The sequence below is a fragment of the Ranitomeya variabilis genome, chromosome 5 (genome assembly GCF_051348905.1).
Source record: "Ranitomeya variabilis isolate aRanVar5 chromosome 5, aRanVar5.hap1, whole genome shotgun sequence".
Classification (NCBI taxonomy): Eukaryota; Metazoa; Chordata; class Amphibia; order Anura; family Dendrobatidae; genus Ranitomeya; species Ranitomeya variabilis.
The window spans coordinates 244,789,080-244,923,655 of NC_135236.1; the positions used below are offsets into that span (position 1 = coordinate 244,789,080).

General features: G+C 44.2%; 2 protein-coding genes across 2 annotated transcripts; both read left to right on the forward strand.

Annotated features, from left to right (window-relative positions):
- Positions 1 to 42,889: 42,889 nt before the first annotated feature.
- On the forward strand, positions 42,890 to 107,446 carry LOC143775612 (proto-oncogene Mas-like). The gene is made up of 2 exons (XM_077263955.1): positions 42,890 to 43,120; positions 100,259 to 107,446. The coding sequence occupies exon 2, from the start codon at positions 100,336 to 100,338 to the stop codon at positions 101,287 to 101,289; it is 954 nt and encodes a 317-aa protein (XP_077120070.1). The 5' UTR covers positions 42,890 to 43,120; positions 100,259 to 100,335; the 3' UTR covers positions 101,290 to 107,446.
- LOC143774964 (uncharacterized) lies at positions 49,626 to 51,376 on the forward strand. The gene is made up of 2 exons (XM_077262774.1): positions 49,626 to 50,006; positions 51,353 to 51,376. Exons 1-2 carry the CDS (start codon positions 49,626 to 49,628, stop codon positions 51,374 to 51,376), a joined length of 405 nt encoding a protein of 134 aa, XP_077118889.1.
- Positions 107,447 to 134,576: the final 27,130 nt, after the last annotated feature.

Genomic DNA, 134,576 nt, shown 5'->3' on the forward strand with positions numbered 1-134,576 from the left:
GACGGCCCTGTACCGACGCTAGTGTGAAAGTAGCCTTAATTAACTTTATATTTTGATAGATCGGGCTTTTACAGATGTGACTATACCAAATAGGTTTAAATTTTATCAGGGGTGTAGTTTCCAAAATGGGGTCACTTTGGAGTTTTTTCTGCTGTGTTGGCACCATAGCGGCTCCTCAAATACAATATGATGTCCGCAGTCTATTCCTGCCAAATCTGCACTTGAAAAGTCAAATCCTTTCTTCTGAACTTGGCATGTGCCCAAACAGTTGTTTTTCTCCAAATATGGGGCATTGGTATACTCAGGAGAAATTGCACAACAAATTGGGTGGTCCATTTTCTCCTGTTACCCTTGTGAAAATGACAATTTTGGAGTCAAAGCAACATTTTAGTGAAAAAACACATAATTTTTCATTATTTTCTTCCACTCTGCAATTATTCCTGTGAACCACCTAAAGGGTTAACAATACTGTTCCATTGTCCTTTTTTCAATTAGTGCAGCCTGCTGCACATTTTTTCAAATGTATCCTATTAGTGGCTTTCCAGCCGTATCCTGCTAGATTGTGGAAAAACACTATATAGGATTACATAGAGGAGCTTTTTTTGGCCTTGCAGCACCGTTCACGGCTGTCTGCAAGGTCTCTGTGTGAGTGCAGCTCACTCTGTAGTCTGTTCTGCCGCCACAGCCAGTTATAGTCAGTTCAGGGTGCGTCACTGCCTCATACTGTTCCATTGTCCTTTTTTTTCAATTAGTGCAGCCTGCTGCACATTTTTTCAAATTTATCCTATTAGTGGCTTTCCATCCGTCTCCTGCTAGATTGTGGAAAAACACAATATAGGATTACATAGAGGAATTTTTTTTGGCCTTGCAGCGCCATTCACGGCTGTCTGCACGGTCTCTGTGTGAGTGCAGCTCACTCTGTAGTCTGTTCTGTGAAAAAAACAAAAAGTTAATAAAGTTCACCAAACACTCCACTTTACAGTTGTGTAGGCCACATTAGCTCATATCAAAGTCTAGTCCACACTTGATAAAATTAGTGTTTCTTATACCTGTTAGCAGCTGTTTAGGAATAAGCACATTAAGCCCTTAGTACTTTTCTGCCTATCTTTATCAGTCTACCAAGATGAAGAAGGCAAGGAGTAAGGCACGTGGGCGTGGGCATGGAGGTGGAGCAGGGAGAGGATGTGAGGATTCTGTGCCTGCTGTGGGCACCGGTGACTCATCATCCCCCAGTTTTAGCAGGGAACAGTCCTTCATGTGCAGCTTTGTAGGAGCTCGCCGTACCCTGCTGCTGCGGGATGAACAAATTGAAGCCGTTGTTGGATGGATGGCAGCTAACGCATCGACTTCAATTAGTGCCACATCCTCTCAGGCACAGAGCACTGAAGAGCACCCATCTGTCTCTTCACCACCTGCCAAATTGCCCAGGCAGTCAGAGAGCCCAGGACGGAGCCATCTCTACTTCTGTTCTCTGAATCTCTTGGCTTGGAAAGAGGGGGCCAGCCAAGCAGCATTCGAGAAATGGAAGAAGAGGCAGTATGCAGTGATGCCCAACAGCTTTGTCTCTCTGAATCTGAAGAGGCAGGTGGGCCAGTGCCTCAGGTTAGCACACCTCAGTACGCATCTGATGATGAGACTCAGGTGCCACTTTCTGGTGCGTACTGTGCTGCCGAGACTACCCAGGAGAAGCAGTTGGTGGAAGAAGGTAGTGTAGATGATGAGGTTCTTGACCAATCATGGCGTGAGGTACAGGAAGGTGCTGGGAGCAGCTCTGAGGAAGAGATTCCCCGAATGGCCAAAAGAGGGAGAGGGAGGAGGAAGACTGCATTGCCTGTAGCCTCCACTTCGGCACCCATTAGGAGCGTGCTTCTTCCAAAAGCCAAAACGGGCACTCCCAAGACTTGCAGTGCCTGGTCCTTTTTTGACACAGTTGCAGATGACATTTGCTTTGTCAAATGCAATCTGTGTCATCAGAAAGTCAAAAGAGGGAAAAGTCTCAGCAACCTCAATACCACAAAGATGTGGAAACATGTGCGGACCAAGCACACTGTGGAGTTATAAAAATACACTACCACCTACCACCTCTTCAGCTCGTGTTGCAGCCTCTTCCTCCAGCTCACACACAGCTGGTTCAGCTTCCTCACAGGATCGCCATGGAAGAACCTCTGGCACTGTTGTCCAGAGACCCACTGTAATTCCACCCACAGCACCACGTTCCCAGTCATCCTCACACTCCCAGCCCAGACTACAGCCATCGGTAGCACAGGCATGGGAGAAAAGGCATCCATTATCGGCAAACCACCCCTGAGCACAGGCTCTGAATGCTGGCAGTGCAAAACTACTGTCCCTTGAAATGCTGTCATTCAGGCTGGTGGAGACTGACAGCTTCATGATGGCATTGGCAGTCCCACAATACAACGTGCCCAGCCGCTTTTATTTCAGCAGGCAAGCCGTTCCTGCCCTGCAAAAGCATGTGGAGAAACATTAAACATGCGCTACTAAACGCCATCAGTAGCATGGTCCACCTCACCACCAATGCGTGGACCAGTCACAATGGACAGGGATGATACCTTTCCCCCACTGCCATTGGGTAAATGTTGTGGAGCTGGGTACAGTGGTGCTGTACGTTTTCTGCCAACTCCAAGGATTGCAGGAATCCAGTCTGTACACATTCACTCCTCCTCATACTCCAGTTCCTCTGAATCAGCGCTGCAGGAACCATCACAGTCCACCTCCACATGGACCCGTGAACGTTTACCTGATACGACCGATATGAGAACAGCCGTGGCCAAACGTCAACATGCCGTATTGAAATTAATTTCTTTGGGGAATCGAAGCCACACAGCGCAGGAGCTCTGGAATGCCATCAAGCAGGAGAGCGACGTGTGGTTTGTGCCAGCGAATCTCCAGCCAGGCATGGTAGTGTCTGACAATGGCTGAAATCTGGTGGCAGCTGTGGCCCTAGGCAACCTCACTCACATCCCATGTCTGGCACATGTGCTCAACTTGGTCGTGCAGAGTTTTTTGAGGGACTATCTGGACCTTGATGCACTGCTGCACAAGGTCTGCCTAGAGTGTGCTTACTTGTGGCGTTCCAGCATGGCAAGATCGCGCATTGCAGCTCTGCAGCGCCGATTCCGCCTTCCGGAACATCGCATCATATGTGACCTACCCACCAGGTGGAATTCAACATTACATATGTTGGAGCGGTTGTGTGAGCAGCAGCCAGCAGTAATGGAGTACCAGCTGCATCAGGCGCAAAGAAGTCGCACTGCGCGCTGTTCAGACTTCACAACCACTGAGTGGGCCACTGTGAAGGACATCTGCCAGGTTTTGCGTGCCTTCAATGATTCCACGCGGTTGGCAAGTGCAGATGATGCACTAATAAGCATGACTATCCCCCTTATCTGCCTGCTTGAAAGAATACTGCAAGCGCTAAGGGATGATGTTGTGGATGAGGTGGAGGATGAGGAGTCACAAATGCCATCTGGTTCAGGACAGTCTGTGCAGCGTGGTTCCTCCAAACGCCAAGGCAGAGGACACTTTGTGAGGAGGATGAGGAGGAGTCAATGGAGGAGGAAGATATGTGTTCAGAGAAGGGAGTTACACAATTCTCCAGTAGTCAGTATGTAGAGCGAGGGTGGGGTGATGCAGAGCAGGCAGAGATCACACCTCAAGCAGGGGACAGCGTTTCTTGGCCAGTTGGCAGTCTGCAGCACATGGTTGATTTCATGCTGCAGTGCCTGAGAAACGACCGCCGCATCGCCCACGTTCTCAACACGGCTGATTATTGGGTGTACACCCTCCTAGATCCTCGCTACCGGGACAACTGTCAAAGCATCATAACACCGTTGAACCGGGAGTGTAAAATGCGGGAGTACCAAGACACACTGGTGCAGTCCATCATCTTCTCCAGTCCAATCGAGAGCAGTGCTGCTAGTGCTTTACAAAGCAGTTAAGTGTGTTGAGGCAGTGGAGGAAGCTCTGCACAAAGAGGGAGCAGAAGCAGTGCTTCAGCACAAGGCAAATCCAGTATGGCCCAACTGTGGGAAAGTTTTGTGTGCCCGCCACAAATGTCTACACCATCACAGACGGCTCCAGTCAGCAGGAGACAACGTTTCCGTCAGATGGTGACAGACTACATGTCTTGCCCTCTCAGTGTACTCCCAGACGGCTCTTCCCCCTTCAAGTTTTGGGTCTCTAAGCTGGATACATGGCCAGAGCTTAGCCAGTATGCATTGGAGGTGCTGGCTTGCCCTGCTGCTAGTGTATTATCGGAACGTGTCTTTAGTGCCGTAGGTTGTGTACTAACAGACCATCGCATGCGACTATCCTCCGATAACGTTGACTGGCTTACTTTTCTGAAAATGAACAAGGCCTGGATCTCGCAGGAATTTGCCACTCCTCTTCCTGATTAAATAATTGGTTGGCAACAGTATCCAGTTCTCCTGTTGTGTTCATGCTTCTACCACCTGAACTGTAATCGCTGGGCTCCAACACCGCCAGTTGCTGCTCAGAAGTGCCATTTGCACAGTCAACACATGACCCAGTGTTATTGGGTTTCAGTAACATCAGCTGATCCTCAGCTGTGTATCCAGCAATTGCTCCTGCTACCTCCACACTCACAATACTACAGAAATTAAAGGGAACCTGTCCCCCTCAGGCGTTTGTAACTGAAAGAGACACCTTGTGCAGCACTAATGCTGCACAAGGAAAAGGTGGCTCTTTTAGTTATGATCCTTGCACACGCTGAACTTAACACTTATAAAATGTGTCCCCTCATACCATGAAACCATCCCAGAGGTGGGACTTTCCTTCTTAATAAGACGCAGCACAGCTGTCATTCATACCCCCCTGGCGCCGAGCACCGCCTCCTCTGCGTTGTTTGAATCAGTCCCGGAGCCAGTGCTGTTATGTTAAACCTTGGGCATGCACAGTTAGCGCTGCCTGTCTTCTGATATCATTTGGTGTCAGACTGACTGCGCCTGTGAGGCCGCACTGCCCGAGATCGCGCCCCGCAGTGTCTTCTGATTTATTTACACTGCGGGCCTGGGATTCCTGGGCACGCGCAGTGCATATCTTCGCCTCTCGCAAATCTCCTTCCGGCTTCTTCAGACTGTGCACCGTCAGCTAATTCCTAATCGCATGCAACGGCCGTGACTCCGCACAGCCTGAAGAAGGCGGAAGGAGATGAGTAAGAGGTGAAGATATGCACTGCGCATGCCCATGAATCCCAGCCTCGCAGTGTGAATAAATCAGAAGACACTATGGGGCGTGATCTCGGGCAGCGTGGCCACACAGGCGCAGTCAGCCTGACACCAAATGATGTCAGAAGACGGGCAGCGCTAACTGCGCACGCCCAAGGTTTAACATAACAGTGCAGGCTCCAGGACAGATTCAAACAACGCTGAGGAGGCGGCGCCCGTTGCCAAGGGGGTATGAATGATGGCTGTGCTGCGTCTCATCATGAAGGAAAGTCCCACCTCCGGGACGGTTTCACGGTATGAGGGGACACATTTTAGTGTTTAGTTCTGCATGTGAAAGGAGCATAACTAAAAAAGCCACCTTTTCCTTGTGCAGCATTAGTGCTGCACAAGGTGGCTCTTTCAGTTAATGCCTGGGGGGGTTAAAGGTTCCCTTTCAACTTGCTCCAATTAGGCCTCAGCCTACACTCTGCTTCTCCTTTATTCCCTGGGCTCCAACAATGCCAGTTGCTGCTCGGAAGTACCGTCTGCACACTCAACATTTGCTGCCTTTTTATTGGGTTTCAGTTTCGTCAGCTGATCCCCAGCTGTGTATCCAGCAATTTGGCCTGCTAGCTCCATGCTCACCCTACAACAGATATTAAACTAGCTCCAATTAGGCCTCGGCCTACACTCTGCTTCTTGCATTGACCCTGGGCTCCAACACTGCCAGTTGCTGCCCGGAAGTGCTGTCTGCACAGTCAACAGTTGCTCCTCTGTTATTGGGGTTCAGTAACGCCAGCTGCTCCCCTGCTGTGTATCCGGCAATACTTCCACTCTGCTCCTCCTGCATTCCCTGGGCTCCATCACCACCAGTTGCTGCCCGGAAGTGCTGTCTGCACAGTCAACAGTTGCTCCTCTGTTATTGAGGTTCAGTAACGCCAGATGATCTCCTGCTTTGTGTGCGGCAAGTTCTCCACTCAGTTTCTTGCATTGACCCTGGGCTACAACACCACCAGTTGCTGCCCGGAAGTGCTGTCTGCACATTCAACAGTTGATCCTCTGTTATTGGGGTTCAGTAACACCAGCTGCTCCCCTGTTGTATGTGCGGCAATTTCTCCTGCTCCCTCCACACTAAGACTACAACTAACATCTAAGACTACAACTAATATTAAACTCGCTCCAAATAGGCCTCGGCCTACACTCTGCTTCTAGCATTGACCCTGGGCTCCAACACCACCAGTTGCTGCCCGGAAGTGCTGCCTGCACAGTCAACAGTTGCTGCCGTGTTATTGGGTTTCAGTAACGTCAGCTGATCCAACGCTGTGTATCTGGCAATTTCTCCTGCTCCCTCCACACTCACACTACTACAGAAATTAAAGGGAACCTGTCCCCCCAGGTGTTTGTAACTAAAAGAGCTACCTTGTGCAGCACTAATGCTGCATTTGGACAAGGTGGCTCTTTTAGTTATTCTCCTTGCACATGCTGAACTAAACACTTATAAAATGTGGCCCCTCATACCGTGAAACCGTCCCGGAGGCAGGACTTTCCTTCTTAATGAGACGCAGCACAGCCGTCATTCATACCCCCTTGGTGCCGGGCACCGCCTCCTCATCATTGTTTGAATCTGTCCTGGAGCCTGCCCTGTTATGTTATCCCTTGGCCATGCGCAGTTAGCGCTGCACGTCTTCTGACATCATTTGTTGTCAGGCTGGCTGCGCCTGTACAGCCGCCCTGCCCAAGATCCCGCCCCGCAGTGTCTTCAGATTTATTCCCACTGCGGGGCTGGGATTCATGTGCATGCACAGTGCATATCTTGGCCTCTCACTCATCTCCTGAGGGGAAACATTTTATAAGTGTTAACTTCAGCGTGTGCAAGGAGCATAATTAAAAGAGCCACCTTTTCCTTGTGCAGCACTAGTGGTGCACAAGGTGGCTCTTTTAGTTGCAAACTCCTTGGGGGGTTAAAGTTACAATTTCAACTTGCTCCAATTAGGCCTTAGCCTACACTCTGTTTCTCATGTAATCCCTGGGCTCCATCACTGCCAGTTGCTGCTCAGAAGTGTCTTTGGCATGGGTACTCCCTCATGCACAGCCCGGTTCCAGCACGCCAGCTGTTTCAGGTTGGTGTCAAGGTCACTTTGCCTCCAATACATTGTCCTGTCGTGTTGCGGTCGGGTTAGCTGACTATTGTGCCTGCAGTTTAGGTGCTTCCTATGTGGGCTGTGGGAACTGGCAATGAAGGCTGGTTCCGTAGTGTCAATAGAACAAGCTCCCTCTGTAGGATTGTGGGTTTTCGGTAACTACAGCCGGCTCGCGGCCTAGCAATTTTTTTTTTCCTGTTGACCTTCTGCTGCCTATCTGAGTTCCAGCACCATTACCTGGTTCTTAGGAAGACAAGCTTGAATAGGTCCCCCTGCTTCCAGTACCGTCAGCTGGTTCCGGGCAGAGCCTTTGGCTTAGGTGCCTCCTTCTGGGTATCTGAGTTCCACCAACGTCTGGTGGTCCTTGGTAGTTCTTTCTGGCATGGGTACCTCCTGCTTAGTAACCGGGTTCCAGTACCGTCAGCTGGTTCTCGGCAGTGTCTTTTGCTCTCGTACCTACTGCTCCCCATCCTGGTTCCAGTACCGTCAGCTGGTTCCAGGCAGAGCCTTTGGCTTAGGTGCCTCCTTCTGGGTATCCGAGTTCCACCAACGTCTGGTCGTCCTTGGTAGTGCTTTCTGGCACGGGTACCTCCTGCTTAGTAACCGGGTTCCAGTACCGTCAGCTGTTCCTCACTAGTTCCATTAGCTCTTGTGCCTTCGGCTACCGATCTGGGTTTCAGTACCATCAGCTGGTTCTCGGCAGTGTCTTTTGCTCTTGTGCCTTCTGCTCCCCATCCTGGTTCCAGTACCATCAGCTGGTTCCGGGCAGAGCCTTTGGCTTAGGTGCCTCCTTCTGGGTATCCAAGTTTCACCAATGTCTGGTGGTCTTTGGTAGTGTTTTCTGGCACGGGTACCTCCTGCTTAGTAACCGGGTTCCAGTACTGTCAGCTGGTTCTCACTAGTTTCATTGGCTCTTGTACCTTTGGCTACCCATCCGGGTTCCAGTACCGTCAGCTGGTTCTCAGCAGTGTCTTTTGCTCTTGTGCCTTCTGCTCCCCATCCTGGTTCCAGTACCGTCAGCTGGTTCCAGGCAGAGCCTTAGGCTTAGGTGCCTCCTTCTGGGTATCTGAGTTCCACCAACGTCTGGTGGTCCTTGGTAGTGCTTTCTGGCACGGGTACCTCCTGCTTAGTAACCGGGTTCCAAGACCATCAGCTGGTCCTCGGTAGTTCCATTGGCTCTTGCACCTTCGGGTAGCCATCCAGGTTCCAGTACCATCAGCTGGTTCTCGGCAGTTCCTCAGCCTTCTTGTACCTTCTGCTACATTTCCAAGTTCAAGACCCTAAAGACAACGACCCTGAAGACCACCCTGAAGAAGTCAATGACAACGACGACCCCTGAGACGACCACCCTGGAGACGACGACCCTGAAGACCACCCCGAAGAAGATGACGACCCCAGAAAAGGCAACCCTGAAGACCGAAAAGCAGAAGAACAAGAAGCTGCAGAACAAAAAGCAGAAGAACATTAGGCATAAGACTAAAAATCAGAGCAAAAGATATTATCTAAATTATAAGCAGAAGAAGACTAAGCAGTGTATGGGGGTGAGTCCGTTCCTCCTCTTGGTGCCCCTGGAAAAAAAACTGCTGCTGCAGGCCAAACTGAACGCGGACAAATCCTGTTGTAAATCTTTTGTGACAGGCAGAACGGAAGGTGTAATCTTCAAACTTTTATAGATAACAACTACAGGAAGGCCTGTCACAAATAAGAATATGATGAAGAAGAAGAAGATGAAGAAGATGAAGAAGTAGAATATGAAGAAGAATAATAGTTGAATAAAAAAAATATGAAGAATGTAAATAAAAAGAATAATAGAAAGAAGGTGAAGAAGAAGAAGATGAATAAGGTGAAGGAGAAGTTGATGAAAAAGATGCTGCTGCTGCTGAGGATGATGAAGAAGAAAGTGTGGGAGAAGTAAAAAATAAGGTGCATGGAAGTAGTGAAACAAAAATATCTGACAAAATATAAAAAATCTTAACATAGTCAATATCTTTGTAACTCCGAACGTCTTAAAATAAAAATCAATTCCTGCTATTCCATTTGATTGGCCTAAACCTCTATGCCTTTAATGTCTCCTCCACCTCCCCCAACACATCCTACATTATTCTTAGTTGTTTTCCTTCATGTAGAATTAACCTACAAGGAAAGAAAGGGTGTATTTTAATTGCGATATTTTTGTCCCATTGACTTGCATTGGTATCGGTGATATCAGATATTTTTTTGAATATCGGCCGATCCAATCCGATACCGATACTTCTGGGTATCGGAAGGTATCAAACAACCTTCCTGAATGCAGTTTTGAATACTGAGAGGTGTGCATTTTTTACAATAGAGCCTTGTTGGGGAGTTTTCTGACATACAGGACCCCCAAAGTCACTTCAAAAGTGAATTGGTCTAAGAAAATAGGAATTGTAACTTTTGTTGGAGTAATGAAAAATTATGGCTAATTTTTTAACTCTTCTAACTGCCTAACGAAAAAAAAATTTCAAGAATGATTCCAACATAAAGGAGACATGGAAAATGTTATTTCTTAATTATTTTGTGCAGTATGACTATTTGTTTTGAGGTCTCCCAAACCTCTACCTCCCTATTCACATATCCGATGCCTTTTTTAATTAGTAAGCCTGGCGTAGCGTCATACACGAATCATGTTGCAATGAAGTTGACCAATTAAAAACATGTTAGCAGGTGGAAGGAGTTTGACAGGGCTTTGATCCAGCGATTCCTGACTACTGATGCGGCGACTTGACCTGGGTTTTGCAAATCTTTTGATAACCTGTAAGAAGTGTGTATACATTCATATACAGGGCGGGCCATTTATATGTATAGACCTGGGTGGGCCATGTATATGGATACACCTAAATACAATGGGAATGGTTGGTGATATAAACTTCCTGTTTGTGGTACATTAGTATATGGGAGGGGGAAAACTTTTCAAGATGATTTGTGACCATGGTGGCCATTTTGAAGTCGGACATTTTGGATCCAACTTTATAAATGGCCCACCCAGGTGTATCCATATGAATGGCCCATCCTGTAAATCAGAAAAATAACGTTACTTTTGGCTGCTTTTATCTGGCACTTCCAGTGTGAATTTCAATGATTTGCAGTCATCTGCTCTGCGAACGTATAAATGGTAAATAAATATACAAGTAAACATACATATAAATATGTGTACATATATACATGCATATTGGATATTATACCAGTCACATACTATCCTGTGTATAACATCTGATATGTGTGCACATATGTTGCAATTATATGATGTAGTGCGACTATAAACAATAGATCATATACTGTACATGTTATATACGGAATAGTAAGTGTTTGTATAAATCATGCTATGTCTTCAGACATCAGATAGTATACCTGCCACATAAATCATCAGATGTCTGTGCAAATAGTATATTACATACAGCAATGGTCCTCAACCTTTCTTACCATGAGAAACACTTTCAGTTCTAAGAGATGGGCCCCAATTACTGTTAAAATGACAATCAAAGCTTTACCTCAGAAACCACCTGCATTGTAGGCAGTATATTTACAACTAGGGGTTCCCACTTTACCTCCATTCTGAATTGTCTTCTGATTCACTGCCACCACACTATTATATTCCACTTCAACACCCCTCTAACTAATAGTCTCTCCCTATTGTAAGGGATTTGAGAAGCCAATGACATGTCTCTTAAACATCTTAAAGTAATATAATGCATTGCCATGTTTGATATGTGGTTTTCCTATTTTGTGGCCTGTAGCACTTACAGTGTCTTGCGAAAGTATTCGGCCCCCTGGAACTTTTCAATCTTTTCCCACATATCATGCTTCAAGCATAAAGATACCAAATGTAAATTTTTGGTGAAGAATCAATACTAGATGGTGGCCCGATTCTAACGCATCGGGTATTCTAGAATATGTATGTAGTTTATTTATGAAGATTTCAGAATAATGCAATGAATACACAGGATTCGGCCATCCGGGCGTGACGAATCAGCGAAGAGTGGTTCAAATCCCGCGCCAATTCGCGGTCGTACTGCGTCTATCGCTGATTGTTCATGGCCGGCTGGGTGTGACTAATCAGTGAAGCCAGGGCCAGCTCCAGGTTTTTGAAGGCCCCGGGCGAAAGAGTCTCACAGCCCACATTGCATATAACACAGCCATGTAGTATATAGCACAGTCACGTAGTATATAGCACAGCCACGTAGTATATAACACAGCTACATAGTATATAACACAGCCACATAGTATATTGCACAGCAACGTAGTATATTGTACAGCCACGTAGTATATAGCACAGCCACGTAGTATATAACACAGCCCACACAGTGTATAACACAGCCCACGTAGTATATAGGACAGCCACGTAGTATATAACACAGCTACGTAGTATATAGCACAGCCACATAGCATATAGCACAGCGACATAGTACATAGCAAAGTCTACGTAGTATATAGCACAGTGACGTAGTATATAACACAGCCCACGCAGTATATAACACAGCCCATGCAGTATATAACGCAGCCCACATAGTATATAACAAATATTTGTTTAAGGTATTTATTAATTGTAACACCACACACGTTGTTTACATGGCGACGTGCATGGTGTGCAATAAGTACTACATAGGGTGCACGGTGAGACCCCTTAAGAAAAGAATTGGAGAACATATTACGGCTGCGAAGCCTGATGGCACTGTCAACCGTTGGGGATTGTCGGGACTTTCCAAACATTTTTGGGAGAATCATAATGGAGATGTAAGTTCCCTGAGGGTTAAAGGCATAGAGAGGGTTGGGAAGCCGGCCCATGGTGGGGACTGGGAGCGTACTTTGAGATGTAGGGAAGCCTATTGGATAATAGAGTTGGGAGCGAGATTCCCTGCAGGGCTAAATTATCGCAGCGAGATTAGCTATTTTTATTAACAGCGGCTGGCAGTTTGAGTATATATATTACTGTAAAAAAAAAATGTTTTTGTGATTAGCAGCAGACACATTGCAGCGGATACTCAGCTATGACATATAGCACACACAAGCACATCATACACAAATTGTGCTGGATATTATTGTAGCAGATGTATAGCTGCGATACACAGCATACATAGGCTACATTGGATGTTATTGGGGCGGAGGCTCAGCTATGATACACAGCATACATGGGCTGCATTGGGTGATATGGTAGCAGATTCGCAGCTGTGATGTGCAACATACAGGCTATTAATTTTTTTCTCTTTATGCTATTGCAGCAGATGCTCAGCTTTGACATATAGCACACACAAACATATCGCATACAGATTGTGCTGGTCATTACTGTAGCAGATCTATAGCTGTGATACACAGCATACATAGGCTACTTTGGATGTTATTGGGGCGGAGGCTCAGCTATGATACACAGCATACATGGGCTGCATTGGGTGATATTGTAGCGGATGCTCAGCTGTGATACACAGTGTGCATTGGCTGCAATAGATGATATTGTAACGAATGCTCAGCTGTGAAATATAACATACACAGACTGTACTAGATGTTATTGTAGTATATGCTCAGCTGTGATACACAGCACAAAAAGACTGCAGTGGATGTCATTGTACCAGATGCTCAGCCGTGACGTATATCATATTCAGGTTGTATTGGATATTATTGTAGCAGATGCTTAGCTGTTGTCCACAACACACAGGCTAACCACAGGGTTGTTATATTGAGTCAGCAGGGATATCTCTCACAAACTTATTTTGTGTGGATAAGGAGGCGATAATCTGAGTAGGCGTCGTGATTTCTGGTATGCTGTCTCACATTTGATTTTGTAAGGAATGTAAACCAATCATGTCAAGCAACAGGTGTACATGGTTTTACTTAATGGAATGGGTATATAAGGATTTTTTAATGTATTGTTCTTATGCCTATGACTAAGAACTTTGTTCGAAACACATCAGGCGTTTAAGGGCTGTGTCCCCACATGATGTTTTTTTCTTGACATGAGAATAAAGTACTGAAGATTATATGAAGAGACGTCTGGTGCTAGAACTTTTTCCTTTCCCTTTTGCTGTTGCTATTCAGTGGTATCTTTCCCACTTGTTCCTGGCACCCGTGTTCATTTGGATTCCGGTGAGGCACCACTGATCCTTTTCTCTGCTCCCTGTATGATGTTGGACGTAGTATATAGCACAGCCTACATAGTATATAGCACAGCAACGTAGTATATAACACAGCCCACGCAGTATATAACACAGCCCGCGCATTATTTAACACAGCCCATGCAGTATATTGTACAGCCACACAGTATATAACATAGCCCACGTGGTATATAGCACAGCGACGTAGTATATAACACAGCCCACGCAGTATATAGGACAGCCCACGCAGTATATAACACAGCCCACATAGTATATAGCAGTGTGGGCACCATATCCCTGTTAAAAAACAATGAAAATAAAAAATAGTTATATGCTCACCTTCCGGCGGCCCCCGGATCCAGCCCAGGCCTTTAGCGATGCTCCTCGCGACGCTCCATTCCCAGTAATGCCTTGCGGCAATAACCCGTGATGATGTAGCGGTCTCGCGAGACCGCTATGTGATCTCGGGTCATTGCCACAATGCATTCTTGAGACCGGAGCATCGCGAGGAGCTGGAAAGGCTGCCGCGGACCCCGGATGTTGAGAATATAATTTTTTTTAATTATTATTTTTAACATTATATGTTTTTACTATTGATGCTGCATAGACAGCATCAATAGTAAAAAGTGAAGAGGTGTTTAAATCCCGCCCCAATATCTCTGATTGGTCGCAGCCATCCAGCCGTGACCAATCAGCGACCCGGGATTTCAGCGACAGACAGACAGATGGAAGTTACAAACAGATGAAAGTACCCCTTAGACAATTACATATATATATATATATATATATATATATATATATATATATATACTGTATATGTCACTGACATATATATCTATATGTCTACCTATACTATGTGTAGACATTTATTGTGTGTAGACATTTATTGTATCTATTCTACTCTAACCTGTCAGTGTGATTTTACTGTACATCGCACTGAATTGCCGGCTTTTCTATAGGACACCGCTGCGTATTTCTCGCAAGTCACAGCGATGGTTTGTGTGGTATGCAAATTTTTCACGCACCCATAGATTTGCATTGGCGTATTTCGAGCGTAATACGGTGACATTCTCAGCATGCTGCGATTTCTCTCGCACGTATAATACGGCTGAGAAAGCAACGGATGATAGGAGCTGAAATGTCCACCTGATGAAGAAGGTACTTCCGTTGAAGCGCTTTGTGGCTTAACCCTATTCCGGTGTCAGAGTTTCCTTTCGGCGCTCCTTTGACCGAGATTCACCCTTTTCCTGTTTCTGTCCTCCTTCGGAGGTGTTTGGCTGGAGCTGCGGGGGGACTGTGCACCCTCCCCTCACTAGGGCTACCTATCCAGTGCTCCTAAAGAATCATCCTTTGGCCGGTTTCACACGTCAGTGGCTCCGGTACGTGAGGTGACAGTTTCCTCACGTACCGGAGACACTGACACACGTAGACCCATAAAAATCAATGCATCTGTTCAGATGTCATTGATTTTTTGCGGACCGTGTCTCCGTGTGCCAAACACGGAGACATGTCAGTGTTCGTGGGAGCGCACGTTTTACACGGACCCAATAGAGTCAATGGGTCCGCGTAAAACACGGACCTCACACGGACATTCTCCGTCTGGGGTCCGTGTGGCGTGCCGGAGACAGCGCTACAGTAAGCGCTGTCCCCCCCACATGGTGCTGAAGCCGGTATTCATATCTTCCCTGTAGCAGCGTTTGCTATAGAGAAAATATGAAGAATAGTGTTAAAAATAAAGATCCATGTGTCCGCCGCCCCCCCACCCCCTGTGCGCCCCCCCGCTGGTCAGAAAATACTTACCCGCTCCCTCGCTCCTTCCTGGTCTGGCCGCGCCTCCTACTGTATGCGGTCACGTGGGGCCGATCATTTACAATCATGAATAGTCGGCTCCGCCCCTATGGGGGGTGGAGCCACATATTCATGACTGTAAATGATCGGCCCCACGTGACCGCATGCAGGAGAAGCTGCGGCCAGACCAGGAAGGAGCGACAGCCGACGGGGGACCCGGGTAAGTATTTTCTGACCAGCGGGGGGGCGCACAGGGGGTGGGGGGGCGGCGGACACCTAAATCTTTATTTTTAACACTATTCTTCATATTTTCTCTGCAGCAAACGCTACTGCAGAGAGGATATGAATCGCAGCTTCAGCAGCTTCAGCACCATGCAGAGTGGGTACCACACGCTCCGTGTGGTACCCACTCGCCATACGGGCGGCACACGTGTGCCGCACGTATGGCCTCCGTGAGTTCCCAGGCACACGGACACGGATAACTCCGGTACCGATTTATTCCGGTACCGGAATTATCTGGACGTGTGGGACAGCCCTAATGTGACGCTGGCCTTATACTACATATATACATATCATGATTTGCTCTTACCCATAGTTTCCCAAGAGAGACACCATGATGATAGCCCCAAAGCGCATTTCACGTTGGTTTCTTCAGGGGGCCTGTCAGCACACGGCGGTGCCAGCTCTGCAGGTGGAGACAAGGTGAACAACCTTCTACCCACTCTATGGATGTCCAAATAAAACAAGCCCATTATGCAACTTTTCTTAACCCCTTCAAGACTGAGCCCTTTTTTGTTTTTGCGTTTCTGTTTTTCACTCCCATTCTTCCCAGAGCTGTAACTTTTTTATTTTTCTGTCAATACGGCCATGTGAGGGCCTGTTTTTTGCAGGAAAAATTGTACATTTGAACGATACCATTGGTTTTACCATATCGCGTACTCAAAAATGGGAAAAAAATTATAAGTGTGGTGAAATTTTAATGCAAAGTTGTGGCGACCAAAAAAAGGCAATTCTTGCGTTTTGAATTTTTTTCTCGTTACGCCGTTTAGCGATTGGGTTAATTCTTTTTTTATATTGATAGATTGGGCGATTCTGAATGCGCCAATACTAAATATGTGAATGTTTGACATGTTTTTATTGTTTTATTTTGAATGGAGCGAAGTGGGTGATTTAAACTTTTATATTTTTTTTAATTTTTGAAATATTTGTAAAACTTTTTTTTTTAACTTTTGGCATGCTTCAATTGTCTCCATGGGAGACTAGAAACTGCCATAACCCGATCGGCTCTGCTACATACAGGTAATGATCAGATCACCTGTATGTAGCAGAATACCTCGTGTTATGAGCGCTGACCACCAGGCAGCGCTCATAGCAATCCGCCATTGACACGTACCTCAGCCGGCTCCTGTGAGACTGGCTAGCCGTCAATATGGAACATGCTGACTGGATGAGGTGTCATCTCCTCTTTCATGCTTTCAAGCCCTTGTGTCTGGACATTGTGGATGGTTTCTGCTCCTTAATTGGCTGCCAGAATCTCCACACATTAAGGTAACAAAAAAAGAATAACAGTCCACCGTTCCTTTGATCTCTCCCCCATTCACCTCTCATCCAAAACGTCCCCCCCCACGGTCATCATACAGCAGCACTATCCTAGCCAAAGTCCTAACAAAAGCATTAGTGGAAACGCAATTATTTACCGAACATTGGCCGAATTTTGCCAATTTTGAGGAAAATGCTTTGTAAACCAAACACAAATCAGAATGTGCAAAGTTTGTGCTGAATTTAAGATTGGCAAACATTTTCCGAATAAGTTCACTCATCTTTAATTTTTACCTTAAAAAAACAAGATTCTTTAGTATCAGTCTATACATTGTATAGTATCACGAGTAGTGATGAGCGAACGTGCTCCCCACTACTCTTTACTCGCTCGAGTATCACTATGCTCGGTGTACTCGGCGAGCAGCGAGCTATTTTGGGATTATTCGGCGGTAACTGGTGTCTCCACCCAGCATTTTTGGTGGACTTTAGAGACCCAATCACAGTGCAGGGATTGTCTGCCAGGCCATGAAATGCCGCAGCTATCTTTGTTGTGGTCGTGCAGTGATTCGCTTGGCTGTACAGCATCATCCCGAGTATAAGAGACCTGGCGTCGCCCTGCTCCTGTTCCTGTTTCAGCGAGAATAGGAAGAGCTGGTGCCGAAATAGGGTCAGAATCCAATTAGAGGTAGTGTAGGTCTGCAACTCTTACATCCACAACTCCTGAGAAACCAACAGTCCTTTTTAGGGCTAATTCGTGGGTCTCGATATTGCAGCGCTAGGTAGGCAGGGCACAGCATATCCACATTAGTGCAAGGCCTCCAGGCACTGTATGTGCGTTCATAGCTTCCCCTGCATCTCTCCCAAAGCTCCATAACTGTCTGCTGCTGCTGCTGCAGCTTCTTTACTATGCACATAGTTGGATTTTTTTTTTCCGAAAATTCACCCCCCCAAAAAAATATACAGTCTGTTCTGTCAGACTGTGGCCTGTTGAAAAATCATAGTTTGTCAGGCATACGTAGCATAGTTGTGTGTGCTAGCCATGAGCCACATTTTTTGTGTGTGTGTTTTTTCAATTCACCGAAAAAGGCCTCATATATCCGCGTGCTCCAAGTTTGGTCATTGTAGGCCGGTGTACTTATTTTTTGGCTGTCTGATACGCAAATTCTATACAGCACTATTTTGCATATCAAGCCAAAAAAAAGCCACATGTTTGCCAGTGTGGTATTTCCGTGACAGCCGTCATATATCTGCGTGCTCCAAGTTTGTGCATTGTAGGCCGGTGTACCTCTTTTTTTTTCTGCGTGATACTCTAATTCTATACAACATTATTTTGCATTTTATAAACAGGCCACATATTTGCCAGCGTGGTATTTCCGTGACAGCCGTCATATATCTGCGTGCTCCAAGTTTGGTCATTGTAGGCCGGTGTACTTATTGTTGGTTGTCTGATATGCAAATTCTATACAGCACTATTTTGCATATCAAACCAAAAAAAGGCCACATATTTGCCAGTGTGGTATTTCCGCGACAGCCGTCATATATTTGCGTGCTCCAAGTTTGGTCATTGTAGGCCGGTATACTTATTTTTGGTTGTCTGATATGCAAATTCTATACAGCACTATTTTGCATATCAAACCCAAAAAAGGCCACATATTTGCCAGTGTGGTATTTCCGTTACAGACGTCATATATCTCTGCTCCACGTTTGAGCATTGTAGGCCAGTGTACTTATTTTTTGGCTGTCTGATGCGCAAATTCTATACAGCACTATTTGGCCGGCGTCACACTGGCGAGTTTTACGGACGTAAGAGCGCAGAAACTACGTCCGTAAAACTCGCATTACATACGGCACAATTATTCTCAATGGGGCTGCTCCTATTAGCCGTATATTACGGTTCAGTATTATACGGCTTTCTACGGCCGTACAAAATCGCAGCATGCTGCGTTTGTCAGCGTATTGCGCAAAAAAATCGCTAATGAAAGTCTATGGGGGCGAGAAAAATACGGATTCCACACGGACCTGCAGTGTGACTTGCGAGAAATACGCAGCGGTGTTAGTGAAAAGTCGGTAATTCAATTGCCGGCTTTTCATTTCTCCTGCACAAACCCGACAGGATATGAGACATGGTTTACATACAGTAAACCATCTCATATCCCCTTTTTTTTTGCATATTCCACACTACTAATGTTAGTAGTGTGTATGTGCAAAATTTCAGCGCTGTAGCTGCTGAAATAAAGGGTTAAATGGCGGAAAAAATTGGCGTGGGCTCCCGCGCAATTTTCTCCGCCAGAATGGTAAAGCCAGTGACTGAGGGCAGATATTAATAGCCAGGAGAGGGTCCATGGTTATTGGCCCCCCCGTGGCTAAAAACATCTGCCCCCAGCCACCCCAGAAAAGGCACATCTGGAAGATGCGCCTATTCTGGCACTTGGCCACTCTCTTCCCACTCCCTGTAGCGGTGGGATATGGGGTAATGAAGGGTTAATGCCACCTTGCTATTGGAAGGTGACATTAAGCCAGATTAATAATGGAGAGGCGTCAATTATGACACCTATCCATTATTAATCCAATTGTTGGAAAGGGTTAAAAAACACACACACACATGATTTAAAAGTATTTTAATGAAATAAACACAGCGGTTGTTGTAATAATTTATTGTTCTCTCAATCCATCAGGAACACCCTCGCTTGGAAAAATAATAAACGCACAAGATACATACCTTCTGGTGAACCGTCTCGTCCCACGATGTAATCCATCTGAAGGGGTTAACTAATATTACAGGCAGGAGCCCTGCTAAATGCAGCGGTGCTCCGTGCCTGTAATCCCCGGCGAATGAATGAAATGTAGGTCATTGACCTACATTTCCTTCAGTCGCGGTGATGCGCCCCCTGGTGGATGTCCTCATATGACCTGGAGCGTGGCAAAAAGTTCCCAGGCTGCAGTTCATGAGAACATCCAGCAGGGGCGCATCACCGTGACTCAATGTAAGTACAGATCACTGCTTTCCTTTCAGCACCCGGGGATTACAGGCACGGAGCACAGCTGCATTAGCAGGGCTCCTGCCTGTAATATTAGTTAACCCCTTCAGATGGATTACTTCGTGGGACGAGACGGTTCACCAGAAGGTATGTATCTTGTGCGTTTATTATTTTTCCAAGCGAGGGTGTTCCTGATGGATTGAGAGAACAATAAATTATTACAACAACCGCTGTGTTTATTTTATTAAAATACTTTTAAATCATGTGTGTGTGTGTTTTTTAACCCTTTCCAACAATTGGATTAATAATGGATAGGTGTCATAATTGACGCCTCTCCATTATTAATCTGGCTTAATGTCACCTTCCAATAGCAAGGTGGCATTAACCCTTCATTACCCCATATCCCACCGCTACAGGGAGTGGGAAGAGAGTGGCCAAGTGCCAGAATAGGCGCATCTTCCAGATGTGCCTTTTCTGGGGTGGCTGGGGGCAGATGTTTTTAGCCACGGGGGGGCCAATAACCGTGGACCCTCTCCTGGCTATTAATATCTGCCCTCAGTCACTGGCTTTACCATTCTGGCGGAGAAAATTGCGCGGGAGCCCACGCCAATTTTTTCCGCCATTTAACCCTTTATTTCAGCAGCTACAGCGCTGAAATTTTGCACATACACACTACTAACATTAGTAGTGTGGAATATGCAAAAAAAAAGGGGATATGAGATGGTTTACTGTATGAAAACCATGTCTCATATCCTGTCGGGTTTGTGCAGGAGAAATGAAAAGCCGGCAATTGAATTACCGGCTGTTCACAGATATCGCGCTGAATGAAATCTAAATACAGACTATATATATATGTGTCTCAATGACATATATATATACTGTATATATGTTTTCCCGAACATTTGAGCACATAAATCCATTAGATGTCGGTTTTGCAAGCCTGCGCGAAAATCTCGCAGTACGGATGCCATACGGATTACATACGGAGGATGCCATGCGCAAAATACGCTGACACACCCTGACTACGGATCACTATTTTGGGAACATTTCTCCGTATTACGGCCGTAGTACGGACGTAAAAAACGGACCGTATTGTCTTACGCCGAGTGTGACGCCGGCCTTTTGCAGATCAAACAAAAAAAAGGCCACATATTTCCCACTGTGGTATTTCCGTGACAGCTGTCATACATCTGCGAGCTCCAAGTTTGTGCATTGTAGGCCGGTGTACCTCTTTTTTTTTTGCTGTGTGATACTCTAATCCTATACAGCATTATTTTGCATTTTATAAAAAAAACAGGCCACATATTTGCCAGTGTGGTATTTCTGTGACAGCCCTCATATATCTGTGTGCTCCAAGTTTGTGCATTGTAGGCCGGTGTACCTCTTTTTTTGCTGTCTGATAATCTAATTCTATGCAGCATTATTTTGCATCTTTAAAAAAAAAAACAGGCCACATATTTGCCAGTGTGGTATTTCCAGGACAGCCGTCATATATCTGCGTGCTCCAAGTTTGGTCATTGGAGGCCGGTGTACTTATGTTTTGGCTGTCTGATACTCAAATTCTATACAGTACTATTTTGCATATCAAACAAAAAACAGGCCACATATTTGCCAGTGTGGTATTTTGGTGACAGCCTTCATATATCTGCGAGCTCCATGTTTGTGCATTGTAGGCCAGTGTACCTCTTTTTTTGTTGTGTGATACTCTAATTCTATGCAGCATTATTTTGCATTTTATAAAAAAAAACAGGCCACATATTTGCCAGTGTGGTATTTCCGTTACAGCCGTCATATATCTGCGTGCTCCAAGTTTGGTCAACACAAATTCTATACAGCACTATTTTGCATATCAAAACAAAAAAAAGGCCACATATTTGCCACTGTGTTATTTCCATGACAGCTGTCATATATCTGCATGCTCCAAGTTTGTGCATTGTAGGCCGGTGTACCTCTTTTTTTTTGCTGTGTGATACTCTAATTCTATTCAGCATTATTTTGCATCTTACCCCATAACCAACCCTCCCTCACCCCAGTCCCTTACCCATTATCCAATACAACCAACTGACAATATCACCTCTTGAAAATTGTACAACAGTACATGTTAAAGTCCCTCCAGAAGCAACTAAACTACCCCCATTCTAAAAAGAAAAAGCAACAAAGATCAGCTCACCTCCTCTCAGTCCCACAGCACAGATCATGCAGTGCTGCAATTAGTATGAAGGTGAAGCAGAAGTTCAGCGTGGGTGATATCCATAAAAAATACCTTTTATTCCATTTTCATTAAAAGCACATACCGTATTTTCCGGCGTATAAGACGACTTTTTAACCCCTCAAAATCTTCTTAAAAGTCGGGGGTCGTCTTATACGCCGGGTACAGACAAATGTGCATCTGGTGGGTGGGGGGGGAGTGGTCCTGATGACGAAGGGAGGGGGCGACTCACAGGAAAGTGTGAGCTGCCGCTCCCCAGCACAGAAACACTATGCTGCCGCAATGAGGAGCCGCCGCTCCCCAGCACAGAGACCCCCACGCTGCCGCAATGAGGTAATAGGGGGCTGCTACTCCACTCACACTTTCCTGTGAGTCGCCCCCTCCCTTCGTCATCGGGACCACTCCCCACCCCAAAAGGCACATTAGTCACCGGCCCTATAAGACGACATACGGCATATAAGAAGACCCCCGACTTTTAAGAAGATTTCATATTTTAACTGGAAAAGTTGGGGGGTCGTCTTATACGCCCAGTCGTCTTATATGCCGGAAAATACGGTAAGTCCAAAATCCATCGTTAAATCCAAAGACACAAAAACGGGTGATTCCTACCAGTGACAGTCACAGGCTTAAAGTGCATTTAAAATCATACGTGTTTCAACGGTCGTGCCACCTTAGAAATTCTCCTGTAAATAATTGTGCAAAGCGGGAACCATCATATCATTAAAAAATATGAATGAATTTTCATGGGCCCATCCAGTATGTGGGTTCCAAGGCCTAATGGGGTGCATATGACTGACAATGCAGCAGGGCTGGCTTAGCTGCCCATGTGTAAAACAAAGGAGTAGGGAGTACAAAATGCATATTGTGAAGTGGATTTTCATGGGCCCTTCCAGTATGTGGGTTCTAAGGCTTATTGGGGTGCATATGAATTGGTAGCAGGGCAGGCCTAGAATTCAATGCAACACTTTTTCAGGAGGCCCTCCTGGACATCTTATGAAAGGGGTATTGTGGTGCGTCGTAATTCTTGGCAGCCCATCCACTCACAGCATAGGCTACAACAGCTTAGGAGACCCACTGTTTAATAACGGCCCTTTAAGAAAATTAATGCCGCCTGAAGCACTAGTAAAAATAGGCTCTGTGACTTTGAGAGTCCCTCCTTCATAAATGAAACAAGATGGGTCTGCTTATATGTCACACACCACATGGCCAGCTAGGGGTGTTAAATGTTGCAATGACATTTCCCAGTAAATGCATTTGTGTTGGTTGAAAACAATGTTAAAGTTGAAAAACGCTTCAAAAACGAGCGACTGAGCTAAACCTAAGTGGAGGAGGAAATTTTTGGTCTGGGGTTAAATATTTGGCCTTACAGGCAAGTCTTTAACCTGCAAAGGATGTACCTTGACATATTTCCAAGCAAAACCCGTTTTAGTTTCATTTTAATGTGTTTTTTGTGGCACCGGGAAAAATGGCATGAATCTCGGAGAAAAATGTTTACAGCTGTGAACTAGGAGTCAGGAATGCATCCAGGGGCGATCCCCATGATGTCCCTGTGTCATTTGAGCAGTGTTTCCATCATTTTCAGTTGTTTTTAGACCTTAACAGGACCCCCGGGGGGATCGCGGTAAAAATACTTGGGTCTCCCATAGATTTACATTGGGCTCGTTGTGCTGGCCAAGTATCCGAGTATTCCAATGTGCTCGACCCGAGCAACCAGCACCTGAGCATTTTAGTGCTCGCTCATCACTAATCATAAGCTCTGTGACACTTAGACTACATTCACACGTTCAGTATTTGGTCAGTATTTTGCATCAATATTTGTAAGCCAAAACCAGGAGTGGGTGATAAATACAGAAGTGGTGCATATGTTTCTATTATACTTTTCCTCTGATTGTTCCACTCCTGGTTTTGGCTTACAAATACTGATGTAAAATACTGATTAAACACTGACGTGTGAACGTGGCTGTAGACTAAGCTTCCACGATTACTATTTAGTGAGTTTCTTTCTGCAGCACTTCTGCACCAATTAGCAACAAATTAGTGCATTTTTTAAGTCTTTTTTATCACGTTTTTATGCTTTAGATTTCGGCTCCTTTTGGCATGTCATGTTTTAAATAAAATTGCTTTGTTTTGGATACTACCTGACACTTAGCTTTGATAAAATTTTATTGGTAAAGTGATGTGCAGATTACATACATTTTTAGCGCTTTCTCACTACAGAAATGCACTATCCATATAAATTTTTTACCAACAGATTCTCATCATCTCATTCTCTTCTATTGAGAAAATTTGCAAATTAAATGCATATCTTGCAAATTTAAAAAACTCATCGCAGGTCAGTTTACATTGTAAATATACCAAATTCTCTTCATTTGGATCTTCAGAGCTTACATTTACAATACACCCACAACAGTCAAATCCCCACCAATCAGTAAGCTATAACCTCTACGGCAGATAAGGCCTCATTCAGAAATAAGTTGTTTTTCAGTTATGAGAAAAATGGAACGAGTTTAATCAGAGATTTTCATCTAAATTTCAGCATAATTTCATCAGTTTTTCACTGATGAGAAAAAAAAAAAAATAAGTTTCTCCATCCCCTCTTTTTTATTTTTACAAGTGATAACTTATTTTCCCTGAACCACCCCTTTATGTCTAATGCTATCTTTCTAAGAGCAGCCTGCCCAAACATAGTGTTGAATTTGTGTCTCACTGTTTTTTTTCACAAAGACTTTTCTATAAGACATAACAATTTTGAGAACAATGGACATGTAAAATATGTAGAAAAAAAACACAAAAATAATTGTACAAAAAAATCACAACTAAAAATGTGTAAAAATTTTTTAAAAATAAAAAAAGTGTATGTAAAGGTAGTGTACGTATTTTATTTTGATTGAATATTAATCACGACGACATAGATATCAGGAGCATCTGACCCCTCATGAAGTTTATCACAGGTGTGCTGGAAATAACAGAATGTTTTCCTGTACTAGTTGAGCAATGGGGGAATTTTGAGTCAGAGAAACATGAGCTGTTGATCATGTTCTTTAGGATGAATCAGCAGTAAATCATCGAACCTGGCAAGACAGTCGTATTTTCAGAAAATATGCTTTTGCAAGATATCAAAGGATCATTATTTTTTTACTGTGCCTTTGAGATTCTGCACGAATAAAATTAAGGCATGCTCTATTAAATATTGTAGAGCCATTCTTCATTAGGCCGGCTTCACACATCCAGATAATTCCGGTACCACATATTCATCACTGTAATGAGCGGTACCACGTGACAGCTCACACAGGACAAGCTGCCGGCGCTGAGAGGAGAGAGGAGACATCGCGGGAGCTGGGTGAGTATTTCTCTGCAAGCGGGCGGGCGCACGGGGGCTGGGAGGCGGGAGGTGACCCCCAAACTTTTTTTGTAACAAAAAAAAAGCAAAAACTTGATATTTCATCTCTTCTCTCCTGCAGGGGAGAAGAGATGAATGCCGCCTTCAGCACCACACGCAGGGGGGACAGCGCTTACTGTAGCGCTGTTTCTCCTGTGGGCGGTACGTGCACACGGAGGAGAGTGCACACTGTTCTCTGTGTGAACGTGTGCAGGATGCTTTGCGGACCGTGCTGCCGGAGATAAACGGACATGTCTCCGTGTTTTCAACATGGACACACGGTCTGTGAAAACACGGAGACATGTGCATAGACCCATTAATTTGAATGGGTCTACGTGTGTCAGTGTCTCCGGTATGTACTGGAGACACTGATGTGTGAAAGAGGCCTTAGAAGCAGTGTACATAGAGGACGACACATTGATTGCCTTATTGAGAAATCATATGGCTGTACAATTTTATGGGTATAATTGGCAAATAATTCTGCAACCATAGAATACTTTATTTGAAAATTTATACCACGGCATAGATTTGAAGTCATGTGGCTCTTGCCTCTTAGGGCTCATACTTACCTGCGAGAAACTCGGATGAGTCTCGCACGTCAATACTCGGCACTGCACCCGGCACTCAGGAGCGGAGCGTGCGGCTGCATGTATTGCTATTCCTCCACACCCTCCGCTCCTGAGTAGAGATGAGCGGTGTTCGAGTCGAACTGTTCACCAATTTCAAATTCAAGCTGTTTTGGGTGGTGGTCAAGTCGTTCGACGAACCCGAACAATTTGCTTAAAATTCGGCTGTTCGAGTTTCTGTTCGATAACTGTTCGTTCACCAAAAGCCTAGCTTAATTTGCACATTAAAACTGTTTATCATTGTTAATGGACTGTTTCAGTGTATAGTGGGCGGGAGATAGATTTGTGCTGAAATAACGCCGATCTCCATTTTTTTTTTCTTTCCCGCATTTACAGAGGGGCGGTGCAGTCTCTCAGCCTATCAGCAGTGCACAAACACACAGCAATGTGCATGTGATGCACACAAGCATGTGTCATTGGCTGTGTATGTCATATGTCCTTGCCCTAAAAGAACCAGCCATTTGCCCCGTCGCCACCATTTCCTCACTGCTGCAGCTTAGTGTTAGACGGCACCGCTGCTGCTGTGGGCGCTATACAGACTAAGAGTGTTTTTTTGGAGCGAATTGTCAGAGAGATAGGTTTAGGGAGTCGGGGGGAGTCAGGACTAGTTGTAATATCAGCCCTTTTCAGGGTAGGTTACAGCAGTTCATAGCACTGTTTGCCAGGCAGGTCTGAGCCAGTGCTGTGAAAGTGTTAGTCATAGCATTTGGTGTAATCTAGCTCAGCCAATCCTTTTGGGCTAGTAGCATTGTCTGATAGTCATCTGTAGGGTTGAGCGAAACGGGTCGTGCATTTTTCATAAGTCGCCGACTTTTGGCAAAGTCGGCGTCTCATGAAACCCGACCCGATCCCTGTGCGTGGTCGGCCATGCGATACGCGATCTTGGCGCTAAAGTCGCGTTTCGTATGACGCGTTTAGCGCCATTTTTTCAGCCAATGAATGAGCGTGGGCAGAGTGATGACATAGGTCTTAGGGGAGTGAACGCCTATCGTCATGTTATCGCTTGTGCGCAGTAGGGATTTGGAATGTGCAATACGAAATTTTCTGTGCTGGGACGGAGGGGAGAGAGAGAGAGAGAGAGAGAGAGAGAGAAAAAAAAATAATAATAAATTCCTTCATTGGGTTTCGTGTTTCGTCCGAAACCTGACTTTTCACGGTGGTCGGCCGATTTCACTCGACTCGACTTTTAAGACAGTCGGATTTCACAAAACCCAACTCGACCCTAAAAAACTAAAGGTCGCTCAACCCTAGTCATCTGAGTAGCCCGCCTGTAAAGCTAGCTACACCGCCTGTGTATCTCAATTCTTACTGCATCTAACCCAGTAAATCGTTTTGGGGTTTTGGGCTTAGTAGCAGTGTCTGCACATCAGCAGAGTAGCCCGCCTGTGAAGCTAACTATCTCAATTTTTACTGCATCTAATCCAGTTAATAGTTTTGGGCCTAGGAGCAGTGTCTGCATGTCAGCAGAGTAGCCAGCCTGTGAAACAAACTATATCACCTGTGTATCTCAATTTTTACTGCATCTAATCCAGTTAATAGTTTTGGGCCTAGTACCACAGTTTGGCCACTCAGTTCTGCTTGGTTTTCATCCATCGGTTGTTGTGCCAACAACTACAGATACAGAGTTGCCAATTAGTTAAGCACTAAAATGAGTGGCAAAAGGCCTGCTGCTGGTGCAAAGGGGAATAGGCATGTTGGAAAGGGAAAAAAAGGTTGTGTCCATGAGGTAGGTGGTAAAGCAACAGTAACATCTGCAGAAGAAAGGCTATCTTCCATCCAAAGTAAGATGTCTACTTCTTTTCGTGGACAATCTGATATGATCCCTTTCTTACGACCATCGCTACAAGCATCGCCAAAAATTCCAGATGAGGCACAAAAACAGCAGGTGCTTGAACGGATATCAAGTGCTCGTTCAAGTGGGCTCTCCTCCATGTCAACTTCAACATCACAACTACTCCAGTCCTCAGAGTTGTCACCCCAATCGCACTTGCTTCCTCACAGCCCCCAAGTCTCCAGCTGCCCATCTGAGCATGGGATAACACACATGGTTGAGTCTGCAGAGCTGTTTACGCATACTATAGCCTGGGAATCAGAGGTCTGCTCCAGAGCTTCTGTGAATCCAGACGAGGAAATGATCTGCACTGAAGCTCAGAATCTTTGTGAGTCGGATCCAGGCCCAGATGAAGAAGGTTCTGAGCATAATGAATACCCTCATTCCCAAACTGTAACTCCTGTTGGTGGAGATAATGAGGAAGATGATGGAACAAAAACTTGACTTTTCGGTAGGGGCAGGAAGAGGTTGGCTCTGAAGACGATGGGTGTGAGAACACACAGGATGATGATGACGAGGTTGTAGACCCCACTTACTGTCAACCTCCAGTCCGCCAGTCCATGAGGTCAGCAGAGGAGGTGGAGGAGGATGCTAGTGACGAGTCTGACGACGAGGTAACGGTGCGCCTTCCTGGACAGAGACGGAGTACTGGAAGCACATCAACAACTGCATCCTCAACCCCAACTGTGCCTCAGACCAGAAGTCGTGGTGGCTCCTCCGGTCACACGGGCTCTAAGCCTTGCATAGTCTGGGCATTTTTTGACATTGCAAACGATTACCCAACTCATGTTGTCTGTAAGATTTGTCAACAAAATCTCAGTAGAGGCCAAAAAATCACTAGCTTGAGTACTTCATGCATGAACCGTCACATGGATATGCGGCATAAGTTGCAGTGGGAAGCTCACTGTGCTACATTGCGTCCTAGCGGGCCAGGTCAACCACCGTATGTTTACCTAATTACTATTTTTAACGGTATCTGGCCCAGGAAATCCTTTTGGGCCTAGTAGAATTTAATGCTACTCAGCAGCGTACCCCACCCATGAAGCAAGCTACACCGCCTGTTTACCTAACTACTATTTTTTAACGGCATCTGGCCCAGGAAATCTTTTTGGGCCTAGCAGAATTTGGTGCTACTCAGCAGCGTACCCCACCCATGAAGCAAGCTACACCGCCTGTTTACCTAACTACTATTTTGTAACGGCATCTAGCCCGGGAAATCCTTGTTGGCCTAGCAGAATTTAGTGCTACTCAGCAGCGTACCCCACCCATGAAGCAAGCTACACCGCCTGTTTACCTAACTACTATTTTGTAACGGCATCTAGCCCGGGAAATCCTTGTGGGCCTAGTAGAATTTAGTGCTACTCAGCAGCGTACCCCACCCATGAAGCAAGCTACACCGCCTGTTTACCTAACTACTATTTTTTAACGGCATCTGGCCCAGGAAATCCTTTTGGGCCTAGTAGCAATTTCTGCTACTCAGCAGAGTACCCCACCCATGAAGCAGGCTACACCGCCTGTTGATCTAATTTACTAATTTTTAACTGCATCTAGCCCAGGAAATCAATATGTACATAATAGCATTTTGTGCTACTCAGCACAGTACCCCACCCATGAAGCAAGCTACACCGCCTGTTTACCTAAGTACTATTTTTAACGGCATCTGGCCCAGGAAATCCTTTTAGGTCTAGTAGAATTTGGTGCTACTCAGCAGCATACCTCACCCATGAAGCAAGCTACACCGCCTGTTTACCTAAGTACTATTTTTTAACGCATCTGGCCCAGGAAATCCTTTTGGGCCTAGTAGAATTTGGTGCTACTCAGCAGCGTACCCCACCCATGAAGCAAGCTACACCGCCTGTTTTCCTAAGTACTATTTTGTAATGGCATCTGGCCCAAGAAATCCTTTTGGACCTAGTAGCAATTTCTGCTACTCAGCAGAGCACCCCACCCATGAAGCAAGCTACACCGCCTGTTGATCTATTTACTAATTTTTAACTGCATCTAGCCCAGGAAATCGTTTTGTACCTAATAGCATTTTGTGCTACTCAGCACAGTACCCCACCCATGAAGCAAGCTACACTGCCTGTTTACCTAAGTACTATTTTTAATGGCATCTGGCCCAGGAAATCCTTTTAGGCCTAGTAGAATTTGGTGCTACTCAGCAGCATACCTCACCCATGAAGCAAGCTACACCGCCTGTTTACCTAAGTACTATTTTTTAACGGCATCTGGCCCAGGAAATCCTTTTGGGCCTAGTAGAATTTGGTGCTACTCAGCAGCGTACCCCACCCATGAAGCAAGCTACACCGCCTGTTTTCCTAAGTAATATTTTTTAATGGCATCTAGCCCAGGAAATCCTTTTGGGCCTAGTAGCAATTTCTGCTACTCAGCAGAGTACCCCACCCATGAAGCAAGCTACACCGCCTTCTTTCTTTCTCAATCTAACCCCTCGGCTCTGGGGTGTCCACTCTCCCTCCAGCTCTCTCCTTCTCACAGGTGGACTACCGCGTGTTGTCACACTGTGGTGAATCTTTTGGGCCCAGGCATAAGAAGTCATCGAGGTAATGGATAATATGTGCCGCCTTACAAACGTCCATGACGACACATTCGAGGAAGCAACTAAACGCCTCAAATAGTGAGCAGGATATGGAGCACCCCATGGGCAAACAGCGATCTATGTAGTATGCTCCTTCACAGAAGCAGCCCAATGGGAGGACACTATTCGGAGGCACAGGTAGTAACCGGAACGCCCCCTCAATGTCTGTTTTGGCCATTAGGGTGCCCTTTACCAATTTCTTGACCCGCCTGATTGCCTCGTCAAAGGAGGTACAGTACATAGTACTGTACTTGGTTCCGCATCGATGTTGTCGTTTACTGACCTGCCCCTTGGATATGACAAATGGTGGATTAGTCTGAATGTATTGGGTTCATTTATGGCACAACTCCCAACTGGGGTACCACTACGTCTTCTAAGGAAAGTGTTCTGAATGGACCCGCCGCCATTCTACCTAAAGATATTTCTTTTTTTCTTTTTCTTTTTTTTGTCAAGACGTCTGGGTGTTGGTAGAGTGAGTTTAGATTTTTACTCCAGCCTTTCTTGATTTTAGAAGGTTATGACATGCCTATATCTGTGTCTCCTCCTCCTTTTACTCCTCCACCTCTTTTCTTTTGACATGACTATATGTAGTTGTGACTTTCCATGTGTTTGTTGTGTCTTCTGAGCAGTTTGTCAGCTTTTGGACACCTTTTAAGGTGTCTTCTATGTGTTTTCCATGTGTTTGTATGTGTTTGTGTTTGCCTACCATTGGTTTCAATGGGGTTCGACGGTGTTCGTCAAACGTTCGACGAACAGTTCGTTGAACACCTCCCTGTTCGACAAACCGAACTGAACCCGAACACTAGGGAGGTGGCTCATCTCTACTCCTGAGTGCCATGTGCAGTGCCGGGTATTGATGTGCAAGACTCATCGAGTTTCTTGCAGGTAAGTATGAGCCCTTACAGTGGACCTGACAGCTGATGCATGCTGCCTACAGATCCAGCAAAATGTATCAAGCACCGGCAGTACGATCTCAGGCAGATACGTTTGACTCTGAAACATGGCATCATTTCAGAGAAAAAAATACTTTAAGGCTATGTGCCAACGTTGCAGAATAGAAGCAGAATTTTCTGCTTCAATTCTGCATACCCTTGGCAGGAAAAACGCATGCGGATATATACACGGTTTATACTCATTTTTACTGCGTATTTACCGTGTTTTCCATGTGTTTTTCAAGCGGATTACAAGCGGATTTCTAATGCATGTCTATGGGTGCGGAATTGCCACGATTCCGCAAAAATATTTTTTTGACGCGATGCGTTTCTGCCGCGGAAACAAACGCAGCATGGTCACATAAATTGTGGAATGCGGATTTTTACGCAATGCGTTTCTGCCGTGGAAAAAAATGCAGCATGGTCACATCAATTGCGGAATGCGGAATGCATTAGAAATTAATTGGATGCTGTTTGTAAGCGTTTTTTAAGCGTTTCCGCTGCGGAAAAATTCTTAAAAACGCAACATGGGCACATAGCCTAAAAGCCGCAAGGGACAGAACCACATGAGACTAGTTGGTCAGGCAAGTCCCTGGAAGCTTCTCCTCGCCTGCTGCCCTGGATTAACAGGTCTGTCTCTACATGTGCATATAGGCAGAGACTTGTCAATCCAGTGCAACAAGCATGGAGAAGCTGTTGGAACCCGCCTCATGACTAGTCTACAGTGTGGCTCAGTCCTTAGTGCCTTTTAGGCTTCATTCACACATTCAGTTTTTGGTCAGTATTTGTAAGCCAAACCAGGAGTGGGTGATAAATACAGAAGTGGTGACATGTTTCTATTATACTTTTCCTCTGATTATCCCACTCCTGGTTTTGGCTTAGAAATACTGATGTAAAATACTGACCAAATGCTCAACATGTGAATTTGGCTTTAAGGCATGTTTTTCTCTGAAACACCACAGAGTCAAACATATCTCTGAGTTCAAACAGTCTGTGTTTGATACATGCTGCAGCATGTGTCAACTGTCAAGTTATTAACAAAAGAGAGACAAGGCCCTATCGCAGGGGATCACCATAATACAGATGAGGCAGAAATGTATAAACACAACTTTATTAAGTGACACATACAAAGGACAAAACACAGTTAAAAACATTTAAAAACATATATAATAATACACCAACACCCCTGATGAAGCCGCCCAGTGCAGGTGGCGACACGCGTTGGGTCTCTCTCTAACCCACATTATGACCCACTCTGGAGGCTATTTCGGTTCTGGCTCTGCATGCCTTTAGGCAGTATTTTCACTGCCTCACCCTACAGGTTGCTTATATTTGCTTTGAATGGTCTGTATTATATCTTGACTGGTAGGTTATATTGGCTTGGTTATTACTGCCTTCAGGCAGTCTTCATTTTCAACTGTTATCCCATGTTGTGCACAGTCCACATGTTGCTCCTCTGGGCACTCTTACTGGCCATTTGTGGTTAACACTACTGTGGCCTCTCTACTTGTTCATAGTTTAACCCCATGAACCAGCTGTCCTTGCATGTACCTGCTCTGTATTACTAGGCATTACTAGTGCAGTGGGGTTCTTTACTTTGTATTACGTTACAGAGACATACAAGCTGGGGTTTGTTTCACAGGCAGTTTGGTGTTATATACACTGGGTTTTATGGTGTCTTTTTTTCATCTGCTATTTATGCCTTATTTAACTGCATTTTGTCCAGGGGAGAGCCTTGCATAGGGTCTAGTTACTCTCCAGCTGGGCCGTTCTGGCCATTAACAGAGTATTTTACCATCTTATTGTAGTGTGGAGTCATTTGTGGGTTATTTGCCTTATCAGGGGCGATGGTGTATTATTATATATGTTTTTAAATGTTTTTAACTGTGTTTTGTCCTTTGTATGTGTCACTTAATAAAGTTGTGTTTATACATTTCTGCCTCATCTGTATTATGGTGATCCCCTGCGATAGGGCCTTGTCTCTCTTTTGTTAGTAAAGCTTATCTCTTTTTAGGCCCTGGTGGTATCCCATATACCGTGGTGCCCCCGTTTTGTCTTATTTAAACTGTCAAGTTATTGTTAAAAACCCTGTTTAAGGCCTGTTTCACACATCCTGATTAGTGTTGAGCATTCCGATACCGCAAGTATCGGGTATCGGCCGATACTTGCGGGTATCGGAATTCCGATACCGAGATCCGATACTATTGTGGTATTGTGAATCGGTATCGGGATTAATATCAATGTGTAAAAGAAAGAATTAAAATAAAAAATAGGGATATACTCACCTCTCCGGCGGCCCCTGGACTTTACCACCGTAACCGGGAGCCGTTGTACCTAAGAATGCGCGCTTGAAGGGCCTTAGATGACGTCACGGCGCTCTGATTGGTCCGTAGCGGTCGCGTGACCGCTACGCGACCAATCACAAAGCAGTGACGTCACCTAAGGTCTTTCAAACACTTGAAAGACCTTAGGTGACGTCACTGCTTTGTGATTGGTCGCGTAGAGGTCACGCGACCGCTACACGACCAATCAGAAGCTGCGGACGTCTTCTAAGGTATTTCAAGCGCTTGAAAGACCTTAGGTGACGTCACTGCTTTGTGATTGGTCGCGTAGCGGTCACGCGACCGCTACGGACCAATCAGAGCGCCGTGACGTCATCTAAGGCCCTTCAAGCGCGCATTCTTAGGTAGTAGGTACAACGGCTCCCGGTTACGGCGGTAAAGTCCAGGCTGCGTCGGAGGGTGAGTATATCCCTATTTTTTATTTTAATTCTTTCTTTTACACATTGATATGGATCCCAGGGCCTGAAGGAGAGTTTCCTCTCCTTCAGACCCTGGGAACCATACAGGATACCGTCCGATACTTGGTGTCCCATTGACTTGTATTGGTATCGGGTATCGGTATCGGATTAGATCCGATACTTTGCCGGTATCGGCCGATACTTTCCGATACCGATACTTTCAAGTATCGGACGGTATCGCTCAACACTAATCCTGATATTTCCGGTCCTGGAAAAAAACAGTACCGGAGATATCCATGTGTCCTTGTGTACATGTGTGGCACCCCAGGAGTCCGGTTGCCAGAGTGGCATTTCCTCCCTCACAGGGAGTAATGTCATGCCTGGAAGCAAGGTGGGGTTCCCATACCAGGTGTCAATAGGAGAGAAGTAGAGCAGAACCTGGGGAGTGGAGCTGTGATTAAACTCACCCCAGAGCTGAGCACTAGGAACCAGATACCGGAGTCTGTGGTTGCATGAGTGCTGAAGTCCCGGCAGCTAAATCCAGAGGGCAGGCCGATCTAACACCCGAAGCGGCACCTTTGATTGGCTTGAGCTACCTGCCATGCGGGCAACGTTTAGTTTTTAAAACCAGAGAAACCAGTTATCAGCAGGAGGGTGAGCTGTTAGGCAGCAAGGAAAAGGGACAACAGCGCAGAAGGAAGTCCTCAATACCTACCTGACCAGGTGTATCAGGTCCTCCATTATGATCTGTTACCAGTACCCCGGTCTGTACTATCAACCATCAAGTAAAGGAAAATAAAAATCTACAGCCCTTGTGTCATTTAGTGAACTCTTGCGCCCTGAGTCCTGCACCATAAGGTACCCAAAGCCTGACATAAATGGAACCGATAGCCCTGGGGGCCCACTTCACCTGTGGGGATCAGAACCATCCCAGCTGTGTCACCATCAGCCTCAGAGGTCTCCTTTAGCAGTGTCAGCCATCCGTTGCCGAACACCACACGTTAAATCCCATATACATATTCCCCATTTTACGGCACAGCCAGGGCCACGGAGTTGGGTCACGGCCCCCTGACTTCCCCAAAGAACTGTCCGACCCGGTTTCGAGTACCTAATGGCCCTGGTGGATGTGTCACATGTGTGTCATACTTGTGGCATATGTGTGGCAACCGTGTGCCGCCCATATGCCATTTCAGTACCATATGTACCCGTACCTGGGAAGCAGCGGTACAGTTAGCACTGTTCCCTGGCACTAGGTTCTGAAGACTGCTCTCATCATTCTCCCATGCTCTGCTGGCAATCAGCACGAGCAGGGGAGAATGTTAAGAGTTATATTTAACTGATAATAGCAAGAGCAGCCACTGCCTGCTCTATAAATAAATAAATTAAAAAAACATGGGTTCCCCTGTATTTTTGATAACCAGCCAGACAAAACTGACAGCTGGGTGTTCCAACCCTCAGCTGTCAGAGTTAGCAAGGCTGGTTATCAAAAACAGAAAAGTCCCCACACAGTTTTTTAAATTATTTAAATAAATAATTTTAAAAAATGACATTGGGTCCTCCCCATATTTTACAACCAGCCAATCTAAAGCAGACAGATGGGATCTGGCATTGGACCCCCCAGCCTAAAACTAGCAGCCAGCAACTGCCCAGAAAAAGTGCTTACCTTACGCCCATTCAATTGAGGTCTTCGTCTCCTGTTATAAAACAAAAACAAAAAACAACTATTTCCCTTGCCTATTTCTGGGGATAAACAGATTTTAACTGAATGGTGCCATGATGCAACCGTCCAGGCTGAAAACCACTGGTGAATGAGCTGCTGTGAATGCAGCATCAGTGACTAGCAGTGACATCATTGAGGCTACCGCGGGTCATTGAGGCTGCATTCCCAGCCGTGCTGAACTGCGGTGACTTCAGCACAGTGAGAAAAATCACTGAGTTCACCGCCGCTCAGCTCAGAGAGTTTCCCACAGATCAAAGATCAGTGTCAGGACTCTGAACATTTTTTATTACCTTTTGTGCATTACTGCCCTTTTCCAAGATGGCATCTTTGGTCTCATGTGCACTGTGTCTTCCTGCTATAAAACTCAACCCCAGCCTTCAGTCTGTGCTAGAGTATTCTGCCTTGCATCCAGCTACTGATCCTGATGACTCCCTGGCTCCTGCTCCTGTGAACCTGTGTGGTGATCCTGCTACTCTGCTCTGAGTTCCTGCTGCATACACCAGTTTCCAGTAATCCTCCTTCATCTGCTGCTCGTGTTTACTTCCATCTGCATTTGCTGGACATGTAAGCTGTTGCTGCTCTGCAAAACCCTGAGACTATTACCCAGGCCTCCCTGGTTGAGCTAAGATATTGTTTGAACTGCCTTATAAGCATATCTATCTGTGTTTAGACTAAAACAAGGACTAATTAGTGTCAAGTATCCTCAAGAATAATTGTGCTTCATAGACTTTCTGCGTGATTGCACTTTCCTCTGAAGTTTCCTATAGACTGCTAAGCTGCGTTTAATATTTACACCAAGTGTTGTGGATTTGAGTTTCTCTCTGAACCTGTTTGAATCACCGTGTGATAATATAGACTTTACCACTTATAAAACTGTGTCCTGTACTTGTCTTGTTCCATGCAAAGAGTCTCCTGAGTTATCCCCTATAATTATTACAGGATACTCTAGCCACAAAATAGGAGACTGCTGGAACAATGACTGCAGAGAGCAGATTAGAGCAGGTGTTTTCCATAATTAGATCACTGCAGAAAGATGTGGAAGGTCTGCAAAAGAAGTTTGGAAGCTTTGAACACAATCAACAAATGTTTGGACAGACTTTGCAGGACTTAAGCACCCACATGGCAGCCCAGGAAAACAAACTTGCTGGCATAGAGTCCCAGTATGGACAGGCTTTTCAGGACATAAGCACGCAAATAGCTGCACAAGCGACTTTACCCTCTGGGCAACCGCCACCAGCTAGCCCACCTAAGTTGCCCCCATTCAGATTTAATGGTGATTGCGACAAATTTTGTGGCTTTGTGAATCAATGTATGCTATATTTTGATGTGCATGCTGACCATTTTCCTAATGATAGATCCAAAGTATTGGGTGTAATAATGCTGCTGACGGCATGCGTGCTCGCCTGGGCGAATCCGATGATTGAGTCTCGTGACCCATGGTTAAATAACTTGGATGATTTCTTGGCTGCTATGGCATTAATGTTTGATGACCCTAATCGCCGTGCAACCGCTGAATCTGCTTTATTATCTTTACGCCAGGCTAAACATTCTGTTATTGAGTATGCTACTGAATTCAGGAGATTAGCGGTAGATACCAATTGGGACAGTTATGCACAATTGCCTATTTTTAAAAGGGGTCTGTCTAGTATTGTTAAAGATGAATTAGCTCTCTCTGAGTCACCACAAGAGCTAGAGACACTTATACAGCATTGTGTGCGCATAGACATTCGCCTTACTGAACGTAGGCAGGAGAATTTTGCTGCATATAACCGTATTTCTAACTTTTCCCTTCCTTCCAAAGAGTCTGCAGGTAAAACATCTCAGGAGGAGGAGGCGGTGCCCATGCAAATTGATTCCGTTCAGAGGCGCGAGATCAATTAGCGCCGGGAGCATCGCCTTCATGAAAGTCTATGTTTCTACTGCGGCCAGTCTGACCACTTCTTGATCAATTGTCCTAAGTGTCCTAGACGGCCTAACAAGGTGCTAGCAGCAGTAGGGGAGTATGACAACTGTGATGATGAATCTGACATCTCTGCATGTAGCCTGCCTTTAAACGCTGTATTCCATTCACTTTCTATGACTTCACCCCCCAAGGAGCTTAAGGAAAAGAACTCTCACTGTTCTCTCCCTATTAATATCCTCTGTTCAGGACAGTGGATTTCCAGTGCAGCTATGATTGACTCTGGTGCAGGTGGCAATTTCATGGATATCGCATTTGCCAAGGAACATGGTATTGAAATTCAGCAAAGAGCCTCTCCAATTACCATGGAAACAGTGGATGGGCCACCTTTAATCTCTGGGCCTGTGGATCAGGAGACCGTACCCCTTGAAATTGTGTTGGAGCCTAATCATCAGGAGCAACTTTCTTTCTTGCTAATTTCTTCTCCTCATTTTACTGTGATTTTAGGCATTCCTTGGTTGTGTTCTCAGAACCCAATTATCAACAGGGAGACCAAGTAGATTATCTTTCCAACAAGGAGCAACTCAGCGTTAACAGAAACTGTCCCTGAGTCCACGGCTACGGAACCACATGTACAGGTATTTTCTTTACCTCCAGCATATAAAGAGTTCTCTGACATCTGTGACAAGAAGAATGCAGATCAGCTTTCTCCACACAGGCATTATGACTGTCCCATTGAGCTGCTTCCTGGGGCAGCTATTCCTTTTGGTAAAGTATACCCTTTGGCGGCACCTGAGCTTCAAGCCTTAAAGGAGTATATTGAGGAAAATCTGGCCAATACCAATACCAGAGTATTCTGCCTTGCATCCAGCTCCTGACCCTGGTGACTCCCTGGCTATATACCTGCTCCTGTGAACCTGTGTGGTGATCCTGCTACTCTGCTCTGAGTTCCTGCTGCATATACCAGTTTCCAGTAATCCTCCTTCATCTGCTGCTCATGTTTACTTCCATCTGCATTTGCTGAACATGTAAGCTGTTGCTGCTCTGCAAAAACCTGAGACTAATACCCAGGCCTCCCTGGTTGAGCTAAGATATTATTTGAACTGCCTTATAAGCATATCTATCTGTGTTTGGACTAAAACAAGGACTTATTCGTGTCAAGTACCCTCAAGAATAATTGTGCTTCATAGACTTTCTGCGTGATTGCATTTTCCTCTGAAGTTTCCTATAGACTGCTAAGCTGCATTTAATATTTACACCAAGTGTTGTGGATATGAGTTTCTCTCTGCACCTGTTTGAATCACCGTGTGATAATATAGACTTTACCACTTATAAAACTGTGTCCTGTAGTTGTCTTGTTACACGCAAAGAGTCTCCTGAGTTATCCCCTATAATTATTACAGTCAGAAGCAGCTTATTGATCATTGGCTCTCAATCTGGAAGGTCACATCTTTGCACTGTCCAGGTTGAAAACTATTTATCCCCCAGACATGGATTACTGCATGGGGCAGAACATCAGAGACTTGAGGGATACGGGTGTCATTTGTGTGCACATGTGCGGGATGTTTTGCAACCCGTGCTGCTGTTAAAAAAAGGACTTGTCAGCGTATTTTGCCCATGAAAACACTGGAAACACTGACTTGTGCACAGATGGTCTACGTGTGTAAGTATCTCCAGTATGTGTGAAAATTGTCACCACATGTACCAGACACACTGAGGTCTGAAAGAGCCCAAGGGCTCATTCCAAGGTGATTTTTTTTTACATCCAAGAGGTACTGAATTTTTCCGACCATAAGATGCACTTTTTTCCTCCAAATTTGGGAGGAAAGTGTGGGTGCGTCTTATGGTCGGAATGTAGCATGTGGGGAGGGGGCAGCGGCTAGTAGGATCGCACTGTGATCACACTTGCAGGAGGCAGAAAAATGTCCCAGCTGCCCAGAATCCAGTGCTGGGGAAACCAAATGGTCCCCATGATTAAAGTGCAGTGAATATTCATTAGCCGCTTCCCTGCCCACCTGTCAGCGCTGAGCAGTGAGTGGGGAGCAGCAAATGAATAGTCCTTCACTTAGACTGGGACACACATGGTTTCCTCAGCACTGGATTCCTGCAGCAGCTGGGGAGATCTGTGTCTGTTGGAGCAGGGGGCAGCAGCAGGAGCATGGGACAGAGGGGACAAGATCACTGCATATCTGCCTGGACTGTGCTGGATGCTGAGGCATAAGGACCTGTGTGATGTCATGAAGAGGGCAGTCTGGAGCCTCACATGACAGCACAGAGCCCTCCTCCTCTGATGGCATCACAGGTCCTTCAGACCAGACTCCCCACTAGAATATGCAGGATTCTTCTTATGACCTGTGCTGTGGAGAGGCAACAAGAAGGAGAGCTCTGTGCAGTCATAGGATGCTTTTACCTCACCACAGTGGCTGGCTGGCTGCCACAATTAAGAGATTAGTCTTTACAACACACAATAAAGCACTCTGCCACTCCTGTGTTGAACTATAACTCCCAGCATGCCATAGGATCTGCGGGACATGCTGGGAGTTATAGTTCTCCCAATGGGATCTTAAAGCAGCACTCCAGTGTTATTTTTCAGTGCTGGAGTGGTGCTTTAAATATAAGCCCTGTGCCCCCATTCCTATACTTACCCTCCAGCGTCTTCATATAGTACTTTACAGACACCACACTGGTCCCACAGCACCATCTTCTACCCGCAGCTTCCAACATAATAACATACTATTATATATAATAACACCACATATAATAGTATGTTATTACATTTTACCCCATTTTTTTTTTGCTTCAAATATTTTTTTCCTTATTTTCCACCTCTAAAACCTGGGTGCGTCTTGTAGTCCGAGAAATACGATATGTGTTTTTCACAAATAATATGTATGCCTATTATAGTTAATGGGGCTGCCGTTTACATGTCTGTGTTTTTTTAGGAAACTGAACGGTTCACGCAAAATTGTCCAATATTAATATGAGTGTGAGCAAAATCGTCAATGCAAGTCTATGGCTTTATAAAAAAAAAAAATCAGAAAGTACTCAGATGCCTGCTAGATAGGAAAAGATAAACTTTATGTGTTTGTCATACAAGAAAAACTGATTAAACTCTGATCAAAATCGGGTGGTAAAAACTGACATAAGGACCAAACTGATGACACTGATCAAAAAATTACTGATGAAATTGATACGAGAAAATCACTGCTGTCAGAATGAGCCCTAATAGTCTATAGGAGTCTGCTACTGACGGAGAGCAGTCACACTGACATCATGTTCTCTATGCTTGTTCTCCTGGCACTGATTACTAGAATTTTCTAGCTGTTTTCAGTACCTGTGTTCTGTCAACAGGGAGAGGGAGTGTCATCCTGGCGGTCAGCGCATTACCGCAGCCTCTCTGTTTTGCTAATGGGATGATACGGTTGTAATAAACATTCTTTAACATTTCTCTGGTTTTTAAATTGACCAAATCACTTCCACTGCTAACCAGAGGAATTCAGAACCTTCACTATAAACATAATCATAAAAGCCCTAATAGAAGAGGTAAAGTACAAGAGAAAAACACAAACAAAAACGTGACAATACAAACTTTCTTAGAAATTCTAAAAAGAATGGAAAGCCTTTCATAGAGTAACATCTGCTATTGAAAGGTGCTTTATAGCATAGGATATACTAAAAGCATGACACACAAGCTAGTATATTACATTGATGTCTGACTGTATCGATCGGTCACCTTTCCCCTATTTTCTTCAGTTCTTTATATGTTTATGTTATTATAAAATGTATCTGGTATCTATAACATCCATAATGTGACATGAATAAAAATGGTATGTTGGAGAGTTGGAGACAAAAACAGAGGTCTCCGAACTTTACCTAGTCGTGTGACCTCTTCACACGCCAACATTTCAGTATGGTGATGATAAAATAAATACCTTTTATTTAGAAGTTTTCTAATCGCAAACCGGTTTTCAGCTTCGGACCTGACCCTTCATCTGGTATAACCTGCTGAAAGATCCAGTCCGGAGCTAAAAATCGGATTGTTATTTGAAAAGTCCTCAATAAAACTACTTAATAATTCGGTACCATCACCATTCCTAGCGGCAGAGCACCTACATTACTGTTCACTTGATGTCTCTTCATGGTTTAAAGTATTAGACCTCGGATTTGTTAGGTGTTGCGCATTACTGCCTTACCACCGCGTGCAGAACATTAAAGGACCACATTAGCGCTACCTAAAGCTTCATAATCTCCATATAGCACACATCCAATACATTGTGTGGAAGAAAACTCTTTAACGGATGTTTCATCATGGTTAGTATTTTGTATTGTGCATTCCAGTTTGAAACCATTGATATGTACATTTTTGTTGCAATATACAAAGGATATTAGCACACAATTAAGGGAAACCTGGCATGTTATACATGTACCAACAAATAAAGTTGCACTTTGTAGCGCTATAGCATGCAAACATGAAATATGAAATTTGAATTGCATTACCGCACTAGATAATATGAAAAATTGAGAATACTTAGCCCATAAATTAGCCAATTCATGTCTACCCGACAGCCACGATAAGGCGATTCTTGTTGCTGGGAACCTATCTAATGTGAATCCTCTCTTAGACTAAAGTGCACATTTCTATGGGAAGGTAGGATCCTGCTGTAAATAAAAAAAGCCTGAGACTGAGGGGTGGAGTGCTCAATCACAGAGCCAATGTATAAAAATATCAGTAGTTCAATCTGTGGACAGTACGGTATACAGAAAGAGAAGCTGTGAAGAGTGATATATAGAATTGTGGGGGAAGATTCAGAATAACTTGTAATATATTCATTGAGATCCCTGATGTTTGTATACAAGTCCAGTGGGTGGTCCTTCTTACTTAGTGTTTGAGTTATATCTGCATGCACAGTCATACAGGGACCACCCAGTGGACTCCTATGCATGCAAACACCAGGGATTTCAATTAATAAAATGCAAGTTTTACTAAAACTTTTCTCACAAAAATGTATCAATCTGATCAGCTTCTCCTGCCCCATAACATCCTACCTGAAGGTTAGATAGTAATTCAACATGACAGGTTTCCTTTAACTTAATATTTCAGAATTAGACTGACATGAAATCAAGTTGAAACATGAAGCTCTAGTCCTCCTCCGTATACACAGGAACGAGCCTTTCACATGTGTGATGTCATTATTGTTGGGGGTTGTGCAATACCTGAATTGTATTAATGGTATTAATTTAGTTTTTGTAAGAGTGGGTGTGAGATAACCTTCCCGGACGGTTGCTGTGTACACACTAGTAAACTAAAAGCCCTGATTTAGACAGCAGGTAGCAGTAAGGAGAGAATATTTATGGCTTGACTGAGGCTCTTTCACCTGGGAACGTAAGCAGTAAATTCCAGATTTACTGTATAAACCATAAGACGTCTACAACTGGATTAAGATCAATACAGTAAGTATTTCACATAGCAAAATTCCCTATATATTCGAAATTATAGTGAGGACTTATATTTTCTATATAAAAAATAGCTGATATTTTAAGTACAAGTGTACAGGTCTTTAATATAAGAAATCCCATAATGGCGTGAATATATTTACCAGCTTTTACACAATGCGTTACATTATTCCTGCCTATTATTTTATATTTCCTACATTATTCCAACATCTGTAAGTTATTAGATCTTACAAAGACATGTAAGAGAATGTAGATAGCATATGTAGAAAGAAGAGGAAATTATAAATATTAATATGTTGTGAGTCTGTATTACTTTTTTCTATTATTTGAGTATAACAAAGTTTAGGATTTTTTGAGCTCTCTGAACTGATGTCAAATAAAATACATGTGTATCTCATTGGCATTCATAAGTTTTTTTTAACACCTTTTTTTGCTATATAGCTGATTTTTATGGTTCGGAAATATATTTTCAGTTTTTCTTGAGTTTATTTTTCCCATTGCAGACACTTGTAGTTGATTTAACAGATTTGCTCTGTCCGTACTGATGTCATTGTATCATGCATAGCTTTTGATAATCATGTGTTTAGAGAAAAATGGATGAGTCAACAGATTCCATTCATTTTTATGGGACTTATATAGAATGCATCATTCAATAGGTAGGAAATAAGATGATATTGTGGACAGAGTCCAACCTGTGGTTTTGGGTCCTGTAAACCGGGTCTAGGAGGGAATGTTTCTCATTTCTGGGGAGTGCCAACCTGGCGTAAGAAAACTTATAGACCATGCAATGCTTGTTTAGGAATTTATATATGAAAATAGCCTCTTCAGAGAGGAAGTGGACAGGTACAGTAGACATTTTTGTCATTATCATTTTTTTCATGCACTCGTGAGGAACAAATTGAAATCCGTTTTTCAATTGCTTTTTAACCCCTCAGCAACATATGACGTAAACTTTCATCATATGTCGTGTCCCCGACTTTGAGGCGGATTCCAAAGCTGAACTCATATCTTTTCCTGCAAATAGAATCTGATTTAATCAGCTGTCATGTGCCTTTAACAGCCGCGGGTGGATTCGTGATCCACCCGCGGCTGTTAACCAGTTAAATCTCGCTGTCAATCTGCACCCCCCGGTCATGTGACAGGGGTTGTCATGACAGCTGGGAGTCTGCAGAAGACAAGACCCCCATGCCTGTCATTGTAATTCTCCTGTGAACGCCAGCTCGTGGGCGCCATTCATAGGAGATTGTAATTTCTGCTGTACATAGCAGTACTGAAGACATGCTATGTATAGCATAGGCAATCGGATTATCACAGCTTCAAGTCTCCTGAGGGAACTTTTAAATAAAATAAACAGTGAAAAAAAGTTTTTAAAACTGAGAAAAAAATAAAAAAAACCACAAAAGTTCAAATCACCTCCCTTATGTTCCATTGAAAATAAAACAATAAAAATACACATATTTGGTATTACTGTGTTCAGAAATGTCCGATCCATCAAAATATAAAGTAAAAGGCGTAACAAGAAAAATAATTACAAAGATAATTACAGTGCAATAAAATGTAATAACAGGCAATCAAAACATTGTACCTACCCAAAAATGGTATCATTAAAAACATTTACTCAGGGCATAAAAAATAAGCCATCACACAGCCCCAGATCTTGAAAAATGAAAATGGCAACAAATGCATAAACTTTTTTTCATATAAATTCCGGAATTTATTTCCACCACTTAAATAAAAAATAAACTATACATGGTTGGTATCTACGTACTTGTACAGACCTGGGGAATCATATCGACAGGTCAGTTTTACCATATAATGAGCATGGTAAGGATAAAACCCAAAAAACAATTATGGAATTGCACTTTTTTTTGCACTTTCATCCCACTTGGATTTTTTTCCTGTTTTTCAGTACCCTATATGGTTAAATCAGTGGTGTCATTCAAAAGTACAACTCCTCCCACAAAAAACAAACCCTCATACTATTGCACCAACAGTTGTCTCCTTCTCACCCAGCATTGTATGTATGGTTTTGTAGCCCATTCCATCTTTGTGCAGGTCTATGATCTTGTCCCTGACATCCTTATAAAGCTCTTTGGTCTTGCCCATGTTGTAGAGGTTAGAGTCTGACTGATTAATTGAGTCTGTGGACAGGAGTCTTCTATACAGGTGACTATGTAAGACAGCTGTATTTAATGCAGGTAAAGAGTTGATTAGGAGCGTCTAACTGGTTGGTGAGAGCCAGATCTCTTAGTGATTGATAGGGGATCAAATACTTATTTCTCACTGCAAAATGCAAATAAATTTATGTAATTTATGCAATGTGATTTTCTGGATTTTATTTTTGATATTCTATCTCTCAATGTTAAAATTAACCTACCCTTAAAATTATAGATTGTACATGTCTTTGTCAGTGGGCAAACTTACAAAATTAGCAAGGGATCAAATACTTACTATACAGTATACTATATACAGTAAACACATATCTGGTGTCACAGTTCATGAATGATGTAACACTGTGATCTATGGTAGGGGACAAATTAAAAGATTTGGTTTTGTCCAATGCATATATACAAACATTACACCTTCTGTTAGCGCACTTGTAGAATCACTGTACAGATAACCAATTTGATTGGTCATCTGAGAAGAATAGGAGATAAAGAATTCCCCAACGTAAGACCCCTTTGGGCCACACACCAACAACCATTGTTTATGATATCATGTAAAATGTCTTCCTGAATAATAACTGGTAAATATTTGTTGACAATAGATTTTATTTCATTGAATTGTGGACTAAAGGGTGTTGAAAACGTGACATGTATTACTTGGATCAGGGAAAAGTTTATCATGGGATGCAAAAGACCTTAGCTTATTTACCACTTTCTCAAAGGTGCATTTGATGTTGTGATATTTGTATCCTCTGTCAATGAAATGTTGACTAATGATATGGCTTTCTTGAATAAATGAATGAATTGTTAGAAGAACAAATCCGTTTTACTAGATTGAATTCCCCAATGTGTCATGGCACATATGGTGTGATGGGGATGTGAGGAAGAAGAAAGTAAGACTGTCTGTTCTGTTAAGCGATGTCTCTACCTTTTTTGCGACAGAGTTGGCAATTAAATATACATCCAATAATGGAGTTTCTGTAGTAGGGCTGTTTACTGTGAATCTGAGGTTTAAATTATTTGCATTTAAATATATCATAAATTTAGCGATGTCAACACGATTACCCTGTCATACAAATAGCAGATCGCCACATATCTTCCAAACCAATTTATATAATCGAAAAAAGGGTTATTCTCACTAAAATTATATGTTTCATCCCACCACGACATAAAGAGAATAGCAAGGGACGGGGAAAATTTCAAACAAATCAGGGCACCGAATATTTAAAGAAAAAAATGAGAATCGAAAATAAAGAAATTATTATATAACAAATACGAAAAGGACTTGATGATGAATTACTTTAAATTAATGGAATAGTCATGGTATTATCTAAATGGTACTGGTTAGCTTTAATTGCTAAATGACGAGGAATAGCGGAATATAATTTCATAACATCACATGTTCTGAATTTAACTTGCTCATTCCACTTGAATTGATCAAAAACTTGTAATACTGTAGAAGTGTCTTTCAGGGAACCATGAAATTCTGGCCACCAAAGGTTGAAGATGTATGTCTATCCATTGGCTTTCATTCTCATTTAAGATCCAATGCTGGAAATAATGGGGCGAAGGGATTTGATGCACTCAGTCAAAACACATCAATTTTGAGGAAAAAGGCATAAAAGAAATGCAGCAATAATCAGAGAAGATCATTATTGCCTTGAGTGGTGTGGACACCTGCATAAAATGTGCAGAAAAAAAGCAGTAGAAAAAAAATGCAGCATTAACACTACATATGAACATGACCTCAGAGTTACATTTTTAATATTTTAAAAAAATCAATCAAGTCATTTTTTTTATTCCATTTACCAATCACCATAAATAATCTGGTCACTGTGTTGTGCGAATCATTATGATTACAGGGACACCAAATATGTAATTAGCTTAAACTATACTAAATTCTCCCAGTGATCTCAATTGATCCTCTGGATCATAGCTATAGTTCTTTATTATTATACATTACTTATATAACACTATCATATTCCGCAGCACTTTACACACATTATCATCACCAATGGGGCTCACAATCTAAATTCCCTATCGGTATATCTTTGGAGTGTGGGAGGAAACCCACACAAACAAAGGGAGAATGATCAGTGAGGCAATGACTGGTGTCATATGTGAGGGTCGCTATGTGTCCCCCAGGATGCGCTCAGAAACGTATTAGATCTGCTGGAGTGCCTTGTGTTTACAGCAGAGTGCCTGTGAGTCACAAGGCAGAATAAAAGTAAGTTTGAACCTGGTCAAGTTATTTTGACCAAGGAGCTTGTTCAGGAAAACCCGATATGGGCTTTTATTTTTGAAACAGACTACAGGAAGGTAGTGGGGTCCGGTCCGTTTCCTCCAGCCCAGCTCTTATAAGTGGCCCATGGCCACAGTATGGAGGAAAGGAAAAAAACCCTGCAGGAAGGTTTGGGTGTGTCAGTTTTGGTCTTGCAAGCAGACAGAGTAGTTGATCTGCAGAGCATTCCCTGTGTGATGCAACGCAGGGTTAAGAGGAGCCTGGCACCCCTGCGTACACGGCAGTGTGGATGCTCACAACAACCGAACCCGGCTGCGATCCGGAGGATACAGCATGCTGTGCACTGTGTTAGTTTTTGGACATTAAGCACATCTTGTTTTGAACTTGCTTGGGTGCCTGCTTAATCACTGCATAGCGTGGACACCGCTGCACTACATGGTTGGAGAATGCAGGCAGTGTGAACTGAGGAATACCACAATGCGTGCTACATGACGGTGGTCCAGCCTGCAACACTGCACCTTAAGCCTGTGGACAAGATGGAGGAAATACTAAAACAGTTGGCGGTGTCTCAAACACAACAGCAGAAGGCACTGCTCCTGCTCCCAGTACCCAGAGGTGATACCACTCCGCCACACTTTGGCTAAACTAATAGCCCGTGAACTGTTCGCCAGGTTCTGTCACCTTGGGCTACCCAAGGAGATCCTTACGGATCAGGGAACTCCTTTTATGTCTAAGGTGACCAGGGAGCTATGTAAGCTGCTCCAGATTAAACAGCTATGTACGTCGTGTACCATCCACAAACTGACAGATTGGTGGAGAGGTTTAATAAGACCCTCAAAGCCATGCTAAGAAAGGTAGTTGTCAAGGATGGGAGGCATTGGGATATATTACTGCCCTATCTAATGTTTGCCATCTGCGAGGTACTGCAGGCGTCCACGGGGTTCTCCTCATTTGAGTTATTGTATGGCAGGCACCCGAGGGGACTGTTGGATGTAGCCAAAGAGATGTGGGAACACGAGCCCACTCCACATAAGAGTGTCATCAAGTATGTGGAAAGTATGTAGGATCAGATTGCTGTCATGTGGCCCATAGTAAAGGAGCTTCTGTTGGATGCCCAGACAGCTCAGAGCCGCACGTACATTAAAGGGGCCACAGTCAGGACCTTTAAAGAAGGAGACCAGGTGTTGGTACTAGTACCCACCCCATAGAGTAAACTCATGGCCAAGTGGCAAGGGCCTTAGGAGATATGGGGGAACCTGAACTATAAAGTGTACCAACCCGGGAAAAGGAAACCTGAGCAACTGTACCATGTAAACCTGCTAAAGGCCTGGAAGGACCGAGAATGTTTGGTCAAAGAGGCGACTCCGGTCTTACAAACAGGGGTCCCTCTGGCTCTGGCCAAGGACACAGCCGGGTGTGAGGTAAAAGTAAATGACGCCCTCACAAAACAGCAAAGATGGGAGGCTCAAGTTTTGGTGCAGCAAAATACGGATGTATTCTCAGAGCTGCCAGGGCGAACCTCTGTGATTCAGCAAGACATTGTCACTGATCCCCAGGTAAGGGCACGGATGAAACCATACCGAGTGCCAGAAGCCCGGAGGCACGCAATAGCGGTGAAAGTGAAGCAAATGCTTCAATTGGGAGTCATTGACGAGTCCCAGAGTGAGTGGGCTAGACCCATTGCATTAATACCCAAACCGGACGGGTCGTTACGCTTCTGTATTGACTTCATGAAGTTAAATGAGGTGTCAAAATTGGACCTCTATCCAATGCTTCGGGTGGACGAGCTAATTGAAACACTGGGGAAGGCCCAGTACTTCACCACGCTTGATCTCACCAAAGGATACTGGCAGGTCCCCCTGACAGAATCGGCTAAAGAGAAGACCACATTTATAATGCCAGAGGGTCTATTTCTATTGTCGTCTTGCCCTTTGGGTTACATGAGGCTCTGGCCACGTTCCAGAAGCTGATGGACATAGTGTTAGAATCACATCGGAAATACGCATTGGCCAATTTGGATGACACAGTCATCTTTAGTACCAACTGGGAGACCCACCTGTCACAGGTACAATCCGTGCTAGAGTCGCTCAGAATCATGATGTTAACGGCAAACCCAAAGAAATGCGTGATAGGACTCACAGAAGCTCGGTACTTAGGTTACTTGATTGGCCGCGGGGTGATCAAACCCCAAGTAAACAGGATCGAAGACATCCAAAACTGGCCCAAGCCGTTAAGCACCAAACAGGTGAGGGCATTCCTTGGCTTCATTGGGTACTACCTCTGGTTTATACCCAATTTTGCGGGGAAATCAGCACCCTTAACGGACCTGTTAAAAGGTAAGAAGATGGTGATGGTCCGATGGAATCTTCAAGCAGAGGAAGTATTCCAGTCCCTGAAGTCGGCGTTGTGTGGACAGCTGGTCCTCGTCAGCCCCAACTTCAAGAAGACCTTTATTGTACAAACCAATGCCTCGGAGGTAGGCCTAGGAGCGGTGCTGTCGCAAGAGGTGAACGGGGATGAGAATCCAGTCACCAACTTGAGCAGGAAACTGACCCCAGCAGAGAAAAATTATAGCGCAGTGGAGAAGGAGTGCTTGGCGATAAAATGGGCCTTGGAGTCCCTACGCTACTATTTCCTTGGGCATCAGTTTCATTTGGTAGCGAAATATTCACATCTCGTCTGGATGAGAAACGCAAAAGAGAGAAATGCCCGAGTCACCAGATGGTTCCTGTCCCTAAAAAACTTTAGTTTTTCAGTGGAACCTCAAGCGGGGAAGTCACAGGGAAATGTGAATGCCCTGTCACGGGCCCCCTGTTTGGTGACAAATGTTCAACCCCACAAGTTTGAACAGAGGGGGGTATGCGAGGCAGTGACCTGTGTGAGGGTCGCTATGTGTCCCACAGGATGCGCTCAGAAGCATATTAGATCCGCTGGAGTGCCTTGTGTTCACAGCAGGGTGCCTGTGAGTCACAAGGCAGAATAAAAGTAAGCGTGAACCTGGTCAAGTTAATTTGACCACGGAGCTTGCTCAGGAAAACTCGGTATGGGCTATTATTTTTTAAATGGACTGCAGGAAGGTAGTGGGGTCCGGTCCATTTCCTCCAGCCCAGATCTTATAAGTTTGGGTGCGTCAGTTTTTGTCTTTCAAGCAGACAGAGCAGTTGGTCTGCAGAGCACTCCCTGTGTGATGCAACACAGGGTTAAGAGGAGCCAAAGGATCTGGCACCCCTGCGTACGTGACAGTGTGGATGCTCACGGCAACCGGACCCAGACTGTCTTTTGTTTTCCCATCTGCGATCCGGAGGATACAGCATGCTGTGCACTGTGTAAGTTTTTGGACATTAAACACGTTTTGTTTTGAACTTGCTTGGGTCACTGCCTCATCACTGCACAGCGTTAACACCACTGCACTACAATACAAACTGGAAAACATATAGACTCCTTGAAGATGTTGTCCTTGGGGGGATTTAAATCCAGGATTCCAGTGCTACAAGGGTCCCACTGAGTCTGGGATGGTTGGGAGGTATGCTGAAAGAGAATTTCCTTATCCATGCACAAAAACAAATGACTATTTTTTATCATATTGTATAAAAGTAGTACTAGTAAACAATAAATAAAACTATATATATTTGGTGTCACCATAATCGAACTGTCCCGCGACACATAGTATCTTGTTGAGCTCTCAGTATGGATTATCTTCACGTTGGAGAGGTGAAGGGTGTAGTTGTTTATTATTTTTATTTTTCTCCAGGGGACATGTGAATTGGTGGATTAGGTGAAAAGGGGAACATTATGGTTGTTTATTATTTTCTGTTTTTCCAGGGGACATGGGCTTCAATAGATTAGATGCATAGGTGAGTATATAGTGCCTTGCAAAAGTATTCGACCCCTGGAACTTTTCAAGCTTTTCCCATATATCATGTTTCAAACATAAAGATACCAAATGTAAATTTTTGGTGAAGAATCACAATTGTGAAGTTGAACGAAATTTATTGGTTATTTTAAATTTTTGTGGAAATTCAAAAACTGAAAAGTGTGGCGTGCAATATTATTCAGCCCCTTTAACTTAATACTTTGTTGCTTGGGGTATGTCTCTATCAGTTTTGTACATTAAGAGACTGAAATTCTTGCCCATTCTTCCTTGGCAAACAGCTGAGCTCAGTGAGGTTTGATGCAGATCGTTTGTGAACAACGGTTTTAAGCTCTTTCCACAGATTCTCGATTGGATTGAGGTCTGGACTTTGACTTGGCCATTCTAACACCTAGATACGTTTATTTGAGAACCTTTCCATCGTAGATTTTGAATTATGTTTGTGATCATTGTCTTGTTGGAAGACAAATCTCCGTCCCAGTCTCAGGTCTTTTGCAGATTCCAACAGGTTTTCTTCAAGAATGGTCCTGTATTTGGCTCCATCCATCTTCCCATCAATTTTAACCATCTTCCCTGCCCCTGCTGAAGAAAAGTAGGCCCAAACCATGGTGCTGCCACCACCATGTTTGACAGTGGGGATGGTGTGTTCAGGGTGATGAGCTGTGTTGCCTTTACGCCAAACATATTGTTTGGCATTGTTGCCAAAAAATTCAATTTTGGTTTCATCTGACCAGAGCACCTTCTTCCACATGTTTGGTGTGTCTCCAAGGTGGCTTGTTGCAAACTTTAAATTACACTTTTTATGGATATCTTTGAGAAATGGCTTTCTTCTTGTCACTCTTCCATAAATGCCCAATTTCCGCAGTGTATGACTTATTTTTTCCTATTGACCGACTGTCCCACCTCAGCTGTAGATCTCTGCAGTTCATCCAGAGTGATCATGGGCCTCTTGGCTGCATCTCTGATCAGTCTTCTCTTGTTTGAGATGAAAGTTTAGAGGGACGGCTGGGTCTTGGTAGATTTGCAGTGGTATGATACTCCTTCCAATTCAATGTAATCTCTTGCACAGTGCTTCTTGGGATGTTTAAAGTTTTGGAAAGCATTTTGTATCCAAATCCAGCTTTAAACTTCTCCACAACAGTCTCACGGACCTGTCTGTTGTGTTCCTAGGTCTTCATAATGCTCTCTGTGCTTCAAGCAGAACCCTGAGACTATCACAGAGCATGTGCATTTATACGAAGACTTGATTACACACAGGTGGATTATATTTATCATCATTAGGCATTTAGGACAACATTGGATAATTCAGAGATTCTCATTGAACTTCTGGAGTGGTTTTGCTGTACTGAAAGTAAAGGGGCCGAATAATATTGCACGCCCCACTTTTCAGTTTTTGAATTTCCACAAAAATTTAAAATAACAATAATTTTCATTCAACTTCCCAATTGTGTTCCACTGATTCTTCACCAAAAATTTACTTTTGGTATCTTCATGTTTGAAGCATGATATGTGGGAAAAGGTTGAAAAGTTCCAGGGGACCGAATACTTTCGCAAGGCACTGTAACTTTTCCTTTTCATTTTTATTTCAAATAAAGGTGTCTGTGTCATAATTTAACTTAAACAACTTTATTCTGGTTGTGGTTGTGCTTTTTTCTTACAATGTTACTATGGCAGAAATGAGCAAAGTGCGGCCCGCAGGCCACATCAGTCCCTCTAGCTGCAGCTGAGGGTCTAAAAACAGTGGCCCACGTACCGCACAATGCCATCCCCAACCTGTCTGCCACCGCCCACTGTCAGCGCTATCTGTATTCTTGGGATGCAGATAGGGTCTCATGCTGGACATGGGAAGGCTGTGTAGGTCTCTTGCTGGACATAGGGAGGCAATGTGGGTCTCATGCTGGACAAGAATAGGCTATGGAGGTTTCATGCTGGACATGGAGAGGTTATGGGGCTCATGTTGAACATGGGGAGACTATGGGGCTCTCATGCTGGACATGGGGAGGCTACGGGGCTCTCTTGCTAATAATAGTGAGAGCAGTCACTGCTGATGGGAGTATTCATATAAAAAATGTGGGGCCTCTTCTACTTTTAATAACCAGCACAGGCAAAACTGAAAGCTGCAGGGCGCAACCCTCAGCAGTTAGCTTTATCATGGCTGATTATTAAAAAATAGAGAGGTTCCACGCCGTTTTTTTCAAATTATTTAAATAAAGAATTTAAATAAACCACATGGGGTCCCCCCATTTTTGACAACCAGCCAAGCTAAAGCAGTCAGCTGAGGGCTGATATGCTTAGTCTAGGAAGGGGCCATGGATATTGGACCACTCAGCCTTAAAATAGCAGCCCTCAGCCACCCCATAAAAGGCCCATCTATAAAAATAGCAGCCCTCAGCCACCCCAGAAAAGGCACATCTATTAGGTGCACCAATTCTGACCATGACTGTTGTGGCGGGCCGAACCAATAGGCTGAAATGAATTCTGCTCAATATTAATATTAAATATTAATTATTGTATATTAATATTAATTATATCAGTTAATACTGAGTAGAAATAAGTATGCTGACATACTCCTATATACCATAAAAGCGCCCACATAGCCCCCTATATACCATAACAACCCCCACACAGCCCCTATATACCATAATACCACCAGTTCGGCCCTCCACAACAGTAATGGTCTCTCATGTGGCCCCTTGGGGAAAATTAATTACCCACTCCTGTTCTATGGGGTTAGTAAAAGGAGCGTCTTATAGAAGCCTCTACATTACTAACTGGTGTGCTTGATGTCAGTGGCCATAAAACAGCTGACATTAGCCACACACATATTACCCCACTTCATACCGCACCAGGGCAAGTGGGAAGAGCCGGGCTGGCTGCTATGTTTAGGCTGGGTGGGGCAAATATCCATGGCCCCTTTTTATTCTGAGAACACCAGCCAGAATTCTACTGTAATATATTATTTAACGTTTAAATATCCCAGAAATTAAAAGTCATAACCGAAGTCATATTCTTAATCACCACCACCACCATAAACTTAATATAAAATCTTTCAGACATTGTTGGCACAGAAATCACTGTATACCAGTTTAATTTCTAACTATACAAATATATAAAGATTCCGAGCAGTACTTTTATTTCACTATCAGTGATACGTGCAGTACAGAGTATGAGATAATACAAACCTGTTTGGAGAAATTCATAAAAATAAATATTTAATGTGAAAAATATAAAGACTCCTTTGTCAGACATATACCACAAAGCCTCTTTTGTAATGCTACAAAATTATTGCTGGGGAAGCAACTGTTTATATGGTTGTCTGTGCGGTAGCTAGGAGGGACCTATTCATTGCCTGAGATAAAATAGACAAAACCTTCCCAGAGAGAATAAACTGAGAACTATAGGTCCGACTGTTCTTATCATAGGGTAATCTGCAAGTAGACACACATTTCTACTGTTACAAAAGTGTGGTATTGCAAGGAACCTATTTGTGTAAGGTCCTACAAAGTAGAGGTCCAAATTAGGGATGAGCGAACCCAAACCGGAAAGTTTGGGGTTCGTACCAGATACCTAGCGTCCAGTACCGAACACGAGAATTTTACTGTATGTTCAGTGTAATTTTTAAGGCCTGTAATTTTTAAGGCCTGTAATTTGTAAGGCCTGGTGTGTACTTTCCAGTACTTTTGCAAATTAATATATTGTTTCAGCCTTCTCGTTGCTATTTCTAGCCCACAAAAATATTTTTTAACCCTTGGTGTGTGTTTTGCTGATGCAGGGAGAGGAGGTAGTCGATCTGTACCTGTTATGTGCACAATTCCAACACCTTCTTCTGGTGTACGCAGATGACAGGATGTTATGCATCCTTTCATAGGCCATGTTACCGCTGCACAAACAGTGAGTCCACAAGAAGTTAAAAAGTTGTCATATTGGATAGCTGAGAGTGGCTCCAGTTCCTTCACATTATCTTGCGCCCATTTCAGCGCAGAAAGTGCACAGTTGTCACCTGAGGACCATGGTCATCCAGCTTTCATTTCCCCCCCCTTGAAAATCAGCCAAGCAGTCTGAGTCCCAAGTCATGCAGCAAGCTCTTCTGCTTTTTGTGTCAGAATAAATATTTGTGAAAATCCTTTGAGCTGCAAAATAGTTGAAAAGACGTCAGTCTGGGATTAAATTTAATAAATATACTGTGGTTGTTATTCTATGCATTTGGAAGTTACAATAACTTCTTCTTAAGGAAAAAGATGTGGAAGAGATTGAATGCACTGATGCCTGACCACTTATTAGGAGGAATGGTGAGTACATAAGAGGGCTAGTGCACACAGACAGTGGACCACATGTCAGATGATGACAAAACTCAGTTGCCATCTGTAAGGAGATTCTATCTATCAGGTAAGACACTCGCATTTAACATATCTGAATCTAGGCCAGAAAGGGAAGTTCAGGACCCGGATTCAGGGGAGCTCCCTTACACTTTATGTATCCTGGTCTGGAGGAGGAGCTAGTTAGTTGGACCAGGGAGACCAAGGAACAGTAGTGGAGAGGAGGAGTGCAGAAGGACGTCTGGAGCAGACATGGGGGCCGAGCAGCCACAAGGGAGCTGCTACCCCTGGAAAGAGAAGCAGAAGGAGAGTTGAATTGTGGAGGAACTTAGAGGAATGAAGCACAGAGGACTAAGAGGCTCAGCAGGAGCTATAGTGGGACTCTAGGACACTTACAGAACCGAAGGGCATAGGACTGTATGTTGATTACCTGCATCAAGTCTGAGGTGAAGCAGTAACTTTAGAGCCTGGGGCATGATAGAGTCCCACTCCCTATAAATATGCTCGAACTGCCTATCGTATAGACATCTGTCTTAGGACAGGAGAAAGGGGACTTGCACTGAGCTTCAGGCAGCAGGGACCTAACCAACTAAACAAAGTTAACAAGAAAGGCTTACGGACCTCACGTGGTAGAGTGATCTCTTATTGCCTCCAAGCCGGCCGGACCACAGCTACCCTGCACTTGGTACCCTGGACTGAGGACTACTACTACCATCAGTAAACCAGTTAAAGACTTTGCAAACCTGTGTCCTCGTTCTTTGTGCATTCATTGGCTTACACCATCTTGCCATACATCTGGGATGCCCTGGGGACCCCGCTTCACCTGTGGGAAGCGTTACCATCTAGCCACCCTACCATCACCCCAGAGGACCCCTTTAAGTGGCGTTGGTCCCTACTGACTGAGAACCACAGGTGGCATCACGAACAAGACTTTATTCACAATATTCCCTTTAAAGATCTTCCCTTTAATTGGGCACCGAGGGCCATGGACCGGGTCGCAGTCAAACTGACATCCCCTTTAAGACCGGACCCAGTACCGAGTACCCCGCTGCCCTGGTGGGGTGCTCCAACACTGCTACAACAGCACAGCAAAATAGGGAGCACGGTGCAAGGGCACAGCGAGCAGCCCCTAGTCAGTATATCGGCTGCTACTGCAGGCACACTAAAGACAGCTGAAAAGTGCTTCCTGGTGTGGCATTTGTTCAGAAAATGTGCTGCTGACAAGTGACAGGTGGTTGCCAATCTGTGCCATCAGACTCTGAAGCGAGGCATAAACGTTCTGAACCTGAGCAGCACCTGTATGACAAGGAATCTGAATTCCAAGCTCGAGGTGCAGTGGGGAGCACACCTTATAAACCATGACAGATCTAAGCAGAGCCATATTTAGAGTTTCTGCTGCCCTAGGCACTTTTAGTGCTGCCTCCCCCTTTGGTGAGTATGACCCTATCGGCAGTGAGTTTGGCAAGAATTGCTGATGTGAAAGTCGCCTTTTGCAGGAGATCTGGCAGTTTTTCTGCATGTGCCGCGTAACGGATCACTTACGGCAACACTGCGTTCGGCCTAATTCATTCCCTATGGGATTTGCGGTACTTGCCGTGATCTGGCAAATGCGGTACCATACCTCCCAAGTTTTGAAGAAGGGAAGGAGGTATAAAGTTTGCAGCGAGCGTAGTGCGCCGCGGCACATTTTAGGCCACGCCTCTGACCACACCCATTTCACAACTAGTCACACCCATATCCACGTCCCAACCACAGCCATTTAGCACTGCTGATCACACTGTTTTATATACAATAATTATAAACAAAAAAATATGGCCACACAGTGCTCCATACTGTATAATGGCCACACATGATACTCAATACTGTATAACGGCCACCACACATGATGCTGCATACTGTATAATGGCCACACAGTTCTCCATACTGTATAATGGCCACACATGATGCTCAATACTGTACAATGGCCACACATGATGCTCCATAATGTATAATAGCCACACAGTGCTCCATACTGTATAATGGCCACACATAGTGCTCCATGCTGTATAATGATCCCACATGATGCTCAATACTGTATAATGGCCACACATGATGCTCCATACTGTATAACAGCCACACTTGATGCTCCATACTGTACAACGGCCACACATGATGCTCCGTACTGTATAACAGCCACACATGATGCTCAATACTGTATAATGGCCACACATGATGCTCCAAACTGTATACTGTTTACTGTATGCTTGATAAAGGTCTCAGGACCGAAACGTTGCAGATGGCAGAATAAACACGTAAGCTGTTCTGTCACAATTGCTGTGGTGCTGTCCGTTTCTTTTTTTGCATCCAAACTGTATAAAGGCCACAAATGATGCTCAATACTGTATAATGACCACACATGATGCTCCATACTGTATAATGGCCACACATGATGCTCCATACTGTGTAACGGCCACACATAGTGACATATTGACATAGTTATTAAGGTTGAAGGAAGACTTTAAGTCCATCTAGTTCAACCCATAGCCTAACATGCCCTAACATGTTGATCCAGGGGAAGGCAAAAAAAACCCATGTGGTAAGAGTAAGCTCCACCATGGGGAAAAAATTGCTTCCCGACACCACATACGGCAATCAGACTAGTTCCCTGGATCAACGCCTTATCAAGGAATCTAATATATATACCCTGTAACATTATACTGTTCCAGAAAGGTATCGAGTCCCCTCTTAAATTTAAGTAGTGAATCACTCATTACAACATCATGCGGCAGAGAGTTCCATAGTCTCACTGCTCTTACAGTAAAGAATCCGCGTCTGTTATTATGCTTAAACCTTTTTTCCTCCAGACTTAGAGGATGCCCCCTTGTCCCTGTCACCGGTCTATGATTAAAAAGATCATCAGAAAGGTCTTTGTACTGTACCCTCATATATTTATACATTAACATAAGATCACCCCTTAGCCTTCGTTTTTCCAAACTAAATACCCCCAAGTGTAATAACCTATCTTGGTATTGCAGACCCCCCAGTCCTCTAATAACCTTGATTGCTCTTCTCTGCACCCGCTCCAGTTCAGCTATGTCTTTCTTATACACCGGAGACCAGAACTGTGCACAGTATTCTAAGTGTGGTCGCACTAGTGACTTGTATAGAGGTAAAATTATGTTCTCCTCATGAGCATCTATGCCTCTTTTAATGCATCCCATTATTTTATTTGCCTTTGTAGCAGCTGCCTGACACTGCCCACTGAATATGAGTTTGTCATCCACCCATACACCCAGGTCTTTTTCATTGATGGTTTTGCCCAGAGTTTTAGAATTAAGCACATAGTTATACATCTTATTACTTCTACCCAAGTGCATGACCTTACATTTATCCCCATTAAAGCTAATTTGCCATTTATCAGCCCAAGCTGATATGCTCCATACTGTATAACGGCCACACATGATGCTCCATACTGTATAACGGCCACACATGATGCTCAATACTGTATAATGGCCACACACAGTTCTCCATACTGTATAATGATCCCACATGATGCTCAATACTGTATAATGGCCACACATGATGCTGCATACTGTATAATGACCCCCCTCCTGTATGCATGGCTCATCTCCCTCCCATCCCATATGCCTGGCTCATATCCTCCCCCCTCTTGTATGCATGGCTCATATTCCCCCTCCTGTATGCATGGCTCATATTTCCCCTCCTGTATGCATGGCTCATATTCCCCCTCCTGTATGCATGGCTCATATTCCCCCTGTATACATGGCTCAAATCCCCCCTGTATGCATGGCTCATATCCCCCCTGTATGCATGACTCATATCCCCCATATGCATGGCTAGTTTTGCCATTTCCAGGTAAGTCAGCGGATTGTGGTCCGTGAAAACTTTGCTGAGGTCAGGTAGCGCTTGAACGGCTCTGTTACCGCCCAGACTATGGCGAGAGACTCCAGCTTAAAGGAACTGTAGTTGTCAAAGTTCCTTTCAGTGGGACGAAGCTTCCTGCTGGCATAGGCAATTACTCTTTCTCTGCCTTTCTGCACCTGGGACAGCACTGCTTCCAATCCCACATTGCTGTTATCTGTCTAGAGTACAAACTGTTGGTCATAGTCCGGATGGGCCAGGATTTCATCTCCCATGAGAGCCAACTTCAACCGAGTGAAGGATACTTCCAGCCTGTTGTTCCACTCGAATGGAGGACTCTTGCTCTTGGCCTTCTTGGATTGGCCCACCAAGAGGTCTTGCAGGGGTGCAGTTACCTAGGTCCTTGATGAATCTTCGGTAGTAGCCTGCCAACCCGAGGAACTGCCCATTTTATGAATGGTGTTGGGTTTTGGTCAGGCCCTGATCACGGTGACTTTGTCAGGGTCTGGTGCCACACCTTCGGTGCTTACCACGTGGCCAAGGTACTGCACTTTGGGCTTCAACAGGTGGCACTTGGACGGCTTCACTTTCAGGCCATAACTGGACAGGGCTTCAAACACCTCGGCCAGGTGCTCCAAGTGGTCATAATAGGTCTTTGAGAAGATGATGACATCATCCAGGTACAACAGAATGGTTTCAAAGTTCTTGTGCTCAAGACAGCATTCCATCATCCTCTTGAACGTGCCTGGTGCATTGCAAAGTCCGAACAGCATGTAATTGAATTTGGAGATACCCACTGGTGTCGTGAAGACGGTCAACTCTTTATCCAACTCTGCCAAGAGAACCTGCCAATACCCACTAGTGAGATCTAAGGTACAGAAATAGCAGATTGTAAGGCAACTAATGACTCTTCATTTCTGGGCAACGGGTAGGCATCCTTGTGTGTAATGTGGTTAATCTGCCTGTAGTCAACACACATCCTCATTGTACCATCTTTCTTTCTACCAAGGATTAATGGAGCTGCCCTGGGGCTATAACTGTCTCTGATCACCCCTGCCTCCTTCATCTCCCATAACATACCCTTGGCACATTGGTAGTGAGCTGGAGGTACAGACCGGTACCTCTGTTTAATGGGCAGATGATCTCCAGTGGGGATATGATGTTGAACCCATTTTACCTGCCCAAAGTCTAGTGAGTGTTTGCCGAATACCCGCTCATACTCATGGCCAACCAGATAAGCCCCACTATTTTGGTCGGAAGGGGTAGAATCAGTGCCTACATGTAACTTCTGGCACCAATCCTCCAACTGTCCTTCAGAGCCATTGTCCTTCGCTGGGTCGGACGGGACCAAGGGTTCTACGATACGATACAATACACTTTATTGATCCCGGGGGAAATTACGGTATTACAGCAGCAATACAAACAGCAGTGCATAAAATATTAGGGCACAAATCTTGCACAAATATACCAACATTACATAACAAATAAATGTGGGTAGTTCAGGTATATAAGTCACTGTTAATTGACATTAGTACACCTGCAATCAGTCATTGTTGTCTACCACCCTTAGGAAATTATTATACATCCCCATAGCAGTAGGTACAAACGATTTCCTGAATTCCTCCTTCTTACACCTTAGTAGGATTAGGCGGCTGCTGAATGTGCTCTTCTGCTTCAAGAACAGCTTGTATACTGGGTGTGTATTATTGATCATTATAGCTCTACACTTCTTCTGAATCCTATACTCCAATATCTCCTCAAAAGAGTCCAGATGGAGGCCAACAACCGTGCTTGCCTTCTTGATAAGTTTGTTGAGCTTATTAGCGTCAGATACTTGCACACTACTGCCCCAGCATACGATACCAAAAAAAATGGCGCTTGCCACAATGGACTGGTAGAACATTTCCAGCATTTTACTGCACACATTGAACAACCTGAGCTTCCGAACAAAGTACAGTTTACTATTTCCCTTCTTGTAAACCTTTTCTGTATGACACCTCCAATCGAATTTACTGTCAAGGTGAACCCCCAAATATTTGTAGTTCTCAACAATCTCAACCTCCTGGCCAGCAATATTGATCGGTAAGTAATCCTTCTTTTTCCTTCTATAACTCACCACCAACTCCTTGGTTTTCTTTACATTTAGTTCTAGACAGTAAGTCCGGCACCAATCCACAAAATCAGAAACCACCCTTCTATATTCCTCCTCCCCCTGGCCCCCTACAATCACCAGTCATCTGAGAATTTGTGGCTGAAATCTGATTTATACTGTTGCTTGTATTGCATTATCACTAACAGTGAACAGTTTAGCAAGGGTGGCATATCTGGGTAAATGGACCTCTTTTTCTCCACAAATAAGGACATCTACTGGTACCCTCCCTTTGTGGACAGCAATCACCCCTCTGGCTGTCAGGATGGTGGGCCTACTATCTGAATACAAAGGTTCTACCAGGACCTGGTAGTCTTTACCTCTGAGGCCTATTTCTGCCCAACACCAGGTTAACATTTCACTCCTGGGGGGTATTGCAATGTGGATCAGATCTCTCACTGTTACGCTGCCAGCTTCTTCATCAGACTGTTCTACTTGTTGTCTCTGCATTAGGGCTCTGATCTCTTTTTGCAGGATTCGCTGTTAACTAGAACCGGCAGTTTTGGCTACCTGCGGTAACAAGACAATAACCTCGCCAAGACAGTTTTCTATGACATTAGTACCTAAAGTCATCATTGGGTTACATTCTCGCCTGTCAATATCTAACATTGTAATTGTAACATTTAACAACCCTAGCTGGCCATGTGGTGTGTGACACATAAGCAGACCCATTTTGTTTCATTTATGAAGGAGGGACTCTTAAAGTCCCAGAGCCTATTTTTACTGGTGCATCAGGCGGCATTATTCTTCTTAAAGGGCCATTATGAAACAGTGGGTCTCCTAAGCTGTTGTAGCCTATGCTGTGAGTGGATGGGCTGCCAAGAATTACGACGCACCGCAATACCCCTGTCATAAGATGTCCAGGGAGGACTCCTGAAAAAATGTTGCATTGAATGCAAAGCCAGCCCTGCTACCAATTCATATGCACCCCAATAAGCCTTTGAACCCACATACTGGATGTGCCCATGAAAATCCAGTTCACAATATGCATTTTGTGCTCCATACTCCTTTGTTTTATACATTAGCAGGAAGGCAAGCCCTGCTGCATAGTCATATGCACCCCATTAGGCCTTGGAACCCACATACTGGATGGGCCCAGGAAAATTCACTCATATTTTTTAATGGTTCCCTCTTTGCACAATTATTTACAGGAAAATTTTGCAATTTTATTTGACATGTTTTTAACACAAAGTTTCAGAAATGGCTTTAAAAAAGGCAAATACTTGTAATACAAGGCAATTTTATTGCAAACTACAAAATTAAAGGAATAGTATGATTGAATAGTGTGAGTGCGTACACTTTTGTATGTGTTAACATATGCAGGTTAATAAGTACATATAAGGATTAAATAAATATAGTGATTATGTATATATGAAGATTAACTACATACAGTATAGTTAGATCATCACCAAGAGGCTTTTAAACATCATTCGTCTGGAATATCAGAGAAGCAACACCAAGACATAGAATCCCTGGGAGATTACCTACACTGCATGGGTGTGCCCAATTATGCAGGTATCAGCACACTGTACAGGTACCCCAGTTTTGGTATCTGTCTTAGTCATGTTTCTCTGGTCTTATATAGTGAATAACACTATGTAGTAACTCTAGTTTAATGCACACCTTCAAGTGGCCACTTTTCAAGGTTGGATGAAACTGAGATATCATGGAGTCATCAGACGAGGGGCCATAAACCCCTAGAAAATAAAAGCCACAAGGATTTAGATCAAACCACGATCGGCATAGTTTCAGTAAACCTTAATGTTTTACAATGACAAACAGCAAACATATAGAGACTTAGGGTACTGTCACACTATACGATTTACCAACGATCACGACCTGCGATACGACCTGGCCGTGATCGTTGGTAAGTGATTGTGTGGTCGCTGGGGAGCTGTCACACAGACAGCTCTCCAGCGACCAACGATGCCGAAGTCCCCTGGTAACCATGGTAAACATCGGGTTACTAAGCGCAGGGCCGCGCTTAGTAACCCGATGTTTACCCTGGTTACCAGCGTAAAAGTAAAAAAAAAACAAACAGCACATACTTACATTCCGGTGTCTGTCCCCCAGCGTTCTGCTTCTCTGCACTCTCAGCCCCAGCCGGAAAGCACAGCGGTGACGTCACCGCTGTGCTCGCTTTCCGGCCGGCAGGCACTCACAGTGCAGGGAAGCACAGCGCCGGGGGACAGACACCGGAATGTAAGTATGTGCTGTTTGTTTTTTTTTACTTTTACGCTGGTAACCAGGGTAAACATCGGGTTACTAAGCGTGGCCTTGCGCTTAGTAACCCGATGTTTACCCTGGTTACAAGCGAACGCATCGCTGGATCGCTGTCACACACAACGATCCAGCGATGTCAGCGGGAGATCCAGCGACGAAAGAAAGTTCCAAACGATCTGCTATGACGTACGATTCTCAGCAGGGTCCCTGATCGCTGCTGCGTGTCAGACACAGCGATATCGTATGGATATCGCTGGAACGTCACGAATCGTACCGTCATAGCGATCAAAGTGCCACTGTGTGACAGTACCCTTAGAACTGTTTGTGAAGTGAATAAACAAACATTTATCAAGATTGTGTCACTATGAGCATTGTCTGTCACATCTCTTAATGTTTTACAAGAAATGCAGCTATGTGATTGTCTGAATGAATTTGATACACAGTATTTCAATCTTGCTTACAAATCGCCATTTGTATATTCTCCATTTGTACATTTGAGCCAGAAAAAGTTAAGGCTCGCAAGGAGAGAAACAAATATAGTGGACAAAGCTATAGTTTTAATGAACTATTGAGGCAAAGTAACAGCATTGCTTTATCAAATTTATATGAAGTGTGTCCAGTGTTAGCAACCAGGGATCACAAATAGGAGCTTTTCAAGTGAGCTCTTTAAGGCACACAAATGTTATGATTCTGAAGTGTTTTCCAACAAGGATGTGGTTTCACCAATGGGAGGTACCTTTTGTAAAAATAGACTAGTGTCATCACAGCCCCCCTTGACCAAACTTCACCGGCCTATAACAGTACAAAGCACGTTCACCCTGGTGATCTAGTGGCAGTTAAACAAGAGACATTGCAGGAGACAGAGTTAAGAAGTAGGCTCAATTGAATGCCATGCCCAATTCCCCCATGTGGGGTCCTTTTTGGACTGATTAAAATAGTGCCATCACAGCTCTCTAGACCTAAATGCCCCATACAGACCACGTTCACCCTGGTCATCTAGTGGCAGTTAAAGGACACATTGCAGGAGACAGACTTAAGAAGTAGGCCCAATGTAATGTAATGTAATGTAATGCCCAATTCCCCAATATGGGGTCCTGTTTTTACAAAATTAAATAGTACCTTCACAGCCCCAGTGCCCAAAAATCACCGGCCTATGACAGTACTGAGCATGTGCACCCAGGTCATCTAGTGGAAGTTAAAGGACACATTGCAGGAGATAGACTTAAGAAGTAGGCCCAATGTAATGTAATGCCCAATTCCCCAATGTGGAGTCCTGTTTTTACAAAATAAAATAGTGCCTTCACAGCCCCCATGCCCCAAAATCACCTACCTATAACAGTACTGAGCACGTGCACCCTGGTCATGTCTTCGGAGATAAGGAAGAGACATTGCAGGAGACAGAGGAATTAGGGCCAATGTAGTGGTGTGGGTCTCTGAGAATTTTAATGCAGTGCATGATCTGCCAAACAATTCCCCAATGGGGTACCTTTTTTAAAAACACACTAGTGCCATCACATGCCCCTAGCCTAAACTTCTATGGCCTATAACAGTACTGACCACGTTCACCCTGGTGATCTAGTGTCAGGTACAGGACAGATTGCAGGAGACAGAGATAAGAAGTTGGCCCAATGTAATGTCATGCCCAATTCCCCAATGTAAAATCCTTTTTTTTTTAAATAAGAGTGCCATCACAGGTCCCTTGGCCAACATGCACCGTACAGAGCATGTTCACCCTGGTGATCTACTGGCAGGTACAGGACAGATTGCAGGAGACAGAGTTAAGAAGTAGGCCCAATATAATGTCATGCCCAATTCCCCAATGTAAAATCCTTTTTTTAAAAAGAGTGCCATCACAGGCCCCTTGGCCAACATGCAATGTACAGAGTACATTCACCTTGGTGATATAGTGGTTCTGGATGAGAAGGATAAGGATAAGGAGGAGGATAAAAACAAACCAACCAAATCTTGAAGCTAAGCTTATGCCCATGTGTGGTTGTGAAGAGGTGCATGAGAATACACCTTCCCAAAAGAGAATGTATTTGAGGTTATGTTTCACTGTTTTCACTTGGTGGTGTACAGAAGTCTTTCCCAATCCAGGCCTTGTTCATTTTAATAAGAGTCAGCCTGACAGCATTTTCAGTTGACAGGCGGATGTGCTTATCTGTTATAATTCCACCAGCAGCACTAAAAACCCTCTCTGACAGAATGCTAGCAGCAGGGCAGGCCAGGACCTCCAAGGCGTAGAGAGCCAATCCGTGCCACGTGTCCAGCTTGGATACCCAATAATTAAAAGGCACAGAGGAATCACGGAGGACATTTGTACGATCTGCAAGGTATTCCCTCACCATCTTCCCAAACATTGCACTTCTTGTGACAGCACCCCTTGCCTCTGTGCCACCACGATGGGAGGGTCTGAGAAAATTGTCCCAGAACTTGGCCATTGTTCCCTTGTCTGAGCTGGATTGTACATCTGTCTCTCTCACTTGGAGTCCTTGGTTGTACAACAAACTCTGACGTCTGCTGCCAGCGTTCTCACATGGGAATTTTCTAAGTAATTCCGCTACAAGGGCCCTGTGGTACTGCAACATTTTTGTACACCTCTCTGCCTCAGGCAGAAGAGATTGAAAGTTCTCCTTGTAGCATGTGTCTGGAACTGTCACCAACCAGTAATGAGTGTCATCCAAAATTTTAATAATCCGAGGGTCACATGAAATGCAGTGCAACATAAAGTCAGCCATGTGTGCCAGACTGCTAACAGGCAAAAATTCCGTGTCCTCACCAACAAGACGACTGACCATGCTGTCCACCTCATCCTCATCCTCCTCCTCCCTGTCCTCAGGCCATCCCCGCTGAACAAAAGCTAATACAGAAGTGTTTGTAGCACCGTCTATAGTGCATGAAAGTAGCTCCTGTTCTTCCTCCTTCTCTTCCTCCTCATTGCCTACCAATCCATGTTGAGAAGACATGAGGCTCAGCTAGGTGTAATCCCCCTGTATGTTTCCTTCCTCCATGTCCATTGCTCCATCTGCAATGCATCCTCTTTGATTGTGAGCAGAGAGTTTTTCAGAATGCTGAGAAGCAGGATGGTGATGCTAATTATGGCATCATCGCCGCTCACCATCTTGGTGCAGTCCTCAAAGTTTTGGAGGATGTTACATATGTCTGACATCTATGTCTACTCCTGAGGTCTTATGTGTGGAGTCTGACCTTAAATTCGATGGCCTTGCTGATGTTGATAGTCAACAAAGGCCCTCTTCTGCTCACAAATCCTTTCCAACATATGTAGCGTAGAGTTCCAACGCATGAGGACATCACATAATAGTCGGTAAGCTGGAAGCTGAAACCGCTACTGTAGCATGGCAAGGGCGGCTGACACTGTAGCTGACTTTCTAAAATTGGCAGACAGATGGCGTACTTTCACCAGCAGAACCGGCAGCTCCGGGTAGCTTTTCAGAAAATGTTGAACCACGAGGTTAAGCACATGGGCCAAGCAAGGTACGTGTGTGAGCTCACCTTGCCTCAGAGCTGCCGCCAGATTAGGGCCATTGTCACACACGACCATGCCTGGCTGTACGTTCAGCGGTGTCATCCAAACATCTGACTGCTCTATCAGCGCTGTTCACAACTCTTCTGCATTGTGCGGTTTGTCACCTATGCAGATTAGCTTCAGCACAGCCTGTTGCCACTTGGCTGAGGCAGTGCTGCAGTTCTTCCAGCTTCTGACTAATGTGTTGATTTCAGACATGGAGGATGAAGAGGAGGAGGAGGAGGTGCAGGAGCTGTAGACTGTGGGGGCAACCCTGATTGATGTATGGCCAGCAATCCTCGGCATGGGGAGGATGTGTTCCATCCCAAGGTCCGACTGGGTCCCGGCTTCCACTATGTTAACCCATGCCGATACGGCACATCGGGAGAAATAGTGGCGACTGGGAACCGAGTACCTTGGGACGGCCACCGCCATCAGGTTGCGGAAAGCTTCCATCTCAACAAGCCTTAAAGGCAGCATTTCTTGCGCAAGCAGGAGAGAAATATTAGAATTGAGGACTGTGGCCTGTGGGGCGTTGGCTGGGTATTTCCGCTTGCATTCCAAAGACTAGGTTATAGGCAACTGAACGCTGTGCTGGGACAAGGACGTGGACGTGCTTGCTGATGATGCTGCTTGACTGTGGGCCACAACAGGTGCAGGACTAGAGGCATCTTCACATGCACGGTGTACTGGGGTTTGGCTTCTACATAAAACAGTGGAAGAAGCAGTGGTGTGACCAGCATGCAGTGGTCCTGGAGCCTGGGGTTCGGCCCACAAAGTCGGGTGCTTTGCTTGCATGTGCCTGATCATGCTGGTGGTGGTCAGGCTGGTTGTTTTACTACCCACGCTGATGCAGGCATGGCAGGTGCTGCAAATGGACTGTTTGGGGTTATCGGCTGAGTCTTTAAAAAATAGCCAGACTCGGGAAGATCTCACAGGTGGAATGGCAACTTCACTCATGTTGGTGTTACGGGGAACGGATGCAAGCCTTCTGTCTGTGGCCACCACACTGCTTCTTCCTGCCTGTTGGGGGGATATGCCTTCTTCCCCATTTGTGCTGCTGTCCTCGCTATGCATGTCCTCCTGCCAGGTTGGGTCAGTGACTATGTCATCCACCACCTCATCTTCCACATCCGCACCCTGCTCCTCCTCCTGACTTTCTGGCAATTGTGTCTCATCATCGTCCACCTCTTGTGACGCTTTCCCATCATCGCCTTCATGTGACCGGGGCTGGTCAAAGCTTTTGGCAGCTCTACATGCGATCTCATCTTTCCCCACTTCAAGTTGATCGGCAGAGATTTCTGAATCTTGAAATGGAAAACTGAACAGCTCTTCAGAGTTTCCAAGTGTGGGATCTGTTGTCTCAGAGCACTCGGCATGGTGGGAGGAAGGAGGATCAGGGTGAGGAATATCCTGGCCACACTCATGGCTACTCAGACTTGACCATGTGGAAGACAAGGTGGTGGTGGTGGCTAAGTGACTGGAAGCATTATCCGCTATCCAACCAAAAACCGTTTCACACTGCTCTTGCTTCAATAGTGGTGTGCTGCGATCCCCTAGAAACTCGTACAGGAAGGTCGAGTGAGAAGATGTGGGTCTTTGTTGTTGCCCACTTTCACCTTGCCCACGGCCTCATCCTCTGGATGCACCATCAGCATCACGTCCACTTCCCCGTCCCTTGCCCCTTGCCTTGCCCATTTTAAATGGACTACTGCACTATTTCAAATGCTCAACACAAATGTCTTTATTACTAGTGAAATAATATGTGATCAGTATGCCTGCAAATCGACGATTTTTCAAACCCAAACACCAGGCAAGCCGCAGTCTGACCTAACAGACTGTATTCAATTTTTTATTATTTTTTTTTTAAAGTTAATTTATGCGAAATAGCGCTGTAAACGATTTGAGCATCTCACAGCCCAAAAATAAGTACACCGGCCTCTAATGCCAAAACTTGGAGCAGAGATATATGACGGCTGTAACAGAAATACCACACTGGCAAATCTGTGTCCTTTCAATTTTTTTTACGCTAATTAGTGCTGTATAGAATTTGACTATCAGACAGCCAAAAAAAAATACACCGGCCTCCAATGACCAAACTTGGAGCACGCAGATACATGAGGCCTTTTTCGGTGACTTTAAAACACAAAAAAAAATTTTAAAAAAGGGCCACTAGGGTATCACCCACAACTATGCTACGTATGCCTGACAAACTATAATTTTTCAACAGGCCTCAGTCTGACAGAACAGAATGTATTTTTTTTTGGGGGGGAGGGTTTTGGGAAAAAAAGGTATATAGACAGTAAATAAGCTGCAGCAGTAGCAGCAGGCAGTTATGGAGCTTTGGGAAGGATGCAGTGGGACCAATGGACGCACATATAGTGCCTGCAGGCCTTGCACTGATGTGAATATGCTGTGCCCTGCCAAGTGCTGTAATATCGGGACCCACGAATTAGCCCTAAGAAGGACTGTTGGTTTCTCAGGAGTTATGGATGTAAGAGTTGCAAACCTACACTACCTCTAAAAACCACATTTCTGACCCTAATTTGGCACCAGCTCTCCCTACTTTCGCTGAAACAGGAACAGAATGCAGCGAGCAGGGCAGCGCCTGATCTCTTATACTTGGGATGATGCTGTGTGGCCCAGCTAATCACTGCACGACCACAGCAAAGATGGCTGTGCTGTTTCATGGCCTGGCAGACAATCCCTGCACCGTGATTGGGTCTCTAAGGACCGCCAAAACTGCTGGGTGGAGACTGCAGTTACCGCCGAATAATCCTGAAAATGCTCGCTGCTCGACAATTCGAGTAACGATTAGTGGCAAGTATGTTCGCTCATCACTAGCAGCTAATACTTCGTGATATTTTAGGCTATTGATATTGCCTTCCAGCTTGCAAATGTTTTGCACACCCCCATACTGAATGTAACCCCAGACCATGATCTTTCCACCACCAAATTTAACTGTTTTCTAGGTGTATTTTGGATCCATATGGGCTCCAATAGGTCTCCCGCAGTATTTGCGGCAGCTGTGGTGTAATTCTACTGAAGATTCATCAGAGAAATCCATCTTCTGCCACTTTTCCAGTGTCCATCTGTTAAGCAGGCTGTGGGACTTTGCAAATGCCACACGGTTTTTTATTTGCCTTTTGTTTAGTGCTGGCTTCTGGGCACTGATTCGACCATGGAGGCCATTTTGAGACAGAATCCTACAAACTGTTCTAGTTGACACAGGGACTTGAGGTGACCAGGCCTGTTGGAGCCGTGCTGCAGTGGAAGAGGGGTTTGCTTTGGATTTTCTAACCAACAAACGTTCCTCCTGAGCAGTTGTCTTGCGGGGTCTGCCGGACTTGGGCTTGTCAAACACATCTCCAGTCTCTTCAAAACTTTTTTTAATTCTTTGTACTTGACGCTGAGACACATTAAAGGTGCAAGCCACCTCTGCAGTGGATCTGGTCTTCAGCCTCTTGATAATCCAGGCTTTGGTCGCAGAGTGGATTTTTTGCATGTTGTCAAAGCTCAAGTTGCAGTTCAAGTGAAGGTCTGGGGTGCTGGGTTTCGTTTTATACACACACACACTAATTATCCGATCATTTACTGAGCACAGATGAGGATGTAAACTAGGATTGTGTGCATTATGTGACCAGGTGACAAAACTTTTGTCTTGTCAAAATCTGACCATTCTGTGTCCATTAACTGATCAATATTTCTGCATTGATGGCAATTTAGTTTCTTAACCTAAACCACATTTTGGAGGGTTTCAGCTTGCAAAAGAATAATTTATAGAACCAATGGATGAATTTAAGGTCTTTTAAGCTTTTATTTCCATAACATGGATAAGGGACATAACTTATGTCAGGGAGTGTACATAGTTTAATGCTTAGGACATAAATAAGTAGGATAAGGTAGTTCACTGTACTTAGATCAAGATGTTGGGTAAGGTAAGTATTAATATTTGGGACCAGCCCACAGTGGGAGGTGGTTAGTGTTATTGCAAGTGCCTGCTTCCTGTAGATAGCTAGAGATAAGTTCAAGTAGAAGTAAGAAGTGTTTGTGAGCAGTACTGCTGTTGGTACAAATGACCAACACGGCTGGCGCACTACACTATATATATACACTGTCACAATGGATAACGGGGGTGCAAAAATAAGTGGCTAAAAGTAATGTACCACTCAAGAATTTAATGCACACCACCCAAAGTAAGTATCAAAAAGGAACAACTTTAATGGTAAGAAAAAATATTAAAAACAATTAAGAACAATGACAAAAACAACTCCCCCATCAGGCCTGTTCAAAGATAATCACTGCGTGAAACATGTAAAAACATGAAAATATACTGAACACACTGGATGGAAATATGCTCCATAACAACAAACTGCAACAAACCCATAGAATGTAAGATAAATATTAATGAGTAGCCACTAGAATATGTAGCAATGCCGTATAACACATGCTGCCCATAAATAAGAATGATAGGAGCCAAAAACTCCTGTGTGAACCAGCAGCTGGAAAAAAGCAGTGTGAAAAAATGATGGGGGAGTTGTTTTTGTCATTGTTCTTAATTGTTTTTAATATTTTTTCTTACCATTAAAGTTGTTCCTTTTTCATACTTACTTTGGGTGGTGTGCATTAAATTCTTGAGTGGCTTCTTTTTCTCTGCTTTGGTACAGTACTGCTGTTGGGAGAACTACTAAGAAGGAGACAAAGGAGTAGTGTGACCTGGAACTGCCGAAAGATGCAGAGCGGCCTTCCACCCAAAAGGATCCTTAGATAGGACAACGTGTCACAAGAATCCCTGAGATTGCTAAATAGTGAAGATAGGGGATATAAACAGGGCTGACTTTGTAGGGCCAGTGGGTGGTACTGAGCAGTAGATCCAAGATGCCAATAGTGGAAAAAATAAGACGATGAACCACTGAGCAGGTAGAAAGACTTGCTGATCAGAACTGTGATGACAATATAGGCTGTGACTAAGCAGGGCAAAACAGTGTCCTTCACCTGTTCTTGATTGGCTACAGTGGAAGGAAATGATGTGTATGAAAATGCTGTTGTAATTGTGAAGGAAATGTCCATAAGACCTTATACCCACTACCCCTTTCTACATAATTTTTACCAAATTATCTTTCAGTAAAGACTGTGTTTTAGAATGGGAGTCTCCTTTATTGAACTCTGAAACCTATGGTCCTGGCCAGCCAACATTACTGGTTGCAGATGGCCTGCATGAGCACAAAGCCCTCACTATATCAACACCAACACCCCGTCAGGACCCACTTTTCATGTAGCGGGTTGGGGTGTGGCAGGGGAAGATGAATGCCTCATCCACAGCTATCGCCCCATACTGCACTACATATTAATGGGTTGTTAGTCCTCAAAATAATGTCACTATTTTTTTAAGCATTGTCAAGTGAAGGTGGTCCAGCAAAAATTGGAACAAAAGTGTAATAAAACTGTAACCCCTTCTCATGTACAGCACCATGGAATCAATGGTGCTATATAAATAAATAATAATAATAATAATAATAATAATAAAGACTATACTGTATTAGTAAGGAACAGTTTAAAGGGAATCCGTCACCAAGTTTTGCTATGTAATCCGATGACAGCATGAGGTAGGGGTTAAAACACTGAATTCAACGATGTGTCACATGTCCGGCTGTGTGCTGTTGTTTACTTAGATTGAAGCTTTAATCAACTTGTGGTTATCATTGCTGTGATAAATAGATACACCTATAGAAATGTCCTACAATTTAAGGTCTGGAAGTATAATTATAAGAAATATCCACAGTCCAGAAGTATTGCAGTCGCACAGCCGCTATGAGTTAGACCCTTACTGCTTCAGGAATGTAAAATAACATACCGTATATGCCTTTTTAGTCACAATAGAAAAAAGTGATCGCTATACAAGCTCTACCAGGGTGCTGCTTTTCGGAAGAAACAATTTATGAGAAAATGTCCAGATAAGAAAAAAGATAGCGCACTCACCAGTGTTGAGCCAAAGCGATTTATTCACATGCAATCATGCGGTGCAGGGAGGGTAGTGAACACATTGCGGATGACAGCTGTTTCGTGCTACCAAGCACTTCAACAGATCCAACACCGGTGAGTGCGCTATCTTTTTTCTTATCTGGACATAATTATAAGAAACACCAAGAAAAAAATACTAGACCTCAAGCAGCTTGGATTGTCTGTCTCTCCACTCTTCCTCCAGACTCTGGGACCTTGATTTTTAAGGTCTAGCGTGAAGTTTCCACAATCAGTGATGGTTTGGGGAGCCATGTCATCTGCTGGTGTAGGTCCATTGTGTTTTATCAAGACCAAAGTCAGCGCAGCCATCTACCAGGAAATTTTAGAGCACATCATGCTTCCCTCTGCAAACAAGCTTTTTGGAGATGGAAATTTCATTCTCCAGCAGGATTTGTCACCTGTCCACACTGCCAAAAGTACCAATTCTTATTTTTTAAAACAACAGTATCACTATGCTTGATTGGCCAGCAAACTCGCCTGACCTGAACTGCATAGAGAATCTATGGGGTATTTTCAAGAGGAAGATGAGAGACACCAGACCCAACAATGCAGATAAGCTGAAGACTGCTATCAAAGCAACCTGGGCTTCCATAACACCTCAGCAATGCCACAGGCTGATCACTTCCATGCCACACCGCATTGATGCAGTAATTGCTGCAAAAGGAGCCCCGACCAAGTATTGAGTGCATTTACTGAGTGAGCATACATTTCAGTAGGCCAACATTTCAGATTTTAAAATTTTTTCTAGCTGGTGTTATAAATTATTCTAATTTACTGAGATAATGACTTCTGGGTTTTCATTGGCTGTAAGCCATAATCATCAACATTAACAGAAATAAACAAAATATATCACTATTTTTTGCAATAACTCTATATAATATATGAGTTTCACTTGTTGTATTGAAGAACTGTAATAAATTAACTTTTTGATGATATTCTAATTTTGTGAGATGCACCTGTATATCCCTGGAATCAGGCATTCTGCCCTATATTATGCTGCACTCATATTAAATAGCAAAAACCTACTGACAGAATCCTTTTATACACCTGTATTTGTTTAACTATGAACTAGAATGGCCATGTACCTTCAATAGCTTCAGTGCCCCCCACCCACCAGATTCCCAAACACATTTATGCTCAGTTTTACCAAGCACCGATGTGTTCTTTCAGTAGCGTAGCTACTGGGGGGGCAGAGGGGGCCATCGCCCCGGGCCCTGTCACATGAAGGGGCCCACTGGGAGCCAGGGCCACCCCTGTGAGGAGGCAGAACACCGCATAGGAGCAGAGCAGTATAATGTCTGCTCCCGTCTGACGGAGACTCTGCACGCTGCTAGCACAGTGGCCGGCTGCAGTCTCCCCCCTGCAGTGAATGGTGTTGCCCGACTCTGACCTGATCATGAAGCTTTTCCTGGCTGCAGCAATCTTCACTCTGTGCACGCTGGGATTGGCTCAGACACGCTGGGTCCTAGTGCCCACATCTTGCATTTCACTTACACTTCCTGGTCCTGCCCGCAAACTGTATCAGTAAGTGCTGGGGATGGAACTTATTAGGTTTATTAAATTCAGGTATGCCAGTGTGAGACCGTTGGGGTATTGGGGGTATTGTGGGGGCTGAAAGTGAGTGAGGGGGGACAGGGCACTGGGGGGATGGTGTGTGAATGTGAGACCATGGGGGTAATGTGGGGGAGGGGAGACAGGACACTGGGGGGTGAATGTAAGACCATTTGGGTGTTGTGAGGGCAGAAGGTGGGTGAGGTGGGACAGGGCACTGAGGGGGTGGATGTGAGATGATGGGGGTATTGTGGGGGCTGGAGGTGGGAGAGGGCACTGAGGGGGTGGATGTGAGATGATGGAGTTGATGGGGGTATTGAAGTGGGGTTGGGGGGACAGGTCACTGGGGGCTGAATATTATAATGTTTATTTATGATATTATATGTACTCCATCACGTAATATTTCCTGTCTGAGGAGGCTGGAGATGGGGGGTAGGGGGCTTTTGATACATACTACCTGGGCCTTTTATGAGTATTAGTATAAGGAGCCTGCATACAGTAAGCAGGAGCTGCATCACATTTACAGCACCACTGCAGCATTATTATTTATTTCATTGCTGGAGCGGTGCTGACAATTCATGTCCCCTGCCCCCTGTCTGATACTCGCCTTCTGGCGTTTTCATCTGTTTTAGGCTATGTGCACACGTATTGTGGAGGACTGCGGATTTTTCCGCAGCGGATTTGATAAATCCACAGGGCAAAACCGCTGCGGTTTTTCCTGCAGATTTATCGCGGTTTCTATTGCAGATTGCGCTGCGGGTTTACACCTGCAGTTTTCTATTGGAGCAGGTGTAAACCCGCAGCAGAATCCGCACAAAGAATTGACATGCTGCGGAATGTAAACCGCTGCGCTTCCGCACGTTTTTTTTCCGCAGCATGTGCACTGCGGATTTCGTTTCCCATAGGTTTACATTGTACTGTAAACGCATGGGAAACTGCTGCGGATCCGCTCGGCTCTGTCTCCTGCAGTTTGTGGCCTGTCCGCGGCTCCAGTGTTTCATGGAGCAGCGCAGAGGTCACTAATCAATGTAAGTCTGTGGGAGCCTCGTTCTGGCCTCTTTCTCACTCTCAGGCTATGTGCACATGTTGCAGATTGGCCGCTGCAGATTCACAGCAGTTTTCCATCTGGTTTACAGTGCCATGTAAACCTATGGAAAACCAAATCCGCTGTGCACATGGTGTGGAAATTACCATGCAGAAACGCTGCGTTGTATTTTCCGCAGCATGTCAATTCTTTTTGCGGATTCCGCAGCGTTTTACACCTGCTCCTCTATAGGATTCCGCAGGTGGTAAAACGCAGGCAAAATCTGCACAAAAAACACAGGAAATCCGCGGTAAGTCTGCACACAAATCCGCAACAAGTGCACATAGCCTCATAGTCTTACATTGAGCACTTGTGACATAGCTTCTAACTTCTGGCCTGTCAGAGACTGCACTCACAAGTTTGAGCAGTGGGACTGCAGCAGTGCCACAAAATAGTGAATACGCCGGAGGATGAGTAAATGACCAGGGTATCCAAATCATGACAGGGAGCTGTGAGTCCATCATACTGTGTATAAGGGAACTGTGAGTCCATCATACTGTGTATAAGGGAGCTGCGGGCCCATCATACTGTGTATAAGGAAGCTGTGCACACATCATACTGTGTATAAGGAAGCTGCGGGCCCATCATACTGTGTATAAGGGAGCTGCGGGCCAATCATACTGTGTATAAGGGAGCTGCGGGCCAATCATACTATGTATAAGGGAGCTGTGGGTCCATCATACTGTGTATACGGGAGCTGCGGGCCAATCATACTATGTATCAGGGAGCTGCGGGTCCATCATACTGTGTATAACGGAGCTGCGGGTCCATCATACTGTGTATACGGGAGCTGTGGCCCATCATACTGTGTACAGGGGAGCTGTGGGCTCATCATACTGTGTACAGGGGAACTGTGAGGGAAATCATACTGTGTATAGGGAACTGTGAATGCATATTGTGCATATGGGAGCTGTTGGCCCATTACACTGTATATAGGGGGCTCTGGGGGGCATTATACTCTCTATAGTGGAGTTCTGTCAGCATTATACTGTGTATAGGGGAGCATTGGGCTCATACTATCTATAGGGGAGCAGTGGGAACATCATACTGTGTAAAGGGGAGCAGTGGGAACATCATACTGTGTAAAGGGGAGTTATAGAATCACTAGATGGCAGCCCGATTCTAAAGAATCGGGAGTCTAGAATCCATATATACTTTATTTATTCAAATGTAAGAATAATACAATTAATAAATAATAGTAAGAAAGAACAAAAAATGGCTGCACTCACCAGCTCTTGACAATTCTTGTTATTTAAGGTACAGTTACACAGGATCCATGAACATGCTTATGAGGGGAGTGATGAAAGACATCAGACAACAACTTTGCGTGTTGTGGCAAATGCCACAACAACGGTTCTTTGCTTAAGAACAATAATGTAAATAATAAATAATATGTATCAATAACTATGTATATTGGTATGTTCTATGACATTTTAAAATATTTCATTATTATGTGGAAAAGCTCTTAGTACCCATACTGGCGCATACTTGTGTGCCCATCAGGTATTTTCACAGTAATTTTACATCTGATGGGTTGGTATGAAACGTTTTTAATCATCTCTTGGGCTTAGCTAAGCCTTCATTTTAAATAATTCTAATAAGTACAACAGAAATAAAAGCCTTTTTGTGTATCCAAATTTTTTGTGTTTATTTTTACAGAAGTGTAAAATGTAAGAAATCAACGTTCATAGTACACCGATGGGCTAATATAAGCATGCCCATCAACCACGTCACGGTAGCCTTTGAACTGATGGGTCCTAACTAACTGATTCCTATTTCTTAATACTCAAACCTCTTTCACATCTGCATGTTTCTGATATTTGCAGAAGTAATGTTAAAAACAATACAACTTCCACACTTGGCACCAAAGAACTGACCTACAACACACTTTCAGCAAGTGCCATGCAACGTAGATGAAGCTTGGAGTTAACTTGCAGTAAATGCGGCAAACGCGGCTTCGACAATTGCATTAAATGCAGCCACAACAAAAACACTGGTAAGTGGAGATTTTGTGGCGAAAACTGCAGACACCACATGTGCCGCACCTGCCGCAAGTGAAGTACAAATTCCGTATACATTGCATGCAACTTACAGCAAGAGTGGCGTGGGTCAGCCCTTAGGCAGGAAGTGCAGAAATAGCCTTTTTTCCACCATAAATTCTCCAAATAGCAGAAAAATGTTGATGTGAAAGCAAAATCTCTATTCTTTCCCTATCTATCTAAATATGTACCTATCTATATATCTATTTCTATGTACAGAACACACCTGGAGATAGAGATGTGTGTGAACAGCCATCCCACCCGTCTCTTACCTGTTCACAAAAACCTCACCCTTTTTAAAAACAAAATGAAATCTCTCAGCAGCTATACTGCTGGAGCTTCAAATACAGGTTCCTATCACCAAATACAGGCATTTGGATGATACACATCTTACATCTTGTACTTAATGTGTGTTCTACTTACCTATAAAAATATGTATTGATATATCATATTTCTAAATTTATGTAGATATGATATAGAGTTATTAACCCTATATGCTAATGAATACGTATGTTATATACGTATTTCCTACATAAGTACTTAAAATCTATATGTCTATGGCTACACTAATTTTTTTTTGTTTTTGATTTTTTTTCCTTATCTCTATACATAGAATTTGCCTATTGCTGTCTATGTTATTAGAAAAACTGAATAATGAAAAAAAAGAAAAGTAACTTTAAACTAAAATATTTTTGTAGATAATATTACGTGTGAAGACTTTAGTACTATCAGCCAATAATTGTCCTTGAAGTGGTGTATTAACCACTTTAACCCTCACATTGCAACATTGCTTCACCCTGGAAAAAGCAACATACAATTGACCATGGGCAAAAGCAGGTTCTGGTAGATAAATGCCAACTCGATGGAGGGTCTGGCCTTGAGATTTATTTATGGTCATTGCAAATGCGGGCTTGATGGGAAATTGTCTCCGTCTTAATTTAAAAGGTAATCCAGTCTCTGATGGACACAAATCAATTCGTGGAATGAATACCACATTTCCTGCTGCTGACCCACTAATTACTTTAGCCAGTATGATATTGGCATGTAAGGCAGTGACAATGAGCCGCGTACCATTGCAGAGACCTTTGTTCGTGTTCAGATTATGTAATAACATGACAATGGTGCCAATTTTAAGTTTCAGCCGATGTGAAGGCATTCCAGTTGGTGTTAGTGAATTCAAAAACTCAAGTGGGTATTGATCAAGGTCATCAGCTTCATCAGGATCGATGGAATCATCACTGATATATTCAGTATAGTCACCTATCAATAAATCCATGACTTGGGAATTGACTTTCTCAACGTCCTCATTTTTTGGACATAAAATTGCATGAGATGCAGCTGTATTTATGATTTCGGTGTCATTCACATCAATACAAAGATTATCTCCAAAAATTTCAATTATTAAAGAGCCAGTGCATACCATGTCTGGAGGAATTTCAATTACATCATCTCCAAGGTTATGTTCATTAGATAGTTCACCATTTCCCAGTTGAAGCAACCAACTGCTGTAGTGAGGATCAATGGAGCGCATGTTGTTAATAAGTGGCAGGCGAGTAAAATGTTGCCAGTGTTGTGAATATTTTATACAGCTCTCTACAACATCAGTTCTTGTCCCATGAGGGATGACAGGAAGACATTGTCTAAAGTCGCCTCCAAAAACAATCACTTTACCTCCAAACGGTGTTTTTTCTTTGTGAGCTACATTTGTTGTCATGACATCACGTAAAACTCTATCAATGACATTCAATGCATATTTGGATAGCATTGTGCACTCATCAATAATAAAAAGTTTAGTGCTGTGCAAATCTTTTGCTGCATCGGTATCATTCTTAATCCTGGAAACAGATGTTTCATTCACAGGAATTGGAATCCCATAAAGAGAATGAATGGTTCGTCCACCTTGTAGCAAGTTGGCGGCAATTCCAGTAGTGGCAGCAGGTGACACAATGTCTCCTTGTCCTCTTAGCTGATGTAGGAGTAGATGATATAGGTACGTTTTTCCGCTGCCACCAGGACCATCAAGGAAAAAACACTTTGCTGTAGAATTAGTGTCTTCTAAAGCTTGAGTGATAGCATCAAAAGCAAAAAGTTGGTCCTCATTTAGAGTAGCTTTCATTTCAGCAGCTGCTGATAACTCATAATCTTTATCATACTGTGGGAGGAGGTGTTGTTTCTTGACTGGACGTGGCAAATTAAAATCAGTATAAGTTTTGCCATGAGCTTTAAGAACATGTTGGACATCTGTCATAGCATAGCCTTCACAATTGACACACTCCAGAGTGTCGGAGTGGTATGCATAGCAGTAGTCTTCTACAAAGTGTTCCTTAAATTCATCCCATAAGTCCCGAGGTTTAGCTGGAGGACCAAAAATACAAATGTAGGCAAACATGTCACGTAGCTGTGCTGGCATGTTGAGAATACTGGCATCAAGTAATGTATTTCTCCACAGACTATCATCAAATAGTAAGCCAAGAGCTAATGCCGCATCTTTGAAGGTTTCATGTGTGACTCCGTGTACAGTTTTTATGCTGTCAAAACTGGTTGCACCTTTGACATGTAACAATAACAATCTTAAATAGTAGCGTTCTTGGTCTTTCACACTGACAGTATACATTCGTCCAATCACAGAACCACCTGCTCGCTTTCTAACTTCCCAAGAACCTTCTTTCCAAACATAGTTTTCGGGAATTTCACGGTATAAATAAATATGAGCATGATGGTCGTTCTGATTAAGCTTGAAGTAGGCCATAAGTGTAGAATTTTGATGGAGCTTTTGTTTGATGTTTCCAATAGAGTCATCCTCATGAAAATAGAGTGGCTGAGAATGCGGTAGATGTACAGCAAGGCGAATGATGCTATGAGATTGTTTATGCATTGGATATGAGAATATTCGCCAAGCTGCCTCTGGTGCACTGACATATCTTGAATCCATGAATTGGTGTGTTTCATCATGTTGGATGTTAGTCTGGCAGATTTCAAGATTGGCTTTATCATGTCCCTTGTAGACGTATTTAAATAAATATTTCACAGCCTGAATGGAACCACAAACTTCGACATTTATATGGCACTTGTATTTTAATAGCAGGAACGGATTATATGGAACCACCCACGAATTGTCAATCATGTTAGAATGGTGTTGAAAAGATGGGCCAAAGTGTCTGCGATAAGTAGGATAGGCGTCCTTAGCTATGATGGTTCTTCGTTGCAAATCTTTAGGGAAACCTTTTGTACACTTCCCCAGATCCATACAGGGAGAATTTGGGTTGTGTTCTCCACACGGACCATGAATCATATGTTGGAGAACAATTTTATGGAGCTGACGGTAGTGGGTAGGATTGGTAATTTCAGCCCACACTGTATTGTCTATGTCCTCCTCAGTCCTTAATTTGGAGTTGCTGTCCAGAATAATCAAAATGTGAGCGTGTGGAAGGCCACGTTTTTGAAATTCAATTACATGAACCATAGCGCAAACTTTCCCAAATAATCCGTTGTTAATGTCTTTTAAGAGTGCTTCCAGTTTTATTTTGAAAACACGTGCCACCAAATCAGGTCTATGTTCCACACGCTGCCAAGGTTCTAAATTCTCAGTAATCTCATTCCATTTCGGATTACAGGTCATGGTGATGAATAGATCAGGACGACCATATTTAGTCACAATAGCCATGGCATCCTGGTACCGCTGCTGCATATTCCTGGCACTGCCTTCAAACGAAGATGGTAAAATGACCGTTTTTCCAATGGGGATGCCCTTCTCAATGGATTTTTTCTGGAGATGTTCCTGGAGTTCCTCTACTTTCAAATCCTTTTGGTGTTGACGGATATAATTTAGGCGATTTGCCTCGATTTTCACATAAGCATCCACTAAGTACTGCTGAGTGAGTTTGCCACCATTCAGGAGTGGATTAAACTGATTACGGACAGACAGCACATAGCAGTAATATTGCAGTTGTGTAACTCTGCGTGGACTTTGCCCTTGTTGCTTGAGGCCATCATGCCAGCCCTGGTCTCCGTAAGGGAAAAATAAAGGATAGAGTAAAGCATCTAAATTACTGTGTAGAATGCTGACCTGTTGTGTTCTTGGCGCCAAAGGATTTTTGGGGTCCGGTTGTAAATGTATTAAAATATCACGATTAAATGGTGGCTCTCCATTGTCATTTTCAAATACGACAGCAACTTCATTGACAGTTGGATTATTATATCGGCGAGGGTCTTGATTCCGATCTTGTTTAAGGGCCATGATGATATTTGGCATGAGAGTGCCATTAGCTTCAGCTTTAAGATGTTCTTCATGTTCCACATCTCGTAACATTTTGTAGGCAGCAACAAAGGGATTCACATTGTCTAACTGAAGAGCAATTATACTCATCAAAGTGGGATGACATTTTTGATTTTGTTCACAGTTTAAACGTTGTTCATTCGCGGTAGCGGTATCCAAAATATACAGTTGGGCATAAGCTGGAACTTGATCATCACTGGGATGTAGGGTTCCAGTACGATGATATATTTGTCCATGTATACGGAAACAGTAAGGGCCATGTCCAGGTGGAGGGGATATATTGGCACCTATGGAGGCGAAAGCAAATGAGCTGTTAATACTACGAATATTTTCCATGAGATTCTTACTGAACTCACTCTCCCCTGTCAGCAATCGTTTAAAGACCTCGGGATATTGGGGTATAGGTATATGCACTTTACTCTTGTGACAACACAGAGTAAAATTTTTATCTGCTGGTATCTCAGCATTAAAATGTAATGCTTGACAATGTTCACATAAATAGTTCATAGGACCACAGGAGTGTTCTACTATGGTACTGTCATTATTAGTAAAACCTGTAGGATGTTGAGGTACAGGTTGTGGTAATGGAGCATTGGAATGTTTCTTTAAACCAACATATATAAAGCGTGGACCTGGTAGAGGATCTTCACTGTCCACAGATTCAATCACTGAGGAGTTGGAAGGTGTATCGTGGTCAGGGTTTATTAATATGGAGGTGCAAGCGGTTTTTTTGCGCCGTTCACGGCGTGCACCAGCTGCATTTGGTAATGGTTTGTTTGTTGCCTTAGAAGAGTCAGGTGTGAATCATGTCTTATAAGCAGACTTAACGGTGTACAGGCGACGGCGTTTATCATTTGGAGTGTAAGTAGGACAGTGTTTGCGCTTACGTGCAGATTTACCAACGGTTAAAGGAGCTTCAGGCTGCACACATTCTATGAATGGAGACAAAGAAGCTATATTGTGGGCAGAATCTATGACTGAGGACGTGGAAATATTATGTTTACAACGTTGAGAGCGTGCAGCAGCAGCTTTATTACTTAATCGATTAGTTTTGTCCTCAAAAGACTCATTAGTAATGCGTTTATTGCAAGCAGCATTAACAGTGTCCAAGCGCTTCTGTCTGTCCTCTGTAGTCTCGTTAGCACGCTGTTTGCGCTTACGTGCGGCATCGGCGGCTTTTCAATCTGCGTCATTGGTATACTTATTATCAGACCTGATGTTACGTGCGCCATCAGCAGCTTTGGGCTCTGTGTCATTAGTATACTTAACAGTGTCCAGGCGCTTGCATCTATCCTCTGTACTCTTGTTAGCACGCTGTTTGCACTTACGTGCAGCATCGGTGTCTTTTCGCTGTGCGTCATTGGTATACTTATTATCAGACCTGATGTTACGTGCGCCATCAGCAGCTTTGGGCTCTGTGTCATTAGTATACTTAACAGTGTCCAGGTGCTTGCATCTATCCTCTGTACTCTTGTTAGCACGCTGTTTACGCTTACGTGCAGCATCGGCGGCTTTTCGCTCTGCGTCATTGGTATACTTATTATCAGACCTGATGTTACGTGCGCCATCAGCAGCTTTGGGCTCTGTGTCATTAGTATACTTAACAGTGTCCAGGCGCTTGCATCTCTCCTCTGTACTCTTGTTAGCACGCTGTTTGCGCTTACGTGCAGCATCGGCGGCTTTTCGCTCTGCATCATTACCATACTTTATATCAGACCTGATCTTACGTGCGCCATCAGCAGCTTTGGACTCTGTGTCATTAGTATACTTAACAGTATCCAGGCGCTTGCATCTATCCTCTGTACTCTTGTTAACACGCTGTTTGCGCTTACGTGTGGCATCGGCGGCTTTTCGCTCTGCATCATTACCATACTTTATATCACACCTGATCTTACGTGCACCATCAGCAGCTTTGGACTCTGTGTCATTACTATACTTAACAGTGTCCAGGCGCTTGCATCTATCCTCTGTACTCTTGTTAGCACGCTGTTTACGCTTACGTGCGGCATCGGCGTCTTTTTGCTCTGCATTATTAGTATACTTTATATCAGACCTAATCTTACGTGCGCCATCAGCAGCTTTGGGCTCTGTGTCATTAGTATCCTTACTATTAGAGCTCATGTTGGCTAAGCTAAACAGCTTTAAGCGTGGTGGTGGCAAACAACAGGTTAATAAGAGGCAGTGTCAGGTAGTAGGAAAATAGCCAGTTAATAATAGGCAATAGTTCTTTGCAGGAATACAGATATTAATAAATAGGCAGTTTATATTGCAGAGAAATTGCTGGGCAATAATGGACAATGTCCTTATGTGGCAAATAATAGAGCAATATACCCAGTGTGGCAAAGAAGAGGTTAATAAACGGCAGTCTCTCAGTATAACAGTCAGTGAATAATAGGCAGTATATGGAGAAAACACCAAACAAAAGTTCAAAATTGGTGTGAAAATGTCACTGAACCACTTCACAACTAAATATATATAGTTTTGGTAAATGGTATTATCATTTTTTTGACGAAATTCGGCAGGAGCTTGAAGAGCGACGTCACTGGGACCGCCTCCACGCAGTAAAAACTTGCTGTGAGGTAAAAATTCAAAAATCACACCAAAATGGCGGGCGGAGTGTGTCACAGTACGGCACATTTCTGATTGGTTGCCGCCTGCCGCGAGCGACCAATCAGAAAAGTGCCGCGCACCACGAAGGCATATATCTTTGTCCACCCTGAGCGGGTGTAGGACGCTGGTGACGTCACTTATCTCCGTACATTATCTCCGGACAAAGCCATGGAAGTTGGCACAAATTGCCGGAAGTAGTATTCTAGGCAATTATATATTAGATTTTAATGTTATCAGTGTTTACCTTTGAACGTTTATATTGTATTGTCCTGTCACCAGCCATGTGTACGATTATCGGCCGAAAGCCTCTCTGGAACCAATAATCACCCCATGTAAAGGTATCTTTATAAGTTAAAGATTCAGAATACTATGACTTTTATCATATCCTGAACAGTCAAGTTTTTTATGAACCGTTAAGGTTTTCTGGTTGAAGTAAAAAAAACTCTGAGTGTTTACAGTTTGAAACCATAAAATGTTGAAAAATTATGTCATTCTTGAGTATATCACTCAATGGTGCTCATATACGTGTCAAATTTGATCTATAATATACTTTAATATACGTTACTTTAATCTTTAATATACTTAAGAACAGGGCCCCAGACATCACACAGGGGGTCTGAAACACCGCACAGTGGTCCAAAATATCGCTGTGCTCTGCCTGGGGCCCCATATGCTGCCTGGGGCCCCTGTGCTCTGCCTGGGGCCCCATATGCTGCCTGGGGCCCCTGTGCTCTGCCTGGGGCCCCTGTGCTCTGCCTGGGGCCCCATGTTCTGCCTGGGGCCCCTGTGCTCTGCCTGGGGCCCCATATGCTGCCTGGGGCCCCTGTGCTCTGCCTGGGGCCCCATATGCTGCCTGGGGCCCCTGTGCTCTGCCTGGGGCCCCTGTGCTCTGCCTGGGGCCCCTGTGCTCTGCCTGGGGCCCCATGTTCTGCCTGGGGCCACTGTGCTCTGCCTGGGGCCCCATAGGCTGCCTGGGGCCCCTGTGCTCTGCCTGGGACCACTATGCTCTGCCTGGGGCCCCATATGCTGCCTGGGGCCCCTGTGCTCTGCCTGGGGCTACTGTGCTCTGCCTGGGGCCCCATATGCTGCCTGGGGCCCCTGTGCTCTGCCTGGGGCCCCATATGCTGCCTGGGGCCCCTGTGCTCTGCCTGGGACCACTGTGCTCTGCCTGGGGCCCCATATGCTGCCTGGGGCCCCTGTGCTCTGCCTGGGGCTACTGTGCTCTGCCTGGGGCCCCATATGCTGCCTGGGGCCCCTGTGCTCTGCCTGGGGCCCCTGTGCTCTGCCTGGGGCCCCATGTCTTGCCTGGGGCCCCTGTGCTCTGCCTGGGGCCACTGTGCTCTGTCTGGGGCCCCATATGCTGCCTGGGGCCCCTGTGCTCTGCCTGGGGCCCCTGTGCTCTGCCTGGGGCCCCATGTTCTGCCTGGGGCCACTGTGCTCTGCCTGGGGCCCCATAGGCTGCCTGGGGCCCCTGTGCTCTGCCTGGGACCACTGTGCTCTGCCTGGGGCCCCATATGCTGCCTGGGGCCCCTGTGCTCTGCCTGGGGCTACTGTGCTCTGCCTGGGGCCCCATATGCTGCCTGGGGCCCCTGTGCTCTGCCTGGGGCTCCATATGCTGCCTGGGGCCCCTGTGCTCTACCTGGGACCACTGTGCTCTGCCTGGGGCCCCATATGCTGCCTGGGGCCCCTGTGCTCTGCCTGGGGCCACTGTGCTCTGCCTGGGGCCCCATATGCTGCCTGGGGCCCCTGTGCTCTGCCTGGGTGTAGGACACTGGTGACGTCACTTATCTCCAGACATTAGCTCCGGACATTAGCTCCGGACATTAGCCCCGGACATTATCTCCGGACATTAGCTCCGGACATTAGCTCCGGACAAAGCCACGGAAGTTGGCACAAATTGCAGGAAGTAGTATTCTAGGCAATTAATCTCCGGACATTAGCTCCGGACATTAGCTCCGGACATTATCTCCGGACATTAGCTCCGGACAAAGCCACGGAAGTTAGCACAAATTGCAAGAAGTAGTATTCTAGGCAATTATATATTAGATCATAATGTGTATAGGGGAGCTGTGGGCTCATCATACTGTGTACAGGGGAACTGTGAGGGACATCATACTGTGTATAGGGAACTGTGACGGCATATTGTGCATATGGGAGCTGTTGGCCCATTACACTGTATATAGGGGGCTCTGGGGGGCATTATACTTTCTATAGTGGAGCTCTGTCAGCATTATACTGTGTATAGGGGAGCATTGGGCTCATACTATCTATAGGGGAGCAGTGGTATACTGTGTAGAGGGGAGCAGTGGGAACATCATACTGTGTAAAGGGGAGTTATAGAATCATCATACTGTGCAAAGGGGAGCAGTGGGAACATCATACGGTGTATAGGGGAGTTATAGAATCATCATAATGTGTATAGGGGAGCTGTGGGGGCCTTAGACTGTGTATAGGGAAGCTTTAAGCTCACGATACTGTGTATAATGGAGCAGTACATGGGGGAACTTAGGGGACATTATTATTGTGCATATGGTCCAATATGGCGGTAAAGTCAATGTTCGTTTTTGTATATAGATTTATTTTCAATAACAGTAGGGTCATATTCTGAGGTTCCCCTATATTCACAATAAGAGTGCGCAACCGTAGCTGTAATCAGGGTTAGCTGGTTAGGGGCCCACTCAGATGTTCCCCCCCCCCTAAGTTGAAACCCTAGCTACGCCCCTGTGTTCTTTAGTAGAGTTGAGCAAATATGCTTGGAAACACTAGCCAAATCTGAATTTGTCATATTTGTGCCATTTTTGTACCCTATTCATGCCAAGTTTATGTTTGACGATCAGTTCCGAACATATTCGCTCAACTCTAGTCCCATTGACTCCAGTGACATTCGGCAAATACGATATTCACCGGCGATTGTAATCCGAACCCAATTTTACAAAATTCGCTCAACTCTATTCTATTCGTTAGCATTGGGAGAGGGTAGAAACCTGTTGTTAGGCACTTCAAATGGTGGTTTATCTCCTAGAATAACAAAAAAAATGTAAAAAGCCTGATGCGCCTCTTTCCTGACATCATCTGTTGGAGTATTTGGAAGCCCACAGACACACAAGATATTGGGAAAGTCCCGGTAAAACCTGCATTTTCATCTCTCTTTTCTCTATAACACCAGAATGCCCTTTGCTATATATCATGTGAACAGTGAATAGATAGCATGGGTAGTTCTCAGTGATCAATAAACCTTTCAGAGCAATGTAAAGTCAGATCATTGTAAATTATCAAAGACCATGGCTGATCCCTGCACACAAATCTATCTACAAGGACAAGTTCTTACTTGATTAAAAGTAAATACGAAAGAATTGTGGCTTATGGGCTCATTGTGCTGAGATGACGGGATGTACATAAATGACGGAAGTGGTGACAGTTTATAGAAAACATTCCTGAAACACAGCCGACTCATAGGACACAGCATTTTTTATGAAGGATTTCAATGGTGGATCACAACAATCAAACATTGTATGTATGGAATTATAGACACTGTTACTGGTGTGTAGTATAGGCAATTTGCCAATATCTTTGCCATGTGCCAGATTCAGCCACAGGACAAACACCCTAATGACTATTCTCAGAGTAGTCTGAACACAACGACAGGCAGGACCTGGTGGTTTAACAATTTTTCAATATCTACAAATAATTTAATTTGAGCTGTCCAAGCCTGGCTATACAATGAAGATTCATGCATCAAAAGGCAACAAAGCTGAAATAGGGGCCTGATTAAAAAGGGTTTCCAAACTTGCACATTTATGACATACCCACAAGATATAATACAACTAAAAGAAGAAAACCTACCCCTATATCGATACTCTTTACTAATTTTCAAAAACAACAATGTCAAAAACAAAATGTTATCAAAAATATATAAAAAAAACACCCTAAAAGGAGGGGTCACAGCCAGGGAATCAGGGTAGCAGCTCTTGGAAAAATGTAGAAAAATAGCAATATGCCTGACATTGTCCCTAGTATGCCCTAGAATCTGATGGCCTACCTGACAGTGGAGGTTGGCACCCTAGATTTGCGATGTGGTGCCCCTCTCCATGACAGCTATCCCTTCAATCCCTAGGCCTTTAGTATACATCTGAGTTGACTCATTTATGTATATGAGCTATGTTTTTGGCACCTTATTTGCGCTTTCAGCACTTTATCCTTGCAGGTGGCTGTGCTATTGCATATTGATATTTGTTTAGCTCATTTGAACATATTGCATGGGATTGCTTTTCTAACTGATACATTGAGCTTATATATAATCTGTGATAGTTTTTTCTATGTGCCCTTTCACAAGGAACGCTCATTACCCTAGCACGTGACTGTACTACTTGAATTGCAGATATTTTTCTTTGCTGAGCTCATATTGAACATATTGCATTGGACTGCTTTTTTGATATATGGAGCCTATATACACTGCTCAAAAAAAATAAAGGGAACACTTAAACAACTGAATATAACTCCAAATAAATCAAACTTCTGTGAAATCAAACTCTCCACTTAGGAAGCAACACTGTTTGACAATCAATTTCACATGCTGTTGTGCATATGGAATAGACAACAGATGGAAATTATTGGCAATTATCAAGACACATTCAATAACGGAGTGGTTCTGCAGGTGGGGACCACAGACCACATCTCACTACCAATTCATTCTGGCTGATATTTTGGTCACTTTTGAATGTTGGCTGTGCTTTCACACTCATGGAGGCATGAGTCCGACTCTACAACCCACACAAGTGGCTCAGGTAGTGCAGCTCATCCAGGATGGCACATCAATGCGAGCTGTGGCAAGAAGGTTTGCTGTGTCTGTCAGCGTAGTGTCCAGAGGCTGGAGACGCTACCAGGAGACAGGCCGGTACACCAGGAGATGTGGAGGGGGCAGTAGGAAGGCAGCAACCCAGCAGCAGGACCGCTACCTCAGCCTTTGTGCGAGGAGGAAAAGGGGGAGCACTGCCAGAGCCCTGCAAAATGACCCCCAGCATGCCACAAATGTGCATCTGTTTGCACAAATGGTTAGAAACTGTCTCCATGAGGATGGTCTGAGTGCCTGACGTCCACAGATGGGGGTTGTGCTCACAGCCCAACACTGTGCAGGATGCTTGGCATTTGCCATAGAACACCAGGATTGGAGAATTTGCCACTGGTGCCTTGTGCTCTTAACAGATGAAAGCAGCTTCACACTGAGCACATGTGACAGACATGACAGAGTCTGAAAACGCCACGGAGAGCGATCTGCTGCTTGCAACATCCTTCAGCATCACCAGTTTGGCAGTGGGTCAGTAATGGTGTGGGGTGGCATTTCTTTGGAGGGCCGCACAGCCCTCCATTGTTATGAACTGGTGGTTTAGGAGCAACATGGGACGTGCTCTGGAGGAGGTGGTACCTGTACTGACCGCAGTTCCTGAGCTTAACACAGCACTAAAAGTAGCCGTGGGATGTTCCTGTCACTCCCTAGACACCTCGTCACAGCCGGAGGACTAACTACCCCTAAAGATAGAAACAGGAAAGCTATCTTGCCTCAGAGAAAATCCCCAAAGGATAGACAGCCCCCCACAAATAATGACTGTGAGTGGAGAGGGAAATGACATACGCAGAATGAAACCAGGATGTAGCAAAGGAGGCCACTCTAGCTATATAGATAGAACAGGACAGAATACTGTGCGGTCAGTATTAAATACTAGAAAAATCCACCACAGAGTTTACAAAAATCTCCACACCTGACTAAAGGTGTGGAGGGTAAATCTGCTTCCCAGAGCTTCCAGCTAAACTGAATAAATTCATACTGACAAGCTGGACTAGAAAAGACATAGAATGTGCTGAACGATTAAGTCCACAACAAGTGGACTGCAAAAGAACAAGCAAGGACTTATCTTTGCTGAACTGGTCAGAATATCAGGGAAATCCAAGAAGAGATGTGAATCCAACCAGGAACCATTGACAACTGGCACTGGCTGAAGGATAGAGCCAGGCTATATAGCCGAGCCAGAATAGACAATCAGTGGAAGCAGCTGCAGACTGCTAAATCCAAGGAGCAGCCGTTCCACTTAAAACCACCGGAGGGAGCCCAAGAGCAGAACTCACAAAAGTGCCACTTACAACCACCGGAGGGAGCCCAAGAGCGGAATTCACAACAGTACCCCCCTTGAGGGGGGTCACCGAACCCACACCAGAGCCCCCAGGCCGATCAGGATGAGCCAAGTGAAAAGCACGAACCAAATCGGCAGCATGGACATCGGAGGCAACAACCCAAGACTTATCCTCCTGGCCATAACCCTTCCACTTGACAAGATACTGAAGCCTCCGCCTCGAAAAACGAGAATCCAAAATTTTCTCAACCACATATTCCAACTCCCCCTCAACCAACACCGGGGCAGGAGGATCAACCGAGGGAACAACAGGCACCACATATCTCCGCAACAAAGATCTATGGAAAACATTATGGATGGCAAAAGAGGCTGGAAGGGCCAAACGAAAAGACACCGGATTGATAATCTCAGAAATCTTATAAGGACTAATAAACCGAGGCTTGAACTTAGGGGAAGAAACCTTCATAGGAACATGATGAGAAGATAACCAGACTAAATCCCCCACCCGAAGCCGGGGACCAACACACCGACGGCGGTTAGCAAAACGTTGAGCCTTTTCCTGAGACAACGCCAAATTGTCTACCACATGAGTCCAAATCTGCTGTAACCTGTCCACCACAGAATCCACACCAGGACAATCAGAAGAATCAGAAGAAAAACGAGGATGAAAACCAAAATTACAAAAGAAAGGCGAAACCAAAGTAGCCGAACTAGCCCGATTATTAAGGGCAAACTCGGCCAACGGCAAGAAAGCCACCCAATCATCCTGATCAGCACCGGAGGGAGCCCAAGAGCAGAACTCACAAAAGTGCCACTTACAACCACCGGAGGGAGCCCAAGAGCGGAATTCACAACACTCTATGTGCTCGCCAGAGGTAGCCTGACTGCCATTAGGTACTGAGATGAGATCCTCAGACCCTTTGTGAGACCATATGCTGGTGCGGTTGCCCCTGGGTTCCTCCTAATGCAGGACAATGCCAGACCTCATGTAGCTGGAGTGTGTCAGCAGTTCCTGCAAGATGAAGACATTGAAGCTATGGACTGGCCCGCCTGTTCCCCAGACCTGAATCAGATTGAACACATCTGGGACATCATGTCTCGCACCATCCACCAACGTCACGTTGCACTACAGACTGTCCAGGAGTTGGCGGATGCTTTAATCCAGTTCTGGGAGGAGATCCCTCAGGAGACCATCTGCCACCTCATCAGGAACATAGCCAGGCATTGTAGAGAGGTCATACAGGCACATGGAGGCCACACACACTACTGAGCATCATTTCCTTGCCTTGAGGCATTTCCACTGAAGTTGGATAAGCCTGTAACTTTGATTTTGAGCATCATTACAACTCCAGACCTCTGTGGGATATTAGTTGTGATTTATGTTGATCATTTTTAGGTTTTATTGTTCTCAGCACATTCCACTATGTAATGAATAAAGATTTACAACTGGAATATTTCATTCAGTGATATCTAGGATGTGGGATTTTAGTGTTCCCTTTATTTTTTTGAGCAGTGTATAATCTGTGATAGTTTTTCATATGTACTCTATCACAAGTAATGCTTTGATATATACACAGAGCTGATAAATTTAATTTTTGACACCTGTCTAAACTATATCATATATGTTATTTTGCTAGAACTTTGATTCAGGCTTTATGGCTTTATATGATCATTTAGATTTATTACTAACATTTGGTGCTCTGCTGGGTGCATTATCTATGGTGCCAACAAGAGATATAGATCAAACTTGATCTGTAGTCTATTGTTGTTCTGTCTGTGTTTTTAATGATAGATTAAGGGAAGGCCTCGGGATTGAAGTGATAGCTGTCAGCGAGTGGGGGGCGCCACATAGCTAATTTAGGGTGCCACTGCCGAACCTCCGCTGTCAGGTAGGCCATCAGATTCTAGGACCTACTAGGGACAATGTCAGGCCTGTTGCTATTTTTCTACATTTTTCAAAGGGCTGTTACCCTGATTCCCTGGCTGTAACCCCTCATTTTAGGGTGTTTTTTATATATTTTTTGATAACATATCTTGTTCTTGACATTTTTGTTTTTGATAATTAATGAAAAGTATCTATATAGGGGTAGGTTTTCTTCTTTTTGTTGTCTTATTCATTACTCCCCTTTTTTGGTGTATCCATTTAAAAGTTGTTGCAATATCCACAAGACATGCCATAAGGGTATGAGATGAACATTGACTTGAGGAGAGGTGGCAGCACATGCACAGCTTTCGCCACTTATATCTATAGGTGTTCGGAAAAATCACTGTTGTTCAAGTTTTGGAACTCCCATAGAAGTGAACTATTTTTCGAATGATGAAATGAAGTTGATGAAATTTTATAACTCGCTCACAAAAAATTTCCAAAACGTTTGTCAGTTTTCTGTCAGCAGGAGATTTGTTAAGATAAAAGCTGATTTCATCACTGTCAGTCACAAGAAGAACAGACCAGTTTCGTTATCACATAAACCTCCTAATAATGAAATCACAAATTAGTACAGCAGGTATGGACACAAAAAATTATGTATTTTCAAAGATTTTATTGTTTTAAACTTGTTTTATTGACGAATACAGCCTTAATAGCCTTACTTCCAGGTTTAACCCCTTAACGACCGCTGATTTGCCTTTTAACGGCGGTAGTAAAGGGTACTTAAAAAAATCCAATAAAAAAGAAAAGAAAAAGAAAACGGCTTGCACTCACCAGGCCCAATAAACAGTGAAAGTCTTTATTAGGACATATGCAGTAAAATCAAGGCGAACGTGTCCATGTAGGATGACAGCTGTTTCGCGCTTCCACTGATCGGTGGATAGTTATACTGGAGCAGCTTCATAAGGCACACCATAAGATGATCGCATAAGGCAGTAGTGCGGGCACGATACTCTCTTTTTCTTGTACTTAAAAAAGTGTATAGCACTCCCAGAGTCGAAAGTTATCCTGCTGGGGGTAGCTGAGACCCCAGATAACATGATTCAGGTCAGATTTTACTGACCCCGAGGTTGCGATCGCCTTTATAAACCATTTAACGGCAACCGCAAAAAAAAGTACGATCTGCCATTTAATTCCTCTGATGTGATCGCGCATCAGAGGACAGTGAAATAGGGTCCCGATCCCCCCGATACTTACCAGTATCTTCCTGTGTCCCTGGGTCCTCCTGCTTTCCCCACGGCCGCTGGAGTCTTCTTGTAGTAACAAAATGGAGGGCGAATGCACAGTGCGCCCGCCGAGATCTGCCGTCCGGCACCTGGCAACAATAGGAAGATTTTTCATATTGGTTCATTTTGGTCACTGTGATAGACCCTATCACAGTGATCAAAATTAAAAAAAAAGTCAATAACTTCCCCTTTATCACCCCCTTAGTTAGGGAAAATAATAAAATATAGAAAATATATTTGTTTCCATTTTCCCATTAGGGTTTGAGTTGAGCTAAAGTGAGTTGGGCTAAAGTTAGGGTTAGGGTTAGGGTTGGGGCTAAAGTTAGGGATAGAGTTGGGATTAGGGTTGGGATTAAGGTTAGGGTTGAGAGTAGGGTTAGGGTTGGGATTACAGTTGGGATTAGGGTTGGGATTATGTTTGGATTAGGGTTAGGGTTGGGATTAGGGCTAGGTGTGTGTTGGGGTTAGGGTTGGAGTTAGAATTGGGGGTTTTTCTTTGTTTAGGTACATCAGGGGGTCTCCAAAAGCGACATGGCGGCACCATTGATTCCAGCCAATTTTGCGTTCAAAAACTCAAGTGGTGCCCTCCCTTCTGAGAACTGCCGCGTGCACAGTGGTTTACCTGCACATATGGGGCATCAGCATACTCAGGAAAATTGGACAACTTTTTTGGTCCAATTTCTCTTGTTATCCTTGGAAAAATAAAAAATCGGGGGCTAAAAAAAAATCATTTTTGTAGAAAAAAAATATTTTTTATTTTCTCGACTCTGCGTTATATAGTTTCCAAAATGGGGTCATTTGTGGGAGATTTCTACTGCTTAGGTAAATCAGAGGCTCTTCAAATGCAACATGACGCTCGCAGACCATTTCAATAAAGTTTGCATTCCAAAACATCACTACTTCTCTTCCGAGCCCCGACGTGTGCTCAAACAGTGGTTCCACCCAAATATGGGGTACCAGCATACTCAGGACAAACTGGACAACAACTTTTGAGGTCCAATTTCTCCTGTTACCCTTGTGAAAATAAAAAATTGTGGGCTAAAAAATCATTTTTGAGAAAAAAAATATTTATTTTCACGGCTTCTGTGAAGTACTTGGGGGTTCAAAGTGCTCACCACACATCTAGATAAGTACCTTAAGGGGTTTAGTTTCCAAAATGGTGTCACTTGTGGGGAGTTTCCACTGTTTAGGCACATCAGGGGCTCTGCAATCGTGACATGGCGTCCGATCTCAATTCCAACCAGTTCTGCATTGAAAATGTCACGGCGTTCCTTCCCTTCCGAGCTCTGCCGTGCACCCAAACAGTGGTTTACCGCCACATGTGGGGTATCGGTGTACTGAGAACAAATTGGAAAACAACTTTGGGGTCTGATTTCTTCTTTTACCCTTGTGAAAATAAAAATTTCTGGGCAAATAGACCATTTTTGTGGAAAAAATATGATTTTTTTATTTTCACGGCTCTACGTTATAAACTTCTGTGAAGCACCTGGTGGTTCAAAGTGCTCGCCACACATCTATATAAGTTCCTTAAGGGGTCTAGTTTCCAAAATGGTGTCAATTGTGGGGGGTTTCTACTGTTTAGGCACATCAGGGGCTCTCCAAACTCTCATGGCGTCCTATCAATTCCAGCCAATTCTGCATTGAAAAAGTCACATGGCGCTCCTTCCCTTCCAATCTCTGCCGTCCATCCAAACAGTTGTTTACCCCCACATATTGGGTATCGGCGTATTCAGGAGAAATTCCACAACAAATTTTGTGGTTTATTTTCTCTTTTTACACTTGTGAAAATAAAAAAGTTAGTTCTGAAATAAAATGTTTGTAAAACAAAGTTAAATGTAAATTTTTTCCTTCCACATTGCTTCAATTCCTGTGAAGCACCAGAAGCGTTAATAAACTTCTTGAATGTGATTTTGAGCACCTTGAGGGGTGCTGTTTTTAAAATGGTGTCACTTTTTGGTTTTTTCCTGTCATATAGACCCCTCAAAATGACTTCAAATGTGAGGTGGTCCCTAAAAAAAAAAACTGTTGTAAATTTTGTTGTAAAAATGAGAAATTGCTGGTCAAATTTTAACCCTTATAACTTTGTAACAGAAAATAGTTTTGTTTCAAAAATTGTGCTGATATAAAGTAGACATGTGGGAAATGTTATTTATTAAGTATTTTGTGTGACATATCTTTCTGATTAAAGGGCATAAAAATTCAAAGTTTCAAAATTGAAAAATTTTAAATATTTTTCGCCATATTTCCATGTTTTTCATAAATAAACGCAAGTAATATTGAATACATTTTATCACAACAAGAAGTACAATATGTCTAAAAAAAAAACATCTCAGAATCACCGGGATCCGTTAAAGAGTTCCAAAGTTATAACCTCATAAATTGACAGTGGTCAGAATTGCAAAAATTGGAGTGGTCATTAGCTGCAAATTGGCTCTTTCACCAAGGCGTTAAAGAGGTTTTCAACTCTCAGCTTTTATCTCACCTAGTAATACTGAAACCGGCCATACGCATTAGATGGCCATCGGTCAATCGATGCTCTGGTCGATCATTTGGTCTACAGCCATTTCAGCTGACTCCCCCATACACACTGGTGCTTGTTCCACAAAAGCCTTGTGTTCTCTATGAGAAAGACGCTGGCTGACACGTCGACCGGCGGATCCTTTCCAGGAGAACAATGTGATTGACATTGGACATGTGCGATCGCCATTTCTCCCATCAGCTGGCTGCGGAACCCATACACATTAGACTGTCAGCATTAATTCAGACATTGGTTTGAATCCACAAATATAAATGGGATTTTCATTTAAAGCTACATCAGAACATACTTCAGTGCAAAAATCAGAATATACATTACTGTAAAACAGATGCTGCTATAATGCCCGCCAAACAAGGTCAATCTGCACTTTTTGTGCTGTCGTGTTTTATTGACAAGTCAGAAGAGAATCATGGAACATGGTACATGATTTCGACTGCTAACAAACAGATACAATATATTATAATAAACTATACAAAGGTGAGTGATATCTAGCGTTATTTAATTTATGGTTTTGTTTGATTTTTAACTTCAGTCTGTTATGAGTCTTTCTAAAGTCTTAGTATCCTGGAGCGCATCGGGACATCCCCAGTCCCCACAAAATAGGTGAGATTTTTTTTTATATGAGCTTATACAGTACATATCTGTTCTATTTTTATTATACATATAGGTGCTTCTCACAAAATTAGAATATCATAAAAAAGTTATTGTAATTTCACACAAACCCCAAAATTGGGCAGGTAAAAAATTGTTGGCACCTTTCCATAATTGTGGGTAAACAACTTTGTTTCAAGCATATGATGCTCCTTTAAACTCACCTGTGGAAAATAACAGGTGTGAGCACTATGAAAATCGCACCTCAAACCAGATAAAAAAGGGAGAAGTTGCCTCAAACTTTGCATTGTGTGTCTGTGTATGCCACACTAAGCATGGAGCACATAAAAAGGAGACGAGAACTGTCTGAGGATGTGACTAGGAAAGTGAAAAGAAACCAGGTGTAGCCCACAATTAAAATCTTACCTGGGAATGATGTGGGTTTTTCGTAATAAACATTTGGATCAGCACCCTTTTCTACACACCATTCCCAGACAATGTTTAAGTGCCTGGTTGCCTTTCATTTCCCTATTCAGATGAGACCTTGTTTTGGCACTTGGAAAGGTAAAATATTGTTGATAGGAAAGAACCATCTGTTTCTGTGGAAACTGAGGGTCCTGTTCCAATTTTTGCTTTGCCCATTCTGCAAGTTCAGCGCGCTGATCTGGGTTATCCTCATCAAGATGCTACAGCAGCTGGATTTTGTAAGAGTGCCATCTTTGAGTAGCTAATATCCGCTGAAGAGATGTTTGACTGATGCCAGATTGGCACGCTGAATTTGCAGAATGGGCAAAACAAAAATTGGAACAGGACCCTCAGTTTACACAGAACATAATGTTCAGTGATGAGGCAAACTTTTTTGGGTGGACCTTTAAATGGATACACCTAAATAACATGGGAATAGTGACAGTTTTCTTGCGTAGGGTGTCTTGCATAGAAATCTGCTGTCATGACCCAGGTACTGCACTCTCCAGACATCAACACAATTTCTATCCACTCCTCATGTATTAACCTCTGTGACATGTCAATGGCTCTAAACAAAGAGAAACTTGTAAATAACTCATGAAAGAATAAAGTTACATTAAAACCAAGCACACCATTGTTTTTCTTGTGAAATCTTCAATTCATTTGATGTGTCACATGACCCTCTTCCCATTGGAAAAAATAAAGTTGGATCCAAAATCCAACTCAAAATGGCTGCCATGGTCACCACCCATCTTGAAACATTTTCCCCCTCTCATATACTAATGTGCCACAAACAGGAAGTTGATATCACCAACCATTCCCATTTTATTTACGTGTATCCATATACATGGCCCACCCTGTATTTTAAGACATAAAGAGAAGAAAAATAAAGTATTTTTGTGTCATAAAATTTTTGGTAAAATTATAATGACCTGCATTACTAAAGGTAATAATGTGCTCAAGGGTGTAATTACCAATGATAGCGGCCAAAGCTATTGTATGTGAATCAAAAGCAGGAGGGTATCTTTCCATAGACATCTCATGTGTCCACTCTGAAAGACATTTATTGAGCAAGTAAACCACATCTAGATCTATGGGTCGGATTCATCATTGCATTTGTATTTTTTTAGCTAGGTTTTGGTATTTTGGCTTGTGTTTCATTTACTCCTAATTCTTCTATTAATAAATAATACAGATAATACAAGTGCTTCTCACAAAATTAGAATATCATCAAAAAGCTACTTTATTTCAGTTCTTCAATACTAAAAGAGAAACTCATATATTATATAGAGTCACTACAAGCAGACTGATCTATTTCATGTGTTTATTTCTGTTAAAGTTAATGATTATGGCTTACAGCCAATGAAACCCAAAAGTCATATCAGTAAATTAGAATACTGTATAACACTAGCTTGAAAAATGATTATAATAAATGAAATGTTGGCCTACTGAAATGTATGTTCAGTAATTGCACTCAATACTTATTTGGGGCTCTTTTTCCATCAATTACTGCTTCAATGTGGCATGGCATGGAGGTGATCAGCCTGTGGCACTGTTGAGGTGTTATGAAAGCCCAGGTTGCTTTGATAGCAGCCTTCAGCTCATCTGCATTGTTGGGTCTGGTGTCTCTTCTTCCTCTTGACATTAACCCATAGATTCTCTATGGGGTTAAGGTCAGGTGAGTTTGCTGGCCAATCAAGCACAGTGATGCTATTGTTTTTAAACCAGGTATTGATACTTTTGGCAGTGTGGACAGGTGCCAAGTCCTGCTGGAAAATGAAATTTCCAGCTCCAAAAAAGCTGGTTGGCAGAGGGAAGCATGAAGTTCACTAATATTTCCTGGTAGACGGCTGTGCAGACTTTGGTCTTGATAAAACACAGTGGACCTACACCAGCAGATGAAATGGCTCCCCAAATTATCACTGATTGTGGAAACTTCACACCAGACTTTGGAAATCAAGGTCCCAGAGTCTGGAGGAACAGTGGAGAGGCACATAATCCAAGCTGCTTGAGGTCTAGTGTGAAGTTTCCACAATGAGTGATGGACCCTTATTTAATTTGTACATATTTCATGAACAGCATGCACCATATCGAAGAATTTGTAGCAAAATACGGAAATTAATATAAGACAAAAAAAGAAAAGTGACTTAAACATAAATGCAAATGATGAATCAGGGACTGTCTTTCAAAGTGATGATGATTGAGACAGAAGAAGTATCCGTTACAATAAACAGATAGACAGCAAGCAAAACTAGAGCGCTATTCCCTAACAACAAATGTGAATTTGTGCCAATGTCATATTAAGGTTGTGCTTCTCATTTTTTTTTATAGGAATAAGAACATTGACATTCCCCACAAAAACTTGTCACATCTTTGGAAAGTCTAAGTTTCTCTCTTGCAAACTCATCATGGCTGAATCAGGAAACCTTTCAACCAACGGTACTCATCTTTCCTACTCACCCGATAAGGTCTCTTACGCTGTTGTGGCTTGTTTTGCCATCATACTCTGCCTGCTAGGAATGATCGGAAATGCTATAGTGGCCTGGATTCTTGCATTTAACATAAAGAGGACCAAATACACAGTGTATATCCTTAACCTTGCTGCGGCTGACTTTACCTACCTGCTCTTTGTCACCGTCGTCTTGCTGTTGTTGGTTGATACCATGTTAAATGGTACAAATCAATCAAATACGGCATTGCTTGCATTAGAAATAATGTATGATTTTGGATACAATGCCGGTATGCTCTTCCTTACATCAATAAGTATAGAAAGATGCATTTCTGTTCTCTTCCCAATATGGTATAAATGTTACCGGCCAAAACACTTATCATCCATAACTTGTGGGTTCATCTGGCTGCTGGGTGCTCTCCTGTCACTTCTGGATAACTTTGTCTGCCCTCCACAGTCCTTCATGACCTCGACTAAGGAGTGCAGTGGAATCCAAATATTCTCAACAGTCCTGACTTTCGTCATTATCATACCTTTGATGCTTTTGTCCAGTTTTATTTTAATCTATATCATTAAAACATCATCCAGTAAATCCAGACCACCCAAGATCTATATTGCCATAATAATCACAGTTCTGGTTTTCCTCATTTCGGTGGCACCTATCAGATTATTATGGTCGTTGCTCTTTTTCAAGGCATTCACAAACAAAATGTCTGCTGTGGCATTCTTTTTTGCCACCACCTATTGTACTGCTTTCAACAGTAGTGCCAACCCTTTCATATACTTCTTTGTGGGCAGACAGAGGAAGAAGAGGTTTGGAGGTTCCATCAGTGGAGCGCTTAGTCGGGTGTTTAAAGATGATGAAACTGAGCAGACATCTGATGGAAACACGACCAGCATTAGCATGAAATAAAGGTTCTGACTATTCATTTTACCAGAATCTGAGGTTTTCTGCAACACCCTAAGAAAAAAACAGATACCTGTAAAAATGGGTATTTTATCTTGCATACTGTAAACGGGTTACTTGTCATGTAGGTTGAGCTGTTGATACAGTAATTGTGAATTCTACTGAATTTTAGATTTAGAACAGAACAGTACACAAGCAAGAGAAACTAACTGCACTTTATGGCTTTGCTTTGATTTTACGATGGCAGCTTTGATTTTTGCATGTTGGAATTATAAGGACCTAATTGTGTAAGAGCACAGCATGGAGACTGGTAATACCTGCAACTAAAACCTGGATGTTGATTGACAAGACAGAAAAGGTTATATATCACATTTCAAGAAAATGCTCGATCATATTATAAATTAATCCGTTTGGTTGTAACATTTTGTGAAATGCTTTTGAATCTGTACATCATGAAATATTCTATTACATTCACTAAGGAAATATTCTAATGATGTGGCAGCATAGAGTTAAAACATCCTAGCCTATATTTGTCCAAATAGTGCTCACGTTACTGTTTCATAAAGCCGTAAGCTCAAAGAGAGACCATTTCAGTGGAGCTGCAGTATTTATTACAAGTACTGGTGTACTTTGTGAATATGGACTCCCCTTGCTTGGGTGAGCTACTATTGAATTGTATTCATTGTCGTAAAACTGCATTTTTATCTGCATGTACCAACATATTCTTAAAATGCTACTAAGGGCGCAGTCAGACAGCCGTATAACAATGGCGATCACATCACAGTGCATGGACTGGCTGGCGGCTCTCCTGACCCGAGCGTGACTGCTTCATGTATTTCTATGCAGCAGTCTATGCTGCCACTGGCCAGTCCATGCACTGTGATGTGATCATCGTTTGTGTTATATGGTCATCTGACTATGTCCAAAAGGAGAGGTAAAATGCTTCTGGGAAATGGATGGAATGGAGGCACAAGGGCACAGATGTAGAATGAAAAAAGTTTATTTAAAAGATAGAGTATGGGATTTTAGCAGGACCCTGCAGTCTTACTAGTAGTTCATGGCCACCAAACCAAAGCCCTGTGACCTTACTACATGCTGTGACATCTCACCACCTCGTATGACTGCTTGGCTACTGTGATGTCATTACATTGTAGAGCAACACACATGCATGTTGCCATGGCAGCCTAGTAATCAGAAGTGGCACCATGATTGTTGCAAGTATCAGAAGGTCCGCAGTGCTCTGATTCAGCAGCCATGGACAGCCAACATGGTTATTGAACCAGGGTACTGCGAATCCGTTTGCTCAACTTTTGGTTTGAACACTATATAAGGGAACACTAAGTAATTCAAATGTTGTCAAAAACCTACATTTGTGACTGATTAACTGAGAACTCGAGGAAAAGATGATTCTCTGTGTTAGGGCATTGGATAAGTGCTATCCAATGTTTTATCGGATAGCACTCAGACCAATATTGTTCTTTGGGGCAGTGCTGATCAGAGTTTTTTTTCACATGCCAAATCAGCATGAGAAAAAAAATCACAGCATGCTGTGAGTTGCTACGCAAATCGGAAAACACTTACCCATTCAAGTCTATGGGTGCATGAAAAACATCGGACTGTATGTCATCTGAGTGCAGTCAAATTTCCGCAGACTCACAAAATGGAGAAGTTACACCTTTTTTCACCTTTGCTATGATTCTCTCATCCGAGAGAATTGGATTACACTAAGGTAGCACTCGTCTCAAAGTCTACAGTTTTATCCCAGTGTCATTTACATAATTGAACTGATTCTCTCCCATGATAAAATATACTCTGGTGTAACCCCAGCGTTATGCCTAGTGCAGTGTCAATGGGATCGTGCCGAGACTCTCTTTGGCATTTTGTGGATCTGATTCTCTCCCATGATAAAATATACGCTTGTGTAACCCAAATCTTATGCCTAGTGCAGTGTCAAAGGGATCGTGCAGAGACTCTCTTTGGCATTTTGTGGATTTCATTGTCATCCACCACACACCCTTAAAGCCCTGTACTAGATATCAGGTAGGATCGGTTTTTTTTCCTCAATTACGCATACCAAGGAAAAGGAAAGCTATCATCAGAAAATGACTTATTGTTTAAACCAGTTTTTTGTATTAAAAACATTTTTAAAATATTTAATTTTTTTTTACATATCACAATGTGTATTAAAAATAAAAAAAATGAAATCTTTCATTTTTCACATTGGTCCCTAGGGCTTTTTTAGGCTCTAACTTTTGGTTGTTTCAGGAAGCAACACATGTACATAGCTACAATGAACAGGCTCCAACCCTATATCTTTTGTATTGAAGTATCTAATAAACTTGCACAAAAGTCAAAGGGAAAGGGAAAGGAGCAGGATCAGCTGTGACAAGGCCTATTATGAATGGCTGATTCTGTTATCAGCTGTGTAAAGAGATGTTATCTGTCATGGTAAACCTCCCTCTGATGATAAAAAATCAGCTGAAAATTCTGTCTGAAAAAACATGAAGTATGAATCAAAAAAGCCTATCTGGCCAGCGTGAAAATTGCAAGATTACATTTTTTTTAAAATGAACACTGTGATATAGAAAAAAAAAAAGGATTGCCATAAAGTCAACACAAAAACCATAATCAAACATTAGGTCTTTCTCGATGAAAGTTTTAAGAGAGAAAACCTGTGAGATAGGTCCTATAAATACAGTCAGTAGCATAAATATGGCTTTGATAATATCTCATTTATGTTTATTAGTAATCAATGTCATAGAACACAGATGTGAGTGAAATTCACTCTCTTCTATGCCTTTTGAACTCCAAATAATAAGATTTGTTTTACAAGAGCTCAGGAAATCAATACAGCACAGCTTTGTATGGTGTACTCAGGATTTCTGGTTATTAATGCACAGCTCAAGTTTATGTCGTGTCACTGACAAAGCAAACTTCTGGACAAAAGATATAGCCAATAGAATTTAGAGTCGTGAACAGAAAGGTGAAACTTCTCTGCCTAGCAGCGATAACTACTTGATTACCATGACATAGGTGTTCTGAGACTAGAGGGATACACACAGACAATATGGAGTCTATACTCTCACACAGTTACTACTGCACAGCATATTAGACATGTAAAATGTAGCATTACATTGACAACTTATAACGCATGACATCTTTTGAACGGAATTTACTTTTAATCAGCTGAAAAATGCTGTCCCTAATCAATACAAAGAACATGCAGTAAATGTTGAGGTTTATGACTAAATATTTAGAGTCCATTACTTTTAATGTTATTGTTCTAATGTTTCTAAAGGGCATTTTACTGAAACTACACTTCCGCTTTTACAAACATTAATGTACTGATGGCTTTCATTGCTGCGTAAGCCAATCTTAATGCCTTGCAAGTCATATGTATTTTGTCTGAGAATGTAGCAGATTTATAAAGTAGCTTACACTTTATCACATGAATTTATTTATCACAAGTCGTTTATATGTATGGTATATAATATAGAGAAAATGATTGATTCATCTTTGTCTTTTTTCACACTATCATTTCTACTTAAGTAGTTTATGCCACTATTCTAGCCGTTACAAATACCATTTCCCCTAAGAAAACTTGATGGATCCTATTAAAGTTAATGTGGGATCTGTGATGATTTATTTGTATTTGTTCACAAATAGACTTGGCTTTCTACCAAATCGAAATAATTATATAGGTGGGAAAAGAGCTAAATACATAATTTAATATATTACTTGTGCATTTGTTCATAAATATAGATTAAAATGATGTTTTGTCTTGTGTGAGATTAATGTTAATTTAAATTACTGCTATGCAACTAATTAATTTCATAACTTTGTGGAGTACTACCAATTTTATCCACGCTCGCTTATTAGCAAAGGTACACAAACAGCTACCAGTCATTTTTATATCTTTCATTAACCCCTACATGCACATCAAAGGTAGTGTCCCTGCCTTTGATGTGGGCTTGCATGCCAAGCCCACATCTTTCCCCGCACTTGATGGCTGATTTAATCAACCATCATGTGCCTCTAACAGCTGCGGGTGGAGCAGTGCTCCACTTGCAGCTATTAACCAATTAAATCCTGGCAATTATGGACTGCAGGATTTAACCCTCGTCTGCCAGAAGCACGTCATTCATCCCTCCCATCAGTGCTCCTGTCTCATGACCGCTGAGCGCCGATGGATTGTCATCACAGATAGGGGTCTGCTGATGTGTCCGGCGTTCATAGGAGATAGTGATTTCTGCTTTACATAGCAGGACTGGAGCCCTGCAATGTACAGCACAGGTGATCAGACAATGGCAGCTTCAAGTCTCCTAAGTGCACTATTGAAGAAGTAAAAAAAAAGTTTAAAATATGGGCAAAACGAAAAAACACACAAAACTTCAAATCAATCCCCTTTTGCCCCATTAAATATAAAACAATTTAAAAAATACACATATTTGGTATCGTCGCATTCAGAAATGTCTGATCTATCAAAATATAAATTAATCTGATCAGTAAATGGTGTAACTAGAAAAGAAATCAAAATGCCAAAATTGCGGGGGTATTTTTGCCTATGCAACATTGCTATAAAATGCAATAAGAAGTGATCAAAACATTGCATCTTCCCCAAAATGTTATCAGTAAAAGCGTCAGCTCAGGGCACAAACAATAAGCCCTCACACAGCCCCTGATGCCGGAAAAAAAAATTTAACGGGTTTCTGAAAATGGAGACAAAAATTTACAAATTTCCGAATTTGTTTCCATTACCTAAACAAAAAAAAACCCTACACATGTTTGGGAACTGCATACTCGTACTCACCTGGGGAAACATACCGCCAGGTCAATTTTACTGTATAGTGAACATGGTAAATAAAAGAAACAAAAAACTATTGTGGAATGTAACTTTTTTTTGCAATTTAAAAAATACACTTTGAATTTTTTCCCTGTTTTCCAGTACACTAAAAAGGTAAAATGAATGGGTTGTTCAAAAGTACAACTCGTTCAAAGCAAAAAAAAAGCCCTTATGTGGCCAGAAAAAAAAAGTTATGGGTCTTTGTAGAAGGAGGAAAGAAGAAAAACTAAAAAAAAAATAAGGAAAATGATCACCAGGTAGTCAAAGGGTTTTCATATGTAAAACCAATAAGATCAATTAAATTCAATAAAATGAGAAATGTTTACACCGTCCAAATAATTGAAACCGTTGATAAATATGATAATATGTTGCACTATTTTTACTGTGGTTTTATCTTCAATATTCTATTTTTTTTCATGCACAGCACAAACAAACATAGATGTGAATGTTTATAAATTAAGCAAAACAACACTAAACTAACATAATATATATTTTGGAAATATAATGTTTATTTCAAGGGAATGTACACCTTCATATACATTTCTTTTATTGTTCATTTGCTTCTTAAATGAAGAAAAGCACATGAAGAAGAAGTAAGTGCAGGATAGAAGCTGTGCTGATTTATGATCCAATGAAGACAGCAGAACCCTGGACACATACAGAGCTCAAGTCAAACATGTATTACTGGGAGAGACACTCCCACAAGAAAAAACATTAAACTTGGATGTGGCTGCAAATTGCATCTCAGAGGTCTGAAAATGAATTAAGTAATGAAGATTGTAGACTGAATCTTGATGTAATTTTATTAACTAATGGTAACCACTGATTTGTAAAAAAATATTTCTTCCAAGTCAAAGGTCACTATAACCTTTAAGTCTTTACTTGTCTGACTTAAATAATATGGAAGACTAATGCTGAGGGTACCATATCTGTCATTATTACTTACATTAGATCCTTTTAAAGATACCCTCATATTACTAAACAAGTCAATGCAACAGTTTTCGAAGTCGAGGCAGTAATTTTTTTCCTCAATTAAACCCCATTTAATGTGTAATTATTTAATTACAACCTTAAGTTCAACTATGGTGCAACACCAATTTATTCATTAAAGATGTATATTAGTAGCAAAGCACTCCCACTTTGTCAGAGCTGGGTGAAATTGGTGTGAGAACGCCAGGAGCCACAGAATTTTAGCGCAGACTGCAGTTACACTAAAATTCTGCAACTTTTCAAAGTTTTTTGTAAAAGCTTGGATGAACTGAGCCGAAACTGTTAAAGGGAACCTGTCACCTGAATTTGGCGGGACCAGTTTTGGGTCATATGGGCGGGGTTTTCAGGTGTTTGATTCACCCTTTCCTTACCCGCTGGCTGCATGCTGGCCGCAATATTGGATTGAAGTTCATTCTCTGTCCTCCGGAGTACACGCCAGCGCAAGGTAAGATTGCCTTGTGCAGGCGTGTACTCCGGAGGACAGAGAATGAACTTCAATCCAATATTGCGGCCAGCATGCAGCCAGCGGGTAAGGAAAGGGTGAATCAAACACCCGAATACCCCGCCCATATGACCCAAAACTGGTCCCGCCAAATTCAGGTGACAGGTTCCCTTTAACTAGTGATAAAAGTACAGAACAAGGACCAAGCTGTCTTCAACAGTTCTCTGTTTCAAAGCATGAATTTTTTTTTTATATTTATGAGCCACTGAAAACATGATCTTGTGTATTGTGTAAGTTTAGTTGCTTCTTTTTACTTTTAATAATGTTATTTACTATGTGTTTTATTTCCTGTACACCAAAGACACGCTTCATAGATTCAGTCTCCAAATTTGCACCTAAGAAATGTTCACAAGACTGTATACAGTTTGTCTTATTTCTTATACTTTGTTTTCAGTAATTCTTGAATCAGCACGTGTGTAAGATCGTTTGTTCTGTACTTTTTGTACTTTAATAAACTTTATACATAAATGGACAAAGGAGTTTCATGATTACTTGGCAAACTGACAGAGCACGAATGTGTTCTTAGTCATATGAATGTCAACGTATTGTTTCATATGGATCAGGTTGCTCAGGTAACTAATCAGTCATATATTGACAGAGATTATAATGTATGAACGATGTTTGAGATTCATCTCAAAAGACGGAATACCCGGACCTAGCATAATCATAACAGCACAAGGGATCATGTTGGATAAAGAAGGTGTGATCTTCAACGTGTAGTATTTATTTATTTAATTTATTTATTTTGCTCACTTATATAGCACCATTAATTCCACAGCGCTTTACCAACATTATTGTAGTGAAACTGTCCCCTACGTGTTTATTTTTCTGGATGTGAATTTTATGGCAGAGCGATTAAATATAATATCCAGGAGATGATGGTTTAATTTTTTATTCTTTTATTTAGTGGTAATTGCCTGACACTGCTTATAGTGGAGTTAACAAGAATATTGAATATGATGACCCCACTGGATTTACTTTGCTGTTAAAGGGAAGGTGCCATAAAAAAAAAATTCAACTACTGAAAAAATGTAAAGTATTAATGTTTTATTTTTTTCTTAAAAAATATCATCATTGGTTTTTAATAGAGAAAAATTTGAAAAAATGATACACTGGTCTGGGGTGTATCTCACGTGATGGGATTAGATATACCGGTCTGGGGCGTATCACCCATGCCAATGATGGGATTAGATACATGGGTCTTGGGCGCATCATCGATGCCCATAATGGGATTAGATACACTGATCTGGGATGTATCACCAATGTACATGACGGGCTTAGATACACTGGTCTGGGATGTATCTCGCATGATGGGATTAGCTACACGGGTCTGGGGCGTATCACCCATGCGAATGATGGGATTAGATACACGGGTCTGGGGTACATCATCGATGCCCATGATGGGATTAGACACACTGGTCTGCGGCATATCACCAATGCCCATGATGGGATTAGATAGACTGGTTGGGAGTGTATCACATATGTCCATGTTGGGATTAGACACACTGGTGTGGCGCATGTCTTGCATGATAAGATTAGATATACGGGCCTGGAGCATATCATCCATGCCAATGATAGGATTAGATACAAAGGTCTGAGGCGCATTACCCATACCCATGATGGGATTAGTTACACCAGTCTGGGGTGTATTACCCATACCAATGGTGGTATTAGATACATGGGTTTAGGGCATATCACCCATGCCCATGATAGGATTATTTACACGGGTCGGGGCGTATCACCCATGCCAATGGTGGGAATAGATACACGGGTCTGGGGCGAATCACCCATGCCTATGATGGGATTAGTTACATGGACCTGGAGCATATCACCCATGCCAATGGTGGGATAAGATACACGGGTTTGGGGCGTATCACCTATGCCCATGATGGGATTACTTACACAGATCTGGTTCGTATCACCCATACCAATGGTGGGAATAGATACACAGGTCTGGGGCGTATCACCCATGCCTATGATGGGATTAGTTACATGAGTCTGGGGCATATCACCCATGCCAATGGTGGGATAAGATACACAGGTTTGGGGCATATAAGCCATGCCCAGGATGGGATTAGCTACATGCGTCTGGGCATATCCCCCATGCCCTTGATGCGAATACATACCCTGGTCTGTGACATATCTCGAATTATGGGATTAACTACACCCCAGCCCAGTGTATCACCCATGCCAATAATGGAATTAGATTGGGATTAGATACATGTGTCTGGGTCATATCACACAGGTTGGGGATTAGATACACTGGTCTGTGGCGTATCACACATGATGGGGATACAATACATGGTTCTGGGGCATGTCACGCAGGATGGGGATTAGATCCTGGTATATGGCCCCATCATCCTGGCACCATACATTCAATACATAGAAAAAATCACTTACCTCCCCTGCATTCCCACACAGCACTGCATCCTGTTCAGTGTGTTGAGAGCACATCAGTGTGATGATCTCCATGCTGTGCCCTGAACAGGTTGGCGGTGAGCGGTGGTCAGAGCCAGTACTGTAATACTGACAGGCTGAGATCACCTCTCCCCACTGCCACTGAAGACACCTCACCTGGGAACTCAGCTCCCCATCACTTTGTCTCCCTGGCAGCTCCTGTCACCCTGAGCAGCGTGTACGATCACAGGGGGAAATGACGCCCACAGCAAATGCTATGGGCTACAACAAAATGGGCGCAATCTCCTCCCACAGCTATAACCTGTACAGCCCAGGGGGTGTGTCCAGGTCATAGCTAGAGACAGGATCGGCCTCAAAACAAAAGATGTGGTCGCTCTCCGACCGCAAGCTCTTATTTGCTCAGGGGCTGCCGTAAGTGAGGTATGTAACTGTCCTACTCAGATGGTTATAACCCCTCAAATGACAATGGCAGCCCTTAATGGTTAAAGAAATTAAAAAAACTATTAAAATTGTACATTTAATTTTGCCTTAAAAATAACTGATTATATAATAATAATTATTAATACAAAATTAAGAAAGCAGCTCCTATTTAAACAGCAGGAGCAAAGCTACAGTCTGGGGAGTTATTCACTGTCCACAGATATAAAGGAGCCCCCTCACTACCCTAAACCACAAAAAATATTATTATTAATCCCATTGCCACCAGGAATAATAATCTACTAAACAGGAAGTATATAATTAGATAAGTCTGCTGCCTTCTAAAAACAGAATTGCACTTATCCACAAATGGTATGAGGGATTTATGCTCAGTTCCATTCACTTTGTCTCCCCTGCACCAGTCACTTTGCATGCTCAGAACACACTCTCATAGAAGGGCAGATTTGAGCTTTGATATTTCAAGTGTGATTCTTGGAAAAAAAGAGAAGGAATTTGTTTTGCTGGTGACTTGCACTGGTGGTAAGCACCGCTTTACTCACTGCGGTCATCACACTGCTCTCCCCAGTCACAGACTGTCTAGCTGAGCTACCTCTTGCAGCATTTCCAAAACTGCTGCATCATCCTGCTGCTGGTGAATCTTCACCTGGCTATAGGGAGATGCGGCCAGATTCTGCAGGACCTTAACCCCACTGTGTCCTTTAGAGATTAGCTTCCCTGGCCTATCCCCAAAGAGTAGAGTTTTTTTAGGCGGCTCTTCAAACGATTCCTTGCTTGATTAAAGGTTGTAATTCGATTACTCTCTAGTTTCCTTTAAGGTGCTCTCTTGTATTGTAATTCCTATTTTCTGACCAATCTAGCCTATTTGTTTATACAGATTTCCTTGCTCCTGACCTGGACTACATATATGGAACCTGTGCTGCCTGCCCTGACCTCGCATTGCCTGACCACATCTTTGCCTAGGTCCATCTCTACTTCATACCCATGTCTCTGACCCTCATGTCAGCTGCTGCAGGCCAAGGGACTGCCCCAGAGTGGTACCTGACTATCTGTGGCCAAACCTATCCTCACCATAAGAGGCTTTAGTGAATACCAGGCAGTCACTTAGTTACACCCCTCCAGGGTAAGCCCGGCCTGTGGTGCAGTGCACTCACACCCATCAGAGTTACAGAAACATGTTATTAGAGGAAAACATTACAGTTTTTTTTTTTTTTTCGCAGTAGTGTTGATAAACCTCCCCAAATAAGTATTTAATCTACAGGTTGCTATGGTCTCTGTGGATGCTGTATAATGCATTTCTGACTGATGAAAACTTAAGGAAGAAGTCTGCCCTCATAATTATATGAGAAAAAATGAAAAAAATATCAGAAAATAAAAACAAGAATATGATAAAAAACGATTTTAGTATCTAGTTTGAATTAGCAAAATAATGTTTCAAGGGAATTTGTCCAAACCAACCAACCTGTGGATATCATCTTGTTCTCTGAAAGATAATGTCATTCACATTTACTGATGCATTTGTTGTTTCCTGAATGAAAAACTGCAGTCTTTGTTAATATGCAATTGAGTATTGTAGGGTTTTGTACTCACTCAGCTGCAATTGAGGTAGGCACAGGAAGTGGTTTCATAAAAAAGTCCAGTAAGGTTCATTAAAACTTCATAAACCTGCTTAAGCATAAGCAAAATAAAAGATGGCCTTCTCCGGCACAAAGTGAAAAACAGAAAAAAAACATTTCATATACAGTAGTGTAAGGCAGCCAGGGTGGTAGTAGTGGCAACTGGCTGTCCTGTTCCCACACCCTGGTGCCCCACAGATAGCATACAGTGTCCCTTCGGCTGCATGTGCAGCGTGTGCAGCAGCTCACTTATGTTCACTGTCAGAGTCCTTTCAAGTTCTGTAATCCCGGCTCCGCTTTCCTCAGCTCCACAAAACATCCCAGAGACACAGTTCTTTTCCAACAGTTGTACTTTACTATTCAGTAGGGGATTCATCACATTTGCATCACAAACTTCTCAAAGGGACATCTCCTGATCTCTCCCTGCCTTCCGGCCAGCCTTTATCTCTATTCTTTCGGCAATCCTGGCCTTATTTCTAGACAATCTCTGTCTCTTCCATAGTTCCAGTGTCACCAGCTCTCTGCCATCGTCTCACCCAGTCGTAGACCCCAGATCCTTCTTAGGATGGTCCTTGTTAAGCTGGTGCACGTCAGCACAATCCTCAGCCTGGGGCACCCTTCCTGCTGTAGCAGCTCTATCCCCACGATTGACTGTCTGGTTTCACTGCTGCATGCAACTTGCCCTGGGCAAGGCTGCCCTGGCTCTGCTGCCTTATCAGCCTATGGCTCTGCCCTGTTCGGCTCTAACTCCTCCCTACTGACAAACCCCTACGCTAACTGTACCTAACTAACACTCCTAATCTATTCTATTCTATTCCCTGTCTCTATGATGCCTCCACAATTCTAATCCAATTCCCCTACGGTCCTATACTGTCTCCTAGTCTATCCCTAAGCCTTACACAGCACATGACAAATACATTACATTACATTACAAGTATAAGAACATTAGTGACCAATGAGGTGCTGCACATGATCATGTGAACAGCATCCAGGGGAGAGAAGGCATATGAGGGTACCCGCAACCTCCTTACAGTAGCACTGTGGGTCCCCTGCTCAGATCAGTGTCTTTCAGAAACTACACTGGAGGCCTCCACACCTCCAGTCCCAGACACTAAATGAGACACTTGGTCCCCATTTTATTTGCCAAATCACGCCTCTGGGGTTGGGATATGTGAGCAGTCATTCCCACCCATCTCTTTTGACTGCTCATAAAACTGAGCCCTGGAATGCACTAATAACTCTCTCAGCACTATATGTGCTGGAACATGCTTTCCAAGCTCACATCACCAAAGCTACCAACTTCGATAATGCATATCTCCCCTCAAGGATCTCTCTGGCGTCCATCTAACAGTATTAAATGCTCTGGGAATGTCAAAACACTTTCCAAACCTCTGCCTCCTTCTGTCTATTACTCACTCAGCCGCACCTTCCTCTGCTTGTCTGACAGCTCACAGTCTTAACTGCACAGTCAGTAATCTGTCAGTCAAACAGATAAAAGAAGGGCTGGGTGGGAAAGAAAGTCAGGGAGGCAGAGACTGGAAAAGTGCATCAACACTGAAGAGTAGGGTTGAGCGACTTTCATTTTTTTAAGATCGAGTCGGGTTTTGTGAAACCCGACTTAGTCCAGAGTCGAGTCGAGTGAAGTCGGCCGATTATCGCTAAAAGTCGGGGATCGACCGAAACACGAAACCCAATGCAAGTCAATGGGGAAGCATAGCCGGCAGTGAGTGGAGGCCAGGAAAACACCTACAGTGCCCATTTTAATGCCAAAAACATCCATTCTTGTTTTCTGAAGCTTGTCAATCTAAATTAACTTTATAATAATAGTTGGGCACTGGAAATTGGGGGTGATTTGGCAAAAGTTGTGGGGGGTAGGGCTGGTTCAAGGTTTTAGTGGGCACAGGAAACATGGACTACGTCACGGCGGTGGAGCAGTGAGAGGTAAGTATGTCAAGTTTGCAAGTGCTGTGATCCTAAGCAAGCAGGGGGGCCCACTCGTTGGCATTGGCACTGGCACAGGGCCCCTCAAAGTACAGCGGTGTGTTTGCACGGCGGGGGCGCCTCCCACCAGCAGCGACACTTTTGCGTACTCTGAGGGGCCCTGTGCCAGTGACGTCGCCAACGAGTATGCCCCCCCCCACCTGATGAAGGAACCTGTACTTTCATCTGCACCTTCCTCTTTGTCCCTGTGTAAGGTGGTATAACATGCGGGAAGGGGAACCTGACTTTCAGCAGGGTCAGATTCTGGCTGTGTAGAGTGCAAGGGGAATGTAGTGGTCTAGGTCAATGTACCAGCAGACTCATGTAGCAGTGGCTGGGCAGTGGGCAGGATGAGGAGGAAACAGATATAGGGCCAAAGAATAAAGTAGGCTAAATGCAGTTCAAAATTGGTAACAGGACTAAACAGGCGGCATTGCTTTGTTGAGTGGAGTAGCAAACCCAGGAGCAGCAGACACTGTTTTAAGGGCCCAAACACACTAATAGGCCAAATGCAGTTTAATATCTGATACTATAGGCCGAAAGCCATAAGGTTGAAGCTCAGCTTTTTTTAGTTGAGGACAAACACCAGGGAGGAGCAAACAGAGCTATTAGGCCCCATCCAGCAATTTAAAAAAAAAAAAAAGAGCCAGAAGGTGGAAACTCAGCTTTGTTCAGTGGAGGACAACACCAGGCAGGGGCAGACACCGTTAGTAGGCCCTAACCACCAATTTTTAAAAACACAGCACTTAATGAGAGCAAGAAGGTTGAAGCTCAGCTGTATTCAGTTGAGGGCAACACCAGGGAGGGGCAGACACCGTTAGTAGGCCCTAACCACCAATTTTTAAAAACACAGCACTTAATGAGAGCCAGAAGGTTGAAGCTCAGCTTTATTCAGTTGAGGGCAACACCAGGGAGGGGCAGACACCGTTAGTAGGCCCTAACCACTAGGGTTGAGCGACTTTCATTTTTTTAAGATCGAGTAGGGTTTTGGGAAACCCGATTTTGTCCAGAGTCGAGTCGAGTGCAGTCGGCCGATTATCGCTAAAAGTCGGGGATCGACCGAAACACGAAACCCAATGCAAGTCAATGGGGAAGCATAGTCGGCAGTGAGTGGAGGCCAGGAAAACACCTACAGTGCCCATTTTAATGCCAAAAACATCCATTCTTGTTTCTGAAGCTTGCCAATCTTAATTAACTGTATAATAATAGTTGGGCATAGGGAATTGGGGGAAAGTTGTGGGGGGAGTAGGGCTGGCTCAAGTTTTTCGTGGGCCCAGGAAATGCGGACTACGTCACGGCGGTGTTGCAGGGAAAGGTAAGTATTTAAAAGTTGCAAGTGCTGTGATCCTGAGCAAGCAGGGGGGGCCCACTCGTTCGCATTGCCACTGGCACAGGGCCCCTCAAAGTACGGCGGTGTGTTTGCATGGCGGGGGCGCCTCCCACCAGCAGCGACACTTTTGCGTACTCTGAGGGGCCCTGTGCCAGTGACGTCGCCAACGAGTATGCCCCCCCACCTGATGAAGGAACCTGCACTTTCATCTGCACCTTCCTCTTTGTCCCTGTGTAAGGTGGTATAACATGCGGGAAGGGGAACCTTACTTTCAGCAGGGACAGATTCTGGCTGTGTAGAGTACAAGGGGAATGTAGTGGTCTAGGTCAATGTACCAGCAGACTCATTTAGCAGTGGCTGGGCAATGGGCAGGATGAGGAGGAAACAGATATAGGGCCAAAGAATAAAGTAGGCTACATGCAGTTCAAAATTGGTAACAGGACTAAACAGGCGGCATTGCTTTGTTCAGTGGAGTAGCAAACCCAAGAGCAGCAGACACTGTTTCAAGGGCCTAACCACACTAGTAGGCCAAATGCAGTTTAATATCTGATAGTATAGGGCGAAAGCCAGAATGTGGAAGCTCAGCTTTGTTCAGTTGAGGACAACACCAGGGAGGGGCAGACACCTTTAGTAGGCCGGAAAAGCCTATTGCATTTTTTAAAATGGTAATTTGGAGCAGAAGGTTGAAGCTCAGCTTTATTTAGTTGAGGGCAACACCAGGGAGGGGCAGAAGCCGTTAGTAGGCCCTAACCACCATTTTTTTTTTTTTTAAAACCACTTAATGAGAGCCGGAAGGTTGAAGCTCAGCTTTATTTAGTTGAGGACAACACCAGGGAGGGGCAGAAGCCGTTAGTAGGCCCTAACCACCATTTTTTTTTTTAAAACCACATAATGAGAGCCGGAAGGTTGAAGCTCAGCTTTATTTAGTTGAGGGCAACACCAGGGAGGGGCAGAAGCCGTTAGTAGGCCCTAACCAAAGTTGAAGGCCAAATGCAGTTTAATTTCTGATACTATAGGCCGAAAGCCAGAAGGTGGAAGTTCCGATTTAGACAGTGGAGGACAATTTGAATTAGGGACTGCAGACAGACTTAGTAGGCTGTCCCCTGTGGACCATGCATCCACCACATTAACCCATTGCGCCGTAATGGACACGTAATCTTCCGTGGCCATGCCTACAGGTCCATGCGTCTGTTGTCAGGTGCACCTTTGTACTCACAGATTGCCAGAGTGCATGGACAATGCGGTCTTCTACATGCTGGTGGAGGGTTGGGATGGCTTTTCTCGCAAAAGAAGTGTCGACTGGTTAGCTTGTAGCGTGGTACAGCGTAGTCCATCATGGCCTTATTAATAGTAAATAAAATATATAACTAGGCTCTATGAACTTTTAAATAGGTTCCAGGGGTACACGGGCAGCATTGGTGTGGTCAGTGGAGGAGTATTGCAAGTAGGGGCTGCAGACAGGCTATCAAAGGCCTAAAATAACAAACAGTAGGCAGTCATGGCAGTTTTACATCGGTTACATGGATACACAGGCAGGCACTCCAGGCAGCATTGTGCTCAGTGGAGGAGTATTGCAAGTAGGGGCCGCAGACAGGCTATCAAAGGCCTAAAATAACAAACAGTAGGCAGTCATGGCAGTTTTACATCGGTTACATGGATACACAGGCAGGCACTCCAGGCAGCATTGTGGTCAGTGGAGGAGTATTGCAAGTAGGGGCCGCAGACAGGCTATCAAAGGCCTAAAATAACAAACAGTAGGCAGTCATGGCAGTTTTACATCGGTTACATGGATACACAGGCAGCTAGGTGGTGAGTGGAGGAGTATTTAAAGTAAGGACCGCAGACAGGCTATCAAAGGCCTAACATAACAAACAATAGGCTCATGGCAGTTTTACAGCGGTTACATGGATACACGGGCAGGCAGCTTGGTGGTGAGTGGAGGAGTATTTAAAGTATGGACCGCAGACAGGCTTCGAAGGCCTAACACAATAAAATGGGCTGGCTGTAGGCACTTTAAAATTGGTTCCAGGGGTACACGGGCAGCAGTGGTCTGGTCAGTGGAGGCCTAGTGGAAGTATGGACCGCAGACAGGCTTCGAAGGCCTAACACAATAAAATGGGCTGGCTGTAGGCACTTTAAAATTGGTTCCAGGGGTACACGGGCAGCAGTGGTCTGGTCAGTGGAGGACTAGTGGAAGGAGGGAGCGCAGAAAGGCTTCAAAGGCCTAACATAACAAACAATAGGCTCATGGCAGTTTTACAGCGGTTACATGGATACACGGGCAGGCAGCTTGGTGGTGGTGAGTGGAGGAGTATTTAAAGTAGGGACCGCAGACAGGCTATCAAAGGCCTAACATAAAAAAACAATAGGCTCATGGCAGTTTCACAGCGGTTACATGGATACACGGGCAGGCAGCTTGGTGGTGGTGAGTGGAGGAGTATTTAAAGTAGGGACCGCAGACAGGCTATCAAAGGCCTAACATAACAAACAATAGGCTCATGGCAGTTTTACAGCGGTTACATGGATACACGGGCAGGCAGCTTGGTGCTGAGTGGAGGAGTATTTAAAGTATGGACCGCAGACAGGCTTCGAAGGCCTAACACAATAAAATGGGCTGGCTGTAGGCACTTTAAAATTGGTTCCAGGGGTACACGGGCAGCAGTGGTCTGGTCAGTGGAGGCCTAGTGGAAGTATGGACCGCAGACAGGCTTCGAAGGCCTAACACAATAAAATGGGCTGGCTGTAGGCACTTTAAAATTGGTTCCAGGGGTACACGGGCAGCAGTGGTCTGGTCAGTGGAGGCCTAGTGGAAGTATGGACCGCAGACAGGCTTCGAAGGCCTAACACAATAAAATGGGCTGGCTGTAGGCACTTTAAAATTGGTTCCAGGGGTACACGGGCAGCAGTGGTCTGGTCAGTGGAGGACTAGTGGAAGTATGGACCGCAGACAGGCTTCGAAGGCCTAACACAATAAAATGGGCTGGCTGTAGGCACTTTAAAATTGGTTCCAGGGGTACACGGGCAGCAGTGGTCTGGTCAGTGGAGGACTAGTGGAAGTATGGACCGCAGACAGGCTTCGAAGGCCTAACACAATAAAATGGGCTGGCTGTAGGCACTTTAAAATTGGTTCCAGGGGTACACGGGCAGCAGTGGTCTGGTCAGTGGAGGCCTAGTGGAAGGAGGGACCGCAGACAGGCTTCGAAGGCCTAACACAATAAAATGGGCTGGCTGTAGGCACTTTAAAATTGGTTCCAGGGGTACACGGGCAGCAGTGGTCTGGTCAGTGGAGGACTAGTGGAAGGAGGGAGCGCAGAAAGGCTTCAAAGGCCTAAAATAACAAACAATAGGCTCATGGCAGTTTTACAGCGGTTACATGGATACACGGGCAGGCAGCTTGGTGGTCAGTGGAGGAGTAGGGACCGCAGACAGGCTATCAAAGGCCTAAAATAACAAACAATAGGCTCATGGCAGTTTTACAGCGGTTACATGGATACACGGGCAGGCAGCTTGGTGCTGAGTGGAGGAGTAGTGCAAGGAGTGTCTGTCCCAGTACTCCCAAAATATAAATAGATGTTAATGTCTCGCAAAACAACCAAAACAAAAAAAAAGATGGCATACTTAGGTACAGGGGTGGGCTCATCTGCTGTGTTTCTGACATAGTAATTTGGCAGTAACTATTTAATGGTGCCAATATAGGACACAGACACAGACTACTTTAAGTTGCATCATAGATGTCTACAAATTTGTATTGTCAGTGCCAGACATTGAATGATGTCAGCGAATAGACTAAAGATTGGTGGAGCTGTGCGACATAATTTTGCACGTAGTAGAGCCCAGTTTGAGCTGGGGTAGGGGGGAACTCTCTTGAGGCCGGCGGGACCGCCCCAGGGCCACTCATGTTACAACGGTGTGTCTGACGTTGGGTGCGCACCACCACCGCCAGAGACACTACATTGTACTATGAGGGACCCAGTAGCAATGCCGTCAACCAAAAGCGAGCACACCCACCTCTTCAGACAAACAGCAGTCTCACGGGTGCTTGCGCCAAGTCGCGATACCACGGCCCCGTGTGGGGAGTTTGGCCATTTAGGGAGGTGTAAACATGTCGTATGCTGTACAATCTGCAGCAGCAAATTAGACATTAGAAAAGTAATTCACAGGCAAGAGCTTTTCATAGGAAAGCTAGGTGTCGGCCGGGCAAGGTGGGGCAAAAGATTTTGAAATCCAGTTGTGGTTCATTTTAATGAATGTTAGATCGTCAACATTTTGGGTAGCCAGACGAGTCCTTTTTTCGGTTAATATTGACCCTGCAGCACTGAATACTCTTTCTGATAGGACACTTGCTGCCGGGCAAGCAAGCTCCTGCAATGCATATTCTGCCAATTCTGGCCAGGTGTCTAATTTGGAGGCCCAGTAATCAAATGGGAATGACGGTTGAGGGAGAACATCGATAAGGGATGAAAAATAGTTAGTAACCATACTGGACAAATGTTGTCTCCTGTCACTTTCAATTGATGCAGCAGTACCTGTCCTGTCTGCGGTCATAGCAAAATCACTCCACAACCTGGTCAGAAAACCCCTCTGTCCAACGCCACTTCTGATGTGTGCACCCCTAACACTCCTAGTCTGCTGCCCCCTGGAGCTCGTGTGAGAACGATCACGTGCGCTGTGTGCTGGGAATGCCTGAAGCAAACGGTCAACAAGAGTTGATTGTTTGGTTGCTAATATTAGTTCCAAGTTCTCATGTGGCATAATATTTTGCAATTTGCCTTTATAGCGTGGATCAAGGAGGCAGGCCAACCAGTAATCGTCATCGTTCATCATTTTCGTAATGCGTGTGTCCCTTTGTAGGATACGTAAGGCATAATCCGCCATGTGGGCCAAAGTTCCACTTGTCAAATCTCCGGTTGTGATTGGTTGAGGGGCAGTTGCAGGCAAATCTACGTCACTTGTGTCCCTCAAAAAACCAGAACCCGGCCGTGACACGCAACCAATTTCCTGTGCCCCCGTGAAAGTTTCCGCATTAAAAATATACTCATCCCCATCATCCTCCTCGTCCTCCACCTCCTCTTCGCCCGCTACCTCGTCCTGTACACTGCCCTGACCAGACAATGGCTGACTGTCATCAAGGCTTCCCTCTTCCTCTGGTGCAGACGCCTGCTCCTTTATGTGCGTCAAACTTTGCATCAGCAGACGCATTAGGGGGATGCTCATGCTTATTACGGCGTTGTCTGCACTAACCAGCCGTGTGCATTCCTCAAAACACTGAAGGACTTGACACATGTCTTGTATCTTCGACCACTGCACACCTGACAACTCCATGTCTGCCATCCTACTGCCTGCCCGTGTATCCTCCCACAAATAAATAACAGCACGCCTCTGTTCGCACAGTCTCTGAAGCATGTGCAGTGTTGAGTTCCACCTTGTTGCAACGTCTATGATTAGGCGATGCTGGGGAAGGTTCAAAGACCGCTGATAGGTCTGCATACGGCTGGCGTGTACAGGCGAACGTCGGATATGTGAGCAAAGTGCACGCACTTTGAGGAGCAGGTCGGAGAACCCAGGATAAGTTTTCAATAAGCACTGCACCACCAGGTTTAAGGTGTGAGCCAGGCAAGGAATGTGTTTCAGTTGGGAAAGGGAGATGGCAGCCATGAAATTCCTTCCGTTATCACTCACTACCTTGCCTGCCTCAAGATCTACTGTGCCCAGCCACGACTGCGTTTCTTGTTGCAAGAACTCGGACAGAACTTCCGCGGTGTGTCTGTTGTCGCCCAAACACTTCATAGCCAATACAGCCTGCTGACGCTTGGCAGTAGCTGGCCCATAATGGGACAACTGGTGTGCAACAGTGTCATCTGCCGATGGAGTGGTTGGCCGACTGCGTTCTGTGGAAGAGCTGTAGCTTCTGCAGGAGGACGAGGAGGAGGAGGAGGGGGTGCGAACGCCTACAGCCAACTGTTTCCTAGACCGTGGGCTAGGCACAACTGTCCCTAAATTGATGTCGCCTGTGGACCCTGCATCCACCACATTCACCCAGTGTGCCGTGATGGACACATAACGTCCCTGGCCATGCCTACTGGTCCATGCATCTGTAGTCAGGTGCACCTTTGTACTCACAGATTGCCTGAGTGCATGGACGATGCGCTGTTTAACATGCTGGTGCAGGGCTGGGATGGCTTTTCTGGAAAAAAAGTGTCGACTGGGTAGCTCGTATCGTGGTTCAGCGTACTCCATCAGGGCTTTGAAAGCTTCGCTTTCAACTAACCGGTAGGGCATCATCTCTAACGAGATTAGTCTAGCTATGTGGGCGTTAAAACCCTGTGTACGCGGATGCGAGGATAAGTACTTCCTTTTTCTAACCAGAGTCTCATGTAGGGTGAGCTGGACTGGAGAGCTGTAGATCGTGGAACTTTCGGGTGTGCCGGTGGACATGGCAGACTGAGAGACGGTTGGAGACGGTATTGTTTCCGCCGGTGCCCTACATGCAATATTTCCTCCTACAAAACTGGTGATTCCCTGACCCTGACTGCTTTTGGCTGGCAAAGAAACCTGCACAGATACTGCCGGTGGTGCGGAAAATGGTGGCCTTACAGTGACGGAAGGGATGTTGCGTTGCTGACTAGCTTCATTGGCCGAGGGTGCTACAACCTTGAGGGACGTTTGGTAGTTAGTCCAGGCTTGAGAATGCATGGTGGTTAAGTGTCTATGCATGCAACTAGTATTTAGACTTTTCAGATTCTGACCTCTGCTTAAGCTAGTTGAACATTTTTGACAGATGACTTTGCGCTGATCAGTTGGATGTTGTTTAAAAAAATGCCAGACTGCACTCTTCCTAGACTCTGATCCCTTTTCAGGGATTGCAGACTGAGCTTTAACCGGATGGCAACGCTGTGCTCCAACAGGTTTTGGCTTTGACACGCGTTTTGGTCCAGATACGGGCCCGGCAGATGGAACCTGTTGCGATGTTGATGCCTGCTGCGGCCCCTCCTCCACCTCCGCTTCTGAACTACTGCCGCCTGCACCCTGTTCCCCCAATGGCTGCCAATCGGGGTCAATAACTGGGTCATCTATTACCTCCTCTTCGAGCTCGTGTGCAACTTCGTCTGTGTCACTGTGTCGGTCGGTGGTATAGCGTTCGTGGCGGGGCAACATAGTCTCATCAGGGTCTGATTGTGGATCTGTACCCTGAGAGGGCAATGTGGTGGTCTGAGTCAAAGGAGCAGCATAGTACTCTGGCTGTGGCTGTGCATCAGTGCACTCCATGTCAGAATATACTTGTAATGGGCATGGCCTGTTAAATGTTTCACTTTCTAAGCCAGGGACGGTATGTGTAAAGAGCTCCATGGAGTGACCCGTTGTGTCGCCTGCTGCATCCTTCTCTCTTGTTGTAGTTTTTGCTGAGGAGGACAAGGAAGCGACTTGTCCCTGACCGTGAACATCCACAAGCGACGCGCTGCTTTTACATTTACCAGTTTCGGAAGAGGAGGCAAAAGAGCTAGAGGCTGAGTCTGCAATGTAAGCCAAAACTTGCTGTTGCTGCTCCGCCTTTAAAAGCGGTTTTCCTACTCCCAGAAAAGAGAGCGTTCGAGGCCTTGTGTAGCCTGACGACGAAACTGGCTCCACAGCTCCAGACTTAGGTGGAATATTTTTATCCCCACGACCACCTGATGCTCCACTACCACTACCATCATTACCAGCTGACAATGAACGCCCACGACGACCTCTTGCACCAGACTTCCTCATTGTTTTAAAATCTTAACCAAAGTAACTTTATTTGTTGCTATCAAACAACTTACACGGTGAGCTATAACTTCAGTATGATTTCAATATCCCTTAACAGGTTGGTGAGACCACAAGGAAAATCAGGCACAATGTTACACACTCTGTTTTCTGTGGCACAAAATCACAGAGATGACACACACGCAGGACTGTCACTCAAGCACTAATGTCAATATTAATCTCCCACCTAATTTATTTATTTTTTTTTCTCAGGGAGACTTTAGAAACCAAATAATATTAAAAAAAAAAAAAAAAAAGGCTTTCTATGGCCCACAATTAGAGAGAGAGAGGTGGCACAACCAGGAGTCAAGACTGGCGCACAAGCTGAAAGGGCAATATTACTCTCCCACTGTTTTTTATGTTTTTTTTGTTTTTTTCAGGGAGACTTTAGAAACCAAATAATATTAAAAAAACCAAAAAAAAAAAAGGCTTTCTATGGCCCACTGAATGAGAGGGAGAGAGGTGGCACACCCAGGAGTCAAGACTGGCACACAAGCTGAAAGGGCAATATTACTCTCCCACTGTTTTTTTAGGTTTTTTTTTTTTTTCAGGGAGACTTTAGAAACCAAATAATATTAAAAAAAAAAAAAAAAAAAAAAAAATAGGCTTGCTATAGCCCACTGAATGAGAGATAGCACACACAGCAGTGGCACACAAGCCCTGACTGAGGCCAATATTTTTCTCCCACTGATTGATGTAGTGTTTTTGTGTTGAGGTAGAGTTTAGAACACAAATCACGGAAAAAATAAATAGGCTTTCTATGGCCCACTGAATGAAAGGGAGAGAGGTGGCACACCCAGGAGTCAAGACTGGCACACAAGCTGAAAGGGCAATATTACTCTCCCACTGTTTTTTTATGTATTTTTTGTTTTTTCAGGGAGACTTTAGAAACCCAATAATATTTAAAAAAAAAAAAAAGGCTTTCTATGGCCCACAATTAGAGAGAGAGAGGTGGCACAACCAGGAGTCAAGACTGGCGCACAAGCTGAAAGGGCAATATTACTCTCCCACTGTTTTTTATGTTTTTTTTGTTTTTTTCAGGGAGACTTTAGAAACCAAATAATATTAAAAAAAGCAAAAAAAAAAAAGGCTTTCTATGGCCCACTGAATGAGAGGGAGAGAGGTGGCACACCCAGGAGTCAAGACTGGCACACAAGCTGAAAGGGCAATATTACTCTCCCACTGTTTTTTTATGTATTTTTTGTTTTTTTCAGGGAGACTTTAGAAACCCAATAATATTTAAAAAAAAAAATAAATAGGCTTTCTATGGCCCACTGAATGAGAGGGAGAGAGGTGGCACACCCAGGAGTCAAGACTGGCACACAAGCTGAAAGGGCAATATTACTCTCCCACTGTTTTTTTAGGTTTTTTTTTTTTTTCAGGGAGACTTTTGAAACCAAATAATATTAAAAAAAAAAAAAAAAAAAAAATATAGGCTTGCTATAGCCCACTGAATGAGAGATAGCGCACACACAGCAGTGGCACACAAGCCCTGACTGAGGCCAATATTTTTCTCCCACTGATTGATGTAGTGTTTCTGTGTTGAGGTAGATTTTAGAACACAAATCACGGAAAAAATAAATAGGCTTTCTATGGCCCACTCAGTGAGAGATGGCACACACAGGGATGGCACTGTAGCAGAAATGCCAATCTTAATCTCCCACAAAAAAAAAACAAAAAAAAAAAAAAAACTGTCCTACAATTACTATCTCCCTGCAGTAATGTAAGCCAGGTATGGCAGGCAGCAATAGGAGTGGACTGATGCACAAATTAAATAAAAAGTGTGGACAAACAAAAAAGATAGCTGTGCAGAAAGGAAGGAACAAGAGGATATGTGCTTTGAAAAAAGCAGTTGGTTTCCACAGTGGCGTACACACAGCAATACAGCTATCACGGAGCCTTCTAGGGCAGCCCAATGAGCTACAGCGCTGAGGGGAAAAAAAAAAAAAATAGCTTCCACTGTTCCTGCACACCGAAGGTGGTGTTGGACAGTGGAAATCGCTGCAGCACAAGCGGTTTGGTGGTTAGTGGACCCTGCCTAACGCTCTCCCTGCTTCTGATGAAGCGGCAGCAACCTGTCCCTAAGCTCAGATCAGCAGCAGTAAGATGGCGGTCGGCGGGAACGCCCCTTTATAGCCCCTGTGACGCCGCAGACAGCAAGCCAATCACTGCAATGCCCTTCTCTAAGATGGTGGGGACCAGGATCTATGTCATCACGCTGCCCACACTCTGCGTTCACCTTCATTGGCTGAGAAATGGCGCTTTTCGCGTCATTGAAACGCGACTTTGGCGCGAAAGTCGCGTACCGCATGGCCGACAAGCACAGGGGTCGGATCGGGTTTCATGAGACGCCGACTTAGCCAAAAGTCGGCGACTTTTGAAAATGATCGACCCGTTTCGCTCAACCCTACTAACCACCATTTTGTTTTTTAAAAAACACTTAATGAGAGCCAGAAGGTTGAAGCTCAGCTGTATTCAGTGGAGGACAACACCAGGCAGGGGCAGACACCGTTAGTAGGCCCTAACCACCATTTTTTAAAAACACAGCACTTAATGAGAGCCAGAAGGTTGAAGCTCAGCTGTATTCAGTTGAGGACAACACCAGGGAGGTGCAGACACCGTTAGTAGGCCCTAACCACCAATTTTTAAAAACACAGCACTTAATGAGAGCCAGAAGGTTGAAGCTCAGCTGTATTCAGTTGAGGGCAACACCAGGGAGGGGCAGACACCGTTAGTAGGCCCTAACCACCATTTTGTTTTTTAAAAAACACTTAATGAGAGCCAGAAGGTTGAAGCTCAGCTGTATTCAGTTGAGGACAACACCAGGGAGGGGCAGACACCGTTAGTAGGCCGTAACCAAAGTTGAAGGCCAAATGCAGTTTAATATCTGATACTATAGGCCGAAAGCCAGAAGGTTGAAGCACAGCTTTATTCAGTTGAGGGCAACACCAGGGAGGGGCAGACACCGTTAGTAGGCCCTAACCACCAATTTTTAAAAACACAGCACTTAATGAGAGCCAGAAGGTTGAAGCTCAGCTTTATTCAGTTGAGGGCAACACCAGGGAGGGGCAGACACCGTTAGTAGGCCCTAACCACCAATTTTTAAAAACACAGCACTTAATGAGAGCCAGAAGGTTGAAGCTCAGCTTTATTCAGTTGAGGGCAACACCAGGGAGGGGCAGACACCGTTAGTAGGCCCTAACCACCATTTTGTTTTTTAAAAAACACTTAATGAGAGCCAGAAGGTTGAAGCTCAGCTGTATTCAGTTGAGGGCAACACCAGGGAGGGGCAGACACCGTTAGTAGGCCCTAACCACCATTTTGTTTTTTAAAAAACACTTAATGAGAGCCAGAAGGTTGAAGCTCAGCTGTATTCAGTTGAGGACAACACCAGGGAGGGGCAGACACCGTTAGTAGGCCGTAACCAAAGTTGAAGGCCAAATGCAGTTTAATATCTGATACTATAGGCCGAAAGCCAGAAGGTTGAAGCACAGCTTTATTCAGTTGAGGGCAACACCAGGGAGGGGCAGACACCGTTAGTAGGCCCTAACCACCAATTTTTAAAAACACAGCACTTAATGAGAGCCAGAAGGTTGAAGCTCAGCTGTATTCAGTGGAGGACAACACCAGGCAGGGGCAGACACCGTTAGTAGGCCCTAACCACCATTTTTTAAAAACACAGCACTTAATGAGAGCCAGAAGGTTGAAGCTCAGCTGTATTCAGTGGAGGACAACACCAGGCAGGGGCAGACACCGTTAGTAGGCCCTAACCACCAATTTTTAAAAACACAGCACTTAATGAGAGCCAGAAGGTTGAAGCTCAGCTTTATTCAGTTGAGGGCAACACCAGGGAGGGGCAGACACCGTTAGTAGGCCCTAACCACCATTTTGTTTTTTAAAAAACACTTAATGAGAGCCAGAAGGTTGAAGCTCAGCTGTATTCAGTGGAGGACAACACCAGGCAGGGGCAGACACCGTTAGTAGGCCCTAACCACCATTTTTTAAAAACACAGCACTTAATGAGAGCAAGAAGGTTGAAGCTCAGCTGTATTCAGTTGAGGACAACACTAGGGAGGTGCAGACACCGTTAGTAGGCCCTAACCACCAATTTTTAAAAACACAGCACTTAATGAGAGCCAGAAGGTTGAAGCTCAGCTGTATTCAGTTGAGGGCAACACCAGGGAGGGGCAGACACCGTTAGTAGGCCCTAACCACCATTTTGTTTTTTAAAAAACACTTAATGAGAGCCAGAAGGTTGAAGCTCAGCTGTATTCAGTTGAGGACAACACCAGGGAGGGGCAGACACCGTTAGTAGGCCGTAACCAAAGTTGAAGGCCAAATGCAGTTTAATATCTGATACTATAGGCCGAAAGCCAGAAGGTTGAAGCACAGCTTTATTCAGTTGCAGCTTCTTTGCAATAATATAAAGAAGACGCGACAGGACAACACTCGGTGGATGCCATATCTGTGTTTTCAATGGAAAAAACCTTTCAGTTAACTACTTGCAGGAGAAAGTTTTTGTAGCTGGTGGCCAATTTTGGTACTGTACCAGTTTTTGGTTGTATGTGTTTTTGTTTTTAATGTTAAAATGTATGCATTTGATATCTCTCCAGTATTTTCTTTATTATAAGCAAAATACTTATTTTTATATTTTCTGATGTTTTATACCGGAGTGTTCCTCGGGACACGCTTATAAACTTGATAATTGGTTCCAGGGGTACACGGGCAGCAGTGATCTGGTCAGTGGAGGCCTAGTGGAAGGAGGGACCGCAGACGGGCTTCGGAGGCCTAACACAATAAAATGGGCTGGCTGTAGGCACTTTAAAATTTGTTCCAGGGGTACACGGGCAGCAGTGGTCTGGTCAGTGGAGGCCTAGTGGAAGGAGGGACCGCAGACAGGCTTTGAAGGCCTAACATGATAAAATGGGCTGGCTGTAGGCACTTTATAATTGGATCCAAGTGTACACAGGCAGCAGTGGTCTGGTCAATGGAGGCCTAGTGGAAGGAGGGACCGCAGACAGGCTTCGAAGGCCTAACATAATAAAATGGGCTGGCTGTAGGCACTGTAAAATAGGTTCCAGGGGTACACGGGCAGCAGTGGTCTGGTCAGTGGAGGCCTAGTGGAAGGAGGGACCGCAGACAGGCTTCGAAGGCCTAACATAATAAAATGGGCTGGCTGTAGGCACTTTAAAATAGGTTCCAGGGGTACACGGGCAGCAGTGGTCTGGTCAGTGGAGGCCTAGTGGAAGGAAGGACCGCAGACAGGCTTCGAAGGCCTAACATGATAAAATGGGCTGGCTGTAGGCACTTTATAATTGGTTCCAGGGGTACACGGGCAGCAGTGGTCTGGTCAGTTGAGGCCTAGTGGAAGGAGGGACCGCAGACAGGCTTCGAAGGCCTAACATAATAAAATGGGCTGGCTGTAGGCACTTTAAAATAGGTTCCAGGGGTACACGGGCAGCAGTGGTCTGGTCAGTGGAGGCCTAGTGGAAGGAAGGACCGCAGACAGGCTTCGAAGGCCTAACATGATAAAATGGGCTGGCTGTAGGCACTTTATAATTGGTTCCAGGGGTACACGGGCAGCAGTGGTCTGGTCAGTGGAGGCCTAGTGGAAGGAGGGACCGCAGACAGGCTTCGAAGGCCTAACATAATAAAATGGGCTGGCTGTAGGCACTTTAAAATAGGTTCCAGGGGTACACGGGCAGCAGTGGTCTGGTCAGTGGAGGCCTAGTGGAAGGAAGGACCGCAGACAGGCTTCGAAGGCCTAACATGATAAAATGGGCTGGCTGTAGGCACTGTAAAATAGGTTCCAGGGGTACACGGGCAGCAGTGGTGTGGTCAACGGAGGCCGATTGTAATGAGTGTCTGCCAGTTAGTAGTCAAAAAACAACAAATAAATGTGAATGTCTCGCATTAAAACAAAGACACTAAAGGGTGCAATCATTAGGTTCAGGGGTGGGATCCTCTGCGTTGTTTCAGACCTACTAATTTAGCGCAAAGTATTTACTGTGGTAAATAGAGGACACTGCCCCTGACTATGTTATGTACCATCATACATGTCAACACAATGGTATTGTCAGTGGCAGGTATGGAAGGATGTCAGCGCATAGACTAAACATTGGTGGAAGTGTGAGAGATAACTGTGGAAGTGGTAGAGCAATGTTTGACCTGGGGGTGGGTGAACTCTCTTGTGGCCGGCGGTACAGGCCCAGGGCCCCTCATGTTACAACAGTGTGTCTGACGTTGGGTGCGCACCACCACCGCCAGAGACACTTTATTGTACTATGAGGGACCCAGTACCAATGCCGTCGACCAAAAGCGAGCACACCCACCTCTTCAGGCAAACAGCTGTCTCATGGGTGCTTGCGCCAAGTCGCGATACCACGGCCCCGTGTGGGGAGTTTGGCCATTTAGGGAGGTGTAAACATGTCATATGCCGGACAATCAGCTGCAGAAAATTAGACATTAGAAAAGTAATTCACAGTAGTCCACAGGCAAGAGCATTTCATAGGAAACTAGGTGTCGGCCGGGCAAGGTGGGGCAAAAGATTTTGAAATCCAGTTGTGGTTCATTTTAATGAATGTTAGATCGTCAACATTTTGGGTAGCCAGACGAGTCCTTTTTTCGGTTAATATTGAACCTGCAGCACTGAATACTCTTTCTGATAGGACACTTGCTGCCGGGCAAGCAAGCTCCTGCAATGCATATTCTGCCAATTCTGGCCAGGTGTCTAATTTTGAGGCCCAGTAATCAAATGGGAATGACGGTTGAGGGAGAACATCGATAAGGGATGAAAAATAGTTAGTAACCATACTGGACAAATGTTGTCTCCTGTCACTTTCAATTGATGCAGCAGTACCTGTCCTGTCTGCGGTCATAGCAAAATCACTCCACAACCTGGTCAGAAAACCCCTTTGTCCAACGCCACTTCTGATGTGTGCACCCCTAACACTACTAATCTGCTGCCCCCTGGAGCTCGTGTGGTAACGATCACGTGCGCTGTGTGCTGGGAATGCCTGAAGCAAACGGTCAACAAGAGTTGATTGTTTGGTTGCTAATATTAGTTCCAAGTTCTCATGTGGCATAATATTTTGCAATTTGCCTTTATAGCGTGGATCAAGGAGGCAGGCCAACCAGTAATCGTCATCGTTCATCATTTTCGTTATGCATGTGTCCCTTTTTAGGATACGTAAGGCATAATCCGCCATGTGGGCCAAAGTTCCAGTTGTCAAATCTCCGGTTGTGATTGGTTGAGGGGCAGTTTCAGACAAATCTACGTCACTTGTGTCCCTCAAAAAACCAGAACCCGGCCTTGCCACGCAACCAATTTCCAGTGCCCCCGGGAAAGCTTCCGCATTAAAAATATACTCATCCCCATCATCCTCCTCGTCCTCCACCTCCTCTTCGCCCGCTACCTCGTCCTGTACACTGCCCTGACCAGACAATGGCTGACTGTCATCAAGGCTTTCCTCTTCCTCTGGTGCAGACGCCTGCTCCTTTATGTGCGTCAAACTTTGCATCAGCAGACGCATTAGGGGGATGCTCATGCTTATTACGGCGTTGTCTGCACTAACCAGCCGTGTGCATTCCTCAAAACACTGAAGGACTTGACACATGTCTTGTATCTTGGACCACTGCACACCAGACAACTCCATGTCTGCCATCCTACTGCCTGCCCGTGTATGTGTATCCTCCCACAAAAACATAACAGCCCGCCTCTGTTGGCACAGTCTCTGAAGCATGTGCAGTGTTGAGTTCCACCTTGTTGCAACATCTATGATTAGGCGATGCTGGGGAAGGTTCAAAGACCGCTGATAGGTCTGCATACGGCTGGAGTGTACAGGCGAACGTCGGATATGTGAGCAAAGTCCACGCACTTTGAGGAGCAGGTCGGAGAACCCAGGATAAGTTTTCAATAAGCACTGCACCACCAGGTTTAAGGTGTGAGCCAGGCAAGGAATGTGTTTCAGTTGGGAAAGGGAGATGGCAGCCATGAAATTCCTTCCGTTATCACTCACTACCTTGCCTGCCTCAAGATCTACTGTGCCCAGCCACGACTGCGTTTCTTGTTGCAAGAACTCGGACAGAACTTCCGCGGTGTGTCTGTTGTCGCCCAAACACTTCATAGCCAATACAGCCTGCTGACGCTTGGCAGTAGCTGGCCCATAATGGGACAACTGGTGTGCAACAGTGTCATCTGCCGATGGAGTGGTTGGCCGACTGTGGTCTGTGGAAGAGCTGTAGCTTCTGCAGGAGGACGAGGAGGAGGAAGAGGAGGTGGTGCGAACGCCTACAGCCAACTGTTTCCTAGACCGTGGGCTAGGCACAACTGTCCCGAAATTGATGTCCCCTGAGGACCCTGCATCCAACACATTCACCCAGTGTGCCGTGATGGACACATAACGTCCCTGGCCATGCCTACTGGTCCATGCATCTGTAGTCAGGTGCACCTTTGTACTCACAGATTGCCTGAGTGCATGGACGATGCGCTGTTTAACATGCTGGTGCAGGGCTGGGATGGCTTTTCTGGAAAAAAAGTGTCGACTGGGTAGCTCGTATCGTGGTTCAGCGTACTCCATCAGGGCTTTGAAAGCTTCGCTTTCAACTAACCGGTAGGGCATCATCTCTAACGATATTAGTCTAGCTATGTGGGCGTTAAAACCCTGTGTACGCGGATGCGAGGATAAGTACTTCCTTTTTCTAACCAGAGTCTCATGTAGTGTGAACTGGAGAGATGGAGATCGTGGAACTTGCGGGTGTGCCGGTGGACATGGCAGACTGCGAGACGGTTGGAGATGGTATTGTTTCCGCCGGTGACCTAGATGCAATATTTCCTCCTACAAAACTGGTGATTCCCTGACCCTGAGTGCTTTTGGCTGGCAAAGAAACCTGCACAGATACTGCCGGTGGTGCGGAAAATGGTGGCCTTACAGTGACGGAAGGGATGTTGCGTTGCTGACTAGCTTCATTGGCCGAGGGTGCTACAACCTTAAGGGACGTTTGGTAGTTAGTCCAGGCTTGAAAATGCATGGTGGTTAAGTGTCTATGCATGCAACTAGTATTGAGACATTTCAGATTCTGACCTCTGCTTAAGCTAGTTGAACATTTTTGACAGATGACTTTGCGCTGATCAATTGGATGTTGTTTAAAAAAATGCCAGACTGCACTCTTCCTAGCATCGGATCCCTTTTCAGGTATTGCAGACTGAGCTTTAACCGGATGGCCACGCTGTCCTCCAACAGGTTTTGGCTTTGACACGCATTTTGGGCCAGATACGGGCCCGGCAGATGGAACCTGTTGCGATGTTGATGCCTGCTGCGGCCCCTCCTCCACCTCCGCTTCTGAACTACTGCCGCCTGCACCCTGTTCCCCCAATGGCTGCCAATCGGGGTCAATAACTGGGTCATCTATTAACTCCTCTTCGAGCTCGTGTGCAACTTCGTCTGTGTCACTGTGTCGGTCGGTGGTATAGCGTTCGTGGCGGGGCAACATAGTCTCATCAGGGTCTGATTGTGGATCAGTACCCTGAGAGGGCAATGTGGTGGTCTGAGTCAAAGGAGCAGCATAGTACTCTGGCTGTGGCTGTGCATCAGTGCACTCCATGTCAGAATCAACTTGTAATGGGCATGGCCTGTTAAGTGTTTCACTTTGTAAGCCAAGGACGGTATGTGTAAAGAGCTCCATGGAGTAACCCGTTGTGTCGCCTGTTGCATCCTTCTCTCTTGTTGTAGTTTTTGCTGAAGAGGACAAGGAAGCGACTTGTCCCTGACCGTGGACATCCACAAGCGACGTGCTGCTTTTACATTTACCAGTTTCAGAAGAGGAGGCAAAAGAGCTAGAGGCTGAGTCTGCAATGTAAGCCAAAACTTGCTGTTGCTGCTCCGCCTTTAAAAGCGGTTTTCCTACTCCCAGAAAAGAGAGCTTTCGAGGCCTTGTGTAGCCAGACGACGAAACTGGCTCCACAGCTCCAGACTTACGTGGAATATTTTTATCCCCACGACCACCTGATGCTCCACTACCACTACCATCATTACCAGCTGACAATGAACGCCCACGGCCACGACCTCTTGCACCAGACTTCCTCATTGTTTTAAAAACTTAACCAAAGTAACTTTATTTGTTGCTGTCAAACAACTTACACGGTAAGCTATAACTTCAGTATGATTTCAATATCCCTTAACAGGTTGGTGAGACCACAAGGAAAATCAGGCACAATGTTACACACTCTGTTTTCTGTGGCACAAAATCACAGAGATGCCACACACGCAGGACTGTCACTCAAGCACAAATGTCAATATTAATCTCCCACCTTTTTTTTTTTTTTTTTTTTTTTTTCCCTCAGGGAGACTTTAGAAACCAAATAAGATAAATTGTTTTTTTCAGGGACAATTTAGAAACCAAATAATAATAATAAAAAAAAGCTTTCTATGGCCCAGTGCCCACTGAGTGAGAGATGGCACACACAGGAGTCAGGATCAGGAGTGGCACACAAGCCCTGAGGACAGTATTAATCTCCCACTGATGGATGTAGTGATTTTTTTTTCAGGTAGATTTTAGAACCCAAATCAAGCAAAAAAATAAATAGGCTTTCTATGGCCCACTGAGTGAGAGATGGCGCTCACAGGAGTCAGGATCAGGAGTGGCACACAAGCCCTGAGGACAGTATTAATCTCCCACTGATGGATGTAGTGTTTTTTTTTGCAGGTAGATTTTAGAACCCAAATCAAGCAAAAAAATAAATAGGCTTTCTATGGCCCACTGAGTGAGAGATGACGCGCACAGGAGTCAGGATCAGGAGTGGCACACAAGCCCTGAGGACAGTATTAATCTCCCACTGATGGATGTAGTGTTTTTTTTTTCAGGTAGATTTTAGAACCCAAATCAAGCAAAAAAATAAATAGGCTTTCTATGGCCCACTGAGTGAGAGATGGCGCTCACAGGAGTCAGGATCAGGAGTGGCACACAAGCCCTGAGGACAGTATTAATCTCCCACTGATGGATGTAGTGATTTTTTTTTCAGTTAGATTTTAGAACCCAAATCAAGCAAAAAAATAAATAGGCTTTCTATGGCCCACTGAGTGAGAGATGGCGCTCACAGGAGTCAGGATCAGGAGTGGCACACAAGCCCTGAGGACAGTATTAATCTCCCACTGATGGATGTAGTGTTTTTTTTTTTCAGGTAGATTTTAGAACCCAAATCAAGCAAAAAAATAAATAGGCTTTCTATGGCCCACTGAGTGAGAGATGGCGCTCACAGGAGTCAGGATCAGGAGTGGCACACAAGCCCTGAGGACAGTATTAGGCCGGCCTCACACTAGCGAGTTTTACGGACGTATGAGCGCATAAACTACGTCCGTAAAACTCGCAAAATAAACGGCACAATTATTCTCAATGGGG

Bases quoted from the DNA above. Each gene is read 5' to 3' on its own strand.
- LOC143774964 (XM_077262774.1), top strand. From the start codon at position 49,626: ATGATGTTAACGGCAAACCCAAAGAAATGCGTGATAGGACTCACAGAA. The intron at 50,007-51,352 runs GTAGGCCTAGGA...CTGTTTTTCCAG, and splicing joins TACAAACCAATGCCTCGGAG to GGGACATGGGCTTCAATAGA.
- LOC143775612 (XM_077263955.1), top strand. From the start codon at position 100,336: ATGGCTGAATCAGGAAACCTTTCAACCAACGGTACTCATCTTTCCTAC.